The sequence below is a fragment of the Odontesthes bonariensis genome, chromosome 7, assembly GCF_027942865.1.
Source record: "Odontesthes bonariensis isolate fOdoBon6 chromosome 7, fOdoBon6.hap1, whole genome shotgun sequence".
Taxonomy (NCBI): domain Eukaryota; kingdom Metazoa; phylum Chordata; class Actinopteri; order Atheriniformes; family Atherinopsidae; genus Odontesthes; species Odontesthes bonariensis.
The window spans coordinates 35016475-35141435 of NC_134512.1; the positions used below are offsets into that span (position 1 = coordinate 35016475).

Consider the following 124961-nt stretch of genomic DNA (forward strand, 5'->3'; position numbering starts at 1 on the left):
CAAATCCCGCTGGTGTGACGAGCATTTCGTTTTCTTGAGATAACGAGTTATTTATCTCGTTATCTCGAGAAAACGATAACGGCACCTCTCGTGCATCATTCGGTAACCATGGAGACGGCCTGGTCCCCTCAGCTGGTCACTGATGAAGTCGACTATATCAGCAGGATCACTGAGGTGTAAACGCCTGTTGAGCTGCAGTCGAGCTGGCCGTCTCCTTTAAGGACGCGGGCTGATATGAAAGTTATCTCTAAAAGACAAACAAACTGCGAACACATAAAACACATATAAACAGGGGCGGACTGGAGAGAAAAAGTGGCCTCGAAAACCATCGGTAAATGATCTCGTTTTCTCGAGATAACCGTCCGAAAAAAGTTTATAAGTACCACGTCCGCTCTGGGTTTCCGTAAACAACAGCTATCTGACTATGAAAATAAATTTTAAAAACAACACGAAAGAAGGGTAGAAAATCAGGGATCTGAACACGCCGACAGGTTAGCATGGAGACACGGCGGCCATTCAAAAATATGTGGGAAGCAGGAGAAACAGGTGGAGGTGAGCAGGAGAAAACAAAAATGAAAACAAACAGAGGAAGTAATAACAGAAGCCGGGCGGGAAACGCATTGTGTGGGATGAAAAGAAATCTCAGGATGGAAGCAGATCAAAGCTCAGAGGGCGAGGAGTAAAATGCTGAGATGAAACAGCAAACTGAGGAAAGACGGAGATTTAGAGTAACAATACAGATGAGGAGGCCGTGTCCTCGCCGCAAGGTGAGCCAGCATGTCCATGTGGGGCCCATAAGGTTTAAATTTGGGCTGCAGATATGGGTCCCACGTGGGTTTGTCCGCAGTTTCCACGGTGGCCCCACCTGTGTTTGCCCATATGGGTTTCAAGTTGCTGTGTGGCTTTAGTTGGACTTTGCATTTAACCAATTTGAATGTGAACATTATTTTACTTTGTGTGATGTGTTTATCTGTATTGCCTTTGGAATAATTTAAGGCTAAGGGTAACCCTAAAGGGCCGTGTATACTCTCGCAGCAGTGTCTCGCAGTGAGCTTGTTGCAGACATGACGCAGTTTTTTTTTTATTTATGCCCAATTTTGAAGCGCAGTCTGCGCTATGTTAATTCCACGCCACAACGCAAGCTAGGATTGTGGGTGTGGTGGATGGCGTGTTTCTCTTCCGGTTACGGAGGTCATTCAACAACAATGGCGACTGGACGAATGCGCACTTTGATTGAGATGCAGCTGATCGATCTAGAAATGGAAGAAATATTACTACTACTGGAGCTGGCAGAGAGGCGAAAGAAGCGTCACAGAAGATGGTCATACAAACAAAACAAACCGGAAATACGCATAGTGCAGAGCGGATGTAGAGTTGACCAATCAGAGGCCTCCTTTCTCTCCTCCCTGCGACGATATCTGCGGCACTGTCTGCGGTGAGTTACAATTTTGGGGAGGTGCACCAGAGTGTCTGCGTAGGGGGGGGCATGTCTGCGTTAACTGCGACACACACACAAACGACCTGATTTCTGACCATAAACCGCCCTTAACCCTTCAAGTTGCACTTTGAAACCCATATGCACTGAAAAAAACAACTCATAAGATTTACTTAAAAAAAACATTTGTAAGTATTTACACTCAAATGATTTAAGTAATATTTAATGCTGCAATATCAAGTAACACCAGTATCAAGTAAATTTTACTTACCATAAAACAGTTTTGAAGATATTACAGTTTTTCTCCACAGGTGCTGGCCAGTAAATTAGAATATCATCAAAAAATTGAATTATTTCAGTAATATCATTCAAAAAGTGAAACTTGTACATTATATTCATGCATTGCACACAGACTGATGTATCTGAAATATTTATTTCTTTTAATTTTGATATTTATAAGTGACAACTAATGAAAACTCCAAATTCGGTATCTCAAAAAATTAGAATATTACATAAGGCCAATGAAGAAAAAGGATTTTTAGAAATGTTGGCCAACTGAAAAGTTGAAAAGACTGAGCAGGTACAGCACTCAATACTTGGTCGGGGCTCCTTTTGCCTCAATTACTGCATTAATGCGGCGTGGCATGGAGTCGATTAGTGTGTGACATTGCTATGGTGTTTTGATAGCCCAGGTTGCTCTGATAGTCGCCTTCAGATCCTCTGCATTGTTGGGTCTAGCGTATTGCATCTTCCTCTTCACATTACCCCATAGATTTTCTATGGGGTTAAGGTCAGGCGAGTTTGCTGGCCAATCAAAGACAGGGATACCATGGTCCTTAAACCAGGTACTGGAGGTTTTGGCACTGTGTGCAGGTGCCAAGTCCTGTTGGAAAGTGAAATCTTCATCTCCATAAAGTTGTTCAGCAGCAGGAAGCATGAAGTGCTCTAAAACTTCCTGGTAGACGGCTGCATTGACCTTGGACCTCAGAAAAGAGAGTGGGCGAACACCGGCAGATGATATGGCACCCCACACCATCAATGACGGTGGAAACTTTACACTGGACTTCATGCAACGTGGATTCTGTGCTTCTCCGCTCTTCCTCCAGACTCTGGGACCTTGATTTCCAAAGGAAGTTCAAAATTGACTCTCATCAGAGAACATAACTTTGGACCACTCAGCAGCAGTCCAGTGCTTTTTGTCCTTAGCCCAGGTGAGACGCTTCTTACGCTGTCTGTTGTACAAGAGTGGCTTGACACAAGGAAAACGACAGCTGAAACCCATGTCTTTCATGCGTCTCTTCGTGGTGGTTCTTGAAGCGCTGACTCCAGCTGCAGTCCACTCTTTGTGAATCTCCCCCACATTCTTGAATGGGTTTTGTTTCGCAATTCTCTCCAGGGTGCGGTTATTCCTATAGCTTGTACATTTTTTTCTACCACATTTCTTCCGTCCCTTCACCTGCCTATGAATGTGCTTGGACACAGAGCTCTGCGAACAGCCAGCCTCTTTAGCAATAATCTTTTGTGTCTTGCCCTCCTTGTGCAAGATGTCAATGGTCGTCTTTTGGACAACTGTCAAGTCAGAAGTTTTCCCCATGATTGTGTAGCCTTCAGAACAAGACTGGGAGACCATTTAAAGGCCTTTGCAGGTGTTTTAAGTTAATCACCTGATTAGTGTGGCACCAGGTGTCTTCTATATTGAACCTTTTCAAAATATTCTAATTTTCTGAGATACTGAATTTGGTGTTTTCATTAGCTGTCAGTTATAATAATCAAAACTAAAATGAATAAACACTTGAAATATATCAGTCTGTGTGGAAGGAAAGTATACAGTATACAAGTTTCACTTTTTGAATGAAATTACTGTAATAATTCAACTATTTGATGATATTCTAATTTACTGGCCAGCACCTGTATTGGTTTGGCTCATTTCTTGAAACAGAAATTACATTCTCAAAACTCTGAGATCATTTGGCATAACACTCTTACAACACCTAGCCTGGCAACGCCATCCTAAGTACTTCCGCCCAAAGATTTTGGCTCCGCACATAGTCTGGCCAAATCCCCCTACCTCGGTTCGCTCAGTGTTTCGCCAATCAGCAAACAGTTGCGAGTAGTGACGCAGAACTCACGCGCGGAGTCCATTGTAGTCCATATAATTGTAGTTCAACCACAGCGGAAATAAACATGGCGACGGAAGAAGAGACGCTAGAAGCTATCCATGAAGTTGTCTCAACTCTGGAGATCATTACACAATTAAAACGAGAGCAAGAGGAATGCCTCGTCAATTTTGTTAGTGACAAGGATGTCGTAGCTCTCCTTCCAACTGGCTTTGGGAAAAGTTTGATTTATCAAATGGTACCGGTATAATGAAAGCGGATGTGGGAAGCGTGAATCGCGAGCTAGAGCCTCGCGAGAGTAAGCATGAACCTCGGCGCATAACCAACGTCATTTCTAAACATTATGATTGGTTAAGGGAACTCCGTTACTCCAATGAATTTAAGTTGCTGGGTAAGGTCCCGCCCTCCATGGAAACGGATTCCTCTTGGGTTTTCCCAGACTGTTTGACAGAGTCAACAGTCGGCTTTCGGCCAGGCTATACAACACCATAGCTAACCTGCAAAAGCACATATCTCTCCCAAAACTGTTCACCCATGCTTCAGACCTGATTTCTTTCCCATGTAAAGAGTCAGTGCCACCCAAATTGCAAAGATCTTTCTCAATTGCCTAGGCTCATTTCTTGAAACAGACCGGACGTTTTCAACACTCTTTAGTACTTTTTGCAAAACTAAACACCATGGTTCACCAGCAAAAGCTCATATCTACCCCTAAACAGTTCAGCCATGTGTCAAAATGAAGTTTCTTTCTCATTCAAATAGTAAGTGCCCCCAAAATGCATTGTCCTTTTGGCATTGTGTGAGCACTACAAGTCAAAATGTTTAGATGTTTTGTCATTATGGCATAGGACTACCTAACAGAATACAATAGTGTATAAAACTGAAGGAAAAAAGTTTCACAGTAAGAGTAGCCTCAAAGCACACACAATACACTCATACCAACCATTTTTATTCACACAAATACTGTGAAGTACCTAACTTCTGTACAGTATAGTATTGTAGAAGGAAAAGAAAAATATACATAGCACACATATACTGTAATATTTAACACAAACAAAAAAACAAGCAAAATTTTGGGGCTATGGATGATCTATAATTGTGGCCCGAATTTCATCTGGGACAGCACGGTGTCTTGGTGCTCCTCGGCCTCTTCCCCCTATTCGACCACCACGCATCCTCACTCCTCCTATTCTTCTTCTTCTTCTTCTTCTTCTTCTTCCTCTTCCTCGAGCAGGAACTTGCCCTTGTTCATTTGCTTGGCCTGGTGCCTCCATGTTCAGAAATTGGTCCTGGTCAAGCTCTCTATATAGGCCTACATGTTTGGCAGCACTCACAATCATAGACAGCATCTGTCAGGTAACTAACTATGCCTACCATTTGATTGGTCACCTGAGGTGCTTGAAACTCCTTCTTCGTTAGTAAAGTTCTAGTTTCACCTGACTGTCAATTACTGTCATGAATTCATCAAATGTTACATGAGATTCTATATGGTATTGATGTTATCATGTTCTTGGCCCACTTTGACAATTGAACAGATTATTGTGCATGTGATGACTTATACAATGAAATCATGCTGACATATTTTGGATAGAAGAACCATTAGACCAAGAATCAACTAATCAGTTCAGATCACCAAAATCGATTCACTTGGAAAATGTGCTAAATGTAGGCAAACTGTGCAAACTGTAGGCTACTTGTACTTAATCTTTTGCAGAGATGCACTGAAACAATTGACACATGTATTAAGACAATTGCAATTTGATGAAAGCAATGAGAAATGCCATTCTGTTGTGAACAATTGCGAGGTGATTTGGAGATTTGTCCATGTTATTTTAATAATGTAATTTCTGTTTCAAGAAATGAGCCAAACCAATAGAGAAAAACTGTAAGTAACATTTACTTAATTACATCTAAGTTTTAAGTTATATTTATTTAAACAAATTAAATAAAGTCTACTTGTTTTTCATAGGCAAGAAAATCATTTTACTCTAAATTTCATATATCTGTAGTATTTGCTGTTATGAAGTAATTTAGTAGATTTTAACGATATACTTTCAGAGTAAAGTTTATGTAGTATTTCTAGGTTTATGTACATACAACTATTAAACATTTAAATTATATGAGGAAACCTAAGTAAAGCTTACTCTTCCCCCATAATTCATGTATTACGTTAATAAAATGGTTAATTTTACTTAAGAAGCTCGAGTTCTTACTGAATCTTAAAAATACAAGGTAGAAATGATGACAGTTACTCTATTAGAGTTTACTTTACCAAAAAGTCACTTTTTTTAGTGTGGGGAAACACAGGTGAGGCCACCGTGGAAACTGCGGACAAACCCACATGGGACCCTTATCTGCAGCCCAAATGTAAACCTTATGGGCCCCACATGGACATGCACATCCAGATGTGCTCCTCCATCAGTCCATCCACCTCGTGTTTAGTTTATTTTGCCTTTTCTGTGAGGCTGAAGATTCCACATCAGCTTAATTTGCATGTTTTTTTGTTCAGACAGTGGAAAGAAGGACCTCTTTATCGATGCATATCTATGTCACAAAGAGCGATATATATACAGAAGGTGTTCAAATTTAACAACAAAAACCCAAAATAACAAACAGTGTCTGGGTTTTTAGGGAAGCAGACCCAAAAACAGGACTGAGAAGGGAGCGAAAATAAGCTGCTGGTCTCAAAAGGCCTGAAAAAAGAAACAACAGAGAATCCACTGGGAACAGAACAACATCCATTTTCCACACCCACATAGTCCAACTCAGGATGGAGCTGGGGCTGCTGGAGCCTATCCCAGCTGTCATCGGGCAAGAGGCAGGGTACAAATCTGTATCTTCAACACTTATGCTGTGTCCAAAGTGAACTATGTGGAGCAAAATTACAGATAAAGTGGAATAAAATGGAAATATACAAACAGACACAATTTTGTGTTCCCTCTTGGCCACTTAAAGCAATTTCATATTGTCACTCTGCTCTAATAAAATCCTGATTTTATAACCGCAGCCTCATATGATGAAATCACCATTTAGGGAACTTAAAGACAACGTCTGAGCAGTGAATTCAGTGAACTTGCATGAGCCATGATATAACTCTCTATATAACTCTCTCCCACAGAGAGAGTTAGATGCAGCAGAATGTCTTGAACATTTTCTTATAGAAATCCACAGCATTGCAGCACTGGACAAACTTCAATAACTCCATTCCCCTCCCATGCATGTATCCTGGGACAAGGACGGTATTCCCAGTGTAATTGCACAGTAAGGCGCTTCAGAGTAGCTTCTAAACTGAGCCGAATGACCCTTGGCGAGGCTGTCAGCCACTGTTCTGAAAACACCAAATGTTTAAGGCTTAATCTTATTAAATCGATTCTGTTCGGTTCACCCGAATGATGGGTACAAGGCAGCTCATAGTAAATAGCAAAAAAAAGTATGAAGTGTTGGTATATATGGGGGTAACCACCGAGCCAGTATTACATCTGACCCGGCTGAGTCATGTCATGCCTCTGGGGCAGAGTCACTTGCTTTCTGATGTCAGGAGAGTGTTCACTGTGAATGCACTCACGTGTTCAGATGGAAATTTGATTTATTCAAACCGCATGTTAGGCTTTTAGTGAAAATAACCATCCCCGGGTCTGTTCCCGGACATGGTGTCGGTTAAACTGCTGATTAAAAAAAAAAAAAAAAAGTATTAGGCCGTATAAAGTAGTAAGGCTGTATTTTTATTGGCGCTAACCCCGCTAACCCCGGTGTAGGTACAAGATCGGCTCGGGGTCCGTCGTCTGCTGAACACGTCACACAATATGGCTGCACGCTTGAATGGGAGTACATTGCGATTGGCTGCATGCTTGAATGGGAGTACATTGTGATTGGCTGTACGTCGGACAGTTGTGATTGGCTCGTTTTTTCTTTCAGCTTATAACTTTGTGTGCCTTCAACATGTACAACCCGATTTACCTTTGTGTATACATGCCACATGTTTCTGTACATTTTGTTAAAAATCTTTAATAAAAAAAATAAATAAATAAAAAAAAGTTGAGATTGGCTCAGACAAAATTCATTGCGTTCGACTTTCACGACAAAAAGATAGATAGATAGATAGATAGATAGATAGATAGATAGATAGATAGATAGATAGATAGATAGATAGATAGATAGATAGATAGATAGATAGATAGATAGATAGAAGCTAATTTTTCAGTGTGTGTATTTGTCTTATTTACCTAGACTGTATGTATATATATATATATATATATATATATATATATATATATATATATATATATATATGTACACACATATCCAACAGAACAATTTTTACAAGTTTTATGTATATTTATAGTCCACACGCATATAGTCAAAGAGGTTATTGGTGGTTCGATTTCCACTCTCACCACTCAAAAAAAGATTGGTGGAACTGACAGCTGGAGGGGTGTCAGTCCACCTCCTTGTCATGGCCGAGGTGCCCTTGAGCAAGGCACCGTACCCCTATGCTCGCTGGCTGCTGGGAACAGCTGCCCACCGCTCCACACTGGAAAAAATGCCCCTCTAAAAATAAGGGGCAAAAATAAACAACAAATACAAGATGTTTTTGCTTGAAATAAGCAGAAAAATCGGCCGATGGAACTAGTGAAAATACTAGTGTCAAGATTTCTTGAAATAAGATGTGATATTTGGGACTTTTGAGATAAAAGTGATCTTGAAATTAGCTTAAAAACCTCTTCAAATGGTTTGTCAAAACAATTTGTTTTTAAGACTTTTTCATTTAACTAGATATTCCAGTCTTCAAACAAGTGTCTATATCTGGCTGAAATAGTACTTGTTAGGCAGTGTAATGAGATATTTTGACTAGAAATTAGACAAATATACTTGGTAAGACTTTGATTTTTTTCCAGTGCAGGTTGGTATCTTTCTCCATGAGTGTGTGACCGTGTGTGTGTCAACAGGTGCCAAACCTGGTGGGTTAAAAGTGGAGTACAAATTGTATGTGTATGCATGATGATAAATCTGATCTTAATCACTGAGAAATCACAGCAAACACTGAGTCAACTTTTTCGACGAAGTTGTCTGGAAAAGTTTGAGTTTTTGCATCTTTTTAATTCAGAAATGTTCCGTGGGTGAAAGTGAGAACAATTTCTGCTTTTTTCCACACACTTCTACAGGATGGAGGCTCCTGTTCTTTGGCTTAATTGAACAGTTGGTAGCCATCACTATAATTAACTCTTTTAAATCAGCATGTCATTGTGCTCCCAGTTTATTACACTAAATACTTTTCTCCACAACAAATTGGTGCACAAGATCACACAGGGCCAGTTGTACAAAGCTCTCTGTTATATCTTATAGACCCAATTCCTCCCGTTGGCCCAACACATTTTGCACCGATAGTGTCCCCACTTTCTTTTAGGATCTGGAAATGGTGGGTATTTAGCCCTGAAAGCAGGAAGATTTAATAGCGTAAAACAATGTTCTTGAACTGCAAAGTGATATTGAAGGTGTTGAAAGAGCCCAGTTTCTGTCCTTTCTTTAAGGAGTCTTCAGGAATAGTTCTCCAGGCTTCTTGAAGGACATCCCAAAGCTCTTCTTTGGATGTTGGCTGCCTTTTGTTCCGTTCTCATACAACACAAGAGAAAATGCTCATTTTCGAGTCAAAATTTCAAACTGGTTTCACCTGCTTTTGTAGAGTATTGTGCAAACATGTGGAGCCGATCAGAGTCACGGTTCAGAGAAGCTATCAGGCTTGTGTTGATAATAATAAACTCCTGGACTATGTACAAACTTCCAAATGCATCGTTTTGTGAGTACAGATCATATTTGTACTACTGTAGAAGTTTGGTGTCATGGCATATGATTTTAGTGTGGTAATTTTGGAGATACTGCCAGGGTCCATTAGCGCTTGTACTAAGCTATTCGGGATAACTCAGTAACTCGGCTGATGTTCAGCCAATATCGGAAAAACTTGGCTGGATGTCACGGTTCAAATGACCCTAGGGTGAATCTACTCCGAACCATCACTTTAAGTAGCTTAGAGCACAAGTTTACTTTTATTTTACTTTTTTTTTTTCTTCTTCCTCGTCGAATTTCTGTCATCATCTGGTATAAGTGATACAATTGGCTATGAATCGCGCGCAAAGCAGCATGGGAAGAACCAGCGGCCATTTGATAGACATTCGTAGCGCCCACTAAACGGCTCTAGGCATTCGTAAACCACGCCTCAAATACGAGAAAATGCACACCTAGTTCCCAGACCACCATCTCATCGAGATTGTGGATGCGTCAGCCAGGCTAGGTGTTCACAGCATTTCCTACAGATTGAGAACAGAATTACTGCAGTGGATTTATTTAGGATGGTCTATTTTACCGTCATTGAATAACGCCCCACAAAATGATGCTGTTTACAAAGAAGTGCTACTCATGATTCTAATGAAGTGAGGAATCGGAACGCAAACACAATTGCAGTCAAAATACAGAACTTTTACTGTGCAAATTTCAAACATCTTTTATGAAAATCAATACAAAAAAGTAGTGCAACTTGCAATAATTATATTATTGCATCAATATGAGGTATTCACATTCAAATAAATGAGGTGAGCAAACGCGTCTTGAGGTGACATTTGGCTCGACTTTTCTTTTGCTTTCCCCGTGTTACCTGCTGATGTGGCGGGTGCTGACCTTAACTTCATGCATTCTTGATATTCTAAGCTTACGGCTAAGGTGATGGAGCAAATTGCTCGTATTGCCACCTCCAGCGACAACTGTAGCCCGACAACACTTGCACGTCGGATTTTTTTAAACCAAATAACTTCCAAACTACAGACACGGCTCCTTTTTTTGGCACAAGTTCTTCTGTGTCACCATGTTCTACTAGTTCTGCAGCTTCGATTTCGGAACTTTCCATGTCTATCCTATCCACCTTCACCTTCGCGTAACGCAAGTGCTTATTACCACCTCGCACCCATAGAGAGTAAACATGCGTGTTTAGAAGCGCAACACTGAAAAGGGTCCCATCTCAAACAATGTCGCGCGACGCAGCGTTCCCCCCGTTGTGTAATCAAATACACCGGTATGGCGGTATTCGGTGTGAACCGGTATACCGCCCAGCACTAGATGGTAATATAAGTGTAATTCGAGTGTAAATAAGCCTCGTGAAGTGAAGGGATTTTTGTCACTTTACTAATGACAGACTTTAATGTTACTGCCATTTGTGTGCACAAATACTTATTTGTCTGCCATCTGCAGTGTTTGTTAGCATGTACATCAGATGTTTGTGGTGCATTCATGTGTATGTGTGTGTGTGTGTGTGTGTGTGTGTGTGTGTGTGTGTGTGTGTGTGTGTGTGTGTGTGTGTGTGTGCATGTGTGTGTGTGTGTGTGTGTTGGTGTTTGACTGGTCCATTTGTTGCTCATAAAATCATTAACAATGGAACCGCCGTCTCAGGTAGCTGAGGCGTTCCATCTCTGTCAGCTTAGCTTCTCAGATGCTTCCTCCCACCTATAAGCATACATAAACAGTGGGCACACACAAACACACCTACAGGGCCTGCACATGCATTCATTCATAGACAGTCAAATGTTTAAATGAAAAATGAAGGATAGATGAAATTAAATTAAACTTTGTGAGTGGACAGATGCTGCGCTTCCTGATGGTCTTGCCTTCTTTTGTGACAATTTTAGCTGCAGAAATTGAATGGCTTTTCAGCAGCAGATTGCATATTACACTTTGTAATTTGTGCCGGAAAAGGCCTTTCTATATTTTCACACAAGTTGAAGATTAAGTTGCCATCTAAATCAGTTTTTCTGTGCACATTTATACTGTGTAAATCACAAAGAATTACTGGACAAAAACTTAGACAAAACACAGAAGCAGTGAGTGAAAAACTAAGTCCACCCTTAATGCTTCCACAGAAATATAGACGGTAAGTAGCAGCCAGGTAAGCCAACTGATCATCAGTCAGTGTGAGCAGCTCTATAAAAGCAGAAGTTCGGTCAGTTTGCTGCTCTGCAGCATTCAGGTGTGTGTTAACACGATGCCAAGGAGGAAAGACATCAGCAATGATCTCAGAGAAGCAGCTGCTGCTGCTCATCAACCTGGGAAGGGTTAGAAGGCCATTTCCAAACTATCTGGAGTCCATCATTCTACAGAGAGAAAGATTATTCACAAGTGGAAAACATTCAGGACAGCTGTCAATCTTCCCAGGAGTGGACGTCCCAGCAAGGTCACCCCAAGGTCAGAAACCCAAGAGCTACATCTCAGACTCTGCAGGCCTCAGTTAGCATGGTAAAGGTTAAAGGTCATGACAGCACAGTTAGAAACAGACTGAACAGGTATGGCTTGTGTGGAAGGGCTGCAGGAGAAAGCCTCTTCTCTCTAAAAAGAACATGGCAGCACAGCTTAGGTTTGCAAAGCTGCATCTGAACAAACCACAAGACTTCTGGAACAATGTCCTTTGGACAGACCAGAGCAAAGTGGAGATGTTTGCTCATAATGCACAGCAGCACGTTTGGAGGAAACCAAACACAGCATATCAGCACAAACACCTCACACCAGCTGTCAAGCACGGTGGTGGAGGGCTGATGATCTGGGCTGGTTCTGCAGCCACAGGACCTGGGCACCTTGCAGTCATTGAGTCCACCATGAACTCCTATGGATACCAAAGTGTTCTAGAGTCAGATGTGAGGCCGTCTGTCCGACAGCTGAAGCTGGGCTGAAACTGGCTCATCAACAGGACAAAGATCCCAAACACAGCAGCAGATCTACAGCAGAATGTGTGAAGAAGAGAAGAATCAAGGTGTTGCAACGGTCCAGTCAGAGTCCAGACCTCAGCCTGACTGAGATGCTGTGGTGGGACCTTCAGAGAGCTGTGCAGAAACCAATGCTGCAAACCTCAATGAGCTGAAGCAGTGCTGGAGAGAAGAGTGGGCCGAGATTCCTCCTCAACCGTCTGAGAGAGACTGATGAAGCCGGAGTTATAGTTGAAGCGTTGCTCACGGCGGTGGCGGACCGTGACGTCAAAATGACGTTTCAGGTCTGGCGCTTGCCTTGAAAAGACGGCGCAGCGCGTTGTCGTGCACCAGTCGATTTTGTAACTTGGCGGCGCCAACAACGACAGACCGGATGGACCAATGTGAGACCAGGCTCAGTCAGGAGGTGCGTTTGTACAGGCAGCTGTACGAAACTGCAGTGAAACAGCACAGGGACCAACGTAAACTCCCAAAACTGGTGGACAGAGATGGGCAGAACTTTGGGGAAAGAGGGAGAGTTCTGTAAGAATGTGTGGAAGAAGCTACGGGACAGATACGCGAAGGCAAAGAAGAGGGCAGAGACTCTGTTGATGCCGGGGGCTTCAAACCTTCACCTCTATTAACTGAATTAAAAAATTAAAATGATCCGAATACTGCAGCAGTATCATTAATTACAGTATTCTTGCTCTTGACAGCGGCATTGTTTTCTTCTCCACTTTCGTGGTTGTAGAGTAGTGGTAACCTTCACATAGCAGCGCCACCTCTGTGACGGAGAAAATTGCAACTACTGGCGCATCGACTTGCGCCACTATATATGGCCGGCACGAAATCGTGACGTCATCAACACCGCTCGCGCTAGCAGATGCGGCAACCATGCTAGAGCCTTAAGGCTGATTCATACTCGGCGCAACCTCGCTCATACTAGCTGGTCGCAAATGGCGCAAACGGTCACGTGTCCCAAAATTCCGCCACGCCCCCCTTCGCAAGCTAGAAAATCCTCGTCGTGGTCGTGCACGCAACTTTTTTTCTGACTTTGCGCGCGCTCAACCGGAAACAGCTGACCAAGAAAAACAAAAAATGAACACTTTCGGAAGTACCCAAAGTGCTTCTGCTCGTCCATCGTCCTCATTGGCAGAACAAGGACAAAGAACTCACCAGTCTCTTCTCTGTTCTGGTGCAAAGGACGAACATTCCACCTTCTCTTCTGTTTTTCCCGCAGCCGCTTAGCTCTGAGATACATATACAGTTCTACACCCAGAGTAAATTCATTCCGCATCAGATGTGCCAGCCTCTGCTGACGTGACACCACAGGTGGCATTGTGTATGCTTTCTTCGTATGCTTTTCAGCTTGTTTCCTCAACAGTGACGCCCGCTGGTCTGGAGAGAACTGCAAATGTGACGCATACTCGGCGCAAACTGCGCTTATGAGCTGAAGGAACTGTGAAGGGGCTGGCGCTTTCGATGATGTCATTAATGGTTCTCGAGCCAGAACAGTTGCGCGTTTGCGCCGAGTATGAATCAGCCTTTAACGTCCCACAGGAAACCATTACTTCACCTTCCTGCTGCTGAAGCTGCTGCTACAAGCTGCTGGATCAGGGCTTCACTTAGTTTTTCACACACTGCTTCTGTGTTTTGTCTAAATAATGACAAAGTGTAAAATGTAATTTGTTGTATTTGCCTCATTTCAAGACCCGGAAAGGACCGGTCCTGATATGGAAATAACATTTTTTACCTTTTAAAATATCCCATTTCTGTCTCTGTATAATTCAAATAGCAGCTTTAATAGATTATGCACATTTGGTATAATTGGGTGTTTGTATGTCCTGCAACAGACAGAGTTACATGTCATAAATTTGTAATGCTTAAGGAGAAACCAGACAGCTAATGCACACACACAAACACACACTCCACAATGCTCTGTAGGTCTTTACTTAATGAGCTTCAGATGCAGCTCTTCCCTACTGCGCTGAATAGTGAGAGAAAGATGGATGTATCAGTGAGGAGATGAGGGAGAAGAAAGAACAGAGCGGGGAGGGAAAGAGAGTGCGGTGGAGACAGCAAAGAGGTGTAGCCGAGGAAAAAAAGCAGGTGAGACTGAGAGATGGATGTGTCTGGAAGAGTTATCACCACATTTATATTCTGTGGTCTTTGTGTTAATGCCTTCTATTTTTTTGAGTTTTAACTTGTCACATAAATCTTTATCTGAAAGAAATGTTCAACATGTACTGTATTAAAGTTCCTCTGAAAAAATTGTTTACAAAAAAAATGTAATATAATATCATCATGGGTGACATTTAGGTGTGTTTTTCTGTATTGCGCGATTGATTATATGAGTGTTTTCACTCCAGAGATGTTTGATCTGCCTTAAACAGGCCAGAGTTCACTTGTTCAGATAGTCCACTTTGTTTGGGCAGATGTGGAAGCTCAAACGAATTCACTTGCAAGTAAAGCCTGATTTATGGTCGTCTACGGAGAGTGACGGAGACCCTCCTTGCGTGCGTGGGCCAACATTTCTATCTATCCATCGAGGCGGCGGAGACTCGTGGAGACCGCAAGGGTTGTGATTGGTCGGCTAACAACATCATATCCGGGAATCACTTTTCCGGTTTAGCTCCTTCCTCTCAGAACAACAACACCGCCATTTTTGAAAGAGTTTACTGTGTGCCGGTCAACATTTGGTCAAAATTATTTGCATTTCTGTATCAACAAGCTCCAACTCCAACAACAGTCTTTCTCTCTCGGTCGTCATCGTTCACTGTGAGGAGTGGAACGGAGCCGGAAGGTAAACAACGACTTTCACCATAGACGTCGCGAGATTAGGTCGTCTAACGTAGCGACGCCTACTGATCGGGAGGTGAACTGCCTTGCGTATATCTGACATCCCGACGGAGAACTTCGAAAGGTTTAGTGACCACGGAGTCGGATTGACGGATAGCGACAGAGAAGCATACTGAGGCCTTTAACCCTGGTGCGGTTAGCTTATAGTGGGAAAAGCAAATGGACTGTCCAGCGAACCAAAGAGAGGAAGTGACGTACCTCGCTTGGTGCCTGTGTAACCACAGCAGCACGCCATAGTCGCTCTCTCTCCACCATCTTTTTCGGTACTGCTACATTTGTCTCGTGCCGGATAGCTCGCTGTCTTGCCTGCCGCTCATACTGGGCAGCTTCTTGTGAAAAAGCATTTAGGTTTAGGTTTTACACCAAAGTAAAAAACAGAAACACCAAGAATGAGTTGCTGCTCCGTTGTTTGTTTTAGGTGTGAACACACCGGCTGAGGGGAATGAATCTACGTTTGCTGGTCCCTGCAAACCGATGAGCCGGGGTCTCCTTCCTCATGCTTTTTTCCTCCTTGGTCAGTGCATATTTTGGGCAATACCAATCCCAAACGAGTAGCTGCGTGATGTTGTCCAGGGGGTTTGGTCTGCTTTTAAAAGTGCAGTGTGAAAGTGAACCAAACCAAATGAAGGTGTGAAATCAAACCGAGCCCCCCGGACTATCCTGGTGTGAAAGTGCTCTAATTGCTCTTTTCCACTCCTACTAAATGCTCTAGCATGGTTGCTGCGTTGGCTAGCGCGAGCGGTGTTAATGACGCCACAATTTCGTGCCGGCTATTTATGGTGGCGCAAGTCAATGCGCCAGTAGTTGCAATCTTCTCCGTCACAGAGGTGTCGCTGCTACGTGAAGGTTACCGCCAACTACTGTACGACGAAAGTCGAGAAGAAAACAATGCCCCAGTCAAGAGTAGGAACATTGTCATCAATGATACTGCTGCAGTATCTGGAAGATGAAATGCTTAGAACCTAGGGTATTGTGGGAGCCTTTTGTCAGAGTGGGTGGGTTGGCAGGACACAGATGCGGACTCCAAAGGTGAGAAAGCAAACCCTGGTTTATTTACAACTTAAGACAAAACAAAAAGCGTGGCTGAGCCGGATACCAATACTAAACTATGGGACAAAGACATGACTATAACTGGGACAAGAAAAACAAAAAGACGGCATGACATGAAAAAACACTTATCTTAAAGACGTGGCATGGCATGGCATGGCTTGACGTGGCGTGACGTGACGTGGCGTGACGTGACGTGGCGTGACGTGACGTGGCGTGACGTGACGTGGCGTGGCGTGACGTGGCGTGACGTGGCGTGACGTGGCGTGACGTGGCGTGACGTGGCCTGGCGTAGCGTGACATGGCGTAGCGTGACATGGCGTAGCGTGGCGTGACGTTGCGTGGCGTGGCGTGACATTGCGTGGCGTGGCGTGGATTGGCGTGGCGTGGATTGGCGTGGCGTGGCGTGGCGTGGCGTGGCGTGGCGTGGCGTGGCGTGGCGTGGCGTGGCGTGGCGTGGCGTGGCGTGGCGTGGCGTGGCGTGGCGTGGCGTGGCGTGGCGTGGCGTGGCCTGAAACGCCATTTCGACGTCACGGGCGCCAGCACCGTGAGCGATGCGTCAACTGTAAATCCAGCTTTACTCTGCTCTGCTCTACTCGATTGACTCGACTCTACTCGGTTTCAGTGGTTTTCCATTGCGATTGCGTCTTCACTACTTGCTCTCGGTGGAAGAGGTCGCATTTCTCTCTGCTCTGCTCCTCCCTCCCTGTTTTTGCCCTGCTCAGCGTGTCTGCGTGTGTGTCTTTTGGAGCATCTTTTTACATATCAAACAAATTCAAGTAAGATGGATTTGGTCAGCTGGGGTCTCAATGCTATTGATCAAATTTTCTCAAACATGAAGTTGGGGAAAGGAGAACCCTCATGCCCCGACGGGACATTCTTCGCTGGATACTCGGAGGACGCCTGGGGGAAGTGGCGCACCGTGTGTTTGGCGATGCTGGCTGTCGAGGACGCGGAAGACGTCTACATATTCGGATTTATGATACTCGGGTTCCTGCTGTTTGGAGTTGGAGGATACCTGTTATTTTGTGAAATTAAGAGATCGTGGAAGGCATTCGATGGGGTCACAAGAGCAATCAACGCTCAGACTGAGATGCTACGTGAGCAGAATAGGAAGCTGGAGGCAATCCTTGCGCAGGTTTACAGGCTGGCTGAGATTCCTGGACTCAGAAGAGAAATGGATTAACCTGGGAGAATGGTTGATTGATCACTTGGACCGGGCGGAAAGGGTCCACATCCCAAAATCCGGCTGAATTCGGGACTTTCGCCATGAGATACCGGCTATGGACAAAAAGACAGAGAGCGAAATCAGTTGTCTGTCTGACCTAATTAAATTGTTATTCCAATCCGGCGCCCCACACTGGCCTTGTAGCCAGCTGCAAAATCGTTCTCCACGCTTGTTATGATAACATGATGCTCTCTCCCATGTGCTCCCCCCCTCCCCTTCCTGACACTCCTGTGAGATTTGTTGGACTGGCTGACATATTCCATTCATTCATTCATTCAACTCAATGCGGGTGCGGTCATTGTAGCGAGGTGGCCCAAAATTCCTGTGACGTCATTTGTATGTGACACAACAATGGAGGACATGAAGGCGATGGTATACCTGCCGCTCGGCCTATGGCTTTGGCCATTTACCTCAGTCACAGAAATAATAAAACCGCACGGTTGCTGTTGCCGGATTTTTAAACATGGCGGGGTTCTTGTGAAGGAGTTGCTTTCATGACTCATCCAGTGACGTCACTCCCTGGCCAATCATTGGCCTGCAGTCAGTAGACGTCACATTTTCAGCTCAACTCAGCTAGCTTGGAACCCTCAGCGGGTGCTCAAACTGTGGCTGTGTTCGAAACCGCCTACTTCTCCTTCTACTCCCACTACCCATACTAACTTTAACTTTTTTTAAGTTCCCGGATGCATACTAGATTCGCCGAAATGTTGGGTATGCATCATGAGATTACTACTCATACTCAAACTACCCAAGATGCAACGTAACGTGACGTCGCCGATCGTCATTTCCTGTCAAAACGGCAGTTTCAAGCTAGCTACAACGAGGGTAGGTTCACTTCCTGTTTTCAAAACAAAAGCACCAATTGTATCGTAATGGCTTTCCCTATGATAAAAGGCAACGGGTATTTTATTTTGTGAAAATAACCGGAAGTGCGTTGCCCACTGCGGCTAGCTTTAGTAGCGCCGAATTCGTGGGATCAAAATTGTAAAAAGCCGGTATTTTGTCAGGTTTTCAACACGTTGGGGATCTAAACGACTACTTTCTCGCCTGAAAATGTTTCAAATGTTGCTAAAGTTTACAGAGTTAAGAGCTTAAGCGAAATCAGCTTAAGGTCGGCTGATTTCGGCTCGGGCAGGAGCGAGATGCATTGTGGGTAAACGCTCTGCATACAGTCTGCATACAATCGATGAGTATGCAGTATGCAAGTATGTAGTATGTAGTAGGCGGTTTCGAACACAGCCTGTAACTGGTACAAGGTGCTGCTACCTAATGAAAAACCTTAAAAGCACAGTCAAGTCGAGTCAAGCTGAACCGAGTAGGTTTGGCTCCCCCTACAGTTGTAGCGCCACGGCCATAAAAACGCCTCTCTGTGTGAGCCCTGCACATGCGCAGCCATACTCATGGATTTGTTGTCCTGTGGAAGAGGTCACAAAGGCGGGCTGGAAACCAAAGGACAATTTTAGACCCAATAATGTGCACAACAAAGTCAGAACACTTCGAAAGGAGTCGGAAGTGCATAGTTTTAAGATTCAGAAACCTCTCTGTTCCTTTTATTAGCAGACCAAAAGCCAAACTCTTTCCAGCTGCAACAAGGAAACTGTGTCACTGCAGTAATACTTTATTTCCTACACAACACTAAATTATTGCATATTGTCAAAGTGTTTTTCTATCATGTTATGTTTGGATTGCAATACTCCAAATTGAGACAATTTATGAATTAATTTTAATTTAGTCATCTTAATTATGACTATTTTAACCAGCACTAATGCAACGCATTTCCAGATTTTAAGTCATTCTTGTGATTTTCTGCCTTTTTGCTGAAAATTAGAGAGTTTTTGATTAGTTTTGTCAGCTTTGGCTCTGGGAGGTCATCTCGGGATTTTTACATCATTTATAAAGAAAACACGAGTTCTAAAGCTGCTGAGAAGTTATTTGTCACTCAATGAGACCGTGAAGATCTGAGGGGCAGAATCATTAAGAAGTTAATTAATCATGTTTTAACCATAAATGCATGCTTGCTCAAATGTGTAGAGATGTGTTCAGTTCTTGACTGATCATTATTCTTCTTCAGAAACACGAGCAGCAGCTGACTCTCCGGTGCTGCGTTCGCTTTCTTTCTGCCTTCGCACACCGTGGCAGCCTTGACACGATCCAGCGCTCACGTGGCTGTTGTGTGTCACTACCATTATCTCTTTCTGCTTGTTTTCTGTGCCTTCCTTTGCCTTTCCAACAGACACGCTTACAGCCACCCCCCCACCTTCGTCCCATGTGCTGGTCCTGGCTACAGCTCCAATTACCTGGTGGCTGCAGCAGAAAGGCCCTAAATGGGCTGTAGCACCGAACAGGCATGTCTGCAAAGGATCGCTCAGTGGGAGGGAAGGTTGAAGAGGAGCAGGGGGAGGGAGGGAGGGAGAGAATGCAGAGCTGGAAAGAAGATGAAGAGTGAAAAAGAAATGGGGATGGAAATGTGGAAAGTTAGACTGAGATGGAAGAAAGGGAGGGGGTCCAACTGAGGAGAGGGGGGGGGGGGGGGGGGGTGCCTTCTGAAGAGGGGAAGAGAGGATGCATTTCTTCTTTTTATTTAACGTTTGATAAATGAAAAGCTTTGATTTTCAGGTACATGTAACGCGCGCACGGTGGCGGTTTTAAATATCTTTCTCTTCTTTATCGCTGGGTTCAACATCACTTGTCCCACAGTTCACATGATTAATCTCTCTGTTACTGTTCTGTCTTTTACCCTAATTCCTCTTTTCTCATCTCTCCCCTCCTGTGAGGAGGAGAAGGATAAGAGAAGGAGGAGGAGGAGACAGAGGAAAAGGCAAGCCAGCAGAATAAGAGCCGTGAGTGGGTGAGAATGAAAGGAAGCTGTCATTTCTTACAGAGCTTAAGAAGTGATCTCACTGAGCCTAATGCAACATTCAATTTGTGTGATTTACACCACGTAGAATTGAAGGCATATTTGCATTATCGGTCTATTTTTGCATCCAGAAAACAAAAGCTGCTACATTAAAGAAAAGGTATCTAAAAAGCTGCTGGAAGCGTTTGACAGTCTCAATAAAACTGCAGCAAAAGCCTAAAAAGTGCCTCGGATCTGTTGTGCTGCTTGTTTGTTTCATTATGAACAGTTTTATTATAACTAACAGAGCAGCAGTATTTGGTACCTTTAAGAGATAAAAACATGAACTATTAGTCCCCATCGTTACACCAGTGTCTGCACAAACTGCCTCTAATCAGCGTGTCTTTGTGGTTGATCTCAGAAGTCAAATATTTTGAAGTAACCACACTTTGTCACATGCTTTATTGATGATATCTCGTGCTCTGATTTTAGTGAAAAGTCTGTAGTCCTAATAATGTTCTGTGTCTTCATCTCGTGTGTCGTTTCCTGTGATTGATGTTTTGAGCATCCAGGGATTCACCGTGACGTCTCAGCAGGTGAATAATCCGATCTCTCGGGGTACTAACTGATCTTATTAGGTGCTTTTGTCCAATATTCCTTCTTTTTTTTTTAGAGAAAATCCAAATGATTTCCAGACATCTTATCTCACGGTGGACTGTGAACTTGTCAGCATTTGTCGTGGGACGTGGTGCATATATTTGTTTAACTCTAAAGAGGTTTGATGACGGTGAGCTTATTTATTTCTTTGTATTTTAAACTATTTTTCTGTTAATTAAATCATCTGCGTTGTCCTTGACAGAAGTTGCCAAAGTAAATGCAATCTTCACTCAGGTAGAAGAACGTTGACTCTTATAAGAGGAAAGTACTGACTCAATATTGACCTACGGGTCTGTACATAATTAAATCTAACATTATATATTTGAACAAAAAATCTTTAAATGTAATAAAAAGCTTTAAAAAAATCAAAAAGCATTCATCGTGAAACTAAATGTATAATCTTTAAATATATATATATTCTACAAAAAAAGGCTTTAGATGCTTCATCACTATCATCATAAATAAATAATAATAATAAATAGGGCTGGGCGAGTTAACTCGTTATTATCACGTTAATTATTTTACGCCGATAAATATTTTATCGCATATTAACGCAGGTTTTTTTTTTTTTATTTTTTTTTTTTTAAACTTGAACCGGGGCCAGCTGCAGCGAGGACTATAAACTCTTGTACATGGGGCGCCTGCTCAACCCACTACGCCACGGACCACCCCTGTTTTATTATTTATTTTATTATTGTAAAAGTCTGTTGCTCACAGGCTTTTATTTTGTAAAAGTCAGTTGCTGTCTGCTGCGGAACCGGAAAAGAAAGTAATCGGCAGATCCACCAAACATGGAGAAGGGTACGGAACTTTTACTCGGCCATTTTCATTTTAAAGTTCTTCCAGACGGCGGAGTCGACAGAACCAAAGTCATCTGTAAACACTGCCAAGTTGAATTGTCTTCTCAGCGTAGTAGTTCCAGTCTAAAATATCACTTAAAGGCAAAACACACAACTGATAGCAGCAAGTCATTCAAGGAAACAGACAGTGGAGCGATAGCCTGGCGACGCCATCCTACGTACTTCCGCCCAAAGATTTTGGCTCCGCACATAGTCTGGCCAAATCCCCCTACCTCGGTTCGCTCAGTGTTTTGCCAATCAGCAAACAGTTGCGAGTGGTGACGCAGAACTCACCCGCGGAGTCCATTGTAGTCCATATAATTGTAGTTCAACCGCAGCGGAAATAAACATGGCGACGGAAGAACGCTAGAAGTTATCCATGAAGTTGTCTCAACTCTGGAGATCATTACACAATTAAAACGAGAGCAAGAGGAATGCCTCTTCAATATTGTTAGTGGCAAGGATGTCGAAGCTCTCCTTCCAACTGGCTTTGGGAAAAGTTTGATTTATCAAATGGTACCGGTATAATGAAAGCGGATGTGGGAAGCGTGATTCGCGAGCTAGAGCCTCGCGAGAGTAAGCATGAACCTCGGCGCATAACCAACGTCATTTCTAAACATTGTGATTGGTTAAGGGAACTCCGTTACTCCAATGAATTTAAGTTGCTGGGTAAGGTCCCGCCCTCCATGGAAACGGATTCCTCTTGGGTTTTCCCAGACTGTTTGACAGAGTCAACAGTCGGCTTTCGCCCAGGCTAGTGGAGCGAGGCTTCTACATAAAAACTACAGAAAGATGCTGATGTTAAAAGTGTGCTTGCACAACAAATGTTATGGCACTTTCATTCATATGGCAGCACATTTAAAATAAAGCTAAATGCTAAAAGCTATACGCTACTTTTGGATTCATTTTTGGATTTTGCGTACAAATGCGATTAATCGTGATTAATCAGGGAAATCATGTGATTAATTAGATTAAAAATTTTAATCGTTGCCCAGCCCTGATAATAAATCAATCAATCATAGCAATCTACTCACATTGTTACAAAGAGGTTATGCCATATATAACATATTAGAGATTAGTTTGTTTGTTTTAAAGATTTAAAAGTGTGATTTAGTGTTGTCACTCATATTTATTCACACCAATCACAGTTAATATGACTGGATGAAAATAATCGATCGTCGCTATGAAAGTTGCGGCAGCAAGGGATTGTGGGATGGAATTATGGCCTTTCTTTCTGTATCCCATGCTGAAGGAGACAGTCAGGGAAGCTTTGGAGCTCCTCTCTTTAGAATTTAAACAGCTCTTATTGTGACCGCTGCTCAGATACTTACAGTTCATTTCACTCAGTTAGGAGGGTTCCTGAGCGAATTTGACCAGAGCCCTGATTGGATAATGATGTGTTCAGGAAACATGGGGAAAAAAAGCCTGTCATTCGCTCGCTCTGTCCCTTTATTAGTGAACTATCAGCCATTATTTCTCCTGTTAATGTGTCCGTCCCTCCGTCTTGTCCTCCACCAAACTCGTGTGACTGTGAGTGTTTTCCACGTCTCCATATTTCCAGCATTGATCTTTTGTGTTCTTCTTCAGCGCACGTGGGTGGTGTGTTTGTCTGAGTCTGTGTGTTTGGGTGTGTGTCCAACGCCGGTCCCACATTCTGCATCACCATTCATCTCATTTTAACAGCGTTCGACGTGTGACTCCCTGCCTGCGCGCGTGCACGTGTGCGTGCGTGCGTGTGTGTGAGCGGCCATCAGATGTATAAATCATTGGTTGAGATTACGGCTGTTTTATTATTCATGATGCAGGCCTTTTATTGCCTGCGATATTTATCTCCACGCTATCTCCTATGACCTGCAAGAGAAGGAGGGATGATGGAGGGAAGAGGAGAAACAGAAGAGGAGGAAGAGGGAGGGAAAAGTCAGTGTGAATGGAGGGGGTGTGAGGCTTTAGCTGAGCTGTACATAAATAAATTTGTTAAGTGGGCGGGTGTGGTTGGGTGTGTGTGCTGTAAGTGTGATCTTCGATTCTCCCACCATGAGGCCCAGAAACCGCATGCAGCGGTCCCGTGTAGCATTTTTTCCTCTCTTCCTCTTTTCTTTTCGTACTCAGACTCTTCTCCTTCCAACGCATTCCTGCATCTCGTCTTTAGTCCCGACTTTTTGTCATTTTCTTCTCTGGAAGTCCAACGTCTTTATTCATTATCACGTATTATTATTATTTCACGTCAGGTAAAGCTGCTCTGTGTCGCTGGCCTCTGCTGCTGAAAAGTCCCTCAGTCAGTCAGTGGGGTCAAATGGCACTGAAAGGACTCGGATTATTGGCTAAATTACAATAAAACTTATTATTAAGTTATTCAGTTAATGTAGACACCTTAATCTGACAAGAAATTGTATCGGATCAGATTAAGACCCCGAGATAACTCAGTTGAAAGTCACACTAAACCTGCTTGAAGACGCTGAAGCACGTGGTGAATCAGACTTTGTGTTCTGCGCATGCTTGAGTTTTTTTTCCCGGGGTCGTGACCCGGAAGTCAAAGGAGACGATATTCCTGTTGTTGTCGTCGCCGTCAGAAAGAAACAAACAACGCGATGGAGAAGTTTGTGCAACAAGCAGCTCATCACAGACCAAATGTAGAGGGACGTAGCTTCATCTTGCTCTGCGTTCTCCATCTTTCTCCAACGCCTGAGTTTGTTGTTGTTGTTGGTGGTGAAGAGGTCAACAGGAAGTGGCTCTGTTAGCAACAGCTGGAATGGGTACAGTGCCACCTATCATACCGGGGTATGACACGCTTTGTGCCTCTGATCCGATTCATTCACCGCCATATATCCAAGGAGAATTACCCTTGCTCAAATAAGGAGCAATTCAGTCTTATTGTCATTTAGCCAATAATCCAATCCTTTCAGTGCCATGTGACCCCCCTGAGGAGCTCAATTTCCGGCCAACTCAAGAGAATTTGAAAGTTTTCAATGTTATGGAAAAAAAATTAAATCTTTCAGGTACTTTTCAGTTAGAGCACCTGGTTTGGTGCCAAGATACAGAACAGTGTGCCCCAACCAGGAACAACACATACAAGAGAATGAAGATATACATGGAACCAGCTGATTGTTTTATCAGTCATGAAGTCTCTACTTAGCTGTTTTCATCCTCCCTCATGCCCAGAACTCTTGTTGCCTCACAGCTGGAAGGTTCCCGCTTCGCACCGCAGCGGGGGCCTTTCTGTGTGGGGTTTGCATGTTCTCTGCCTTTCCCCTGCAGCCCAAAGGCTGTTAGGTTACCTGGTGAATCCAAGGTTGTTAGCCCTGCGATGGACAGGGCATGTCCAGGAAGCACCCAGTGTGTAAAATGGATGGATGTCAAAGAAAAATTAAAGATGTGTTGATTTATATATTTTTTTTTTAGGGCTGGGCAACTATTAATTTAAGTAATCGCATTTGTACGCAAAATCCAAAAATGAATTCAAAAGTAGTGTATAGCCTTTAGCTTTATTTTAAATGTACAGCCATATGAAAGAAAGTGCCATTACATTTGTTGTGCAAACACTTTTATCAGCATCTTTATGTAGAAGCCTCGCTCCACTGTGTTTCCTTGAATGACTTGCTGCTATCAGTTGTGTGTTTTGCCTTTAAGTGATATTTTAGACTGGAACTACTACGCTGAGAAGACAATTCAGTTGAATTGATGCAGGTAAGGTACCAACTAGGGCTGGGTCATGATTACAATTTTTAATCTAATTAATCAGATTTCACTGATCACGATTAATCGCATTTCCAAATCCACAAGATCTGCAGGGCTGAGTATTAGTTGGAAACATGCTTGAAGAAAAGCCAGATGCCAAGAGATAAGGTAAAGTAATTTTAATTTGACAAACCAATACATTAGTCATTTGGAACAAATAGCCTCCCTGATGACATTCCTGAAAGTGAACAGAAGGATTGGAAATTAGTTTCATAGTGAAAACTGGATCAATCACTGAATAACTGCGGTGTTTGTGACAAACCTGCCGAGCTTAGCTGGATCAATGGCGTCGCTTTAAAGGCAGACGTGGTTTATGGGGCACCTTGAACTGGTAACCTGGCCGCTTGGCTTGGTAGCGCGATTGCGGGCGGGTCATTGATGCATAGCCATGCTGCTGCCGGGGCACCTTGGGCTCCTGGGGACGGTAGACCTGCTGCGGAACCTTGGGCTCCTGGGGACGGTAGACCTGCTGCTGCGGGGGAACCTTGGGCTCCTGGGGACGGTAGACCTGCTGCTGCGGGGGAACCTTGGGCTCCTGGGGACGGTAGACCTGCTGCTGCTGCTGGGGAACCTTGGGCTCCTGGGGACGGTAGACCTGCTGCTGCTGGGGAACCTTGGGCTCCTGGGGACGGTAGACCTGCTGCTGCTGGGGAACCTTGGGCTCCTGGGGACGGTAGACCTGCTGCTGGGGAACCTTGGGCTCCTGGGGACGGTAGACCTGCTGCTGCTGCTGGGGAACCTTGGGCTCCTGGGGACGGTAGACCTGCTGCTGCTGCTGGGGAACCTTGGGCTCCTGGGGACGGTAGACCTGCTGCTGCTGCTGGGGAACCTTGGGCTCCTGGGGACGGTAGACCTGCTGCTGCTGCTGCTGCTGGGGAACCTTGGGCTCCTGGGGACGGTAGACCTGCTGCTGCTGCTGGGGAACCTTGGGCTCCTGGGGACGGTAGACCTGCTGCTGCTGCTGGGGAACCTTGGGCTCCTGGGGACGGTAGACCTGCTGCTGCTGCTGCTGCTGGGGAACCTTGGGCTCCTGGGGACGGTAGACCTGCTGCTGCTGCTGCTGCTGGGGAACCTTGGGCTCCTGGGGACGGTAGACCTGCTGCTGCTGCTGCTGGGGAACCTTGGGCTCCTGGGGACGGTAGACCTGCTGCTGCTGCTGCTGGGGAACCTTGGGCTCCTGGGGACGGTAGACCTGCTGCTGCTGCTGCTGGGGAACCTTGGGCTCCTGGGGACGGTAGACCTGCTGCTGCTGCTGGGGAACCTTGGGCTCCTGGGGACGGTAGACCTGCTGCTGCTGCTGGGGAACCTTGGGCTCCTGGGGACGGTAGACCTGCTGCTGCTGCTGCTGGGGAACCTTGGGCTCCTGGGGACGGTAGACCTGCTGCTGCTGCTGCTGGGGAACCTTGGGCTCCTGGGGACGGTAGACCTGCTGCTGCTGCTGCTGGGGAACCTTGGGCTCCTGGGGACGGTAGACCTGCTGCTGCTGCTGGGGAACCTTGGGCTCCTGGGGACGGTAGACCTGCTGCTGCTGCTGGGGAACCTTGGGCTCCTGGGGACGGTAGACCTGCTGCTGCTGCTGCTGGGGAACCTTGGGCTCCTGGGGACGGTAGACCTGCTGCTGCTGCTGGGGAACCTTGGGCTCCTGGGGACGGTAGACCTGCTGCTGCTGCTGGGGAACCTTGGGCTCCTGGGGACGGTAGACCTGCTGCTGCTGCGGAACCTTGGGCTCCTGGGGATGGTAGACGTGCTGGTCATGGGGCACCTTGGGCTCCTGGGAACGGTAGACCTGCTGCTGCTGGGGAACCTTGGGCTCCTGGGGATGGTAGACCTGCTGGTCATGGGGCACCTTGGGCTCCTGGGGATGGTAGACCTGCTGGTCATGGGGCACCTTGGGCTCCTGGGGATGGTAGACCTGCTGGTCATGGGGCACCTTGGGCTCCTGGGGATGGTAGACCTGCTGGTCATGGGGCACCTTGGGCTCCTGGGGATGGTAGACCTGCTGGTCATGGGGCACCTTGGGCTCCTGGGGATGGTAGACCTGCTGGTCATGGGGCACCTTGGGCTCCTGGGGATGGTAGACCTGCTGCTGCTGGGGAAACTTGGGCTCCTGGGGACGGTAGACGTGCTGGTCATGGGGCACTGGACCCCCTATTGGGTAGACCGGCTCAACAGGAAACACGGGCTCATAGCGGACAAGTGACACTTCCTTTCCATGTTTCTTGGCAGTTCCAGTAGAGTAGGCTGTTGGGAAATATTTTAGTCCATGTATATAAAAGTCAGCAAAGTCATTTTTAATCAAGCTTACCATTTACTTCATGTCTTTCAAAAGGTATCAGGGACAACAGCAACAACCTAAAAGAGAAAATAAATTTAATGCATATTCTAATAATACTAATCAAAATTGATCAATTTATTTTAAAAAAAAACAAGTTGAAACTTACCTGAAAAGGAGCTTCATCAAATCGGTCATGGTTGGCATCAAACTCAGCCACGTCTGACAACTGCTGCCTGGACACAAAATTTGACTAATGACAAAACAGTAAGTCAGTGCCGTCAGTCTGAAACACTTTATACTTCCCTTTGTATCATTACTAAGTGGACACAGGTGATAGTCGTTTGAGGTCGGCGAGGCTCGTCATACTGCAGGAGAACTTTACTGCATGTCAAACTAAGACAGGACATTGAACAGTTTTACTTCTGCACGTGCAACACTGTGCTTTATATGTTTGGTTTGAGTTTCTTTCTGATTTCATATATATTCGGATGATAATTTGATCAGAATGATGAGGCTGTAATCTTTGGAGCCACTTACCAAACTGAAAGCCGATTGGTTTAGATGTTTGCTCATCAATATAAAATTCTTAATGTGTGTCAGAGCTGGTGGTATTGTCTTGTATTCCTTTTGTTTGCTTTTAAATCAGTTATATAGTTTGATGTGGACAGGCCAATTGGTCTTATGAGCTGATTTGTACACAGCAATTCTCTTTCATTGTGTCTCTTTTCTTTTCATTCTTTATAGAAGAGTACATGAAACAAAGTTTAATCATAAACAGAATATATATTAATGTCTTATACTAATGTATACTTATACTATACATTATATTGTATAGTATATTTCCTAATGTATAGCCTTTAGCATTTGGTTTTATTTTAAATGTGCTGCCATATGAATGAAAGTGCCATAACATTTGTTGTGCAAACACACTTTTAACATCAGCATCTTTCTGTAGTTTTTATGTAGAAGCCTCGCTCCACTGTCTGTTTCCTTGAATGACTTGCTGCTATCAGTTGTGTGTTTTGCCTTTAAGTGATATTTTAGACTGGAACTACTACGCTGAGAAGACAATTCAACTTGGCAGTGTTTACAGATGACTTTGGTTCTGTCGACTCCGCCGTCTGGAAGAACTTTAAAATGAAAATGGCCGAGTAAAAGTTCCGTACCCTTCTCCATGTTTGGTGGATCCGCCGATTACTTTCTTTTCCGGTTCCAGAGCAGACAGCAACAGACTTTTATAGAATAAAATAATTATTAAAACAGGGGTGGTCCGTGGCGTAGTGGGTTGAGCAGGTGCCCTATGTACAAGAGGCTATAGTCCTCGCTGCAGCTGGCCCCGGTTCGAGTCCTGCATCGGACGGCCCTGTGCTGCGTGTCGTTCCCCCTCTCTCTGCCCCCTTCTTCCTGTCTCTCTGAACTTTCCTATCCATTAAAACCCCAAAACTAATTTTTTTTTTTTATTTATTTAAATGAAATATGATGAAATATTTATCGTGTTAAATAATTAACGAGTTAACTCGCCCAGCCCTAACTTTTTTAAATCCATGATTTTAAGATGGGTCTAAAAATTGGCTGAAAATGGCAACTCTTTCTTGGTATTATTATTAAATATGTTGATTATTCTGTATCTTTTTAAAAAAATGTTGATGTCCATGTATTATTTATTATCCATGTGTTTGTTTGGAAGACATTAAATTAGCCAGGAAAAAAAAGAGATTTGTAGCACATGGTAGACGTTTGAGGTGAGATAGAAATGGGGCGTTTTTCTGGGCAGATGTTCTGATTTCATCTGTACCAAATGGCAAAGGGACAAAGGAGGCTGGAGACGTCTTTAGTGGAGAGTATTCTTTACTTCTGTGTACAGGGTCAGAAAGCTTGCAGGCCAAAGATGTGAGACAAAGAACAAAGAAGCCAGTCAAAAACACAGACAACACATCTGTCTTCAGGTTCTACTTTAAAACATCTTAGACAGCTTAAATCCTGCATTCTCTTCATTTTACTACCCATCCTTGTTTATTTACTGACTGCCACGCACCTGCTTTGCGTTGGTCATCAAGCTGCCTGCTGTGACTGTTTACTGGGCCTTTAATGGCACGGGCCATGAACTGTGAGATGCGTAATGCAATATGTTTTTAATTTCCTGTGATTCAGGGCTGAACTGAACTGTAGTCTTACTCCGCTGCTTCTGCAGGAGCCTGTACTGTTGTTTCCATGTGTGCCAACGTCTACTGAATGTGTGAGCCAAGCTTTTCTCTCTTAGCTCTTTTTCCTGTTCTGCTGTCATTACTCACCAGGTCTATTTCTGTCCGGCCGGCTTGCATCTCTGAAGCATGAATTGTTTGCTAATGGCAGGAGTTCTTGCCAGGTTTTGTCTTTACAGACGTGCAGATAAACGCTTTCAGAAATGCTAAAATAACTCACACTTTGAGGAAACTCTTAAAGAACCTGACCAGGACTCTCTTTGCCTAATATCAGACAAATCTGTCCACTCATGACCATTTCCAGGTATTGCCTGCACTCTAACTGGCGTTCATTTTTCTCCAACAATCACAACAGATCACAGTTTTTGCCTTCGTTAATTTTAGGTGGACATAGTCATGCCAACATATCTGTTTGGCAAGAGTTTTAGAAGGGGATTGGAGCTAAATGAAATAGGGAAAATAAAATATCCTGTTATGGCACACTACTTAACAACAGCATTAGTTCTGCAGCGTTTGGCTGCTCGTTAGTGCTTCTATGGAGTTGATTGGACCACTCTTTTTGTTTCAATAACAGAGAAACCCTTCAAAAGAGCCCTTCTGCTGACATTGGTAGGAAAAATATTATTGTGTGGCCATATGTGGCTAATGTGTGGGGAACAAGACGATGAAGTTGAGCCCATGGGTTAGTATTACACGTATAACACTGTGCTGTTTAGTTGCACTTACACCAGTTGGTGAGCTCCCGTGACGCCACAGCACACATGAGTAGGGATGCATACCGAGTACTGGTATTGTTTGGTACCGGTCCAATATCTCCGGGGTTCCGTAATCATAACACTACCACCGTCGATAGGTGATGACGCAGCGCCTAGTCAACTGATCGTGTCCGCGTTAAAGGGATAGTTCGCCTCTTTTGACATGAAGCTGTATGACATCCCATAATTACCAATATCATTTATGAACATTTTCTTACCCCCTGCTGTGTCCTGTGAGCAGAGTTCCAGCCTCGTTTTGGTGTTGATGAAGGTAGTCCGGCTAGTTGGCTGGGGTCCCGAAAATAAAGCGTTTTGCTTCTCAAAACAATATGCGTTCAAAAGAGTAATACATTTGCATCACAAAATCGTTCTCCAGGAAAAAGTCAGACCTCACAATCACTTGGCCCTATTTTCTCTCCCTTCGTATTTCGTACCCTTCGTAACAGCCGCGCCTGTTACGGTGTTTGCTGCTTGGTCTGCACTTCGGTCTGCACGGTCTACACAGCAGGCAGTGATATGAAGGGAGAGAAAATAGGGCAAAGCGATTGTGAGGTCTGACTTTTTCCTGGACAATGATTTTGTGATGCAAATGTATTACTCTTTTGAACGCATATTGTTTTGAGAAGCAAAACGCTTTATTTTTTAAACCCCAGCCAACTAGCCGGACTACCTTCATCAACGCCAAAACGAGGCTGGAACTCGGCTCACAGGACGCAGCAGGGGGTAAGAAGATGTTCATAAATGATGTTGCTAATATGGGATGTCATACAGCTTCATGTCAAAAGAGGCGAACTAACTAATCTCTATGAGATCCAAAGTGTGGGCCCACCTTGTCAAAGTTGACAAAGATTCGCCTCGATACAACGTCTGAGACGGGTTTCGTCCAAGGGAGGTAACACCAGCAACACCATGAACATCATATTATAAAACTGAAGGAGTGCACCGTCTTTGACTGCTTAGAGTCGCCCGCCAAACGCTACCGAGTGCAGCGCCCTGAACTGTTAAGGCCAAATGCTGCAGAAGTGCCTCCACTGCACTGTTCTGTTTATGTATGTTTTTTTTTCTATGATCTTCTGTTCTAAGAGCGTTTAATTGAAAGAATAGCTTCTGTTCTGTTCTGATCCTCCTTGTGGAAATAAAAAAAACACATTGAAATTTTTAACATCTTGTATCTTGTAATGTCTTTATTGCTTACTCTAAATTACGTTGTAGTACCGTTAAGAGTATCGATAAATATCGGTATCGATACAATCATAACGATATATTTCCCTACACAATGAGCCATGAATAAATTTTGATCTTGTGATGAATTCTCATGATATCCTGCAGTTTCACACATTGTCATGATTAAAACATGAGGTTAAGACACTGTGTAAAATGTAAATAAAAACAGAATGTCAAGATCTGCAAATCTCACGATAAAACATAGAAAACACAACACAACAGATCCCCTGTTCTTTTAAACAACATCTGTAAACATCTGGAACTGAGGAGACCAGCAGCTGAGACCTTTGGGAGAGGAATGCTGTCCCATTCTAGCTGCTCAGCACTCCTGGGTCTTCTTTGTTGTATTTGAAATGTTTTGGAAAAGATGCAGGATGTGGTTTAACTTTGTCCTGCTGAAATGTGCAAGACCTTCCCGGAAGAAGAAGCTGTCTGGATGGGAGCAGATGTTGCTCTAACACCTGTTTATACCTTTCAGCATTGATGGAGCCCTTCCAGATGTGCAGGTTTCCAGTTCCAGAGTCGTGTCTGCTTTCAATGCAATGCTACCTGATTCCCTGAATATCACACTGTTGATTTTCAGCGGTGTTCCTTGCTCACAGAGATGTCTCAAGATGATAGAATATTCAGTCTTCCACAATTTTACATTGAGGAGCATTTTTCTGAAATCGCTCCACAATTTTAAGACAGTTTTCTGCAGATCGCTGAACCTCTGCCCATCTTTTCTTCTGAGAAACTCTCCCGAAATTGCTCCGTTGCTAATGATGAGATCTGGTGGAGAGGTAAAAGGTGGAGAAAGATGATGAATCTTACCGGGAGACATTGAACTGCTTGAAATCTGATCCCCCGCAAAATACAACCCCACCTTTTTCGCCCATTTACTCAATTAAATGAACAATAAAACAATGATTACAATAGCCATATGCAGTCAGTTTTATGAGCAACTATACTGATAATAAAGATTTGTCCCAATTTTGAAGCTTATCATAAAGTTGTTTCTCATCCTGCAATGAACAGATATGTTTAGTAGAGATGGACTGAGACAGCAAGTGGGAATACAATGTGGCATCCCAGCAAAGCGGCTCATGACGTCAAATTCCCAGTCTCTACAGTTAATTAACCCAAGTCTTTTTTTTTTTTTCTGATGTCCGTGAAGCCAAGGACGATCTCATACTGTGAACTTTTTCAGGAATTACAGGGAGCTTTATAATTCATGTACTTATGACCACACTGATGATAAAAGGGCTGCAAATATGTGCACTTCAAAAAAAATCTAAACAACTGGAGGAGTAAAAGCTGAAAGGTACCTCTGGTCTTTTTCTAAGCTCTTTTATATAACTGTGTTACACTGGAAACAATCTAAATCTTACCAAGTATATTTGTCTCATTGAGTATCTCATTACACTTGATATAAGACAAAATTGCCTAACAAGTACCCTAAAGTCTTGAAAACATCTTGTTTTGAGTCATATATCACATGAATCAAGCTTTTTTTCCAAGATCACTTTTAACTCAAAATTCCTAGATATCACATTTTATTTCAAGAAATCATGAAAAATTAAAAAAAAAAAAAATTCCAGTGTGGTCAGAGTGAATCGGTAAGAAGTGAGGAAAAGGAAACCACGAGCACATTTACACTCAGCTGTGATGTGGGTCTGCAGCACTGAAACCACAGCTGTTCACACGGCCTTCCAAAGGACTTCCCCTTACACATTCTGATCGCTTTTTAAATACCACAGATCATGTCAGATGAGATAAGATTAGATTTCCCTTCATTGTCAAGGGCAACCAAAGACAGAGCTGGGCTTACTCGATCAGTTCATCGAGTCTCTTCCCGTCAGCGGTTGAGATGCTGCTGCTCCTGCAGACCCCTCCAGAGAAAATGGCCGATGCCACAACAGTGTCAGAGAAGGTCTTCCCTGCACTCCAAAGGATCTGAGTCTCCTGAGCAGATAGAGTCTGCTTTGACCTTTGACCTCAGTACAATGAGATGTGAATTTTCCCGTCACTGTCAGGGTCGGTCTGCACTTCGGTCTGCACGGTTTACACAGCCCGCAGTGATACCAAGGGAGAGAAAATAGTGCCAAGCGATTGTGAGGTCTGACTTTTTCCTGGAGAATGATTTTGTGATGCAAATGTATTACTCTTTTGAACGCATATTGTTTTGAGAAGCAAAACGCTTTATTTTTTAAACCCCAGCCAACTAGCCAGACTACCTTCATCAACCCCAAAACGAGGCTGGAACTCTGCTCACAGGACGCAGCAGGGGGTAAGAAGATGTTCATAAATAATATTGCTAGTATGGGATGTCATACAGCTTCAAGAGGCGAACTATCCCTTTAATGAAAATATTTGATTTATTTTTTCTTTGTTCGTTGTAGCTGAAAAGAATCGAGGAAGTTATTTTGTTTTCTTTCATAAACAACGGTTCGGTATCTTTAAAGAATTTTTCTCTTTGTTTAATTCCTTTTCAAAGAAGATAATAAAGGATGCCTTTAGAGGAAGGCTGTTATCATAGCTGTTGCTTTGACAGTTCCAGGTTATTTCAGAGACTTTCCTGACCTAAAAAGCAATTGTTCAACCACTGAACTGCTGCAAAGACCCGATGGAGGAGAGGAACCGCAACACAGCTGCATCTGGTGGGCATCACTGGTGAGGCTGCTGTGTTTTTATTCATGCTCCGGCCCCTGGGCTCTCTTTAATGTTCCTCTCATGGGCGACGTGCTTTTTGATTCATATTGAAGTGCAACTACACTTAAGTAATTAAACATCTTGGCCTTATTTCTTCCTTGTAGGCATCCAGTTGCATCTTCCTCTGGATAATCTAACTCTCACTGCAAAATTCAGCTGGTTGGGTTTGTTTCTATTTCACGTGGAAAAAAGGCCATTTTTAAGGTCTATTTTTTCTCTCCATCTCTATCACACACTCACATGCAGTCATGTGGAACTAAAGAGGAGCATGTGTCGCAGGTCAGCCTCCCTTTCACCTCACAGGTGGCAGTCACAGCTGTTCACACAGACAGCCTACAGTACAACTCACCGTAGTATGGCGCCCCCTGGTGAAGCAACAAAGCATGTCCCATCTTCTCTCATTTAAAATGCCTCTTTTTTTTACAGTGTGGGTCTATTTTCTAGGCTGTAAAATGTTCTCGTGAATGCTCATATTTTGATTAATAATCATTTAGTTCACTTAACTGTCGTTATATTGTCCATATTTGCAAATGCAGCCGGTGACTGGACTGTAACGCGTTCTAGTCAAAGTCTTTTTAAAGTGTTAACTTTGGCAGAATTGCAGCACAGTTAAGGAGAAATGCTCCAACAGTCTACTGTTGTCACCTCTGACTGTTTGTCACTGTGTCTCCTCATAATATAACACAGTGAACTTTAATAACTTTGCTTTGTGAGTGTGGACCTCAAATAATGAAAAATATTGATTTGAAGCATCCCTAAGTCGATATTACTCTCTGTCATCTGGGAGCAAGGATAGAGCCGAGTGTCAAAACCTTATTAAGAAGCTTACGCCGCCATCTAGTGGCTCCTGGTGAGGACAGGCTTTTAAAAACATGTGCTTTTCTGTCTAAAAAACAGAGTAAATATATTTATTATATTGATTTGAGTCAAATGCAGACAGTTCAGTGTTTTTATCAGAAATAATGTCTGAGATTTTATTATTTAATTTGTCCTTTTTTTTTCCTGTGTGGGGCTGTTATGCATCACCTGAAATATCCGCCACTGAAAATGTGTGCACATTCACTCTGGCGGTCTTGAGATGTTGAGATCTAAAAGCATCACTCATGTCCATTTTTTATTCATTGGAAGGAAAATGTATTATTTATTGTCCCGCTTTCCAAGGGGAAGGACTCAATATGATTTAAGTAATGAGCTGAAAACATCTTTAACCCTCAGTTTTCATCAAGCAATGATCCTTTCAGACCTAAATGTTTTTAAGCTGACATTGATTTGGATTTTTCAGGATGGAAACTCGTGTTTTCCCACGGATTCTGTTACAGATATCAGTCATTATCAAATAAAGTTGTGCAGGTCTGCACAATATTCAGTAATATTCAGTATTACTATGGACAACACCAGCAGTGTATTTAAAAGGGGAATTACTCACAGATTATTTTCAATTCTGTGCACTATCCACCACTAATGTTTGAAATAATTATTAGAGATGGCAAAAGCCTTTTCTTTGATTTTCAAATTAATAAAGGACCCTCTCCACCCTTTGGAATATGTTCTTTGGATTGTCCCTTTAAATACCCAAAGTGTCACATGTTGGGGGGTCTATTGGCAGAATTGCAAAGTAGCAAACTCTTTCACATAATTTTACTCTCTGTTATCTTTACCTCAGAACAACCACTTTATATATCATGCCATATTTTTATCACCATGTTTCTACGGAAGCCCAAAACAGAAAAGCTGTCACTGACTCCAAAGTGGCCCATTTCCTTTTTCTTTGTTTTGGTAGCCACTACAATTTTTCCAATGGTTGACACTCGACCACTAGATGTCACTAAATCGCACACACTTATTCAACTCCCTAATTTAAGGCCCAAAATCCAAACTGACTGGAATTTAATTGCAGATAGTGTGAACCGAAGATATTTCATTTTATCCGGGATTGAACCAGGGACCTGTTATGGGAAATTTATTCTTATACGCATTGTATTGAGTGTTACTGTGTGTGATACTGTGTATAACCTGCAAATGACCTCGCTGCAGGATACCACCCTGTCCTGTTTTGTTTTAATTCCTGTTTTATAACGGTGGGCTTGTTAGAATAGACAGAGAATCAGATAGTTGCACTTTACGGGGGACAGGGATGAAGCTGGGTTTTACGACATAGATCTGGCTGACCTCAGCTATTGTTGGGGGAGGAAAAGTAGAAGAAAGATACAAAGACACCCAATGAGTGATGACGTGACAATGGGCAATATAAATGAAGTGTCTTTGCCTCAGTGGTCAGAGCAACTCTGTACTATGTACTGTGTTGTTTCGCTCTTGCAAGATATTATTATTATTATTTTAAAAGCCTCTTATCTCCTCAGAAGAAAATAACTGACTCTAAAATTTCCACCACAGACCTTTAGATCTTCAGTCTAACGCTCTCCCAACTGAGCTATTTCGACCACAATTTCAGCAGCATGTGCAAAAAGTCAACCCCAAAACATACAGCGACCTAAAATAAACTGAGAAACTTGGAGCATACAACATATACAATCATACGAGAAAGTAGAGTAGAGTTAGTGCATGCACTGGAAAAAATGCCCCTCCAAAAATAAGTAAAAAAAACAACAAATACGAGACGTTTTTGCTTGAAATAAGCAAAAAAATCTGCCAATGGAACTAGCGAAAATCGGCTTGTCAAGATTTCTTGAAATAAGATGTGATATTTGGGACTTTTGAGTTAAAAGTGACCTTGAAATTAGCTTAAAAACCTCTTCAAATGTCAAAAAACGCTTGTTTCATATGATATGTGACTCAAAACAATTTGTTTTCAAGACTTTTTCATTTTTAATTTCATTCAAGATATATTGTCTTTAAACAAGTCCCTATATCTGGCTGAAATGGTACTTGTTAGGCAGTTGTTTCTTATATTAAGTGTAATGAGATATTTTGACTAGAAATGAGACAAATATACTTGGTAAGACTTTGATTTTTTCCAGTGTGTTGATGAACATCCTCAATTTAACAGGTTTGTGCACACACTGCACACAGACCTCACTTATGAGTGGATGTGGAATGGCTTGTATGCTCAAAATTTCCTATTAATACTTTTTTTAATTGTATGTATGTTTGTCATAACAGGTTACCGAGCATCATAGGAGCCAGATAAAGGGCTCCTGTGACCTATGCAGTACGATAACAGCTAGTAATGGCTATTCAATAGGCTAATAACTTTTGAATCAAATGAGAATTAAATGAAATATCATCCAAAATCCTTTGAAACTGATACTAAATAAACCTACTTTTCTTTCGTAAACCAACCGAGAAGTATTTATTTCTATTTTATTTCAGGGGTATTTGTTCTAAAATCTCAGAAAACACAAAAAATTGTAAAAAGTATGTTTGCATTACTGGGCCTGATGAAGCATGAATATATACAGTGATCATAAGAGCTTGAATAAGGGGCAACTGGACGACTTCTTGACTCTTATGATCACCATGACCTGGATGATTGAGAATCTTCATCAATAATATATCCAGTGTAATCAAAAAAGTGCTTTTTAATCAAACAGTAAGCCTTGGTGTGGGAACACGTCACTCGGCAGTGAAGATCAGTTGATGAGCTCTGAGTGTATTTAGTGCAGGATATGTTTAACAAACAAAGCAGAATATCTGTTCATGATTCAGCGTGTTTATGTGTTTGACTGGATAAACCACGTGGGTGGGCAAATGTCAGCATGGCACCTGTACACTTTCAGTCCCCCTCCTACCTCTTTTTTTTAAGTGAGACTACAGTTTGAAAGAAATTACACAAGATTCCTGTAAGAAAGGAGAAGTTGATGTCCTTCATCAGACACATGCACAGAGCTCGCGGTTAAAGCTAATTCGGGTTTATAATCTCCGGTAACTTCAGTGCACTGGAAAAAATCAAAGTCTTACCAAGTATATTTGTCTCATTTCTAGTTAAAATATCTCATTGCACTTAATATAAGACACAACTGCCTAACAAGTTCTATTTCAGCCAGATATAGGGACTTGTTTTAATACAATACATCTGGAATATCTTGTTAAATGAAAAAGTCTTGAAAACAAATTGTTTTGAGTCGGATTTCATATGAAACAAGCTTTTTTTGACATTTGAAGAGGTTTTTAAGCTAATTTCAAGATCACTTTTATCTCAAAAGTCCTAAATATCGCATCTTATTTAAAAAAATCTTGACAAGCCGATTTTCACTAGTTCCATTGGCAGATTTTTTTGCTTATTTCAAGCAAAAACGTCTCATATTTGTTGTTTTTCTTACTTATTTTTGGAGGGGCATTTTTTCCAGTGTGACGCAACCAGAAAGAAAACAGCTGGTTCCGGACTAAAAAGTGGATGGCACAACTAAACATTTTGTCCCTAAAGTCACACCAATACTCTGAGACTTCCTACTTGACGCGATATTCAAAGCAAACCATAGAAAACGCAGGGAAAACTAAAACAGCTCCACATACAGCACAAGACCAACCATGCAAAAGATACAGTCGTTTGGAAAGAAGCACAGCCTCTTTTAATCCTAAGGTTTTATGTATCAGGAAATGAAAATAAAACTCTGGTCCTTAGAGTCTGTCCTTGGCCTAAACATGTCCCCATGTGGCTTTCGGTCATGCAGACTGAAACAGCTGGCATTTTATTTGTATATTTGTGTTGACTATATGACCACTGGTCATGAGAGCAACAACATGAAAGTTGTAAAAATGGTGTTCATGAAGGTGATGGTTGGGGCTGCTTTGTAAAACGAATATTTTAGTCCTAACCACAATTGTATTCTGACCCTAACCAAGCTAAACCCAACCAGGAAGTGAAAAATGTAAAATATTTAAATGTTACCAAGGCAACCTGCAAAACAGCATCCATGACAGTGATGGACCCATTATCAAACAAATGTATTTTAGCCCGAAACAACTAAATGCTATTGGCTAAACCCAACCAGTACGGGACAAAAGTGTTGATATAAAGTGTTGTCATGTTTTAACTGAGCATAACTCAGAGGTAAAAAAGCCTTTGTCAGATTTTAGCCTTGACCTCTTGCCATGAATGCATGACTGACTGATCATGCTCATCACAGCACCACCTTACCCTCCCTCCTACCTCATAGGAAACATTTCAGAATGTATGCACTGATGTGGAAATGCTCATGAGTCGCATCTCCTTCCTGGCACTTCTAGGGGCAATACTTTACAGGAAGCCACTATAGGTCATGTTTAACAGTATGAACAATTGACTTTACATCTTGGGTCCTCTTCAGTTCTATTTCCTGTCATTCTTCCTCCTTCTTTTGCCACATTGCATTGCTTTCATAGTGTGTGTGTGTCTGTTTTCCTCATTGGGTTGATGTCCCTCTTTTTCATCATTTCTCCTTGGAATTAGTCTGTTTTATCTTTATTACACAACAAAAGTGCTGCAATGAGGCGGTATTAAAAGATTAGAGGAGAACATTTGCTTCCTGAAGTTTCTCGTTCCCTGTGGCCAATAAAGTAAAAATGATCAGACTCTAAAGAGACCCTTCGACCAACACTCAGCTCACACTTAATAGCAAACCCCAATAAATTCTTATAGACAATATTCTTCTGCGGCATATGTCCTTGTGGACAGCTTACTAACAAGTATCCAGTTCAACATGCAACATTTCCATCTTAGTCTTAAATTTGACTATTTCATGAAAAGTATTAGCTCATCTTGGATCTGATAGCAGCAACACATCTCAAAAAAGTTTGGACAGGGGCAACAAAAAGCTGAAAATGTAAGCGCTAAGTACTAAAAAGAAACAGCTGGAAAAAGATTAAACTAATTAGTTTAATTGGTAACAAGTCAGTAACATTACTGGATATGAAAAGAGCAACTTAGGGAAGAAAAGGTTTGGTAATCTACAAAAACTTAAAATCTCCAAATTGTGGACCAATTTCAGAACAAAATCCCTCAGACTTATTATATTCTATCATCTACAGAACATAACATCATCAAAAGATTGAAGATAAACTGGAGACAATATTCCTTTTCTCAGAGGTCCAGCAGCTGGTCTCCTCAGTTCCCAGATGTTTACAGACACACTGGAAAAAATGCCCCTCCAAAAATACATTAAAAAAAAACAACAAATACAAGATGTTTTTGTTTGAAATAAGCTAAAAAATCTGCCAATGGAACTAGTGAAAATCGGCTTGTCAAGATTTCTTGAAATAAAATGTGATATTTAGGACTTTTGAGTTAAAAGTGATCTTGAAATTAGCTTAAAAAACACTTCAAATAATAAAAAAAAGCTTGTTTCATGTGAAATATGACTCAAAACAAGATGTTTTCAAGACTTTTTCATTTAACAAGATATTCAAGATGTACTGCATTAAAACAAGTCCCTATATCTGGCTGAAATGGTACTTGTTAGGCAATTGTGTCTTATACCAAGTGTAATGAGATACTCAATGAGAAAAATATACTTGGTAAGATTTAGATTTTTTCCAGTGCAGTTGTTAAAAGAAGAAGAGTGGATGCTGCACGGTGGTAAATATGGACATGTTGCTGCCACTAAATTCAATGAGTTAATGTTTTTTCATGAAATATTACAACAAATCTCACTTTTAGCATTTGATATGTATTCTGTGAATCTGGGAATCTTCTGTGAGTCTATTGTGAATAAATATGGATTTGAGAGATTTGCAGCTCATTAAACTTGTGTTCTTATTTACATTTTTACTAGTCCAGGGTTGTTTTAAGCAGTGACGCCTCACAACCACGAGAGGGTGGAGGCGCACGTCTTCTCTGCTGTAATGTCGCTGTAATGTTGTTTAGCCTGTCTGATCCTGCACACTATCCAATCTAAGCCTACATCAGCTGTCTACACACGTGTCCCATTTAAATGTTTATCGGTGGCTCTAAATAAGTGTTCTAAATAATCTCATAGGATCTTCATCTTTAATCGGGATGTTGCGAGAAGATAAGTCACTTTGAGTTTAGTTTAGATTTGAACAACTATTACGCAGATACTCATCTTTGGACTCGCTGTGCTGAGTACACTTGGCTGTCGTGTTTTGATGACGCCATCACTGGGACTTTCCGGATACGTCACACGGAGCTTCCGAGTTATTAAGCTAGCTACCACTGTGTTCATGTCGTTAGACGCTGAAAACGTTGCAGCGTCGCTCCGGAATACACGCCAGAAGATACCATGAAAACACCACAGGCTACCAACAACGCTGAGCACTTTGAATCTTGAAACTTCGTTGTCAGAGGCGACAGTCACACCGAGAGGCGGAATGTCAACAACGCGGCCCCTCCTCGGAATGCGACCAGTCACCGAGCTAACGTACCCGGAGCAGCCGACCAGCAGGCTCCCTGCGTCAGCCGGCAGGCAGCAGCAACAGGCCCCCACTGTGGACGAGTTTGCCGTCCTGGAGGATAAAGAAGATGAGCTGAAATGCGCCAAGGCTCGAGTGGAACAGGTTTTTAAAGTGGCGTTCACAATTATAGGTCTGTTGGACCACACAGGACAGCCTCACGGCAGCAAAACATTACGGCAGATATGGCTGCAGCTCAGAGGAAACAGGGACGACGTGTCGAAGGCAAAGGTGAGCTCCTTTACTGCAGTTTTACTTTGAGTTTCAATAGATGGACCAACAGTTTTTGTGATTATGTGGTCGTTTTTAGTCAAATATAGGGCAAATAACCACCTGTACCACTTCTTCTTTTTCTTCGGTTGAAGATGAACAGGTGCATCCAAGGTCCTCTAACTGATTGGAACTAGTTTCCACTTTCCAACACTCATCATTGATAGTATAGAGGTTTAGAAAATCACAAACTGTGATTTAAAGAGTTTGCAATAGTTGTAGGATAATCTATTCCCCATCTTATCAATCCTACTAATATGGTTTTTAATTTGGATGTTGTCTAAAAGTTCCATATACAAAAAAAATAAAAAAATGGCGAACGTTTCTTTCACAAATCACAGACTTTGTTGAAAGAAGTCTCCTCTATCTAGTCCACATTTGAACAGTCCTAGAGATGTGATTATTGAGCTATACTGAGTCCAAAAGGCTCCATATGCCATAAAATGAGTCAAATTGCCCTTTTGCGTTTTCATAATTAGAAAAGTGAGATAATCGGCAGCATGATCCCAGCAGTGTGTCTGACTTCTAAAACCTTTAGAGCTAAGAGGTGGTTATAAGAAATGTTTATTGCTTTTTTAAATCATCATTTTATACTATTATCTTCTTCTTAGTGTATAGTTTTACTCCTACATTTGCTTTTGCTTTGTAAAGCTCTTTGAGTTGCACTTTCTGTTTGAAAAGTGTGATAGAAATGAAGTCGAGTTGGTCCGTGACACCTTATATGCAACACAAAGCAATCTTTTGTCAGACATATCATCACCCACAACCATATTGTCTCATACTTAGACTTAGACATAACTTTCCTTATATATTACCACACTATTTTCTAATTCACATTTTGGTATTTAGTCACAAATGTCATGACATTTGGCTTAGTTTACTGTTGTCATTATCAAACAAACCACCAGCATTGTCTACTGTTTAAGGTCATTTTAGTTTCATATTGATTTTAATGTGACATTGGGTGCTATACCTTGTTGATTTAAATTAAAACGTATGTTAACTTGTTGCTGTTTGTTGTGAAAAACTTCATCTATGTGCAGTTTGCTCTCTTTCATAAAGTAATACAATCATTAATAACTTCTTTTCAAACTTAGTGCATTGTTAAGGGCGGGTGTTGGAGACTAGAGTGCAATCACAATATTATCAGAGTGCAGATAAGACTGTGGGAGGCTTTTTATCTCAACTAAGTTGACGCGATACTTCAGTCGAGATTAAATACTTCTTTCAAACATAAATAAAAAGGGAAAAACCTTCAACACAAAGTAAATAGATGAGAGATCAGTCTCTGTGACCCTGTGTAAGGTTACATTGCATTACTTTGCACTGCTTTCATGTGTTCCCGTCATTCTTGGAGCTTATTTAATATCATGGAGCTAATTAAAGTAGAATTAGCACCATATTTGATAACATGGGGTAGTTGCTAATAAAGTGACTGGTGAGTGTCATTATCACACAGAGGTAGAAAGTCCTTCAGAGAGCACAGTGCTGACGAATGCCCATGGATTATAACCACCGATTATAGTGATAAAGGCCTTGAAAATTATCTTAAATTATTAAATTCTGAAGGAGTTGAGTATAAACTTAAGATATTTTGTTCATTTGGAATGAAAATGAACACTTACTTACAGTCAAAACCTCAAAATGTGATTTTTAAGGTCTAAACCTGTACTATTTCAGACATGTGGTCATTTTTTTAAACGCGTGGCCGAATAACTTTGTTTATTTAAATGACAAATAATCGAGTTAAAGCTGCTGGAGATTCAATAAGTCAATAAGACTGTTCATTTTCTAAAATGTTCTATGTATTTGAGCAAATTTGTGACATGAACTGAGAGGTTTGGTGGGTTATTGGGTAATTTATTATTTGCCAACATTGTTTATACAGCCCAGTATCGTTTCGTTTTGTTTTTTTATCATAGAAACTGTACGTTTATGGGACTTTTTGACCTACGGATCTCAGTATTATAAGTTGTTGTTGCAGTTTTATTGTCTGACAGTATCTGAATTCACCATGAATAGAGGAAATTAACAGTTAGTGATTTTTGAACCCCGTAGTCATTAATCTGATGAAGGAATCCAATCATTGGGATGTCAACATTTGTTTTAAGATTATTTAAAATAATACATATTCTGCCTTTTTTTTTTTTTTTTTTACAAGTTGGCACATGTCCTGAGGTCTTAATGAAATGTCTGTGACGGGCTTTGGTCAAAGTACCGCAGAGAGGTGGTACAATAGTTCTCGACTCCCCTTCATCCCTCTGGTTTGTGGGATGAGCCTCATTTAAGATCAGTCTACATGTCAAAGCTGTCATGCCAACATAAATTTGGACCCATTTTACATCTGCCTTGGTATTACCATGCGAGAGTGGATGAAGAAAATGGCCTGAGAGCTCACACTAGCGCACACACACCAAACTAATACTGTTACATTTATTTACTTTTTAGAAGAAGTTGTATTTTCTAGTCGGGATATCAAACATTTGACCAGGAATTTACAAACCTGACCCTGTGATCTGCTCCTCTGACTAGTTTTAGAAAAAGACGCCACGCTCAGTTTATGGATAAATATAAACTGTGATAATGATGTTAAATCCTTTCGTTCTCACTTAGCAGGAGAGCCGAAATAACCGCATATTACTGTTTAACATGTGTAAACCACACTAAATGCATTTATAGTCTGCCCTAAGGGTGTGTATTCATTTCTGAGTGGAAGATAAACATCAAAGTTCCCCACACTAAATACATCTGTGCTCTTCAACTACATAAACGTCCACGTTCTTCTTCTGATTACCAACGTAATATTTCCCACCTCATTCACCGAGTGTTTGGAGCACCCCTGGAGAGGCACACTTTATCAACTTAATCATTTGACTAATCATCGGTAAAGCATTATTAGGTTATTTCTCAAGTTACAACAAGCTGCCGATGGAAAATTTCCTGTTGATAGCAAAGCAAAATACTAGTGACTTTTGACTTTCCACTGAAGGTGTACAGCAAGGTATCATGTAAAGTTGTGGGTGGGGGTAAAGCTCGAGAGGCTGGATGGTTCACTGAATGGCAACTTTATCAGATGCATGTGGCTCCTAACAAAGTAACAGGGTTGCTGTATGTCGAATATATTCTCTTTAAGACAGAAAATGCTTCTTTTTTTTTTTTTATTAATGTAAATGTATTTGAATTATACAGCCCTTTACAAACAATCATTACCGTGTACCAAAGTGCTTTACAGCAGGTAATAAATAAAGAGAAGAATAAGTAAAAACAATAAAAGAACAGTGAAAGCAATAAAATACAACAAAATCAATTAAGATAAAATAAGATAAAAGTGTCATCATACTACTGGGTATTAAAAGCAATCCTAAATAAGTAGGTTTTTAGCCTAGATCTGAAGAGGCCCAGGTCAGAAATAAGACGCAGCTGGACAGGGGGCTTATTCCAGAGCCTGGGGGCAGCTTTGGGAAAAGGCTCGGCCACCCCAGGGTTTGTATTCTGACCTGGGCACTTCCAGCAAAAATTGATTTGTTGACCTCAGAGTCCAGTAATAATGGGTCCGCTTTAAAGTGCCTCAGATGTTCAGGTAGTTTCAGTTCCTCATCGGGTCTGAACTTGTGAGCCAGTGTGGCAGCACTCCTGTATAAAAGGGGTTTGTTGTAAATGAGTCACTTAATATGACACAAACATCAACTCAAAACAGTCATCAGTTTAAGTCATGTGAGCCTGAAATGCATTTAGAGTTTTTACACTTTGCTTACTCATGCCAAACAGCACCCAACATCAGAAAAAATGTTTTTTTTATTATTTTTTTTTTATCCTCTGTGATTTCCCAAACAAAAGCATCTTTCACACTTCTGCATCTGGTGTCACGAGTCGTCTCCTCCTGTGTGAACCTCACCAGCTGTTCAGAGCTCTGCCAGTCAACAGAGACTGTTATGGGGGAACTGTGATTTCACTCTCAGCCTGATCAGCTTCTGATGAGGGTGAAACAGGAGTCAGAAATGACTTCCTGTTTGACCGCTGATGTTCATTTTTACGTTGTTGCTTCCAGTTTGGGAAACCGCTAGAATTCCCATCACAACTTTCTAGTTTCCCTTCCAAAAACATTCTTACTAGAACTTACCAGAGCTGCTTTGGTTTGATTGATTGATTGGGGGGGGGGTGTTACACTCATACAGATACTACATACCAGCCAGTCTCACTTCTGTTTAATAAAATTAGAAATATACGTTGTGTTCAGGCCAAGCAAAGAGTGCTGGTGCCTGGTAAAGCATCACTTCCATGGTAAACATGCAGTTCGGGGTGTATTTGGTAGAGATTTCTACACTCACTCAGACATGGTTACCCTTTTATCAAATCAAATCAAAGTTTATTTGTAGCACATTTCATGTACAAAACAATTCAAAGTGCTTTACATAAAATAAAAGCATTGCAGCAGGGAGTGGAAGAAGCATTAAAATACATAAAAGAATATAAAGAGAAACGAATAAAATAATTTAAATGAATTTAAAAACAAGCAACAGGCCAGATAAATTCAAAGATATCGTGCAGATTTCATGCATAGACACATGAGAACAGAAATGTCTTTAACCTGGATTTAAAAATGTCTCCATTTGGTGAAAGTTTAATCTCCACTGGCAGTTTGTTCTAGCCTGGTGACGCCATCCTACGTACTTCCGCCCAAAGATTTTGGCTCCGCACATAGTCTGGCCAAATCCCCCTACCTCGGTTCGCTCAGTGTTTTGCCAATCAGCAAACAGTTGCGAGTGGTGACGCAGAACTCACGCGCGGAGTCCATTGTAGTCCATATAATTGTAGTTCAACCGCAGCGGAAATAAACATGGCGACGGAAGAACGCTAGAAGCTGTCCATGAAGTTGTCTCAACTCTGGAGATCATTACACAATTAAAACGAGAGCAAGAGGAATGCCTCGTCAATTTTGTTAGTGGCAAGGATGTCGTAGCTCTCCTTCCAACTGGCTTTGGGAAAAGTTTGATTTATCAAATGGTACCGGTATAATGAACGCGGATGTGGGAAGCGTGATTCGCGAGCAAGCATGAACCTCGGCGCATAACCAACGTCATTTCTAAACATTATGATTGGTTAAGGGAACTCCGTTACTCCAATGAATTTAAGTTGCTGGGTAAGGTCCCGCCCTCCCTCTTTTTGGGAAGTCCAGTTAAAGCGGCAGTAGGCAACTTTTTTTTAGTCATATTAGCTTGAACTGTCATGGGATTCTGGAAGTAGAATATTAAATAGGCTGTTTAGGAAAAATAACGAAATCTGTAGCTCCCTCTGAAGCCTGTAATCATGCTTACAAAAACCGAGCGCTCCCGGCTGTTTTTAACCAATCACGTTAGGGTGGAGGAATCCTACCTGTCAATCACAGCTTGTGCACACGCTGCTGAGCGTGAGTCTGCCCCAGCTTGTGTGCGCTCACACTGGTGTGAACTCACGTGCACAACCTCGTCCACAGAGGGGGAGGGGTTTGGGGGGCGATTCGGAGCTTGTTAGAGGTTGGGGGAGGGACCTGAAAGTTGTATCAGTTCGAATTCTCCGACTTTAGACTCGCAATTTTGAAAACTTGCCGACGGCAGCTTTAAAAGAGCATTACAGTAATGGAGTCTGCTGGAGATGAATGCATGGATGAGTATCTCCTGGTCTGTTTGGGAGAGGAAACCTTTAATTCTGTTGATGAATTTACCTTTAGCTTTCATCATCCTTGGACCTCGACTGTTTCCGTAAGACTAAACCTTTAACTGAGGTTAAAAGAGATGGTGCATCCCTCAGTCGTGAGGAGTGGATAAAAGTTGAGCTCAGGGGTCGTACTGAGGGAGACTGCTGATTGCTCGGGGTCTGTTTGAAGAAACTCATCCTTCTAAAGGTGTTCACATCTGCATCACACCAGGCATGAACAGTTTTTTTTTTTTTGGTTAGTGGTTGATTCTCCGTCTGTTTTCAGTTTTAATGTTACACATCAGTATGTGTCAAGTGAAAAAACACAAATTACTGATCTCGGGAATAATAAAATGTCAAATTTTATGCAGTCTAAAGTAAGATTTGCCTCCAAAAGTTTTCATGAAATGAAGAATCAGACTGTTGGAAAAATAAATAAAAACCTACACCGACACTGACTCGACCCGTTAGGTCAGTGATACTCACTATTGTTTTCACAAGAGCCACATTGGCAGCAAAATCAAGGGAAGAGCTACTTTTACCACAACATACTAAAGTCCCCTATTGCAAATATGCATTTCTACATATAAAACATCCCACAAAAAAGACACAACACAGCCAATACATTTTCAATTAAGACCATATTTGCCCTAATACTGGGATGAGTAGAAGCTGGAGTGCATGTCCTTGACTTTCTTCATGTTGTATTTGTAGTTTGTGGTTGTAATCATAAGCCCCTTTCACACTGCGACCCGCTACCTTAGCGGGTCCAAATTGCACCTTCGACCCGCGTCGAGCAATGTGAACGCTTGGCGTGTCAGGGTGACCCGTGTCACCTGAAGCCGAGTTCAGGGGGCGTTGCCTAGTGGCAGAGCGTCACACGAAACACATAAAATGCTGGGCGTGTACAATGACGTAGTCACAAGCCATGCGTCGGAGGTAGGGTTAAATACACCTGTCTGCATCAAATTTTTCAAACAAACGATGGCGGGACACCTTAAGAACTCATTTTTGCAATGCAGTTCATGGAAATGTTACTTTACGGTGCGTCTTGCTGCGTGGGAAACCGCGCTCTCCCATCTTTCTCGCCAGCCCTTCCAGCAGATGTCCATCTTTCACCGTCCCCGACATGTGGCGGTAAATAACGTCCTCTGCTCGGAGGCTGAGGAGCTCGCGGACCTCCTTGTCTCCCCAGTTGGCCATTTTAAAAAATGTCTCGAACTTGATGTAGGCTAAAACAGAGTAAAACTTGTCCTCACCTGTCGCTGTTGTTCTGAATCAGCTGTCCATTCTGTCTTTTAAACTCCTCACGTCACGCCCACGTCCGACCCGCGTCGATTGTGTTCACATCAAACTCGGCTCGGCAAAAAGACTAGGGTCCGACGCGGGTCGAAAGGCGAGTCGAGTTGACGCGGCAGCCCGGGTCGGCAGTGTGAACACAACAGCGGACACGCTAAATTCGCGGATTAAACGCGGGTTATTCGGCAGTGTGAAAGGGGCTATAGTGAGACATTCAGGATGAGCATGGTTTCTGTGCTGGTTTTTGCCCTTTTTTAATTAAAAACCGACACATTGTGCCTGCATCTCGCGCTGGCTAAAGGAGCTAGCGTGCTCTGTGGTCAAGTGTGAGGTGGTTTAAGTGGGCTGCGTTGCCAGGTTTAACAAAGCCCCCTTTAGGAAACACCATTAAGCCTTAATTAATACTTAGTAAAAATACTTAATACTGTGCAGTATTCGCTGTGTGTTATTTGAAAATAATTATTGTTATTGTTACTATATTGTTATAAGCTACTATGCGAGCCACCAATTAAAGCTTGAGGAGCCACACAATGAGTATCTCTGCTGTAGGTCACCAGAACAGGCTGAAACGTCTGGAAACTCTTTAGATTGCGTCATTTTAGAGTCCACGCCCAGATATTTGGGGTTACGTTTCAGCCTCAAGTCGGACTTTGTCTCTCTTTCTCTCGCTACGTCACTGTTGAGTCATTCTACGAATTGTTTTGTTTAACTAGTGCTGTGAGGCATTATGTGTAAGAAAGCCGCCGCACCCACCTGCAGCTGATTCATCCAAACATTTGCACAGCCGGGAGATTCCTCGAATAAATCTGTTCAGTTTCAGCTCGTGGCAGCAAAGTCTGTGTTACAGTCTTATAGGAGAGTGGGTGACGCCGTTGTTGGATCTTTGTTGCTTGTTTTTAAATTCATTTAAATTATTTTATTTGTTTCTCTTTATATTATTTTATGTATTTTTAATGCTATTTCCACTCCCTGCTGCAATGCTTTTATTCTATGTAAAGCACTTTGAATTGTTTTGTACATGAAATGTGCTACAAATAAACTTGATTTGATTTGATCTTCCTTGTTCTGCAGGAGTACATTCGAGGCCTGTGTGACCCCGAGCTGCAGAAAGAGGAGCGGTACCCGGTGGACATGCACTGTATCTTCGCGGGCGCCCGGGGCCTCTTCTTGGACAGGCTCATACGGGACACGAGCGCTGAGGTCGTGGTGCCGGAACCAGGCCGCCTGTGGCTGTTGGGTCAAACCGAACCTGTTGTGATGGCTCAGAGCAGAGTTCAGCAATTTGTAGCACTGTTCCAGGTAAGGATCATGTCATCGGACACAATTTAAATGTGCAGCAGTGTCCAACAAATGAATGAATGTGTGACAACTTCATAATTAAGCACTAATGGACTGGTTTTAGTTCCGTGCAAAAGTCCTGATCCGGCCCTCATTTCTTTAGATTTTGCTTCCAAGCAGCCAGACTTTCTGTAATCTTTTAAAGTGGTCTTGATTGAGCAATACTTCCCCAGGCTTTCTGAAGGTCTGTTTAAGTGAGTGAACACTGACTTATGGTTCATTCAAACATAAAAAAGGCTCCTAACTCAAGGGATGAACCAGTGTTGTGTCCACACATAACAGACAACTTAGCAAAGAAGCCACTTTAAATTGGATCTTTAGGCACTTTGTTCCCAGCAGCCTGTCACAGAGACACATCATTTGTTCCCATTTCTTTAGTTGCATCTATGAAAAACAGCTTCATAATTTCAACTTTATTGTACATTTACATTTAAAACTGCTTTCAGTTACCAAAAGAGTCAAATTAATATATGAAATTCAGTTTTAAAAAATCCTAATCCCCAAAAAAATGAATGTTATCATGTCTAAAAGTAGGAAAAAAAACAGACAATAATAAGAATTATATGTTATACAATATCAAGAAAAAGTAAATAAGATTCAATTTAAAGCTTAAAAAAGGAATATTAGATATAATCTAATGACTAATTATGGGACAATTAATATAAATTAAATTAATAAACTGCTTTATGCCACCAGAAATGAATAATCTAGAAGCTCTTTGTGGGTTTTAGACTGGATTTAAGATTTGTTCCCATTTCTTTAGTTGCATCAGCAGGTGAAACCAGATTGAAATTTTGACTCGAGTCATTGGGAAAACTTCACTGCAAATCAGCATTTTCTCTTGTGTCGTATGAGAAATTGAATTAGGAAAACTGATTGACAGTGATATCAATATGTGGAACCACACACTCACACCTGCCTTTATGTTTTCCATCCAGGAAAAGAGAAGTCTACCAAGTGACAGAGAATCAGCAGTGAAACGAGCGTTCAAAGCCTTTGTGGAGGAAAGAGACGATAAATACACTATGGAGCTCCTGCTGCTGCCCAGTGCCCTAAAGGAGGAGTTACTGGGGCTGGTTCACAGCCCCGCCAGCACAAACGCAGCTTCTCAGGTTGGTTCATACCGGTTTAACCTTTTCATATTGAATGAATTTAACCACGTTGTCCTGCAGACACTCGTATCCCCCCTGCTTTTGGATTGCTGTGTGTTGTTGGAATTGTAGCCATGTGCAGTGGACTTCATAGATATTTCTTTCCTTTAAAACTTGTTTTTGCCCTTTTCAACTTCAAGGTGTGTTCTGAAAGGTGGCCTCTGAGTCATTTTGACGGTCGTGCAGTAATATAAACTCTGGCTGTAATGATAACAAAGAGGGCCAATACAGAATGAACCGTGACCATACCAAGTTATTGTGTTTTAGACCATTTTTTCCTCTTTTCTTTTTGGGTTTTTTGGGTGCTCGTGGGGCAGAGAGAGTGGGAGAATATGTGGAGCAAAGGGGCTCAGACTGGGACTCAAACCCGGGCCAGCTGCATGGAGGAACTGCAGCCTCTGCTCAGGGGGTGCCGTAAAGCTCAACCGGTTAAGCTGGCACCCCCGCTGTGAAGAGGCTGCAGTTCCTCCCATTTTATAGGTAAGACAGGTTTATCTGTACGGCACAATTCAACAACAAGGCGATTCAAAGTGCTTTACAGATGCATTAAAACAGTAGAAATAAAAAGCATGATTTTAAATTTTAAACAAAAAAGAAAGAAATAAGAACAATGGATAAAATCAGGAGTTGAAATATGATTAAGTTTTGAAACTCAAGCTTCAGATTTGGAGCTTTATTCAAATGCAGCTGAAAATAGGTGTGTCTTCAGCCTGGACTTAAACACACTGAGTGTTCCAGCTGATCTGAGGCTTTCTGGGAGTTTGTTCCAGACATGTGGAGCATAGAAGCTGAATGCAGCTCCTCCATGTCTGGTTCTGACTCTGGGAACTGATAAAAGACCGGATCCAGATGAGCTGAGGGGTCTGGAAGGTTCATACTGGGTCAGGAGGTCACTGATGCATTCTGGTCCTGGACCATTCAGAGCTTTATAGACCAGCATCAGAGCTTTAAAGTCTATCCTCTGATGGACAGGCAGCCGGTGTAAAGACCTCAGAGCTGGACTGATGGGGTCCAGTTCTTTGGTCTCAGTGAGGACTCGAGCAGCAGAGTTCTGAATGAGCTGCAGTTGTCTAACTGACTTTTTAGGTCGACCTGTAAAGATGCTGTTACATTAGGATCTTCAATTATAATTTTCTCACCAAGACTCCTTCCCGTGTTCAGCTCAACCCGGCGCTGCACCCCAGCGTGGCGGACATTGACCAGGACCGATCGCAGAACAGCACCCCTGTGACGGAGCTGTCCAACCGCATCCTGGATACCAGCTTTGAGGAGAAAGGGGCGGCGGCGTCTGTTGGTGGAGCCGGTAAAGCTGGAGGCGGGATAGGTTTGGGTCCTGAAGTCGGGCTGCCCAACGGCGCTCGGCCTTCGCATAAGCGGCGCTCGTCTGAGAGCGAGACTCGAGACACGAAGAGACAGTACTCCCTGGAGAGGAGGGAGGAGTCACCCGAGAGGGCGAGGGAGCGTCAGAGGGACAGAGAAGGCCGAGTAGGGGGCGGCAGATCCAAAACCCCCTCCGCTTCCTCAACTCTCTCCTCCTCAGCCAAAGCCAACACGGTGGCTGGTCCCATCATGCTGGAGTCCAGTGATGGCGTTCCAGAGGACGGAGAAGCCGTCAGTCCCGAAACCAACCTCCGCTGCTTGGTCAATTTTTTCAGGTAAGGAACAAAAAAGTTAGAAATGTTTGCAGAGTAGCTGTACTATCAGATCGTGGCTGTTTAGGAAAGCAGGATGAGATATGAAGCTGCAACAATAATACAAGGACGTTTTCTGACAAATCTGTAAACAAAACCATGATAAAACCGGTCTGATCCTGTTGTGATCACCATGAGTCACCAACAGATGAATGTATAATGTGTAATGAATGTGTAAATGTATTTTATTTATACAGCCCTTTACAAACAATCATTACGATGTACCAAAGTGCTTTACAGCAGGTAATAAATAAAGAGAAGAATAAGTAAAAAAACAAATAAAAACAATAAAAGAACAGTGAAAGCAATAAAATACAACAAAATCGAATAAGATAAAAGTGTCATCATACTACTGGGTATTAAAAGCAATCCTAAATAAGTAGGTGTTTAGCCTAGATTTGAAGAGGCCCAGAAGATTATTATTAAGATATATTATTTGAAGGTAATAACAGGAAGACGGATGAGCTGCATGAAAGGAACATGAATGTAAAAATGACCAAACCTAATGCTGAATCTGTTGCATTAAATACAGAAACTGCAGCAGAAATGATTTAAAACAACCGGCAGGAAATGCTCAGGAGTTCTGAGGGGTCTGTTTGGGATATGATGTGTTAACTGATGCATTCTGCAGCCTAAATCTGCAAATATTGACTAACATTAAAGAATAATCCCAGAATACCCAGTTAAAAAGAATTCCCCAAGACCTCTTTCCATTTTTCTCTAGTTGGTAGCCAAGCCCGCTGGTTCAGTTCATGTCTTCCTCCTAAGTTTTTTATTACAGAGGTGTTATCACACTACCTTCAAAGGGGCACGAGCAATGTTCCCGCTAATTTTTCATGTGTCTGGGCAAACACACAAGCTCCCTGAGCACACTGAGGACCACTGTGAGCAACATCAGATGTGCACGCTGTGGCCACACACCTGTATCACACCTGTTCAAAACCTCGGATCATAGCAAGTTACACGGCTTATTAAAAGAATCAAATCGCAGCAGCAATTTTCTTTAGTTTACTTTTAATATGAGCGATTTGGCCCACTTAAAATGAAAAAGGCAAAAATCTTGTTGTTCATGAGATGTGTAGTATGTTATCTGTTATAGGTGAGAGTCATGCTTGCAGCCTTGTTTTGCAGAGTAGACCTTTCTCACTCGAAAAAGAAAAAATCTCCCCAAGTTTCACCGCTTGTTCTTCTATTTGCACATACTCAGACAGCCATTCCATCCAAAAAGAACCGCATTTCTTTTTTTACTTTGGCTTGGTGAGTGGATGTGGGTCTCTTAACTCCTAACTCCGCCGCACTGTTGTTAGCTAGCTAACCTGCACGGCACGTATGAAAGCACCATCAATGCTCTGATTGGCTGCATAGCGTAAGTAAACCGTATCATTGGCTGAACACCTGTCACTCACTGCGTTACATTGAAAAATGGTACAGAAAAACACATTATTGGTCTAATTAATTAGATTGGATTAGGTCTAGTGTTAGATATTAATGAATACGTTTATGGTGAATTTTATTTTATGCGCTGCATAGATCTTCTTGTGCGCTGAAACTGTGCGAGCAGCTTAGAGGGAACATTGGGCACGAGCCTTGTTTGTTTGCTCCAGTCTGATGTGCATTTTCTCTAGAGTTGCATTTGGTTTGTCAGCTGGATGGAAAACCCACTGACATCTGTTGTAAAATCATTTCTGTCCTGGTTTAAGTGTAACAAGACGAAGGTCTCCCTGTTGTTTTAACTTTTAACTTTGCTGCACTCGACTTGCCGAGCTCGCTGTTGTTCAGGTCTGAAGTTTTTGAGGAAAAATAACAAATGAGACCTTATCGAAACGCATTTCTTTCTAGAACCATGGGCTACCAGCAAGAAGTGGTGGAGCGCGTTGTCAAGACGACGGGACAGACGGAGGACACCTTTCTCGTCCTGGAGAAAATAGTAGAAGAAACCAAACGCTGCCAGGCGGGGGCAAAAGGAGAGGAAAAGGAAAGGCGATTGAACTCTGTGCACACCCTGGACGTCCCCTCCCCATCGTCATCCTCTTCCACCGTGTCCCGCTCCAGAGAGAAGGAGCGCGAGCCGAGCCGGGCGTTGGTGGACCCGGGCAGGTCTAAGGAGAACATCAAGCCCAGCAGCAGCAACGGGCTGGGCCACCGACGGCAGTGCAGCAGCAGCGAGACGAGCACTCTGCAGGTATTCAACAGCCAAACTGCACGAGCATCTGTTTTATCTTCACGTTTGATCTTCCATCTTGTTATTTAAGTCATAATGATAATTAAGATCGTCTTTTAAAAGAATATTCCACCTTATTTTAGGCCATCACGATCAAGAGGAGCTCCAGCGCTCAAGGAGGAGCCGGAAACTACGAGGTCATTACTATCGACGATGACGACGATGTCATCCCCTCTGAGACCAAAACGGCAGACGGCAGAACCTCCCGGATAATGACGGCGGCGAACCTTGACGCGCAGTCAGGATCCCGAACGGACTACCTGGCTCGAGGAGGGGGCGGAGTCTCGCAGAGGGACTACCTGTCTCGATGTGGGACTCAGACTTTGGGAGGATCGGTGAAAGTGGAGAGCGTGACGGCGCTTCGGAGCACGCCCCAGTGGCAGACTGCCTCAAATGCCTCCTTGGCTTCAACCCCCAGTGTAGGTATTACTTCAAAGTGCCCCCCCCCCCCCCCATACAGCGATACGGAAACATTGAACGATAGATGTAGTTGCAAACTGTGAGTGTAAGTGGAGCTTGGGAGGTTTACACTTTACGCTACAAGTGGGGCTGTCAAACGATTACAAATGTTAATCTAATTAATCACAGGTTGCTGTAAATTAATTTTGATTAATCCCATTCTTACATATGACTGAAAAATGCACATTATCTGTGTATTGTTGTTAGAACAGAAATGGAAATGACAAGAAGTGGATATAACTCTATATATCTCTATATATATATATATATATATATATATATATATATATATACATAGTTTTTTTTTTTTTAAATGGATTTGTCATTCATAAAAAAAAGTTGAAGCCCCAACAAATGAAAGCCTGGCGTTAAGATGATGCTTAAGGCTTGAGGCGCTTCGGTGAAAGGAAAAGTCCTTCCTTGGTGGTTAAAAAAACAGTTCGACAGTTCAAACAGGTGTGTGAACTCCGCAGATGCGAGATCAGTGAGACTAGATTTTTCGAAGAAGCCGCAGAGAGTTGATGAGGTAGGTTCGGCTCAGAGCCGCAGTCTATGAGGAACCTCAAGTGGAAACTTAAAAGAGGAATTCAACAAGTGTGAGGAAGTGCAAGGTCAGAAAAACTCAGGAAATTGAGCAGAATTCATTGGAATTGAAAGTCGAGTCGGGAACACCCACCTTATGCAGGGTCGGGCGTAGAGAGGAACTGCTGCCATCACCTGGAGCTTCTTTCATCGACATTCAGACAGATGTGTCAGATGAGAAGTTTAAGTGTGAATACACCAGGACTTTAAAAGCTGAAAGCATGTTGTGTGAACAATCCAACGAAGCTGGCAGTTGTGTGGTCTGAGCTTTGCTTACAGGGCAGTAAAAAGGGCTTCTGGCATGTTGAAGCCTGTGCTTTAATTGTCCTCTCTTAGCTCAGAAACACTAGATCCTGCAGTGGCTTTGTCCTCTAAACTACCGTAAATCCGGACTGTAAGCCACTACTTTATTCCCCGGCTTTGAGCACCGCGGTTTATAAATCCGGTGCGGCTAATATATGTTTTTTTTTTTCTCGTTTTTTTCATGCCGCCAAAAACATTTTGCCTCGTAACATTAGACCAATAAATAGTTCACAGTGGTCCAATGAAAATCAAACACACTTACACTACTAACTGATTGTAAATCGGTCATTTGTACTCACCCTCAACATGGAAAACAAACGAAGAAATGCATATGATGCAGCTTTTAAATAAAGGCGATCAATCTGGCTGTCGAAGAAGGAAACAGAGCTGCTGCACGTGTTGGCATCAATGAATCGATGGTGGTAGGCTACTGTCTTTTTTTTTTTTTTTTTTTTTTTTATTTACCAGCCGTGTAACAGGCACTGTTCAAAAAAAAAAAAAAAAAGCATTTACGCCCTGTATTTGCGTAATGGTAACGTATTTGTGCGTTACTGATTGGTATTTAAGTTAAAACCATCGGTGTTATAGGCACTGTTTGAAAAAAAAAAAAAACATTTGCAGTATGTATTTGTTTATGTTATCATAAGCATTTAATTAAAAGTTTAAAAATCCTTATGTATAACATCTTTCTGTGTAAATATCATATTACAGTGTGGACACCTGCGGCTTATAATCATCCGCAGGTGCGGCCTATACAAGTACAAAATGGATTTTCTTTTTAAAATGTAAGGGTGCGGCTTATATTCAGGTGCGCTCTATAGTCCGGAATTTGCGGTATTTTTATTTCTGTTGCTGTTCTTTTCTTGCCTTCCCACGTTCATATTTGTTTGGTCAGAATGTTTGAAATATCGCGCTGGTATTTTGCATAACCAAATTTCACCTGGCGGAGCTGAGAACGAGCTGTTATCCTAAGCGCCCACGCATCGCGATGGCTTTGTCAGGTTTCATTTTGAGTCACGCGTGAATCACATCATTGTGTTTTTGTTTCTCCTTTCATTCTCAGTTGGCTCAGCCAATCCACCGACCTTCAGCCTCTCCCTATCAGACCATCAGCCACGTGGGTTTTCAGGGTAGCGTGGCCCGAACTCCCCCCACGAACGACCCTCCTGCCCCCCCTGTCACTGGCTTGGGTCGTTTCCACCAGTCGCTGAGGACGCCCTTCACCTTGAACCTACCAAATGAGCCCGGAAACCCAGAGCTGAGGCACATCATCATAGACGGCAGCAACGTGGCCATGGCGTAAGTTCACACACATGCGAGCGTAAAGACGGCCAGTAAACAAGGTGTTACGGTAACGCATGACGTGAAGGAAGGTGCTCATCCTGTGGCAGAAACTTATCAGAACCACATTTTGTTGTAGATTTCAGTTCACAGAAATGAGTCAGTGGGCCGGGTACTCACCTCGCAGAGCAAAGAGCTCTCCTGGAGTTCAGTTTTCTGACTGAATCCTCTGCTCTCACTTTGAGTTTGCTTTCAGGGGATTCAGACTTGACAAAATAAAGAGTAAGCAGCTTTCATATTTACGGGCACAAAAAATCCACGGAACAGTGCGCGCTCTCAGTTCTGGATTCCCCGGCAGTCGACTAAATGCTGATTGTAGACGGATTGGCCCTCGTTTGTTTTATGATCTCTGAAATCTTTTTATAGCCAGAAATTCCCTTTTGTTTCGCAGTGTTTTATTAGCTGAGCTCAGTGGATATTTTTGTCATTGTTTCCTCACTGAAAACACAAATCTGTTGAGTGTAAAGTGACAACGGTATCCTGTAAAAAACTTGTTTTTTTCATAGGGCTGGGCGAGTTAACTCGTTATTCGTTCAAGACGGGGCATAAGGCGTAAGGCGGGGACAGGAGTCACCTTAGGTCCACCGGAGTCACTTGCAGACTGGATAATCTCGCGGGATTTCAAAGTATCTCGATGTTTCCGAAAAAAAATTACCCCGAAAAACAAAAAAAAATAGACAGAAAAAATTACCTCGAAAAACAAACCCAAAAATAAATTAGAAAGAAAAAAGTTTTTTTTTTAAGTGAATGCAATTCGCTTCCGTACAAAACAATTCAAAGTGCTTCACATAAAATAAAAGCATTGCAGCAGGGAGTGGAAGAAGCATTAAAAATACATAAAGGAACATATTGAGAAGGTTTAAAAACAAGCAACAGTCCAGATAAGTTCAAAGATAGCGTGCAGATTTCATGCATAGACACATGAGAACAGAAATGTTTTTAACCTGGATTTAAAAATGTCTCCATTTGGTGAAAGTTTAATCTCAAAACTACACAAACAAGCTGCCGATGAGTGATAGAAATGTCACGTGTAATCTCGACACGCTGCTATGTCCTCTGAATCTGGGTTCAGCTTCTTTTTTTTGAGGGAATGGGTGTGAAGACGGGAGGTTGCAACTCATCGGATGACAAATCTGTGTCTTAATGGCATCATTTCCCACACCTGTCATACAAACGCCGTGTTTTTCCTTTTGCTTATGAAGCTACCGCCCTTCCCATCAATATCATCATCAGTTCAGGTCTCACACACACACACACACACGTGCACCATGCAGACCATCTGTTACAGTGCGTGGGTTTCAGCTACTACCCAAAACTTTGCCTACGCATTCACATTATGTTACTCATCACCGTTGTGTATGACTGTGCGTGAGCCTGGAGAGCGAAAGCGGTTGTAGCAGAATGATATTGATGAGTCGGTGTGTCGTATGGAGGTGTTTCTGAGAATAAAGGCCTTTTCTTGTAAAATCAGTTTTCTTAGTTTCTCTGGTATCCAGAAATTGTGCAAGTAAGACTTCATTTGTGTCAAAATGTAGGACAAAGGGAAGGAAGGAAGGAAGGAAGGAAAGGAGGGAGGTGTTCAGCCTCCTGTTTTCCCCATGTTCCCCTCTGCTGTGTCGTCATGCTCTTCATCCAGGGTGACACCATCTTGGCTTCTCACTTGGGCAACCACTTCCTGTTATGTTTTTGTTTCTTCCTCTGTCCTTCCTTCTTTACCAGAAGTGTAAAATATGGTTCAATATGTCCCGCAGGATCAACGGGTTAGGATTGATAATGTGTTTGATGGTTAATACATCATCATTTAAAGGATCTGCCATTTCTGCACGTTTTTAAATCATTTTCAGAGCCGCCTGAAGTTAAAGTTTTAAGTCGGGCTTCATTTGGTTATACATTTTCAGAAAAGCTGAAAATGGATGCAATGATTTATTGAAAGATGTGTGAACATAAAAGTAAATACGGTATGTAAGACTAAAGAGCTTTAAAGTGAACATCTGCTCTGAGCTGCTTTCTCCTCCAACACAGCCTGAACCCTCTCAGACGAGCTTTCTGTCCTTTCTTTAAGGAGTCTTCAGGAATAGTTCTCCAGGCTTCTTGAAGGACATCCCAAAGCTCTTCTTTGGATGTGGGCTGCCTTTTGTTCCGTTCTCTGCCAACATGACCCCACACTGCTTCAGTAATGTTGAGCTCCGGGCTCTGGGGAGGATTCATCCCTCCATCAGACCTGCTGCCACTGATTTTCAGCCCACTTCTTGTGTCCTTTGGCACAGCTCAGCCTTTTCTCCCTGTTTCCCTTCCTTAAGAACGGCTTCCTGACAGCCACCCTTCCATGGAGCCCATTTCTGATGAGGCTTGGGCCAACAGCAGATGGATCAGCTGAAGGTCCAGATGCATCTCTCAGCTCCTGTGTCAGGTCTTTGCTGGATGTTTTCCTCTTTCTTAAGGACATCACTTTCAGATCCTGTTCTCTGCTGTAGATAGTTCTTTAGGCCTGACACTTCTTCTTTTGTCCTCCACTTGTCCAGTTTCCTCAAATGTTTTAAGGACACACTGCACACCATGCTGAGATATGCCAAGTTTTCAGCTAACAGCTCTTTGGGAATCACATTGTTGCTGCAGAAATCCTGTTTTCTGTCTGTCACACTGTGTTATCTTTGCTGTTTTTCACACATGCAACTAAATGCAACTAAAATGCAACTAAAGAAATGGGAACAAATGATGTGTCTCTGTGACAGGCTGCTGGTAACAAAGAGCCTAAAGATCCAATTTAAAATGGCTTCTTCAACACTGGTTCATCACTTGAGTTAGGAGCCTTTTTTCTGCTTGAATGATGCATAGGTCAGAGTTAAGTGGCTTAAACATTCCCCTGAAAATGATCAGGTACAAGGACTGAATATGAGTGTGAAAGCAGAAAATGTCCACAGAAAGCCTGGGAGAACTGTTACTCATGACCACTTTAAAAGATTACAAGAAAGTCTGGCTGCTTGGAAGCAAAATTTAAAGAAATGAGGGCTTCCTAATCCTAATTCCTGTCCCTGGCCCCCCACCACATGCCTCTAACTCCATGGTATCGGGCCCCTTTTGTTATTCTTATAACAGTCATAGTAGAATTCTAGGCCTTCCAGGTGTTGGGCATCTTTCGGATGACTAGATTTACAGTATTACTTGATCTTTAAAGAAAAAAAGGTACCTTCCCTACTTGGCAGAATGCAAATCAGAGGTGTTGAGTCACGGGGAGAAATTGATATTGGGCCTTTAAAGATCTGGACCCTAAAGGGGTTTTATGTGATGTAAAGTTATTCTGATGAGCTTTAAGATATTTTCCCTCATCGGTTTACGTTTCCACTAAGATTTTTAGTGATTACGTAATCTCTTCCTGCTGGGGAGCCATTCATCACTTTCTCTTTCAACAGCCGGGGAACTTCCCTTGTGTTTGCATCTGCCCTGAGGCTGAAATTCATCATGTTGTGTATAATCAGTTGTGTGCCGAACAAGTACCAGGACGCTGAGTGTGAAATGCATCTGTACTTTTCCCCTGCGATAGCAGATCTGTATCTTCACCATCGAAAGATGAATTCAGGTCAGACGCTTCTCTCAGTCTAAGTCAGAGTTTATGTTGGACATTTTCTTTTTATTTATGATTCTCACTTTTTTTATCAAAAAGATGTACAGTGGCTTCCAAAAGTAAACGTCCAAAACGTAATGGACCTTTATGAAATAATCCACATTGGTAGAATAAAACGGGGAAGAAGAAAATACACAAAAGGTGGCACATACAGATATGTTCACCCCCCCATCCCCCCCGTAAGTAACATCTAGTGCTGCCAATTACCTCCAGAGCTCACAAAATGTGTTAAATAAGGTCCACCTGTGTCCACTTGGAGTCTGCAACACCACTAATCAGGAGGCACCATGAAGACCCAGGAGCTCTGCAAACAAGGGTACAGGAGGTACATACAAGGGTTGGGGTTGAGAAATTAGAAAATCTTGATAATCCCACGGAGCAAAAACGTCACAAAATGAAACAAATATGGCACCACAACAAACCTGCAGAGAGAAGGCCGTCCACCAAAAGCAGGCATGGAGGGCAATAATCAGAGAGGTGACAAAGAGACCGAAGGGGTGACTCTGGAGGAGCTGAAAGGCTAGCTCACTCCACAGAGCCGAGCTTTTCTACCCAGACATATGGAAGAAGGTCCTCGGATCAGAGGAGACTAAAACAGAAGGAAAATGCTAACAACACCATCCCCATAGCGAAGCATGGCAGTGGCAGCGTCATGCTGTGGGGATTGTTATTAATCGGCAGGGACTAGTCAGAACTGAGCGACTGATGGATGGTGCTGAATCTGGGGAACATTTTGAGGAAAATGTATTTCAGTCTTCCAGAGCCCCTCAGCATCCTGCATCCTTTGACATGAAGCTGCATGACATCCCATATTAGCAACATCATTTCTGAACATCTTCTTACCCCCTGCTGCGTCCTGTGAGCCGAGTTCCAGCCTCGTTTTGGCGTTGATGAAGGTAGTCCGGCTAGTTGGCTGGGGCCACATAAATAAAGCGTCTTGCTTCTCAAAACAATACACGTTCAAAAGAGTAATACATTTGCATCACAAAATCGTCCCTCCAGAAAAAGTCAGACCTCACAATCGCTTGGCCCTATTTTCTCTCCCTTGGTATCACTGCGTGCTGTGTAGACCGTGCAGACCGGGCAGTAAACACCGTAACAGGCGCAGCTATCGCTAGGTGGCTGAACGCATTGATACGAAGGGAGAGAAAATAGCACCAAGCAATTGTGAGGTCTGACTTTTTCTGGATGGACTATTTTGTGATGCAAATGTATTACTCTTTTGAACGCATATTGTTTTGAGAAGCAAGACGCTTTATTTTCGGGACCCTAGCCAACTAGCCGGACTACCTTCGTCAACACCAAAACGAGGCTGGAACTCTGCTCACAGGACGCAGCAGGGGGTAAGAACATGTTCATAAATGATGTTGCTAATATGGGATGTCATACAGCTTGATTGAGTCATTATTAGTGACAGAAGTCCTTTGAACCTTTTTTTTTTTCTTTGTTGTTGTCTTGGTCAGACCTACGTGTGTTTTATCACATCTCTGCGCAGTCGACGTTCAGCCGGCCTCTTTGCTGTGCGTCTGCTTTACCGCAGCTCGCGTGAGGCCAGATTTCTGGACATGATAGCACAAAGGGAAATAACCTGCGCAGACGACAGAAATACACATGATGACACAAGAGAGAACAGATCCACTGTTCACTCATTTGAATTAATTCACTGACAGTTGTTCTAGCTGGCTGTTGAGCTCACAGTAAATATATGAAGCGTGTTTTCTGGTGCTTTGAACAGTGATGATACAAACCTTGTGAGCTCAAAATAGAATTTCTGGTTTTGACACTCGTCGTCAGACATTTCCCCTGAAAATATTCACCCAACGTTTACGGGTTGAATGTTTACCGCAGACACCTAAGACCATTAAACGGCACCCAGACACAGATGCACCCAATCACAGGTCTTTGGCTGCGGCGTGCAGCTTCCTGCTCATCGAGGCGGTGGCTCTGAGGGAGTTTCTCATCTCTGATGCTACTTTTTTTTTTTTTCAATGTTCTGTGGTTTTCTGCCCTATCTACCAATATGTTGTACCACAGCAGGGTGACGTGGGCTTGTTCACGTCACCACCAACGATCTGGGTCAGCTGGTTCAGTGTGTGTTTTTATTGTGTTCCTTTAAACCAGCTGCCAGGCTGGAAATGAGTTCTATCAGGACTGTTGGGGGAGGCCATCCATTTCTTACTGTTCTGATCACATTTGAACGTGCCGTTCAGTCAGGAGTGGCGTGCTATGAGTGTTTTTAAAGTTGGCCCGAGTGTTTTTCCCCATAGAGAACAATGGGATTTTGCCAAAACAAGTGAGAAAACCCGGCCCTCTTTGGAGCCCCGTAGCTCAGAGAAACTTTACCGTAGAAACGGTGTTCAAAGTGTCAAAGAATCACAAATTTGGACTTTTGATGACTGAATCGGTATTTTTATATCTTTTCTGATTTCTATACAATCACAGTTTAATTTTTTATTTATTTGGGAGATTTGTTTCAAAGTGCTTTTTGTCCCCTTTCCCCCAGTATGACTGTCATTGATTGGTTTTGTCTCTAATGGATCCAGAATGTATCCAAACTGTAGTTCTCTCCTATTATATCTAAGCTGTGACTTTATCTCTTCAGATTGAAGGATCTCTTTTAACCTACCATTAAAAACTACACAATACACAGTAGAGCCATAAATATATACATCTGTGTCCAGCACAAGATTGTGATGCTCACGATTGAATCGTTTTTATTTCATTCAACTTGCAGTTTATGCACAGTGGTTCCCTTAAAAGGTGGAACCAGCAGCTTTTGTTTTCTTGTTTTCCTTCATAATGGTCTCGGGTACTAATGCCTAGGGATGTCCCGATCAGGTTTTTTTGCCTCCGAGTCATTTGATATTGAGTATCTGCCGATACAGAGTCCCGATCCGATACTTCTACAGTATATTAAAAAAAAAATGAAGAACGGCGAAGAAACATATCCAGGATGTCCATGTTTTTTTATTTATGTATTTATTTTATTAATTAGTATTATTTATTATTATATATAATATATATTATATTATAATTTTATTATTTACTTATTTTATCATTTAACTCATTGAATTAGTTTTATCGTTTTAAGTGTTTATTAGTTTTATTAATTGAATCCTTTAATTAATCAAGTAATAAACAAATTCTTCACATTGTAGTTTAGTGTAACAATGTCTAATATAAAAACGAGCAGCAGCTCAGCTTGAAATACCTGCAGGCATGTCAACAAATGAGCAAATAAATGTGCCACAGTGTTATAAAGTAAGGCCAGTAATGTGCTTTAACTGCACTCCTAATTCTTACTCTCCTCTGGCTTCACAGAAGGAAATGTACGTTTTTCTTGATGAAAACCAACATCTCTACCTTGTTTGAGCCTGTTCCTGTTCTCATCAACGATGTTAGCCATGTCCTTACCACCTCTTGAAATCCCAAGTTTGCATATGTCACAGTTTGCAATCGCAACGTTTTTGTCGTCCACTTTAAAATACCTCCACACCGCGGACATTCGGCCCCCAGCTTCAAGCTGCCGCCGTGTTCTGCTTCGCTTTACGGCAGCAAAGTGATGTCATGCCGCATGTTTCTGTGTGGAGTTGAGACCAGAGACATAAAAAATTGGGGAGTTCTGATTATTGTAGTTGAGGATAAAAATCTTCTTCAGTCGAAATAAATGCAATGTGGAGGCATTCGAGACCCATTCAAGATGGCCGCCGTGCTGATACGTCAGCTCCAACAGGCAGCATCAGTCTGAGGCGTCGCTACAATGTTCCTTTAAACATAAAATTGGGTTAATATATTGGACATGAAAATTATCCTTTCTCTTTCCCTTACTTTCCAAAAATTAGTTTCATAGTTAGCAATACTTAGCTTAGCATATTTGTTTTTTTCACACTTCCTTCGCAACGTTTCGACTTTAGTTTTGTCTTCTTCAGGTGTTTAAGTGTGATCAGTTCCCTTTTTCCCTTTTGTCCAAGCCTTTTGTTGGATCTTTCAAATACGCTTAATTTAGCTTAGGCACCCCCTTTACTTTTCCTATCCTTCTGTGTTAAGCTATATATCCGATCCCTGATCCCCGCCATATACGCTCCTTCTTCCCTGTCCCACAGAGCGGGTGTTTATGAGCTGGATTGTTTTACAGCACCTGCAGTTTTTCCCCATTTTATGCGACTGTTTGTCAAAAAGAAGTTATTTGGGATTAAATAAGTGCAGCCTTTCCTTTCACACAGCCCCAGATCTACAGAACTGGAAACGTTGCGTGCAGCGTTTGTTCCATCCATTGTTGTTTTCTGACGGTTCTCCTTTTCCTCTCCTCGCCAGTCACGGCCTTCATCGTTTCTTCTCCTGTCGCGGCATCGCGCTGGCAGTGGAGACGTTCTGGAGGAGGGGTCACAGGGAGATCACAGTGTTCGTCCCTCAGTGGCGTCAGAAGAGAGACCGACTCACAACAGGTACAAATGCATCAGATCTGTACCTTCACGTGTTATTATGGATTACTTTTTATTTCATCACCGTATTGGCTCCCTGAACAGCAGAATAAAGGTGCTCAGACCTCCTTAGAATTGTACAAACTCTGATTTTAAGTCCTGTTTTTCTGGGAATATAAAGAAACGAGGTTTGGCTCAAGACTTTTACACTCAGCTGTAACTCTTGTTTTTGCAGAGCAACATTTTCTGAACCAGCTTGAGGATCTGAGGCTGCTCTCCTTCACCCCTTCCAGAGAAGTCTGTGGTCAGAGAATATCCTCGCATGACGACAGGTACGCCCTCGGTCTTCAGCTGCCCATTAAAGGGATAGTTCGCTTCTTTTGACATGAAGCTGTATGACATCCCATACTAGCAACATCAATTATGAACATGTTCTTACCCCCTGCTGCGTCCTGTGAGCAGAGTTCCAGCCTCGTTTTGGCGTTGATGAAGGTAGTCCGGCTAGTTGGCCGGGGTTTAAAAAATAAAGCTTTTTGCTTCTCAAAACAATATGCGTTCAAAAGAGTAATACATTTACATCACAAAATCGTTCATCCAGAAAAAGTCAGACCTCACAATCGCTTGGCACTATTTTCTCTCCCTTGGTATCACTGCCGGCTGTGTAAACTGTGCAGACCGAAGTGCAGACCGAGCAGCAAACACCGTAACAGGCGCGGCTGTCGGCAGGCGGCAGCAGGCAGTGATATGAAGGGAGAGAAAATAGGGCCAAGTGATTGTGAGGTCTGACTTTTTCCTGGAGAACGATTTTGTGATGCAAATGTATTACTCTTTTGAACGCATATTGTTTTGAGAAGCAAAACGCTTTATTTTTTAAACCCCAGCCAACTAGCCGGACTACTTTCGTTAACGCCAAAACGAGGCTGGAACTCGGCTCACAGGACGCAGCAGGGGGTAAGAAAATGTTCATAAATGAAATTGCTAATATGGGATATCATACAGCGTCATGTCAAAAGAGGCGAAATATCCCTTTAAACCAGACGCGCGTCACAGATGAATTACACGCTTTGAGGTCTAATTTGAGCTGCAGTTGGAACAGACTCGCTTACAGACCTGCAGGTGAACACAGCCGCTCTGTTATTTTGGGATTTTCTGGTTTCATTATGAGCTTTTTTTCTCCTCCCACACAAACATCAACCCTGCCCACTGCTTACTCAGCTGTTTTCATGATAAGTGATGTCTGCTAAATCACCTCTGAACCTGCTGGTTTAAAACACCACAGTAACTGCTGGGTTTGTGTGTGTGTGGCAGTCGTAGCAGATATCTTTACTTTGCGAAGGGTTGCCTGGTTAAAGCCTGCGTAATGATACGTCATCTTGGCTGACTTCTTTATTTGTTTCCCGTCCACTGGGCTTCCCCTCGAGTGCTGCACCGTCCCAGCCGGGAACGAGCTTTCCGACCTTTGAACGCAGGGAAAATCCTGAGTGTCACATCCGCACACACACCGTTTCTTTCTTTGCTTCCGACAGGTTCCTGCTTCACCTGGCAGAGAAGACGTACGGGATCATAGTAACCAACGACAACCTGAGGGACTTTGTCGACACCTCCGACACCTGGCGCCGGATCATTCAAGAGAGGTGATTGTTAATCATCCGCTGACATGTTCCATTACCCAGTGTGATGCTGGAAAGTCCACCGAAGCTGCCGGTTAATGCTAAAGACTTGTGTTTTATTTACATTCATTTCGAAGAGGAACAGGAAACGGCTCCTTCACACGAACATGTTTGCAGCCAGCTCTAATAAAATGGTTCCGAGAAACATAAAGATTGCATGCAAATAAAGGTCAAACTATCACATCTTACGCTCATTTTAAATGGAAATTTTTGAGTTTTTAATTAGGGCTGGGCGAGTTAACTCGTTATTATCGCGTTAACTCGTTAATTATTTAATGCCAATAAATATTTTATCGAGCATTTATTAATTTAAATCAATTTTTTTTTTTTATTTAAAAAAAAAATAAAAAATTGGGGGGCTTTTGTGCCTTTAATGGAAAGTTCACAGAGACAGGAAGCAGGGTGGCAGAGAGAGGGGGAACAACATGCAGCACAGGGTTGTCCAATGTGGGACTCGAACCGGGGCCAGCTGCAGCGAGGACTATAGCCTCTGTACATGGGGCGCCTGCTCAACCCACTACGCCACAGACCACCCCTGTTTTATTATTTATTTTATTATTGTAAAAGTCTGTTTCTCTCAGGCTTTTATTTTGTAAAAGTCTGTTGCTGTCTGCTGTGGAACAGGAAAAGAAAGTAATCGGCGGATCCACCAAACATGGAGAAGGGTACGGAACTTTTACTCGGCCATTTTCATTTTAAAGTTCTTCCAGACGGCGGAGTCGACAGAACCAAAGTCATCTGTAAACACTGCCAAGTTGAATTGTCTTCTCAGCGTAGTAGTTCCAGTCTAAAATATCACTTAAAGGCAAAACACACAACTGATAGCAGCAAGTCATTCAAGGAAACAGACAGTGGAGCGAGGCTTCTACATAAAAACTACAGAAAGATGCTGATGTTAAAAGTGTGTTTGCACAACAAATGTTATGGCACTTTCATTCATATGGCAGCACATTTAAAATAAAACTAAATGCTAAAAGCTATACACTACTTTTGAATTCATTTTGGGTTTTTGCGTACAAATGCGATTAATCGTGATTAATCAGGGAAATCATGTGATTAATTAGATTAAAAATTTTAATCGTTGCACAGCCCTAGTTTTTAGTTGTGCTAGGAACAACCAAAGCAAGGGGTCGATCGTGATAAAGATGTTTTATCATCCTGGCGTCGCGCTCTACTGGTTCAGATCCATTCTCGTTGGACATTTTTTCATTTATAGACAAAATATTGATTCTAAATCGGTTCATACTTCTTAAATGTGGAGCATTAGATTCTTCAGTTTATGGATAACAGTTTCATGATGAATGTAAGTGAACATGGAACCAAAACTATGAGTGTTATGTTCATTCGGGCTCAGAGTCGGCTCAAGTCCATGTTCATTAAATTACTGCAACTTCAGACTATTTCAGATGCTGCAAATAAAAGAAGTTGTTGGTGGCCGTACGTGGGAGGGCCTAACTTTACTAGAGAGTGGAGGGAAACTTCTGTTCCTCTGTGTGTGGTTGTGTCGCCCTCTGTTGGTCGTTGTGTGTCTCACACGGAGAGTCACAAACGAAAGAATCTGGTTTCATTTGTGTTCTTTTTGGGGCGTTTCATGGCAGCAGTGAGCTGTGATGTTTTCTATGGAATACGTAGGCTATTAACTTTTTTTTTATCGTTTTCTCGAGTTAATTTACCGATGGTTTTCGAGGCCACTTTTTCTCCCCAGTCCGCCCCTGTTTATATGTGTTTTATGTGTTTGCAATTTGTTTGTCTTTTAGAGATAACTTCATATCAGCCCGCGTCGTTTAAGGAGATAAATAACGAAATGCTCGTCACACCAGCGGGATTTACTTTGTGCATTTTCACAAGCAGAATTGTTACACAAACATTCCATGTTTGATTCATAGGCTACTTTATTCAGTTTTCAATGAAAGGGGGGTAAAGATGGGTACACCTCTGCCAGAAATACATATAAACACATAGAAACAGGGGCGGACTGGGGAGAAAAAGTGGCCTCGAAAACCATTGGTAAATTAACTCGTTATCTCGAGAAAACCATAAAAAAAAAAAGTTTATACGTTCCACGTCCGCTCTGGGCTTCCGTAGTTTTCCATGTTCAGCTGCAGTTTTTTTTAACTTCTTTCCTTGTGGCTGGCAGGTTGCTGCAGTTTACTTTTGTGGAGGATCACTTCATGATCCCTGATGACCCGCTGGGGAAAAACGGCCCTCACCTGGACGTCTTCCTGCGGAGAGACAACAGGTGCGTATTCCTCAGCTTATGGGGACTAAAAGAAACCCTCAATCAATCAATCAATCAATCAATCACAATCAACTGCTCATTTTGCACTAATAACATTTGCACAAATATCATCATAGTACAATATAATGTAAATTATCCATATACCCTATATTTCTTATTGGTTCAGTCTGCTCAGTTAAATTTATTTTTACCTTTTATTGTTAAATGTACAAATCTGTTTTTATTTAGTTTACTGATGTTTACTATTATTATTATTATTATTATTATTTACCCTACTCTTCATACTGTAGATTTGTTTATAGCTGATGTTTATTCTCTATTTTTATTCTATTCTATTTGCTTGTTTTTCCTTTAATTGTTTACATATCTTTTATACTGTACGCTGTTGCAACACAATAATTTCCCAAATTGGGATGAATAAAGTACTTATCTATCTAATTGATGTCCTTTTCGCGGCAGTGACCAGATGAAGGATGCTGAACATGGTTGTTGTCGTTTTAACAGTAATTTATCTCCTTTTTTGTGTCTGTCAGGAGGGCTCCAGCCACTCCTCCCCCTCTGCGGCCCCCAGACTTCAGGCCCTCGTCCCAGCAGCAGCAGCCCGTTTACGTCCAGGCCCTTCACTCCGCCCCTCGGACCTCCACCTCCCTGACGCCCCACCCTGCCGCACATTGGCCCCATTCCGGGCCACCCGAATGGCACCCGCCCCGCCGCTCACCCTCCCCGTCGCCCTCTCCCCCGCCTCAGCGGTCGCCGGGGGAGACGTCGGAACTGAAGAGGAAGCTGTACGACATCTTCCCCGACCAGAAGCAGCGCATCGACCGCATCCTCAGCGACAATCCGTACATGAGAGACCTGAACGCCCTGTCCGGGCTGCTGCTGGGATGAATGAAAAACTCACTCACACACACACACACACACACACACACATGCAGGAGTAAACATATGTGTTGGCATAGAAATTATTTATTTTACCAGCTTGGAGGAGATGGACACGTTTTTATGGGGTTGATTATCAAACTAGCTGCTATTTGCAAAAGGTATTTTTTTGGGATATGTATCGTCTCCTCTTTCCCTCCTTCGCATTCAAATGAACCGAGGTGAGCAACACCGGTGTCTCCAGAACCAAAGCGTGAACAAATTCCCAGAGTTTCTTCTGACGCTCCCGTGGGATTAAATGAAGGTGGGACCAGCTCGCAGCTTCTTTTTTTTCTTAATCACATTGGGGCCGCGGGGCTTTTTGTTAACGAGTTTCAGACCTCGCCGGGTTTAGCGTGTTTTTCAGATTTCAGGGTCGGGCGTGCGATTGAGTTTTTCAGGTTTTGTAGCGCTCCTCTAATTGAACCGCTCACAGTGATCCTTTTTTTCAGAAGGAAGCAGTGATGAGAGCAGAAACGCCAAATAGTTCACGTTAGAGGCTGCTTCAGGCACATTCAGGGACGTTTTGAGGCTGTTGAAATGGGCACCAAAGTCCTTTATTTTCAATTTTTTTTGTATTTGGGATGCAGCTTACTGTGAGTATTTACCCAGGCTGAACACTGCTCATTTCTCCCCTCAAAATGCCACCTTAATGTCCTGGTTTGGGTGACTAAAAGCCACCAGGTCTCAAGTCTGGACCGGCTTCGTCCCCCTTTTGTGAAAATAAAACGCACAGAAGCTCATTTTTAGGCGCTGTTCTTCACGCCTCCTGTTGACCCGTCACGTGCACGGAGACCCAAAAGGTGACGGGAAGAGTCGCCTTAAAGTTAAAGAGTGAAACCTTTTCAGCCGACTGTCATCAGCAACCTGCCATGTCCCTACAGTAGCCCAGAAGGGACATACTAAGCCGACCTTTTCTCTTCTTGTTTAAGCTGTTTCCATAGTTTCCATGAGGTTTGGGAATTTGGGCCTTTAAAGGGATATTGTGTAGAACTTAGTGAGTACGTTTTCATGCACAGCAAAAATTCTGATAATTAACAGATTATTCAGAGTAGCCCTGATAGTTAACCAGCATTTTTACACTTTAACCCCAAATATTGTCACATTAGAGATGGCAGTAATTATTTAGCTCAGTGGAGTAAACCGGATTACGTCGAGGTGAACACGATTTAACGGCAGTATTACACCCTATCAGAGTTTTCCCAACATCTTTCTGCTTTACAGCTCAGGTCCACTTATTAAGAGGGACTTTGGGCTTGTTTTTTGTAGGTCATGTTGCTTGTTTCTGTCATAAGATCTGGCAACAACGGCTGCAGCAGAGTCCATGCAGAACGGGGAGTTTGCAGCTTTGGACCGGAGGAGCAAGACTTGAAACTATAGCGTGACGTAACATGTGAACAGGAAAATTACTCATTACTGAGGTATCATTTTATTCAGGTTAAGATCGGTATTCAGAATATTGCCGTGCATGAACTCGGAGTCGGTGTGTTTCCTGCAGTCAGTTTGGGGAATCAAAAGGTTTTCTGGCGGCTTAAAGCTGCTCAATGTCCCGCTCGAAAACATCCCGAACCTCAGTCATTTATTGTGGATGTTTCCGCCACATCACGTCAGCACCATGCTGTCACACGGGGCCGGAAGCTTATTCAGATTCAACCTGCTTCAGAACAGTCGATGCTCTGCTCGAGCCACAGCTGCAGCCCGACTTCCACCTGCACCTGGACCACCGTTCCTGTCCCAGCGTGCATGCGCAGGAGCAGAACTGGGTTATTAAACAAAGTTTGTCCGACCGGGTGAGAAGACGGGTTCATATGATCTCAGTGGGACGGACATGTTTACATGCATTCTAAAGATCTGGGCTTCGGTGGGATGTGGCAGGTGATGGACCGGGCTGAGCTGCGGTGGCGCTGAACGTGAACCAGCCTCTGCAGAAACCGTTTCGATCGTTGGAAGACTTCCAAGTTTCCGGCCCAGTGTTGGCTTTCAGTCGGTGAATAATCTCCACCCAGAACCAGAAGTAGCTGCTCTGCGTGCGGGTCGTTCCGTTTTGTTCCCAGAATGAGACCCAGTCACTGTTTCCACGTCGGCTTTCAGTTCTGAGACACTCGGTGAGTTATGAGCCTTGAGGTGGAAGCGGCGGAAACGAACACTATAAGAGTTTTTGTTTGATTTGATTAAGTTCCATTTTAACACAAAAGATTTTAGTCTTGTGAAAAGAACCGGTTTTCAGTTTTGATTTAAGAATGTATCGAATGCACTGAACATGAGCGAACAAGGTTTCATTGAAAAACACACGCAGAATATGGACTGCAGCTTTCATATTTAATGTGCTTCTGAGGTTTGTAAATGAAAAAATCTCCTCGTGAGAAAGACTTCTGCACAAAAACTTTACAAAGTTTGGTTCGTACTCATTGTTGCTGTCAGGATTACTGAAGGATTCTGTTTTTCTTGTATTATAATTCTTCTGTGTATATTGATTTTTATTTTTTTTTTGTAAATATACACATTTTTGGCTACAGTACACATATGGGTTTATGTATGTGAAAAAACAATAAATGCACCATTCCTCATGAAAAGGTTTGATGGCATGTCTAACAGATCCTGCAGCGTCTCAGATACTAAATAAATATTTAGATTTATTTATGTGTGTGTATATATATATCTTACACACACACACACACACACACACACACACACATACATATATATATATATATAAATAATGAGAGAGAGAGAGATTGTAAAGAACTTTGGTCTTTCAGCATCTACAGAGCAGAATGTTGTGAAAAGATTCAGGGAAATCTTAGTGTGTAAAGGCCAAGGGGATATTTATTTTTATTTATATTAGTCCGCAAATATGTCCAAATGTTTCAGGCACACACGCCAATCAGGCTGAATTGATTTGAGAATCATCCCCGGTCAGCTGAATGACAGCCAGTGTAGCGCAGCTCTGGTTTAACCTTATTTTGTTTAAAATAAGCCAGTATAGACATGGCAACGTGTGAAATTGCCATTTAGATAGAGTTGAATGTAACGAATGGGTTATAAACGTGACGTTTTGGGGTAGCCATTCAGAGAATTTTGTCCCGTGCCCAGCCAAACCTGTCAGCGGCCCTGTGTGTGTGTGTGTATATATATATATAGACACATATATATCTATATATAGATATATAGATATATATATCTATATATAGATAGGAGGACTGTATCTTGCTGCGTTACTAAAGTTTTAATACAAAACAAAATACATGGTTTAAGTTTATTGTAAAGTCTTAAAAAACACTGTTACCACATCGAGCCTTCCTTTAACTCTGCATATCTTCACTGTGTGGCTCACTCACTAGGGGTCAGTGTGTGTTCAGCTATGGATAAATGGCTCATAATTTCCATGAGCTCACTTTATAACCGGCTGAAGGCTCAACTTTCAGCTCGTAGCGACGGGTAAATCAGAGCATGACTACAGCAGATTGTAGGGAGAGACCTGTTCTACGCCCTGCTACAAAAAAGTATATGAATTTAAGGTTATTTTAAACTTGAGTTACCAGAATAGTACCCGTCGGTCAGCTTGGAGTCCCAAAACTGAGAAAAAATATTATGCAGAGTCAAATTGTTATTCATACACTGGAAAAAATGCCCCTCCAAAAATAAGTTAAAAAAAAAAAACAAATACAAGACGTTTTTGCTTGAAATAAGCAAAAAAAATCTGCCAATGGAACTCGTGAAAATCGGCTTGTCAAGATTTCTTGAAATAAGATGTGATATTTAGGACTTTTGAGGTAAAAGTGATCTTGAAATTAGCTTAAAAACCTCTTCAAATGTCAAAAAGAGCTTGTTTCATATGACATATGACTCGAAACAATTTGTTTTCAAGACTTTTTCACTTAACAAGATATTCCAGATGTATTGTCTTCAAACAAGTCCCTATATCTGGCTGAAATAGAACTTGTTAGGCAGTTGTGTCTTATATTAAGTGTAATGAGATACTCAATGAGACAAATATACTTGGTAAGATTTAGATTTTTTTCCAGTGTAACATCATCTAAATATCTTCAGGTAAATGAGTACAGTGTAAATTGTGCTTTTTCTATGACGACTTCTCAAGAAAAAATCTTCAGTTCTTCATATTTGATCATCTCCATCCAGCTTCTACCTGAGCAGAGAGTGGGGGAATTTAAAGAGGAGGCCCTTCTGATGGACCTGGTGCAAAGGTTGGTCTTACCTCAGAGTACTCCTGTCCATCACTTTGCTTTCATGCAAATAGGTGTCAGGTAGATCTCATTTAGCCCGACTCTTTTAGCTCCACATATAAAGCAAAATTATGCAGTCCAACAAAAAAAAAAAGAAAAGGAGGATGTTTGGAGGAAAGGAATCGGAACCTAAAAGTAGGACTCATGGAGCGCATGTCAGGTGCAGCATTACATAATCAACAACCACTTGCAACCTGACAGCCATTATGCAAATGCAGGTGGTTTGAGTTTCAGGTGTCTGACACATGTGTATCCAGAGATAATTCCACAACTGCAGGGGAGAGTGTGCCTCGGCCCAAAAAGGAGCTCCAGGAGAATTCCCCTCGGGCCATGCAGTCTAATTTGGGGCAGATGGGGTCGCCTCATGTTGCAGGAAGTGTCTTCTGCACGCAGAACATGTGCTTCTGCACAGCCCGTTTAGCAGTCATGCAGAGTTCTGCCTGTAGGGTTATTCAAATCAAAAACTGGAAGAGAACAAATAACTTTTGAGCCCCCTCCTGTGAATGTTTTGCATTGTACACCCAACAATCTAAGAAAAGGGGGTTTTAATTTTCTTTTTATCATGTCGATAAATGGCAAATTCCGGACTATAGAGCGCACCTGAATATAAGCCGCACCCTTTCATTTTAAAAAGAAAAAACATTTCATACTTGTATAGGCCTATAGGCCGCACCGGATTATAAGCCGCAGGTGTCCACATTGTAATATGAGATATTTACACAGAAAGATGTTACACGTGAGGATTTTTAAACTTTTAATTAAATGTTTATGATAACATAAACAAATACATACTGCAAATGTTTTTTTTTTCCGAACAGTTCCTCCTTCGACAGCCAGATTGATCGCCTTTATTTAAAAGCTGCATCATATGCATTTCTTCCTTTGTTTTCCATGTTGAGTACAAATGACCGATTTACAATCAGTTAGTAGTGTAAGTGTGTTTGATTTTCATTGGACCACTGTGAACTATTTGTTAATTTTACTGGTCTAATGTTAGGAGGCAAAATGTTTTTGGTGGCATGGAAAAAAAAGAAAAAAACATATTAGCCGCACCGGATTATAAACCACGGTGCTCACAGCCGGGGAGTAGCGGCTTATAGTCCGGATTTACGGTAAACAAGAAGAAAAAGACAATGCGATGAAGAAAAGTCATGTAAAAAGTTCTGTTCTTTGTAAAAATGTGACCTCACACATAGGGGGGCTTTTATTGACAGTTAGATTGGCAGCAGCAAGAAAATATCATTTTAGAAAATAGATATTTCATTTGGAGTCTCTTAGTTCAGGGGTTCCCAACCACCGGTCCGCGAGACATTCCAAACCGGGCCGTGAGGTTGGGGGGAAAAAAACATGGAAATCGGGAATTCTTTCATTTTACTCGCTAGATTCTATACTTGGAAACTGCATAGATTGCATTATAGGAGTCCGATTGTGCACGTTTATTTTTTTCAATGATGACTGTCTGTCTGTCATCATATCCTAATTTGTAAAAGCATCTGCTAAATGTAATGTCTGTTGAACGTAAAGTACAAAAAAAAAAATAAAGTATCCCCCCCCCCCCAACCGGCCGCGGGAACAAATTGCAGAACCAAACCGGTCCTTGGTGCTGAAAAGGTTGGGGACCCCTGTCTTAGTTCAGCTAAATTCCATTAGCGTTGTGTTAAAAGGTGGAAGAATTTTTCAGTTTGTGGTGAAAACCAGATAAAGATGAAGATTAGCAGCAATACATTACAGCATAATTAGCTTTTTGCTTAATGTTGGAATGTCTGCACTTCAGAATGAAAGAGTGATTTCTGTATTTAACCTCTTCATAGGAGTTTAAAATGTTAGATATGCAGTATTTCTGACCAATTTGCCAAAGATCTGAGATTTTAAATATCATTAGTGCATGTTCGTGCATGTGAGTCACAAACCAGAACGTTGGTCCATGACCCAAAACGTTGCACATCTTTATGACTTATTTCATTTAGGAAACAAGGAGATGTAGCTTCTGTCTCTACCGTGTGACTTTTCTCCTTCGTTCTGTCGCATGAATGTTTAAGGCTGACATTTATGTGCGTGGTTAAGTTTAAACATTACTAAATCACTGAAATACTTTAGTGATTATGGTTTATGGTTCAAGCCATACGACACGGACACTGCTCTTCACAAAACAACACCCCTGGGATATGCATCCATCTCATGATTTCTAGCAGTGAACTGTGAGAACGCTGCATTTTTACATTGTGGACAGACATTGTGATTAAGCTGAACCGGTTTGCTTTGGACTGAGATTCTGTTGATCTATGCTCTGTGAGTTTTATATTGCACCCTAAAGTTCACATCTGCACAACTTAGGAATTATTTTGGACTTAGAGTACCGTCTGTTGGGATCGCCGCTGTAAAAAGTCCAGTTTAACTCGGCCGGGTGTTTAAAATGAAGGGGTAAAAGCTGCTAGTGGAAGAACGCAATAAGCCCCATAAGTTGGTTGTTTGCTTACTTGTTACCTTCCTCTTTGGGTTGTTTTCTGTCAGTTTGAAGAATGTGTTTATAGTCCGTGTTCTTGTTAACATCTTACACAACACGGTTCACAGTTTAGGAGGAAATTAAGATTTTTGTAATGCTTAAACAGATTCTGTTTATTATCCCCACAACAAATTGAATCAGTCATACTTAACTGGTTGTTCATTTTATTATGTACAGTGATGTCAATAACATTAGTCAATAACATTAGTCCAGTTCTCTTCTGATTATGTACTGCAGTACAAAGGAGGAGGTACGAAGGGAGAGAAAATAGGGCCAAGCGATTGTGAGGTCCGACTTTTTCTGGATGAACGATTTTGTGATGCAAATGTATTACTCTTTTGAACGCATATTGTTTTGAGAAGTAAAATGCTTTATTTTTTAAACCCAACGCCAAAACGAGGCTGGAACTCGGCTCACAGGACGCAGCAGGGGGTAAGAAAATGTTCATAAATGATATTGCTAGTATGGGATGTCATACAGCTTCAAGTCAAAAGAGGCGAACTGTCCCTTTAAGGAACAGTATCGATCAAAAATAAAAAATTTGGGCAACTTTTTGGTTGAGATTTCCTTCCTTTCTGTAGTTTCTATCACCAAACTTGAACAGAAACAGGGCTCCTTGGGGCCTGTGGGCAGAGGAAGTGATTGAGCCCTTCGGTCGTAACTCTTGAACAGAGGATGAGGACATACTGGTCCCCATTATAGACTTGTGGTTTTTCCACTCCTATTGAATACAAAACGCTGTCTGTGCCACTGTTGGTCTGAGTCAGGCTATGGGCTTGATTACTGCTCCAGTCGCCTCTGTTTGTGACATGCACAACCCTGTGCTTATGGACATAAAGACACAGACAATGTTGTTTGCACTGCAGATGTGCTCCGATCGCTGACTATGGACTGTAATTTGATGACCCTGTTTCGTAATCACATAATTACATTAATCCAGTATGAATTCGTTTGGCAGAAGCTGGTGAAAAGAAAAAACGGACGTTATGTAATGTGACACAAAATGTCTGAAAGACATCTTTGGTGTCATCTTCAACAGGCACATACTTACCAGCCTCAAGACTCTCAACAACAAAAATCAGAGGAATAGTTTGACATTTTCCAGAAGTAAACCTGACAATAGTTTTTGATTTTAAGACATGAGCGGTTTGTTTATGACTGTTACATATGTGTGCCACCCAGTCTCACCAGAAAACGTGTAAAAGGTATGATTGCAAACGTCCCCAATGTGCGGTTTAAATAGTAAAATGTGTAAGCACTAACCATCACTCGTTTGTAACATCTAATCCTAACTGTGCAGGTTCATTCTTACTCTGACTGAGCTCTTTTAACTCCTTAACCAAGCCATTTGTGGGTGGAAAAGCACATCCATCCATTCGTTTCAAGACCATCCTTTCCTTTCGCATTATGAGAGTTTTGAGTCAAAGGAGTGGCTGTAGGATGTATAGAAACGTGGAATGTGGAACGGGGTTGTCAACACTTGTTTTGTTAAAAAAAACTAGGGCTGGGCAACGATTAAAATGTTTAATCTAATTAATCGCATGATTTCCCTGATTAATCACGATTAATCGCATTTGTACGCAAAATCCAAAAATGAATCAAAAAGTAGTGTATAGCCTTTTAGCATTTAGCTTTATTTTAAATGTGCTGCCATATGAATGAAAGTGCCATAACATTTGTTGTGCAAACACACTTTTAACATCAGCATCTTTCTGTAGTTTTTATGTAGAAGCCTCGCTCCACTGTCTGTTTCCTTGAATGACTTGCTGCTATCAGTTGTGTGTTTTGCCTTTAAGTGATATTTTAGACTGGAACTACTACGCTGAGAAGACAATTCAACTTGGCAGTGTTTACAGATGACTTTGGTTCTGTCGACTCCGCCGTCTGGAAGAACTTTAACATGAAAATGGCCGAGTAAAAGTTCCGTACCCTTCTCCATGTTTGGTGGATCCGCCGATTACTTTCTTTTCCGGTTCCGCAGCAGACAGCAGCAGACTTTTACAAAATAAAAGCCTGTGAGCGACAGACTTTTACAAAACAAAAGCCTGTGAGCAACAGACTTTTATAATAATAAAATAAATAATAAAACCTGCGCGAATGCGCGATAAAATATTTGTCGGCGTTAAATAATTAATGAGTTAATGCGATAATAATGAGTTAACTCGCCCAGCCCTATTAAAAATCCTTCATCGGTCCCTCTTGGGGACAGGCCAGTCCAGCACCCTCTTCTTCCTCAGCCGTGCCTTTGGAATATGTGCAGAATGTGCTTTTACATGGTCTGCTTGAACAATGCACGGACATCCCTGGAACAGATGTGGTCTTGAAGGCAGCACGTGTTGCTGTAAAACCTCAGTGAGCTTTTCTGCATTAATGCTGCCATCACAGAAGTGGAAATGAGCTTTGCCGAGGGCCCTGATCCAAGCCCATCCCATCCCAGAGCCTGGCTGCAGGGACTGGTTGCTGACAGCAGGCTGGATGCTCCTTTGGCTCTTTGCTCCATTTCTTCCAACAAAGATCTGGAACACTGATGGCTCTGACCACAGCACATGTTTCCACCGTGTGACGCTCCGTCCCAGACGCCTCCGAGCCCAGAGAAGTGGACGCTCCGTCCCAGACGCCTCCGAGCCCAGAGAAGTGGACGCTCCGTTCCGGACGCCTCCGAGCCCAGAGAAGTGGACGCTCCGTCCCAGACGCCTCCGAGCCCAGAGAAGGGGACGCCGCCTCTGGACCAGGTTAACATCAGGCTTCTTTTCTGCACAGTAAAGTCTGTGAATGGAACTCTGGATCGTAGTGCTGGACAAAGGTTCCCCACAGTAGTCCCTTGTCCGTGTGCTTCTATCAGCTGCTGATGAATGAGGGTTCTTGATGCAGTCCGAGGGGTCAGAGGTCACGGGGGTCCAGCTTAGGCTTGCTCCCTTGTCCTTTACTCACTGAAACTCCTCCAGCTTCCTTGAATAGAGAGCCTCTGGCCATCTTTGCTCATCAGACTCAGCGTTCATGGATGCTGCTTTTGGACCAAATCATGGTTACACTCACCTGTTGGCATACTTTAAATTTCAAAGCTAACCCTAAAAATGCTAACTATTTTTAATAGTTTTATACACACAGAGCTGTGAAATGATTAATGGAAGACAAGAAAAAACTTTTTTCTCTAATCTTTGGGTTTTGGGTGGAATATTTCTCAGTATTTACTGAAGTTACACAATGTTTGCAGATTCATTTTGGTGGTCTTGATTTGATGAAACAGATTTTTTAAGAAATAGCATTGAGTAACAGAAAAATCCAAGAAAATTAGAAAAGCTTGCAGCAGAGGGTAGATGAAGGATGTGTGATTCAGTCTTCATGCTGCATGCATGTAACTGGCTGGGATTAAGATTAAGAGGTCATGTTGCCTCTCACACAGTAATCTGGACATAAAGGACCCCTCCACCCCCAGCCCACCCACCTACCCATATATGGACGATAAAGAGAGGAGAGACGGCGAGGGGAGTGAGGTGGGGGTGGGAGGGGCTGCACAGGCTGGGATTACAGAGAAGGATTGGTTACGTAAGTGTGTTGTCCCAGCAGGCTTTCTGCAGTCACAGCGAACTGGAGTAAAAGACGCTCAGACGCAAAACAGCAGAAACAAGAACAGACTTCTGTAAAGATGATCCTGCCGTGAGAGGCGGCTTTAGGCACTTTACCGTAATTATACTATAATTGTGCAGGATTTGATTCTCTACAGTACTGTCCAAAAGTCTCGAGCAACCCTTATTCCTTTATATATTGCCATAAAGAAAGAGAAAAGAAAAGAAATAGGGTCTAACCATTTATTGAAACATGCACAAATGTAAATGTAAATACAGGATACAAGACAAAAACAGAGTTTGTTCAGTTCTGAGCAGCTTTAAAGTGACTATCTGCTCTGAGCTCCTTTCTCCTCCAGCACAGCCTGAACCCTCTCAGACAGCTTTCTGTCCTTTCTTTAAGGAGTCTTCAGGAATAGTTCTCCAGGCTTCTTGAAGGACATCCCAAAGCTCTTCTTTGGATGTGGGCTGCCTTTTGTTCCGTTCTCTGCCAACATGATCCCACACTGCTTCAGTAATGTTGAGCTCCGGGCTCTGGGGAGGATTCATCCCTCCATCAGACCTGCTGCCACTGATTTTCAGCCCACTTCTTGTGTCCTTTGGCACAGCTCAGCCTTTTCTCCCTGTTTCCCTTCCTTAAAGGGGAACTGCGGTATTTTCAACATTAAGCCTCTTTTCTGAGTCGTCTGCAATGTTTTAGAACCCCCCTCACCGCTTTTTTGATGTTTACTGCTGTCTCCGGTATTTGCCTAATTTTGATTCTTCTCAACCTGCTTCAGAATGGCAAGTCATGTGCATGTCCTAAAGGTCCGTAAAAGCACCATAAACGTCCGTTTTCAAAATAATCAACTCACCGGAGTGGTTACTGGTGTGCACTGGTAATCCATATCAAATTTCGTTGCGAAAAGTTGCTTCTGTCGTATTTTATTTGGCAGCTCGTTCATGCTCGCACTATTTTCTTAGCGGTGGCGGAGTAATATCAACAAACATCCAGTACAAAATGTCAACTAACAGCTCTGTGGGAATCACCTTGTTGCAGCAGAAATCCTGTTTTCTGTCTGTCACACTGTGTTATCTTTGCTGTTTTTCATAGATGCAACATGTCAGCTTTTAAGGGGGATATCATGTCCACCAAAATCTACTGTGTGCCAGTAAAAAGTATCAATTAATCATTGACATCTCAAAACAATTGTTAAATTGACACAACAAGATGATTCAAAGTTAAGTTTGACTTTCAAAAATAACTGAATAAGCAAGCAATCACTCCTCTTTGCTAGAATACTTATGAATAAAATTACATGTTTTTACAGTTCCACAAGGAATCTGCATTTTCAGTCGAGACAAATATCCACAGATGTTATTTTTTCCTTGTGGCTTTTTCAGCCTCCACTCTCAGACACTAATTCACTCCTCTCAGTTGCATCATGTTTTAGGGTTTTTTCTCCTCCACCGTCACCCCCCCAATCTGTTGAGCGGGACTCAAACGTGGACTTTGACTTGGCCGTTCCCTAACCCGCCGTTTCTCCTTTCTGAGCCGTTCTTTGTTAGATTTGTTGTGTGCTAAGGGTCATTATCCTGTTGAAAAGTCCACTTGTGTTCAGATTTAACTCCAAATGTCGCACAGTCTTGAGAAATGTGCAGCGAGATCATGGCCCAGTTACTGATGACTTTGTTCATTGTTGTGATGAGTCTTTTTCTCCAGATGTCCTTTCAGGGGCGGCAGTGAAGCAGTACAAGGGTTCAGTCAGCGTCCTGGATGAGAAGCTTCTTTTTCATGCAGATACTGATGCTGTGTTTAAGAAGGCAAATCAACTATAGTTCTTTTTAAGAAAGTCGGAGTGTTAATGTAGACCAGAGATACTCATTGCTCGGCTCGCGAGCCACATGCGGCTCCTCAAGCTTTATTAGAATAGAATAGAAATAGAATAGAATAGAATAGAATAGAATAATTGGTGGCTCTCACTTGCATAGTAGCTTATAGCAATATGGTAACAATAACAATATTTTTTTTCTAATAACATACAGCGAATACTGTACAGTATTAGGTATTTTTTTTATTAATTTTGTGTTTTTGTAGGATTTAAGTATTTTTATTAAGTATTAATTAAGGCTTAATGGTGTTTCCTAAAGGGGGCTCTGTTAAACCTGGCAACGCAGCCCGCTTAAACCACCGTCACACTTGACCTCAGTGCACGCTAGCTCCTTTAGCCAGCGTGAGATGCAGGCACAATGGATCGGTTTTTAATCAAAAAAGGGCAAAAACCAGCACAAAAACCATGCTCATCCTGAATGTCTCACTATGATTACAACAACAAACTACAAATACAACATGAAGAAAGTCAAGGACATGCATGCCGCTCATCCCAGTATTAAGGCAAATATGGTCTTAATTGAAAATGTATTGGCTGTGTTGTTTCTTTTTTTTTTGGGATGTTTTATATGTAGAAATGCATATTTGCAAAAGGGGACTTAGTATGTTGTGGTAAAAGTGGCTCTTCCCTTGATTTTGCTCCGCCAATGTGGATTTGTGAAAAAAATAGTGAGTATCACTGATGTAGACTATGCACTTATAAAATGTTTGGCTGTCTTAATCTTAGATGTAGAAGCAAAACTAGTCAAAGCAGTGTTGATGAGCCTGATGGTCAGTTGCTCCTCAAACAAACTGCCCCGATGTGCTGTCAGATCACTCGGGCTACTCTTTGTGATCTTCAGCATCTGGATGAAGAGGGGGTTATCTCTGAGGTACAACCAGATCTTCTGGACCCTCAACATCCTTTTTTTGAGTTCTGGTAGCTTTCATCAGGAGGTAGCCGTAGTCTTCCTTTAGGCTGCCTCCAGGCTGTCTTCTGTTCAATCTGCTATCAATCTTTTTGATAAGATATAACTAGGGATGCACCGATACCGACACTGGTATAGGGTATCGGCCGATACTATTCTAAATACTTGTACGCGTTAAAGTTAACCGATACAATTAATTGATACCAATTTATTGCATGAAGACCGCGATCCGAGGGTGGCTTGTCATTTTTGTTGTATTTTTTTAGATTGGCGGCTCGGGGAGATGTCGAGCTAATCAGGAACAGTGTGGTTAGACTCGTGAGACCGAAACCTGTCTTCCAATTCATTGCATTTTTTTTGTGGTAGAAGTATCGGCATCGGTACTCAGATCCAAGTATCGGTATCGTATCGGTTCGTAAAAAAGTGGTATCGCTGCATCCCTAGATATAACATGTTACAAAATGTGTATTTCTTATCTAGGATTCATTATTACAGCGTCGACAGTGTGGAGAGCTGAATTCTGTCTTGTGTTGTGTAGTTTCTTCTGTATTATGTGTGTTGAATGCTGGTTATTCTCCTGGCAGAAACTAGGGTCTTACCGGAGGTCCTTTCCTCAGCCCCCTCTGTTTTGAATGCTAGAACCAGGGGCTATAAAGGGTTCCAGGGGAGACATTTCAGCCCTAAAAGGGTCCTGATAGGGTGATAGTTCTCTTGAGACTACCCTTAGCCTTTAAGGCGGGGCTTACAGCCCTACACATTTCTGAATGGTCGAGTATTTCCAGCATTTTATTTCAACCTTTCTGTCTAAGTTGTTTCAAGCTGAATATCCAGAATAGCTCATCAAATCTGTGAACTTTAAGTTGAGTGTCACTGTTTGTTAACACAATACTCAAACTCAAGCTTAAGATTTGGGGAGCTCCAGAATGAAGGAGGAGACAGAGGTCAGATTGTGACGTGACAGCAGTTAAAACAGTAAATCTTTCAACTCTGATGGTTTCACAGTTGCACTGAAGCAGAAATAAAACACCTAAAAACCCGTAGAAATTAGTCAAATTAAGCCTTTCAAAAAATACTTAACTTTCAGATGGTTTTATATGATGTTCAAGGCCACTCACATCCAACTTAGAGGTACCATAGGTCCACTGGGCCCACAAATCATTGTTTCAGTTTTTCCCTTTTTGAAGTGAAAGAAGTTCAAGGCTATCCAGGTTTTTATTTCTGAGAGAAACACTGAGAGGGGTTTTACTGAAACTGAGCTGCCACATTTCAAAGGCAGGTCAATCTGAGCCTCATCAGCTTATCTGTGGACTGAAATGTGATATTTCGGGATGGAAGGACGGAACCGAGGAGAAGCATGTCAAGGGAAAACATTAATGGCCCGCGTATAGAACCATGGGGCACACCGCAAGAAGGAGGGAGACGTCCACAACTATTCTAATAAGACCATTTTCAGCATTTCAATCTTTCGTAAGCCTTAATTGTGACACTACTGTAGACGTTATGCAGCCGTTACATGTTCTAACTGAGACGGAAGTGAAAACAACAGTAACTTCCTCAAAAATCTAAGAAAACAAAAAGTTCTCATCAATTTGCATGTCATATTAGATGAAAAACTTTTTCAAATGTGCCCTGTTTTTTCTTAAACTGATTGTAGAGAAGGGATAAAGCACACTGTTCCTAAAGACCTGTCTGCTTATTTGTAAAATGGAGTCTCTGATCAGTTTTTTCCTGACATGCTTCCCACGCAGGTCAAATCTGTGGAAGCTCTTTCAGACTGTGGACGCCGTTCTTTGACACCAGCGGCTGAAGAGTTACCTGCAGAAATTGGCACGAAATTCGGGTGTTCTTGGAGTTTTCTTTTTGTATCACACACCCCGAGTCAACCGATCCTGAACAAAAAGGAATCTATGCCCCTCGGCTTTTCTTTGAAGTTAAATGTTTTATTTAAGATTGAAGAAAATGTGAATGTTTTTGAGTGAATCGCCTTTAATAATAGGGACAGTCTCACATCAGGTGTGTCCTATTTCTCTGTGGCTGCACAGCTGAAGTCCAGAGAAAAGAGTTGTCCCAGAAATATAATGAGGGTAAGTGTGTTCTTTTCTTTCGCTAGTGTTTAAACTAGGGCTGGGCAACGATTAAAATGTTTGATCTAATTAATCACATGATTTCCCTGATTAATCACGATTAATCGCATTTGTACGCAAAAACCCTAAATGAATTCAAAAGTAGTGTATAGCTTTTAGCATTTAGCTTTATTTTAAATGTGCTGCCATATGAATGAAAGTGCCATAACATTTGTTGTGCAAACACACTTTTAACATCAGCATCTTTCTGTAGTTTTTATGTAGAAGCCTCGCTCCACTGTCTGTTTCCTTGAATGACTTGCTGCTATCAGTTGTTTGTTTTGCCTTTAAGTGATATTTTAGACTGGAACTACTATGCTGAGAAGACAATTCAACTTGGCAGAGTTTACAGATGACTTTGGTTCTGTCGACTCCGCCGTCTGGAAGGACTTTAAAATGAAAATGGCCGAGTAAAAGTTCCGTACCCTTCTCCATGTTTGGTGGATCCGCCGATTACTTTCTTTTCCGGTTCCGCAGCAGACAGCAACAGAATTTTACAAAATAAAAGCCTGTGAGCAACAGACTTTTATAATAATAAAATAAATAATAAAACGGGTGATCCATGGGGTAGTGGGTTGAGGAGGCGTCCCATGTACAGAGGCTATAGTCCTCACTGCAGCTGGCCCCGGTTCGAGTCCCGCATCTGACAGCCCTGTGCTGCGTGTCGTTCCCCCTCTCTCAGCCCCCTGCTTCCTGTCTCTTTGAACTTTCCTATACATTAAAGGCACAAAAGCCCTCAAAAAATATTTATCAGCGTTAAATAATTAATGCGTTAACACGATAATAACGAGTTAACTTGCCCAGCGCTAGTTTTAACCATTGACATTTTTACATTATTCTTAATTATTGACATTGATAATATTATTTAAGTCAAGATGATGGCGTCACAAAAAGATTCAAAAGTGCTGTTCAGATACTGTCTGTGCAGACTGAAGTGAGCAGCATGGACTCACTATAAGGACGTTACTGTAATTATTTTCTACAATTAGAAGATCTTGGACTATCCAGTTGTGAATGTGTTGGAGGTTGTTATTGAACCTGTGTTTTTTTTTAATGGTTAAGCAAAGAAGGATTGAAACCACAGAGAAAAAAGCAAATAGAACATGTGAGAGGGGCTGAGGAAGGAAGGGAGAGGAAGTGGAGAGATCCAAACCCAAGGGAATGTTAAGCTGTGCTGGTATGCTGGAGGAATTTGAATTTCTTGATCGGACAGAACAGCATACACACTGGTGTACTTTCTCTTGTCCGAGTGAAAGGAAGAAAAGGTTGGAGGAAATACGCTAAACTGAAAATATGGTTTGAAAAGACGCTTAATCCGAGAAAAGTGGGAGTCCGAAAAGTTTTAGAGAAAGATGGAATAATTTATGAGAGTAAAAACTGGGGATGAGTAGGTAAAGATGTTGAAGCATGTGTGAACAGAAATGAGGGAGAGGAATTGAGATGACAGAAAGCCAGCAGAACCATCAGCAAATTCCAGGCATAACCCTGTTTGGCAGTATTATCCTGAATTAAAAGCAACTTCTCTGCTGTGTGTTTCCCAAGCTCCTGACTGAGAGCTTGTTTGCTGCTGAGATTCTTGTGGAAAACCTCAGCCCAGTCCTTAGAACTAAGGCTGATTAAATGAAAGCTTTCTGTAAGACTACTTTAATTTTCCACTGAAGGTAAAATACAGTGAAGCTAAAACCTGTGTTTCCTTTATCTGTTTTACAGCGGTGCTGCCATTTAGCATATTAGGTTAATATGGGAAAGGACGTTTTTTTTTAAATGTAGTTAACTTTCTGCTTATTTCGTAGTGTTATGCATACTGTGTGGTTCGTGCAGCGCGCGCTCCCGAGACAATCTTTAACAACTGTGCGCGCTCTGGCTTGTACTTAACGCCTGGTGTCTGGTCTCTGTTTCAGCGGTGCCAATGTGTACATCGAACAGGCGAATGAGAGACTAAAAACAGGGATCCTGTGTCCACCACTGCGCCACAAACTCACGCATTTATCCGTCGTGAACCGAAGGACATTTCTTCCGAGGTAAGCGGGTGTGCCTGTGCGAGTGAAACATCAGATTTTCGAGTGTGGTGCGCGTTGTGCGAAAACAACAGCAGACGTTAGCTTCCCTCATTAGCGCTCTGCTAACGTTGGCTGTTATCCCGTTTCCGTCTTCGTTTGTGGTTTAAAATCCCTCTTGTGGACGTGCAGCCAATACAGAAGTACTGTTACCAAACACTGCCATTAAAATCTACTGGATAGGGCATGAAAAATACAAGGGTATCAGTTTCTCGGGTTGTTCACATACTAGCTAAGCTAACAAGTCACCGATTCGGCTAGCTGGTAAGCTAGGGGACACTGCTTTACGGCAGGACGAGGCCTTGCATGTCTGTGGCGGCTAATGCTCGCTGGGTACGCCGTTGTCTGCATTGCCAGACGAGGCCATTTCACTTTAAGGGCAGGTTAGGTCAAATATCCATCATGGTATTGTTTTGAAAAGCAGCACTACTGGTAGAACCTGGTTTGCGAAGGAAGTGATGAGTAATGTTTACCCCAAAGTAACGACTGTGGCTGCGTGGGTCTGTTTGTTCTGCCTGAAATGGAGCAGAGCAAAAAAACATTTGCTCTTAATAGTATTTGTTAATCAGAAGGATGTTAGCTGCTGTGTTAAGCGAGCACGACTTGTATACGTGGACACCTGTGGATTGGTAACGCACACGGATGTAAACAAAACTGCTGGTGTCGCATCCGACTCTTCGGATCTCCAGATTTGTTCTCAAACCGTTTTCAAAGTCTCTGTTCAGGTCGATCGTAGCTGGGCTGATAATCTGGTTAATTTATACCATGGCAAAGGTCAACAGGCACAGAATAGGGACAGATGACTTGTGGAGTATCCTAGCATGTTGAATGTAGGTTAGAGATGCGTAACAATGTAATTATTGTGTTTAAATGAGTGTTTATTGACATTAATGTCATGGATTTAGTTGTTGACAGCACTCTGGTGGGCTCTTTGGATTCGACTCAAATGAAAAGTCAAATAACTTGCCTTTTGCAAATTGTATTAGATTTGCAATCAAGGGCACTGATGTCACTATAAAGCCCCATATTGATGTGCCACAACCGGCAGCTGCAGGTTGTATTGATGTCATATCTGCCCTGTTCAGATTCTGCTGAGTGGCTTTTGTCTGTATGTGTCTGTGTTCATCACCAGTCATTTGTCTTAATCTTAATGTGTGTGTTAAGCCCCCCTTTTCAAGTGTTGAGCTTAAACATGTTGGAAAGGGATATTTCAGCTGCTTCCATTCACCACTGTTATGTTCTAACCTATGTTTGCTTTGCATGCTAATACTGCAGTGTTATGGGGATATGACATGTCAATGTATGAAAACTTAAGTTCTATAAAGACGATTATACCACACTTCATGCAGATTATAAACATGCGCACACCATGGCTCTTTCCATCACTTGACAGGCATCTGTGAGTGAGTGACTGCCATCGCTTTGACACATTGTTAAAGCCGTTGGGCTTCAGAGTCCCTTCCTTGCAGTCCACAGTTGTTTAACTTTCAGACAGAATTCCAGAAAAGAAAAGCACGTTTTTTTTGGCTCGTCAAAGATTGGGATAAGGAGGTTTCTGTTGCTTTTTAGAGATGAAGAGCCCCACAAACTGCTGAAATGTCTAAGCTAGTTTTTTTTTGTTTTGGTTCAGTTTGTCTTGGCTTGAGTTGCTGCTGCTCGGGTGCGGCTCTCAGGTTTTTCCTAATGTCATAGATTGCATTTTTAAGTCTTGCACTAGTGTAACTAAAGTGCACCGTTTTGCCAAATATATGTGCCTGAAATGCAAATTTCACATGGTGTGTTTGTTGTTATCTGGCTGCAGGGCTGCGCTGACAGATGATGCCATCGCTCACAGCCTTCCTGATGGTCAGGGAGAAGCTGCTGGAAGGAAACTGATATATTACATATAAGTAATCTGTGAAAGTAACATGCAGAATCTGTGGTCTTCAGATGTTATGTGAAGCGAATGACAGCTAATGTTAAGATGGCAATGAATTGTAGTGAAAATACTTAGTTTAGACGCAATATGCAGAACTACAACTCGAGTATTGTAGTTGACGAATGGCTTTGGTTTCTAAAGTTGCTGTTTTTAAGAGCCACTGGCAACTTTGTTTTATGTTCATTCCTCTGCCTTAAGCACAAGGCGTGCACGAGAGCTGCATGGCATTTATTAAGAGAGGCTTGGTCCCATTTGTGGTCAGTAAAAACAACACCACTTTGATACCTCAGATGTGTATTTCAGCTTGTTTATCTCAGTTCATAGGCTGGATCACATTTTCCACATATCCACATTACCGCTGCTGTGCCAAAAGGTATTCACGGTCTGTGGAAGACGATGATATCGTGGGAGTGAGTCCATGTAAAATTCAGGCCTGGGTGGCATTGTTCTTAATGCATGACCGTGTTAAATGTTGCAGGTCAGATTGAAGTTGGTCGATTTTAAAGATTAAGTCAGAATAGTCCAAGAAAACTGACGTGCGAGTCGTGCACACGTCATTCAGGCTGCTGTCAGCACTGCAGACTCGGGAGCAACATTTACATGCATTCGTATTACTCAGACAAAACAGTGTTGGTTGTTTGCAAAACCGAAACTTAATAGTTTGAAGCTTTTAAAAAGCCTTCGTTGTTTGGAAACGTCACCACAGGATTGGTTTTTCATCCATGATGGTTGATAAAAGTATGGATTTTTATGTCATGAAATCCTCATACTCACTGAAGTGAAATTTGTTTCCTCAGTTTTGTTAGTCTTTTTTTTTCATAAAATGTTAGCAGTTGGTTGTTCTGTTAAAAAAATCATGTCCATGTTTCCATGGACCAAGCTGGCCTCATTTGTCTTTTGAACTTTGACCAAATGCAAAGTAGTTGCTTTTCATTTTTCTGTTGTTTGTGCAGCTCACTGACAAATGTTCCACCTCTGTTTTTGTTTCCATGGATGAAAGATGAAGATGGATGTTTTAAGTTTAATAAATACATCAGTGTGTCACCGCGATATCACAAACTTTGAGTTTGAAATGTGCTCCAAATAAACTCGCATTTACGATCAAATGCAGATGTGTTGGGATGCGTGTGCACAGCGGCACCGGCGGTACGGGCTTGAACGTGGTTCTGCAACCACTCTGCATTGCTGCTTTGCAGATGTATGTTCACATGTGAGACTTTTGCTGTCACTTGGGGGGCAGTCCCAGTAATGTTTTGGCTGCTCTTGGTTGTGTTGGTGGTGTTGTTGGTCCAGTCAAAGTGGGCAAAGATCTGATTTTTGATGGAGTGAAACTAGTTGTTGAAATAATGACGATTGTCCAGTGCAGCCGGTGCTTTTCAGTTCTTTAATCTTGTCTGTGCTTTGTCCTTTATCTGATAAATATCACTTGATCTCGGCTCCACCCGGCCCAAGCTAACCTTCAAACAAATCGGTATTTGACCTACACAAAGTGTCAAATCTGGGGCTATGTGCTGTGAAGTTTTAGGGGAACTGCATGCAAGTCTGTCTGTGTTAATGCCCCAAATCCTTCACAACGTGGGCAGATACCTTCATGCTGTCATAAACTAACCATAACGTGGTGGTTATGCTTGCTGTTCTTGACTTCACGCAGCTTTTTGATGCATGCCAAAAAGTCACAACACAATATCAGTAGTATTGGGCCAGTCGTGCATCTTTTCCTTGCTCTAAAGGCAAAAAACTACCCACAAAAACCCAAAGAGGTGCACTTATCCCAAATATTACAGAAACATCAGATAAAAGTAAAGCGGATAGCTGAGTAGCTGCGTTTGTGACGCCAGCATATGTGTTTAAAGCCTTGTGTTGACACCACAATTCGCTTGAGTGGTGACCAATAATAGAGTCTGAACACCACATAAACACACACACACACAAGTTAATGTTCACCTGGAAGTTTCTCACTGTAATCAAGAAGAGAAAAGTTGGTTTGTTCTGTTTCGTTCGGGTTAACTGCTGCACACTGAATCTGGAAACTTTCCCGATTAATGACTCCTAAATGAAATGTCAGAAGCGACGCATCGTGATTGTTTTACAGCAGAATTAAAACGAGCCCTCATCCATCACGCTCCGAACAAATGACAACAGCGATGTGGTTGTTGTTTTCAGTGTGATGGGTTCCCATGGTTACATCAACAATCAACATGCCGCCTCTGTCACTCTGAGCAGTTTCATTTATTTTGTTTTTCCTCTCATGGGATTCGGAGCAGGGATTGCCTCCCCCTTTAGAAAGAAGTGGGAACAGGAACCTACAGGAAAATAATGTCCTAAAACATCTGCAGAAGACTAAAGATGGATGACATTCCTAACTTTGCACACATGTAGCTACACATACAGAGAGCTTTAGGTTGGTTATGCAATGTTTTAGTTCACAGCAGTCCATTTGATTTAGTCCTTTTCACGCATCTTCTGCAGTATTTGGTCTCAGTGGCTCAGCATTTGCAAAGACTTTGACCCGTTCTCACATTCCTCAGTGTTTTGACTTTCTCCTTCACTGGGGAATAAATTTCTGCTCCTGCTGCTTTTGTTGGTATGTGACCTTCCAGCGGTAAAGGTTAGAAACTGCTGTCCAATGTGTTTTCAGGTTTTTCTTTTCGGTGGTTAACTCTGTCGGCGGCCTTTTAGGTGCTGAGTTTAGTGTCTGAGAAACTGAGGAGATGGAACACAAAGATACGCCTCTGTTTGATGCAATAAGGTCAGAAATCAATGAACAAACATGTCATGAAGTGCGCAGGGAACATTCAGCCGTCTCATGGTGTGAAGTCTGGTTCTGCTGCAGGGATGCTTCAGCGTGACTGGAACAGGATGTGGCTCGATCGGGTGTCATCTCGTTGAATGTACCGTCACTGATGCTGCGCCTGGCAGGCTGTAGATCTCTGTCCTGCCATCAGGGGGGAAATGTAAACAACAACAACTACACGATGTGTGACGTGAACAGTGTTGGCAGCAGGCGGCGGGCGCGTTCAGCAGCAGAACGATTCAGAAACGCCATGAAGCATTGGGATGTTTGGGTCAGAAGCGTCGCCCTCTTTAACTAAAAACAGCAACGTAACCTCAGCCTTTTTTTTTTTTTTTTTCTTTTTGAAACACGTTTATTGCACATTTTGTTAATTTACAAATGGTGAACAACATAGAACAAGAAGGTACATACAAGAAATGATAGCAATAATAATTATTAAAATAAAAAGAAGACATTTTTAACCACAAAACAAAATATCATTGCTTGTGTAAGAATCATGGTGGTAAAGAGATAAATAAATGTGTATATCTATGTATACACACACATATATGTAGGCTATATGTAAAGGTCTAAAATGTGTATACTAATTCAGCTCTTCATTCCAGCCATCTACTTCAATGTCATTTTTCTTAAATTACAGAAAACCTTCTCTGCGATGTTTTTATTGCCACTAAACAAACCCACGATCAATGCTGTGCCTCACACTGCGAAGCTATCGCTAACTTTGGTCGTTGATGATGCTCCAAACGCTTTTAGAATGATTATTATCAGGCGCTGAAAAGGGTATTAATAACCAGCATGAAACCAGTAGCCAGTTGAACGGAAACGTCTGCTTTGTGCGTGATGGTGCTCAAATCGTACAAACCCTTGAACTACGAAGCACCAGATCACATGACCGACATCACATCTACTTCTGTATCGAAGAAGGTGCGATGCCTCGTATAGACGTCCCGACCGTGAATTAATATCAGGATCACCGAGTGCACCTCAGCTATGATTTTATTTTTTCAAGTTAGTGTAATTAGCACATGATTAATTACCGTATTAATTAAACGTTCTTTGCTGAAGCTATTTCTAATTAACACACACTGAACATATCAACACTATCACTGAATCTGTGGGAGATTTTCCCGTATGAGACGGACGGTGGAGCAGCATTGAGGCAGGTTTGAGTCATTATGGAACATTTCACTTTTTCAATTATGTGCTTATTTTAAGGTTTTATATTTTTGTATTTTTTATGCCAGAATTTTATCTTTTAATGAAAACATTTCCTCTATTTACATTGTAATACTTGCTAATGTTATGCACTTAGAATAGAATTAAGATATCTCTGTAAAAACACTGGTTTTATATACATTTTACGTGTGTTTTACATGTATTTTTGTTTTAATACTACGAAAATACAAGGATATCTGGGACAGAAACGGCACGACTGGGACATCCCTGTTATCTAGTCTGGAATTTTTAATTTCATGTCCATCTGAGCCGTCGGTCTACATCTGTTGCTGCCGCCCCGGCTGTCACATGACCACCTGTCCGTGTCACATGGCAAAAGACATTGTTTTCGAGTGGGTACATTTTTAGTCCCTAGTTCTGATCCGACTTTAAGCCTTCTTATGGCGAGGGTTGTTTCGATGAAGCGCCGTGTGCTGCGCTTCGTTGTTTTAGGTGAGACGTTTGAGTCTTTTTTACTGTCCCTGCACAGCATCAGCAGCTCACGTGCAGTAGATCTAGCTCGGCTCATCTTCAGAACAATGACAGCTGTTCCTGGCTAGCCTCATGCAGAAGGGAGGTGTGTGTGTGTGTGTGTGTGTGTGTGTGTGTGTGTGTGTGTGTGTGTGTGTGTGTGTGTGTGTGTGTGTGTGTGTGTGTGTGTGTGTGTGTGTGTGTGTGTGAAGGAGATAAACTCAGAAACAGAGGTGAGTCAGTGGCTCTCTAACACCGAGGTAAATCTAGCCCTGTTACTAATGCCAGAGGGAGTCCCAGCTTTGTAGTCTTTCCCTTCGGTGTTTGTGTGTGTGTGTCTCAGCGTGTGGATGTGAATGCATGACGCACGTGCACTGAGTCGGGGATGGGTTTGCCTTTGCCCCGATATCCCTGCTCCGTGTGGCTTCTCCATGGCAACAAGCTGTTTAGCAGCATTGTTTGGCGGTTGTTTTTCCTGCTCTGGAGAGGTTGGTGAAGCGAGAAGTCGCTGAAACAAAATAGTGTCTGTTTTATATTTGTGAAGAGACTTGATTTGGAGCCTCAGCTAATTTGTTGCACAGGGATCAGGCCGACTATGTTGGTCTTAAATTGTCATAGGCTGTGTTTGAAACCGCATACTACATACTTGCAAACTGCATACTTCCATACTGCATACTGATCGATCAGACAGTAAGCAGAGCGTTTACCCACAATGCATTTGGCTCCTGCCCGAGCCGAAATCAGCCGGCCTGAAGCTGATTTCTCTTAAGCTCTAAACTCTGTAAACTTTAGCAACATTTGAAACATTTTCAGGCGAGAAAGTAGTCGTTTAGATCCCCAACGTGTTGAAAACCTGACAAAATACCGGCTGTTTACAATTTTGTTCCCACGAATTCGGCGCTACTAAAGCTAGCTGCAGTGAGCAACGCGCTTCCGGTTATTTTCACAAAATAAAATACCCGTTAGCTTTTATCACAGGGAAAGCCATTACGATACAATTGGTGCTTTTGTTTTGAAAACAGGAAGTGAACCTACCCTCGTTGTAGCTAGCTTGAAACTGGCGTTTTGACAGGAAATGACGATCGGCGACATCACGTTACGTTGCATCTTGGGTAGTTTGAGTATGAGGAGTAACCTCATGATGCATACCCAACATTTCAGAGAATCTAGTATGCATCCGGGAACTTCTCGCTTACTCAAACTCGCATACTAGCTCAAAAAGTTAGTATGAGTAGTAGGAGAAGTATGCGGTTTCGATCACAGCCATAATGTAGCTCGGGGAGTTTGAAATGCATCATGGGTAAAAGGTACAGCAGGTTACAGTCAGAGGGAACCTGTTTATGTGGTTTACTGAAGCTGCACTAAAAAGCCATGCAGAACCGTATCTGTTAGCTCTTTATCACCTCAACATTTCTACCTGAACGAAAAATCCGTTGTCACAGAATTAATGACACCAACTGGACACACGTGAGCCTGAATCCACGCCACTGCGGTTTCCCCCGGTTACCTGCAGATTTGTGGTAGCTTATGGTCCATCTGAAAGGTTTCCCACAGTTTAAATACTTTGTGTTGCTGCCCAAGTGTTACATCAGTCATTTCCTTCCTAATGCACTCAAACCAGATCAATACACAGTCATGCAAGCAGGAAGCACCAGATGGGTTAAAGTGTTTATGATTTAGATTTAGCAACTGTTAGATTTGTGTCTTTCTTATTTATTTTTTATTGAAAAAAGGAGACTTTTTACTTTATTTACAAGCCTTATTTACTTTCTGTGCAGGGCAATCACTCACTGCTCCTAACAGGCGTGAAGACTTTGTGTTGATGAACTTCTGCAATGATGATAATTAGAGCTGCAGCAAACTATTATTTAGGTAATGGAGTATTTTATCGGTTAATTCATCGATTAATCAAGTAACCGGATAAGAAATGGGTTACGAGTTACTATTTAAAAGAGGAAAAAATGACTTAGAAATGGTTAATTTTTCAGAAAAAATTTAGATTTAAGTATTGAAAAGAACAAAACCCTTTAGAAATTAGACACTGTTTGTCCAACACAATAAGGCCTAAAAAAATTTTTTTTTGGTTCCGGTTTCCGACCGACCCAGTCAATTTACGTGCGACCCAAATTATTTTATGAGCTTGGGGAAGACAAGAAAAAAAAAAAGAACACAAATACATTTTTTTTTGTTTTAATGAAAACTATAATTACGTTTCTGTACAGCACCTCTTCATCCTGTACAAGGATGAGCGCATGCTCTCGGGAAAACAACGACTTCACGTGAGATCTGCATGCAGACTGGATCGGTAACGCGTGTTATATGGTTGCGGGAGAAAGATGGATGTATGCGTGGTCTCCATTGTTTCTCCATGCAATAGCGTGACAAACAAAATTGTAAGATTGGGTAGGAAATCTTTTGAAAATGTCCTTGAAGAAGTCAAGCAGTGCACTTGTTCATTTGTGTCAGCAGCCGGTGTTCAGTTGATTTCTCCTACTTGTCGAGAATTGCTACTTTGTGGTTTTGCGCATGCGCCGAGCCGATTTTCTAAGTTTCGTTTTCACGCCCATAATGTTTTGCAAAACAATAAGATCTTTTTCATATCATATATCATACTATCATTATCATTTTTATGAATATATATATATATATAGGCTACATAATATATAAAAAAATATATATTTCAATTGTTTTGTGTTGGGCAGAATAGTAGAAGCAGGCAGTAATGTTGGACAACAGGGCTATGAGTCGCAGAACACCAGAGGGACACTTTAACTAAACTATTACATTTATTTATGAAATATTGCTTGAGATGTCTTCAATGCCAATGGTCCAGGTTGTATCGACTACATATTTTGTTCATATAAAAATGTGTGTGTGTGTAACATGCTGGGAGTATCCATTGCTGCTGTAATAAAAAAATAAATTAAAAAAATCTACCTATCACTCGATGCCACTGGGGAAAAAATAAAAAATAAATAAAAAAATAAAATAAATTCCCTACTTACCCATGACATCAACTGACAACCAATAGGAACCAAAGTTTTTTTTTTTTTTTTTTTTTTTTTTTTTTTTAGGCCTAAACACAAACGCAGCACGCTGTGCGACACTTCTCCAGATGTGCAGCAACGCAGTTGATGTTAGCAGGAGGTTAAATGAAGGAAAATACAGTAAATAAGTGACCAACATAATTCACAGTAGTTGGTCTTTCCTCGTTTGACAGCTGTGTGTTTAAAAACAGAATATGCGCAGATGTGCATGAAACACTCTGCAGTACAGTTTGGAAGAGATTAGCCTAAAACACATGTGATGATGTTGCTCACGTGTTGATCTGTAGGCTTCATCCTGCAGACACTGGACTTTCTGCTAACGTCCATTATGCTTACTTGGGTTGAAGAGTCCCTCTGGATCCTCAATGAGGGGGGAAAAAATGTCAAATGTATTTATCTTCACAGGATTTACTCTGTTTGTGAAACCAATCAGAAGACGGGAAACGTCCCCCCAATGTGCTGATGAGGTCTACCCTCTGAGAGATCATTTGACATTTTCATTTCAAGCAAAGGCTTGATGTGATTAAAGCTTTATTGGCCTTATGTCGGCCGCTTGCGTCGCAGCAGAGACTGTAGAAGAAGAAGACAGCAGGCGACGTTTCATATGGAAATGTGAGCTTGTGCTTTACACAGCCCCACCCTGTCAACCATCACACTTTTTTTTTTTTTTTTTTTTTTTCAATTTCAGTGCATTGATGCTTTATTAGCGTGACAAGATTCAGACATCTGCATTGCTAAAGCGCGGTTAAGATGTAAATGCGTCTTCCCCGCACGGCTTCCTTCTTCTCCTTTGTGAACCCCTGGCTGAAGGTGATGAAGTGTTTGGGTCAACTGCTGCCTGGTCCAGATGGCTCATTGTTGCATCTCCCGTCCTGCCCCTTTAATAACACACTCTGGGCATGGGCTAGACTCACTGGTGCTGTTTTATAGCTCACAGTTGGCATGTGTGTCACAGTGGGGTGGCTTTGTATCCCTACTTTTTTTCCTCCTGCTGCTTAATGATTGACTGCTCGGTTTATATTGTCGGCTCATAATGTGAGCAGGTGTAGTGAAACGATTGAAGGAAGTCCAGCAGTTTACTTCAGAAAAACCTTTTTTTTTTTTTCACATTAATTGTTATATTCAGTTGAAGTCGGTAAGATAAAATGGTCTGTAAGAATAATTTTGTTGCTATGGTAATCCATCGCCACTTGTTTTCTAATACTGACGAACTCGGTAAACACATTTACATGATACTATAAAAAAATATATTAAAAAAAGCTAATTATTGTTGTAGTCTACCCAAAAGTGAACTCTTAAATAACACACAAACATGTAGGTTTGAAGGTCTAAAAGATGGATATCAGTGCTAGTTCACGCTTACTGGACTCAAATGCTCAAGCTCCAAAACATTTATGGTTTTTTTTGTTTGTTTTTTTTTGTTTGTTTTTTTGGAATGATTTTATTGCCTTTTTGTGATTTTTATGTAGCTGTAAAGCACTTTTAATTGCCTTGTGTACGAATTGTGCTCTATAAATAAAATTGCCTTGCCTTTGTGAAATAGTAAAGTTGTAAGTGTACATCTATGAGACCAAATGTCACTTCTCGGTCACTTAAAGTGGGGTAGGGGTTCTTTTTCTGGAGCATTTTTTTACATATTGCTTGAAATACTCTTCACACCCCCATTGCAACCAATTAATTAAAAGTTTTGACACAAATATGAAAAGTTTTAGTGGCCTCTAGAACGTACAATCCAGGAAAAACAGTATCCAATCATACTGAACAGACCGTTAACGATGATTGGATTCTGATGCCGTCTATCAAACTGCAATCTGCTCCTCCCTCCCCCTCCTCCCCCCCCCCCCCCTGTGCGCGTACCCTGCTCCGTGAACGAATTACGCGTCCAGAAGCTTGGCAGGAAGCTAAACTAGAGCCAGCTTGGCTAGCACCTTCGTGCTCGTGCGCGTTCATGTACTCTAGAGGCGTGGCTTCGGGGGGAAAGTGAAGAAAAGGGTTGGGACTTTTTACCGGTGTATTTTCAAAATGCAGCTTGGCTGGACTCAAAATCCAGGATCTCCTACCCTACCTTTTAAAGCATTTTCAGATAGTCGCTCTGCTCTAATAAAATCCTGATTTTTATAACCGCAGCTTCTTCGACAGAATGATCTCCCTCAGAGAAAGTTAGAAGCCGCAGGATGTCTTTTCATTCACACAATCCGCGGCGTTGTGGCGTCCGCCTTTGGTCGTTAATCGATTCCCACCTGCACATGTATACAGGGACAGAGGAGAGTAGCTGTTCGTGTCGACGTACTGACTGACTTCCGCTGCATCCTCTGTGTTTGGCGAGTCGTTTCCATCTTTCTTTAGATCCGTCCCTACAGGACAGAATCACAGAGGATCCATTTTTGTCATTTTTTCTTTGTGCATTAACCCAATTTATAACTTTATTTCCTGTTGACGGTGTTTTGGGGCTTTTACTTTAGTGTCTCTCCCTGGTCGGTTCAGCTTTGTGTGTTTTCATGTGTTGGTGTGTCTGTATGTGCAGCTTTGGTGGGAAAAAAAGGGCAAAAAACGAGAAACGTTTGACATTCCTGGAATGGTAACAAGAACAAAAAGCCTTGACTAACAACGTGCAGTGGACTCCCTGTGATTTAACACCCATTTGCACTGAGAATATGTAATCTTATACATGAATCATTAGAGTGTTGCACAAGCTACGGGGGGAAATCAGCAGGACGGACTGAGAGGAAAAAGCAGTGAGAAAGTGAGGTATGGTGTCAGCGAGGGCAGCTGGTGGTACAGCCTGCAGCTAGACGGGCTGAAATCTGAGACTTGCACAACCACAGAGGGAGGGAGGGAGGAAGGGAGGGGGAGAAGAAGAAGAAGAGGGAGGGAGGGAGGGAGGGAGGGAGGGAGGGAGAGAGGGAGGGAGGGAGGGAGGGAGGGAGAGAGGGAGGGAGGGAGGGAGGGAGGGAGAATGTCCATGCAGGAGAAAGGGGCAAAATATGCAGGTTTCAAGCAGACAAAACGAGGTGTAGCAACACGAGGAGAAAATGAAGCCATAAAAGCGGTGAAATAAAAAGTGTAGTGTCATGTTTGGAGGGTTTGGGTGAGGAAATGTACGGGGGGGGGAATGGGGAATGGGGAAGGTTGTGAGTGAGCATGCTCTGTTTGGACTGACATTGGATGCTTAGCTTAGCTCCGTCTTTGAGTCAAACACACCCACCAGCAGCAGCAGTGACACCTACCACACTCCAGGGGACAAAGAGGGATGAAGTGAGGGGAGAGGCTTTACTTCGGACTTTCCCTTCCCTTTCCTCTCGGGACACAGGGAGGCAGGGCTTTGTTTTCCCATCAGTGAAGGATTATTCCTGCGGGAACGCCTCTAACGCCGCACGGGATTTGTTCTTCATTGAATCCAGCCCTCTCGCTGTGAGGATTATTTTTAGTTGCAAACCTGCAATTTTGGAAGTGGTTGCAGAGGAGTGTGTACCTGTTAAAAGCCGAGGCAGCGGCGTGCCAAAGGGTTCCTGAAAGGTGGAACTGGCAGAGGGGTGATTATCCAGTGTTGCAGGAGATGTAATGACTTGGCTAAGCTAGCTCACGTTGCAGTTGGCAGGCAGAGGGAGAGTGTGGCAGGTTGAGACTTTCTAAAGTTTTCCTGTTTTCATCCGGTAACATAATCATCCAGCAACCTCGTGTTGTTCTTCAGTTTGACATTCTCACTCGTAGGCTGCCGTTTCCAGTGACTAAAGGACTTCTTTTGGTCTTCTTTTGTTCCATCCCCTTACAAGCTGCTGTGCCCCCCCCCCCCCGGCCATTGAGGATCTGTTCGCCCTCGTCTGCACACAGCCCTCATTCTTTCAGCGCGGCGTGCTCTAAGCCCTCACGAGCTCATGCTTCCTAAATGGGGGGCCAGGAGGAAGAAATATGATCCCATGTTTTGCGGTGTGTTTAGAGCAACAGCAGCAGTGTGGTTTCCATGGAAAAGGCCGGAGAAATGTGGCACAGAGGGGCTGCATAAACCGTCTTCCTCTATGTCTGCGGTCCAAGTGAAATCAAAGCCGGCAAGTGTTGCACTACAACCTCCGCCCTGGAGCTCCGTGTTCAGACTCTTCTCGTGCGTAGCCACCAGGAATGTCCACGCAGCTAAAGGTGAATGAGCCTGAAAATGGCCGATGCTCATGAAGCTCAGGGTGTACTGGCCCTCGTCCACCCGGTGTGTTTTTGCAGCTGGCGTGGTGAAGCGTCGTAATTTCCTGCTCTCGTTTCAGCTGTTGCCGTTTGTGACGAGTTGATGAATTAATACTTTGTTTCTGGGGAGCCCGGCCGGCAGAAAGTGTGTTCTGTGTGTTGAATAGCTTGTGTGTGGGTGAGTATGGAAGCCGCTCTGAACTTTGCCTCGTTGTGCTCTGTTTTGAAACTCGGCTCGTTCTCTGCCTCCTTCTCTTTTTACGTCTTCTTCCAGATCCTTTTCTCTCGTTCTTTCCTTCGCCAGATGTTTGCTTCCTTTTCCTTCTTTGCTGCTTAATTTTTTTCCCAGTTTTTTTTTTTTTTTCCTGATTTCGGTGCACAAACATCTCGCGATGTTGGCTTCTTTGTTGTGTTATTTTCCTTCTTTGTCAGCTGTGTGAACAGCGTTTCTGCTAGATGGTGTTTATGTTTTGTCTTCGGCAGGTCTGCTCATGCAGCAAAGCTAAATGTTTTCACGATTAGCGTCTTCCTCGGGGACTGACGTCATATTATCATAAACTTTGCCTCCTTAAAGATCCGATTCTTGGTGTGAAACGACATGGCTTCTCCTTGCTGAAATGACTTGAGTTGCAGTTACTGCAGAGCTGTAGATGCATAACAGCTCAACTTTGTTTTCCTACATGATGAACACCAGATGGCGGTTTATCGTGGCTAGACGAGCACCTCGCCCAGACGGTTACAGCATTGAGATCAAAATCTGACACTTTTGCTTATACTTACTAGAGATGCACCGATTGCAAAATTCTTGGCCGATACCGATTTCCGGTTTTTAAGGAGATCTGACCTGCCAAAACCGGTTTTTCCAATACCAATTTTCTATCCAAGAAATAATTATAATCATATAATAGACACTTTATTTGTTTGGCTTGAGTACCCTTTCCCAAATTTAATACAAGTACCCTTCACCCAGACAACATTTTGCTTATATAACTGCAATTAAAACCACAACTAGTGGTAGGCTATATGCTGTCATAACCCCCCTTTTCAAGAATAAAACATCACAAATAAGAAATAGTGAGAGTTTCAACAGTGCCTCCTGAGCAGATTTATTTTAAACACTAACACAGTTTGTGTATATGGCTTGAAACGCTCTCAAACAACAATTACCAAGTACCGCCTACTTGGTCATTTGTACCGTGGACTCGGGTGTTTCATCAGATTTACGAAGCCTTTATCCTGCACTACGCTGAACGGCTGGTCGTCCCGTGCCATGAACTCCATTATTTTCCTGGTGGTGGCGGTGGACTTTTCAGTGTTGATGTGGAACACAGCAGCCACGGTGGAGGGTTGTGGTGGTAGCTGCGACTCTGCTGCATCCCTCCTCTTAGCGGCCGTGTCCTCCTTATATCTGCTAAACAAACCCAGGTGCTTCTTTTCCAGGTGGCGTATTAAGTTTGTTGTTCCAAATGTCTTAGGCGTTGATCCTCCGCGGCTTACTTTGGACTTGCAACCATTACAAACGGCGTGTTTTGGGTCGTCCTGGCACAAAGTGAAATAAGTCCAAATCAGTGACATGTTTTCTTCCTGAGTCTTGCTAGTTTTTAGCTGTTTCTCTGGGCGCGTTGAGCTGCTACGCACCGCGCATGTGGGTCAGCTTGATCAGCCGAAAACCGGAAATTACGACAGTTGCCGATTGGATATAAAACTGGCTTTTTAAATCGGTGGCCGATTGATCGGTGCATCTCTAATACTTAGACAGATTTTTAATTATGCGAGAAACTCAAGAAACAAGTACAGTTTGTTGTAGCGCTGTGCTAATTCTGCTAATGCTGCATGATTTCTTGCTTTAGTAACTCTCGATAAGTAAAACCAAGCATCTCCTGGCCTTAGCAGCCCCAGATGGGTGCTTATTCCACCGATCATAACCACCATGGGGTCGGAGTCTTATTGGTCGTGTGTGTGATTGGTAGATGGTCTTGGTGCAAAGCATCATGGGTGGTTAACAGCTGCACAGTTTACGCTTCTGATTAATAAGTGAAGGCATCAGATTTATTTTTCACGTGGCCGATGAGGATTAAACCTCCCACCTGCTGCTCGGGGCAGGTGTTAACGTTGATGCCTGAGTGAAGTCATGCAGGTGGGAAAACAGGAGAGAGTCTCCTCGTGCTGACGGTTGTTAACTTTTCATGTTCTACAACTTGTAAGAGAGATTTTTACGGGGCTGACTGTGCAGACACTGAATACTGAGGTGAAAAAACCTCACAGAAAGCAGAGCCCTCTCTCTCTTATCGGTTCAGAATAAGAATAATTCTCTCTGTGGTGATGCCTGAATCGGGGGATTAACCGGTTTCCTGTCTGTCTGTATTCATTTTTCCTGGATCCAAACGGCCTCCATGCCACTGATGTAGTGGGATCTGAGTTCAGTTTCAGACTCACCAAAGCTTCGTGGCTCTGCTACGTTTCTGCTCAGTTTCCCTCATCAGTGCGCTGGTGGGTCTTTTCTTTTTTTTTTGGAGGGATATCTCGGCGGGCAGCTTAGAGGTCCTTTTCCGCCAACTAGTGGACTGAAGCCGCTCAGGGACGCACAGCTGAGTATGTAGACGGATCGGGTGAAAATGTCTCAAAGTAAATTGAATGGCGATCTAATTTTGAGGTTTGTTTTATCGTCCGGTCCTAGCTTAAACTATTCCGTCTGTTCCTTCTTCCCTCTCAGCACATTTTCCGTGTGGGGAGTTGTTGCTAATGCTAATGCTAATGCCTTCCAGCTCACATCTGGCTTTGCAGAGCAGCCCGCAGCGACGCCTGTGATTGGTCGAACGCAGCCGTCACGGCGTGAACATTTCTGCCGGCTGAAAGTGAACCCACAGGAGATGCTGTGGGAAGGATTTCAAATGGCTGCAGGGTGATTATTGATTTATTTGACAAGTCAAACAAAGTGTTTCGCCTGATCTCTCCAGATCACGGTTGCATCACAGGTGTGGAAGCGGTGGCGTTTGTGTCCGTGGAGGCCGTGTATCTGCCTCTGCTGCAGGTAAACGGCGCTCCAGACTCATCCGAGGCAGCAGGAGACCGGCCCTGACACGTGGGCTGATGCACAATGTGTTCAGAGCAGGCTGAGGCTGGATCTGGGGGTGAATTGGTATTCGGTTTAACTTGTTTGTGGTCGGCTCTGAAGAGAGGATTTTGATCCTGACTCAGTCGTTTGAAAGCACAGAGAGAGATGGAGCTTTATGAAATTTGTATGAACGGTGCTGGAGTCGGCAGACTCGCAGTATGGATCAATGACGGAAGACTCGTACTAATGTACGTTACTTTAGCAGCAGGTAAGTAGCTTAAATGCCTTGAATGAGCATCATTCGGTCCACTCAAATGCAGCAGATCTCCACTGAGTGCTGCCGGAGTGGGAAGGTGTGCGAGCGCCACAGTGTTAAACCCAGCAGACATTACTTCATGCTTACTGTGGGAACACGTTGGTGGGGTTCACCTTTTTGTTTACCGTTTATTATTTGTCTTTTTCAGAGGTCCCCACATTTCAAGAGCAGACGAAAGCCTTATTTGGAAATCTTATGGACGAAGGTGAGTATCTGCTTCTGTAAGAGAGATTTTACTTGATTCTGTGTTATGTTGTGTCATGTGACGGTACTCGTGACACTATTTACAGCATTATATTTCCTGTGTCTGTGTCCTGTGGCCTCAACTCCATATAAACTTTGATTAAAGACTGAAGTATAAAGCTGAATACGAGGCGGGTGTTTATTAAACCCTCAGAAGGGAACTGTTGATGTGACTGATTCTTCCTCCTGGTGTTGTAGGGGTTGAACTCGTTTCTCTCCAAACCTGCAGGGTTTGTTCTGAGGGAAGATCACAAGGCTGGTCCTGACAATTTGAGTTGATTAGAGGTTTATAAATGAGATTCTTCATGTTCAACTTCCTCTATAAATCAAAGCACTCTGTCTGGAATCAGTTCAAACGTAAAGCTGTGTGTAAGATGATGCATGTCCAATGCACCCAGCACTGTGTGCTCAGTCATTGTTTGTTCATCTTACTTTGCTCATCCTTCCTCCACCTCTGTGCTCATGCTTCCTCTTCCTTCTCACACTCTTAGTTTACCTCTTTTAGTTCTAAAGGCGCTCGAATGAAGAATCCTCGTTTTTCTGCCTCCACATTGTAAGAAGTAATGCCAATAATCCGTGTAAACGATAAATTCAGACTGTAAAAGCCACCTCTAAGCCTCTGACGAGCAACAAAAGACTGCTGGGGCCTGCTGGTCTATACTTTGCTTTTATCTCAGCAGTGTCACCGTGCCTCTAGATGTGCCAACTGATGGAGTGATGCTATGTTTATCCCCCCCCAAACACTTTAGTTTGGAATGTGGACTGGATAGATATCCTAGCCGCTGTTTGCATCTGTAATGTTGAATAAAACGGGAACATTTCAGGGTGACCCATGTTGGAATGCGTCTCAATCAATCAATCTTTATTGTCACTATGCATAATGAAATCTAGTTTAGGAGCTCTTGGCTTTGGATACACAAAAGATATAAGTATAAAGATATCTAAATAATATCTAAATATTATTTAGAAAAAGAAAGAAATATTCTTCTGAGAAAGAAGAACCCGTGGAGTCGCCGACTCGCTGTGTGAAAACTTTGAGCTCAGACTGGCACAGCCTTGAGATGGACACTGATCTATTTTAGTTTCTTTTGAATCCTCTGTGTCTATAGCTAGAGACCCCTCACCTCCAGCTCCCTGATGACGTTGGCACTAAATCTTCATTCTGTCCCACGTCAAAGGATTCTGCAGTAGTTGTGGCTTTTGATTGGCTCCAGCTCGACTTGGCTAACGACTATTTTAATAGTCGACTAGTCACCGACTATTGAAAGGATTAGTCGACTAATCGGTTAATTATTAATTTTTTCTTAAATTTAGCACGAAGTTGCTTTAATTATGTGGCAAATGATAATAAACACAAGAAAGATGGGTACTTACATGAAAAATGCATCTTTTATTCAACTTTGCAGCTGATTCTGGCACAACGTTAAAAAAAAACGCTTATAAAATGTACAATCTACATCAAAAACAAAACGTATTGGCTTGAATGTTACTTTGATCTTACCGAGGCGAGTCGGACTCCGTTTCGCTCAACTGCCCGATGTGCTTTCTCTTTAAATATTTGTACATCACCTTGCAAGTAATGGTTTTTATTCGCCGTATCCAGGCGGAAATGCTCCCAAACTTTAGAAGTTTTGGTACGTGCAGCTAATGTGTTGGACGCCACCATTTCTGTGCACGTTACCGCTCGACAGAGACGTTAATCGTGCATGTGCGACTCTGGGCAGAGATTGTAATTAAGTGAGATGCCTCACTCTGTTGGAAAAAACACGTCTGGCGACAATAGTCGACAATGGAATTCACTGTCGACTATTTCTATTATCGAGTTTTGACGGCAACGCCGACGAATCGTTGCAGCCCTAGATTGGCGTCCGTGGGACGACACCACCGGGGTGTGCACACAGCGGTCGCTGGCAGCTAAAACGGCTCCAGCTACGTTTGTCTGCGGCGTATCGCGTGGAGGCTCTGAAACCGACGGCAACAACTCGCTGACAAAAAAGACGGGAGCGATCTTTCTGTCTTTTCTGTGTTTTAGAGGGATGCCCAAAGTCGGTCTTGCAGATTTTAGATGTTTCCCTGCTTCAGATTACCATGAATTCCGGACTATAAGCCGCTAATTTATTCCCGGGCTTTGAGCACCGCGGCTTATAATACGGTGCGGCTAATATGTGTTTGTTTTCTTTGTTTTTTTTTCATGCCGCCAGAAACATTTTGCCTCATAACATTAGACCAAAAAAATTAACGAATAGTTCACAGTGGTCCAATGAAATTGCAGATAAATCAAACGCACTTACCCTACTAAATTATTGTAAATCAGTCATTTGTACTCACCCTCAATATGGAAATCAAATTAAAGGCGATCAATCTGGCTGAACAAGATGAAGATTTTTATTTTTCCAGCCGTGTTACAGGCACTGTTCGGAGAGAGGGGGGGGAAAAAAAGCATTTACGCCAGGTTTTTGTGCGTTACCAATAGATATTTAAATTAAAACCATCGGTGTTACAGGCACAAAAAATAAAGCATTTGCAGTATGTATTTGTTTATGTTATCATATGCATTTAATTAAAAGTTTAAAAATCCTCACGTGTAACATCTTTCTGTGTAAATATCTCATAATACAGTGTAAAAATTAGAGGGTGCGGCTTATATTCAGGTGCGCTCTATAGTCCGGAATTTACGGTTACTGGAGAAGTTAAGTTCTGCAGCAGCCTGCTGATGATGCATTGGTCTGAATCGGGTGCGTTGAAGCAGGGAAACATCTCAAACATGCAGGACAGCGGCCCTACAGGACCGACTTTGGACGAGCCTGATTCAGACCATCGTCGGTGTAAGACGGATGAAACTGACCTGATTATCTCAGACGAGTCGTGATTATCAGAAACTGTGGTTCGGCACCGGGAGGGTTTTGTGTAACGCAGGTGTTTTAAAAACCTTTTTACGAGAAAATAATGATCAAATCTGCAAAAGTCCAACCTCTTATGAGCCATTTTAAAGATGTTTCAACATTGAAATGTGCCTAAAGCCTCCCGCAAACGAGAAAAAAACTGGAAAAAGATTTAAAGACAAAGTCCCTGAGTTTAAGACTCCAGATCTTCCAGGGTCACTATTTCTAAGAGCACAACTCCAGATTGTTTCCCACCCTGCACCCGTTCCATGGAGCGCTGCAGCAGTTGGTTCCCCCGTTTCTCCCCCGTTTCTCCCCCGTTCTGTCATGCCCGTAATGCAGTTAGTTGCTCCTCTTTTTGTTCGAGCCAATTCACTCGTATGCTTCCTTCCTGTTTGGAGGCGCATGCAATGCTTGAAAATGCAGAATGCGTCACTGATCGACACAATTAGCGTAAAACGGGACTAAAGACTCGAGATGATATTAAACGTGTCTTATTGTGTTGTGTCGCCAACATGTGAGAAAGACGTTAAATTCCCCCCAAAATCATTCTGAAGCTGGAAAATGGTCTAAAACGTTAATCTTGAAAATCAGATGTCATTTCTGTCCTCTATGGGGACATGTTTCCCTGTTGTTTCAACCTTTCTTTAATCAAAAGTCACAGCACTCGTGATTGAGCTGCAAATAATTTAGATTTTTTTTAAATTTCCTTTCGATGATACAACAGGTCTGCTTTCTGCATCCTTGCAGCCACTCTGGGATCCGTCCGCTCACATGTGTGACCGCATAGCTTTGAGAAGCAAAATGTGTTCATCGCATGAATAAATGACAGCTGAGCTCAGCGTTTATATTTACCAGTGCTTTCAGGTGAATGTGTTGGGTAACGGAGCCAGCATGAGTGATCTCTGCAGTCTGTAGCATCTGCCACACCCCGGGCACAGAGACGTCCCCTGAGACACGCAGCTGGCTGCCGACCTCTAAAAATGCCTGACGGGGGTCACTTAGTGTTATGGAATTATTGTCTTAATTCCCTATTAAGTTTTTGCTTACCTTCCTATTACATCTGATGAGAAGTGAAATAGAGACTTTCAATGTTTGTGCCGGCCGGCCACGTGTTTATTTCTTCTGCAAAAGAGGCCAAACCTCACCAGTCAGCGTTCGTGGTGAGAAGAGACCCAGAACAAAGGAAATCAGAAGCATTTATACAGAAAGAGGAGGGTTTGGACTTTCAGGTGACACCTGAAAGAACACACCGTGTGTATTCTCCAACTGTCTCCTTGCCACACCCCCAGGGGGAAAGTCTCGCACTTTGGGGAGATGCAGAATCCGGAGACAATGGTCATTTGAATGATTATTGTCAATGTGTTAATCAACAGACACATGTCTGCAGACAGTGGATTTTACAACAAGGTGTCATTTCAAAGACAAATGGTTAGCAGACATCGAATTTACCATAACATTCCCCCCTTTTTGATTCAATTAATCACTGATAGGAGACAAACTTAAGAAAAAATAAAAAGAATAAACTAAGAAGAATAAAATGAAATAATGTAAAAACTAAAGGAAAACAATATTGAAATTGAATTTTAAAAAGATAAAAATTAGAAATCACCAACCACTTTCTTTCAATTGAGTAGAACTAATCACTAACAGAAAACAAAACAACCTTAAAGAAAAATAAAAAGGAATTAAAAAAATGAAAGGGAACAAAATTAAAAATAGTCATAACTATTATCACTAATTCACACAGATTGAAAAATATATCATCCTGGCGGTTGTCTACAAGAGAGAAAATAATGGGAATATAAAAACAAACAAACAAAACCAAACCAACAAAGCAAAACAAAGAAAATAAAAATAAACATTTACAAAATGTTATCATCAAAGTCTGATTTGGTTTCAGGAATGTGAACAGAGGTTGAATTTTGGTCGGCCTTATTGGCATACACATGAACATACGTGGAGGAGTAAATCATCTTTGTTATGAGCACATCAAACAGCCATTTTAACACGCATGGAATTAAGATGCAGAGCAAAAAGAAAACAATTATTAAAAACCGTGATGGCCATCCTTGGCTCTAAGATTTTAGCCTAGAAAGTCATTCACTGCTAGTGGGGGTTGAATGGCATCTTGCATATTTTTGATGATGCTGGTAATGTTCTCATATTCATCAGAATGGTTGTCTTCAGTTCCAGAGGTCCGCTTGACCGTCTTAAAATCTACCAGCATGTTAAATTGGGAGCCATGTGGGTCGAGTGACCCATTGACTAAAACTGAGTTGTTTGTGTATACCCGAGCTTGGATATTTAATTCCACACCAATACGTGCCATGGTGTAGTTTGTTGAAACACGTCTAGTTGGCGTTTATTGAGTTGATTCCTTGCGTCGTCCTCTCTGGCGTCTGTGCGTCCTTGCACCATTCGTTCCTGATGTCATCCATCTTCCTTGGCGTCTGTGCGTCCTTGCACCATTCGTCCTCGTGTTGTTCCTCCTCGGCGTGTGTTCCTCCTTGTGCCGTTCGTCCATGTGTCATCTGCTCCTCCTCTGTCGTTCCGGTTGGCAGCTTGGCTCCTCCGTTGCCTCGGGGATCTTCCTTCCGTGGTTGGCGTGGACCCGCGTCGTTCTCTGTCATCATTTGGAAGGCCGGTGCTTCCTTCTCAGGCCCTCCACCCCCACTCAGTCGTCAGGCTGGCAATCATGGCGTGAAGTGGAAGCTGGTGGTGATTTTACCTGCTGACACAGATAGACAGAATAAGTTTTGCAATATTTTAACATATTTCCTTGTGTGAGTGGAATGGAGTGGCCTGGTTACAAAAAGAATTGCAAAAGGTCTATGTGTATGTTAAATGTTTTCCTTATTCTAATATGCATAAGGACAATAGGCTTTTGTCCCTGGCAGTCCTGTTTCCTCACAACACTACGCTAATTTGATTTTAGAGTGTCATTTTCTGGCAGGGTGTTATAAACAATGTTGTTTGAGGTTAATAGCAAGAAATGTATTAATTTGGGTTATTGCAGAATTGACAAAGTGAGCTGGGAATAATCTCTGTTAGCAGAGCCTCTTTTGGTATTTTGCTGGGAATACTTCAATTCAGTTCGACCACATGTCGATCTATTACTAAGCAATTATTAAATCTATCGTCAGGTGTTCAAATGGTCTGTCTGTGGTGGGTGAGTGGGTGTGATCGTTTTGTTTACCTGTTATGCGTTGCACAAACCGTTCATGATTGATGAAACTTGAAGAAAATCTGAAAATCCTTTAGTGAAAACAGTGTTGGGTTATAGCATTATTCTTCCCCCCTTTTGACACATGGTTCAACCCATGTGTCACTTATGCCAAGTGAGGAAAGAAATGTTTAGGCAGGAAAGATTTATCGTCAGGTCCACATCACACAGCTTCCTTTTCTGTGTGGCACTGGAGCGTCTTTTCCTGTGGTGTGGCGAAGGGCTGTGTTGCTGTAAGAAAGTTGGAAATGGTAACAGGAATTGATACAAAATCAGTGTGTTGGAATGTCGCTCTGTTTGCAGCCAGCGGCATCCTCGCCTGCATTTCCTGAAAGAGACAGGATCTGAGTTGTTAGTGTGAGAATAGAATATCAACATCAGAATAGACCTGCAAAGTGGGATGCAAATCTTTAGGTCATCAGCATATTGTAACGAAGTAGTGTCTGGAGAGAAAACAAAGGATTCAAGACTGTCTGAGCGCTTCATTGGCTTTCACAGTATTCTTGAAACAGACGTGTGAATTTATGGCCTCGTGTGCTGAAGTTGAAAGCAAACCAGAATTAGCTTCCTGTGTAAACCTGGAGCCTCAAATTAGATGTATGAAAAAGTTGACCATTGATACAAATATTGTATTAATTGGCTGCATTACCTGCTTGCAGACCCTGAAAAACACACCACTGTGTTGGCTGACACTGTGTTGGCTGATTTTTTATCTCTTCTATCTTCTTATCAGGAAATAAAGGTGTGTGTTTTGGAGAATCATCATCTGAGACAATGACTCCTGCTGTCTTAAGAGACTCAAAGAATGGTGGTTTTCCATCGATGGCTTCTTGTTTAACTGAATTACAAAGTTTAAAGTCTGATTTTGGAGTGATGATAACATTTTCACAAACTTTGAAAAACATCATACTTACCGACAGTCCACAGTGACTTGGAGATCTCCTGTAAGGCTGTTTTAGTACAGTGTTTTCTTTGGACAAACAACTAAAGTTTTTTAGAAGTGCTTTTAGTTACCAGCTGGATTTTCCACACAGATGTCACTTTTCCTTTTTTTTTTTTTTTTTTTTTTCTAGTAAACTCTCTTTGAATTTTGTTCTGTCTTATTATTTCCTGTTCTCTATTCTTCAGTTTTTCTTCTAACTTTGATATGTCTTTTAAACTAAGGGACCCCCTATTGGGAACCCAAACATTTAGATATTTTAACCTTTTTCCCCCCACATTTCTTTTCTCATAACGTCAACAAGTGGCCCTCCCCGGAGGCCGCGCTCCTCAACGGGGACCCTGCTTCCCACCCCAACTAGGAAGCGTCGTACGACTGACTATTCTTCAAGTAGTAACAAAACTACATTTATTTAACTTTTCTCTGCTTCGTTTTTCTTAAAGTTTACAAGCAGCAAAAAACTACAAACAAACACATTCACCATTACACATTCACTCTTCTGCTTCGTTTTTCTTAAGTTCACAAGCAGCAAAAAACTACGTTAGACAAACATTTACAACATTTAACGTACAAACACATTCACTCCGGCTTCGTCTTCTTAAGTTTACAAGCAGCAAAAAACTACATTAGACAAACGTTTTACGAACATTTAACATCCTCTGCTTCGTCTTTCTTAAGTTTACAAGCAGCAAAAAACTTTGCCACCTGCTAAGATCATGAGAAATGGAAATGCTAAAACCCAAATTTGAAATAATAATTTAGAAGTCAATATTTCAGTACTCACCAGATGGTTTTTCGCTGATCTATGTTCGTTGGACTTCAGCGGCAACGATTCAGGACAAATACACGGTTAAGCCCTCCCGTCTTAAAAACTAAACAGACGTTCAGAGGCTGAATTATATAATTCAGGACGGCCAATCGCTTCCCGTGTTTTGCCCCGGACGATTGCGCGTGAATCCTGCCGAGACAACGCCAAATTGTTATGGAATTATTGTCTTAATTCCCTATTAAGTTTTTGCTTACCTTCCTATTACATCTGATGAGAAGTGAAATAGAGACTTTCAATGTTTGTGCCGGCCGGCCACGTGTTTATTTCTTCTGCAAAAGAGGCCAAACCTCACCAGTCAGCGTTCGTGGTGAGAAGAGACCCAGAACAAAGGAAATCAGAAGCATTTATACAGAAAGAGGAGGGTTTGGACTTTCAGGTGACACCTGAAAGAACACACCGTGTGTATTCTCCAACTGTCTCCTTGCCACACCCCCAGGGGGAAAGTCTCGCACTTTGGGGAGATGCAGAATCCGGAGACAATGGTCATTTGAATGATTATTGTCAATGTGTTAATCAACAGACACATGTCTGCAGACAGTGGATTTTACAACAAGGTGTCATTTCAAAGACAAATGGTTAGCAGACATCGAATTTACCATAACATTAGTTCTAAACCCCTTTTTGTATTTTAAGTTGCGACCGTAACTTGGTGGATATTTCGGCCGACTGTGACCTTGGCCTTGCCGAATGTCCTGAGCCAATTTGGTCCTGCTGCTCTTTACTGCTGCTGCTAGCATGCTAGCCGGCTAAGAAGTTCTATTAATAGCAGCAGATGTGTTTAGAGGCAGGCAAAGAGACGGCCAGATAATGGGGCCTCCAACTGGAGCCAGTCGATGTTTTCTTTAAAGAAAGATGGCGGTAGAAGCGTCGCTGTTATTATTCTTGTGTACTGTCGGAGTGGTCGAACTGCAGGGAAATGAGATTTTAGTGAAAAGCTAATCAAAAACTCATCCTGTTCATGAGTTGTTACTTTTTTACAACATCCAGAAAGCCGGTAGCAAGAGCTCTTCCTCAACCTTTTTTTTATTTATTTATTTATTTTTTAATAGACTTTCTTTATTGGAAGCAATTTCACAGGTAGCAACAGAGAAGCCTACCATTCTATAATTTTTACAAGACACATACAACAAACACATGAATACGGAAAATGACAAAGTAAACTAGTAAATTTAAATAATAATGTTTTAAAAAACAACAACGATGAAGAAATAAAATAAAATATAAATAAATAAATATATGGGGGGCTCAGTCGTCACAGTCAGGCAGAGATGTCAAAGATTCAATATAGTTTAAGAGCGGTCTCCAAGTTTTTTCAAAAGGACCTAAGGAACCATTGAGGGAAAACCTGAGCTTTTCCAGTTTAATGGACAGTAGCATCTCTTTCACCCACCTGCTGTGAGACGGAGGTTGAGGGTGTTTCCAATTGAGAAGTATGAGTCGCCTGGCCAGCAAAGTGGCAAATGCAAGAACAATTTGCATAACTTTAGATGCAAGAGGCTGCAGGGGGGAACCTGATAGGGCCAAAAGGGGATCCGGAGAAGTAGTAGTGTTGTAAGCTGTGCTAAGAGTTTTAAAGATTTCAAACCAAAATGTGGCAAGCCTTCCTCAACCTTTTTAAAGAAGCTGCGAGCTTTGGCGAATCGCGCTGCCAGGACTAAATGCTTCCCAGCTGGTGCTTTGTCTGCGTACGTATGGCTGCGCCGACTCTCCCCTCTCGTCTTCACCTCCCACGCGTCCTATCCTCAGCTTCTCCTCTCAGCTCTGCATCTCCCTGTCTGTGGAAGGCCTATAAAAAGCTGCGCCAGGTAGCAGAAGGCGGAGGAACATGCATTCCACCTCCCACCTGAGAAACATCCTCCTGTCCTCACCTCTTCTCTCGTTTCCATCTGCTCAAAGCTTTGATTTGCCCATCGTCTCGACTCTGTTTCCCACCCTGTTTCCTGCAGCCATGCCGTCAGCTTCATCGCCCTCCTCCCTTTCGTTCTTCGCAGCAGCTCTGTCTTGTCTCAGCTCCACAGGCCATCCCATGCTTACCCACAAACCAGTTGCCATGGCAGCCACTCAGCACGATAGGAAACAGCAGCTCTGCACAGACACACAAACCACATCTGAGTTTTTTTTTTTTTTTCCGTGTCTTAATGAGGCTGTAATGATTTCTCCAATAAAAAATGTGACTCACCTTAACTTGTACTCCTTTAAGTCTGCGTTTTCTTCGTCAGCGTCCTCGCCTTCAAAGTCCACGTCCAGCTCAGAAGATTCCCAGCTGAACTCTTCTTCTTCTTCACTCTAGGAAGTTGCAATAATTTTCTCATTAGTAAAAAAATGTGATTCAGGACGTTTTGATGTCAGTGTGCATGTGTTTTTAAACTGTGAAGCTGAGCCGGTCTCTGTCCTGAGGGGCGGAGCTCGCTGCTGGCGAGCAGCATGACACGTGGTGCAATGATCGTTTGTGCTCCATTATACTGTTTTCATAATCATGGGTCAGAGTTGGAATTAAAATGTGATCATTTGCCCACCTCACACACATGCAGTGAGTAAATAAGAAGCTTTCTGATCAGACATTTTCTCTGGGATGTAGGCGGGGAAACGTCCTCACGGCTTTTTCGTCTCTCGCTTACTAGAAATGAGTCGCCAGACTGCCACCGCGCTGCCCACAGGAACCTCCAAGTGCCCCCCCTCCCAGCGCGTGCCCACCCTGTCAGGCACCACAGCCTCCAACAGCGACCTGGCCAGCCTGTTCGAGTGTCCTGTCTGCTTCGACTATGTCCTGCCCCCCATCCTGCAGTGTCAGTCCGGACACCTGGTACGTATGGCTGTCCACTTCCTGCCTCGTCCAGGCAGGAAACCAGCTGTTCTGCTGACTTTCACCTCTTATTATTCTCATCATGAGAAAATAAAATGTATACAGCCCTTTACAAACAATCCTTACGGCGTACCAAAGTGCTTTACAGCAGGTAATAAATAAAGAGAAGAATAAGTAAAAACAAATTAAAACAATAAAAGAACAGTGAAAGCAATAAAATATGACAAAATCGAATAAGATAAAGAGCTTTAAAAACCAACATTAAAAGTTTAAAATCAGTTCTCTAAAGGACAGGAAGCCGATGGAGGGAGTTAAGAACAGGAGTGATGTGCACACGTCTGTTGGTGTTGGTTAAAAGACGGGCAGCAGCGTTCTGCACCAGCTGAAGGCGGCTGAGAGAAGACTGGGAGACGCCCACATAAAGCGCATTAAAACAGTCTGACCTTGAACTTATTAGGGCACGGATGGCTTTCTCAAGGTCATGAAGACTTAAAAACATTTTAACTTTGATCAGGAGACGCAGCTGGAAAAAACTAGTCCTGACAACATTGTTAATTTGTTTGTCCGACCTCAGATCAAAGGTCAAAGGTCACTCCCAGATTTCTGACAGTTGAACTAAGCTTTGAAGACAAGGTGCCAAAGCCGGCCGTCACAGTGTCCCCAAACACAATGCATTCAGTTTTATCATCATTTAAAGCAGTGATACTCACTATTTTTTTTTTTTTTCATCAGAGCTACATTGGCAGCAAAATCAAGGGCAGAGCCACTTTTACCACAACATACTAAAGTCCCCTTTTGCAAATATGCATTTCTACATATAAAACATCCCACAAAACACAGCCAATACATTTTCATTCAAGACCACATTTACCTTAATACTGGGATGAGCGGAAGCTGGCGTGCATGTCCTCGACTTTCTTCATGTTGTATTTGTAGTTTGTTGTTGTAATCATAGTGAGACATTCAGGATGAGCATGGTTTCTGTGCTGGTTTTTGCCCTTTTTTTAATTAAAAACCGATCCATTGTGCCTGCATCTCGCGCTGGCTAAAGGAGCTAACGTGCTCTGTAGTCAAGTGTGACGGTGGTTTAAGCGGGCTGCGTTGCCAGGTTTAACAAAGCCCCCTTTAGGAAACACCATTAAGCCTTAATTAATACTTAATAAAGATACTTAATACTACAAAAACACAAACTTAATAAAAAAATACTTAATACTGTGCAGTATTCGCTGTATGTTATATGAAAAAAAATATTGTTATTGTTACCATATTGTTATAAGCTACTATGCGAGTGAGAGCCACCAATTACAGCTTGGGGAGCCGCGCAGTGAGTATCTCTGGTTTAAATGAAGAAAGTTTTGGGCCGACCACTGCTTAATATCAGCAATACAATTAAACAAAGAACATTGTGCGCTGTTACGGTTTGGCTTCAATGGTGGATAAATGTGTAAATCGTCTAGAAAGGTTAAGAAAGAAAGGTTGTGCCTGGCTATAACTGACCAGAGTGTACATTTTTAAACAAAAAAAAAAAAAATAGAGAATTTTACTCACGTTTCCAGATGAACTCGTGCTGTCATCTACACATCTGCTTGTGTCGCGTCGTGTTTGAAAAGGCGAACCTTTTGCTTTCCCAGGTATGCTCCAACTGCCGGCCCAAGCTCACCTGCTGCCCCACCTGCAGAGGGCCCCTGGGCTCCATCAGGAACCTGGCCATGGAGAAGGTGGCCAACTCTGTCCTCTTTCCTTGCAAGTACGCCTCGTCGGGCTGCGAAGTCACGCTGCCTCACACCGACAAGACGGAGCACGAGGAGCTGTGCGAGTTCCGGCCGTACTCCTGCCCCTGCCCCGGCGCCTCCTGCAAGTGGCAGGGCTCCCTGGATGCCGTCATGCCTCACCTGATGCACCAGCACAAGTCCATCACCACGCTGCAGGTCAGACGCTCACAAACTACACTGTACGCAGGTGTTTGACCTTTTAGAAGCCGGGGCGGGATCTTGTTAAAATGCAGATGAGCTCAGCTCTGAGTATGAGATCCAGATGTTCTGTTCTACCCTTTTTTTTATTTTTTATTAATGGTCTCATTATTGGATACCCAACAAAGGTGAGAAATCCTCTAACCTTAAATCTCAGATAAGCTTTCTAGTTTGCTACGAAATGTTCTTTTCTTTTTTTTAATACCTGATTTTTTATTTTTTTATTTGACATATACAAACTCAACAAACACAGAGGGGGTGTATATTATATGCAGTTAAAAGTCCTCTCTCTCTCTCTTTTTGTTTCTTCTTCCACTGACTAGATCTTTGTAAGTTTCAGTCACTGTTTTGCACCTTTACGTCATATTTCCGCTAATCCAATCCTCTTCTTCGCTCTATATGCCCTAACGAGCATTCTGCGTTAATATGAATGCTTTACAAGTGAGAAAAACAACCATACAAAGTACGAGTCATTTACAGGTGAGAGCAACAACAATACAAAAAGAAAAAGAAAGAACTTACTCTGCTGTAATTAATAAAAAAATAAAATCTGTTCTAACCTTTAAAGGTGAATTATAAGAGTGCCCTCTGCTGGCCAACCAGGGGAACTGTTGAACTAGTTTGTGGTCGTTGTCCCTGCTGGGAACAAACTGTGATGTGAGTAATCTTTAAGAAGTGACTGAACCTGTGCCCCGTGTCTGCGTCCAGGGGGAGGACATCGTGTTCCTGGCGACGGACATCAACCTGCCGGGCGCGGTGGACTGGGTGATGATGCAGTCCTGCTTCGGGTTCCACTTCATGCTGGTTCTGGAGAAGCAGGAGAAGTACGACGGGCACCAGCAGTTCTTCGCCATCGTGCAGCTCATCGGAACTCGCAAGCAGGCGGAGAATTTCGCCTACCGGCTGGAGCTGAACGGGCACCGGCGCCGGCTGACCTGGGAGGCCACGCCCCGCTCCATCCACGAAGGCATCGCCACGGCCATCATGAACAGCGACTGCCTGGTGTTCGACACGTCGATCGCCCAGCTGTTCGCCGAAAACGGCAACCTGGGCATCAACGTCACCATCTCCATGTGCTGAGAACTTCCAAGAGAAGGTCGCTGAAGTTATAGATTGTTGGGGGGCATTTTTTTAAGGGGGTCAAATCAGTTGTGACCTCACAGTGCCCTCCCCCCCCCCTCCCTCTGGAACTGGACTGTCTGATGGGACAGCTGTGGAGGCCCGGGGGGGTGAGACGAATGAATGGATGAATGACTGGAGAAGTGCGTTTAAAAACAAGGACACAACCGTGTAGTGATGGCACTCGACTTGTTCTCACACACTCACACACACACCGAGCAGTCCGGCCCTCTATCGCTCATAAACACAAAGGTCCTCCCGGTTTATTCCCGGTTTATTCCCGGTTTCCTCCCGGTTTCCGCCGCCTCAGCCCCGCTCACACATTTCAGACACTACAGCTGTGGAGGCTGGGCGCCGCTCTGAGCCCGACAGCCACACGGAGGACGGCTCCAGCTACATCCACACACCTACGCCTGGTCAGTGCTAAGAAGCTAGCCAGCTACCTAGCTTTCTTTTTGTTTGTGTCGTTTTTTTTTTTGTTTTTTTCTTTCCTACGCAAAAACCCTCCAACTCATGCAGGGGGGGGGCGACTGTGGCTGCTATCGAATACAAACTGGAATCCAGAGTCCATTTAAAGAAAAAAAAAAAAAAAAAAACACCTCTGGAGGTTTATATGAGGCCGGGACTGGAACCGCCATCCACGGACACGGATGGCCTTAGCGCCCGTAACCACGCAGCCACGCTCCGGATCGAGGATCCACGTGATGAAAAACGACCACACGAGCTCATCTGGTCTCCTTCTGGTCTCCTTCTGGTCTCCTTCTGGTCTCCTTCTGGTCTCCTTCTGGTCCTGAAGACGCTCGTTAAATAGTTTGCCGAAGGGACTGTGTGGATTCAGGAAGCAGGAACGATTGTGGACGCAGCGGCGGCGTTCTGCCACAGAAAAGAGAGCCAGCTGTGCTTCGTGTTGCAGGACTGACTGAGGGGACGATTTGTTTCTCAGAACAAGGAAAAAAAAACACTGCATTTCAGTTTTCTTTTGGTTTTTATTTCGTTAGTCTGTCGTTTCTTTTTAATCGTTTTAGTTTTGTTTGTTTTTTTTTGTATGGAAGGAGCAAAGACCTCCTTGTTTGTGTGTGAGAGGTGAACATCTGGATAAAAAACCTGCTCGTTTTCTCCTCCTTCCCTCGGCTCTGCTCTCATTTCCGCTCCGTCGCCCACCCGATCATCGCCCACCCAACCTGGAACGAGGGACGGCTTCTACCGTTAAAAAGTTGCTATCGTTATTACTGAATAGAGATGATCACAATTCTAATTTCTTTTTGTATTGACTTTTAAAAACGAAAACTTAAAGGCAGTTGTAAAACTTGTGGCTAAACTTCAGTGTTTGTAGTTTAAAAAAGAAAAAGACAAAAAAAGAGCAAGTTGTGTCGTTCTTCTGAAGGTTTGTCTGTTTTTTTTCTCCAGAGTTGGGTTGTTTTCATCTCTTTGTCCTCTTGTGTGGTAAGTCTTTGTTTTCCTTCTGTTCGTCTGTGCGGGGGGGAGGGAGGTCAAGTCAATCGTCCCTCCCCCCTCCTCACGTGGAGTCTCGGTAATGTTGCTGCTCTCCCTCAAACTCCACGACTTCTGTCTGTTTTAATTTGTCATTAAATAAATCTATCTTTTTCATACTCGGTGCCTTTTTTCTGCAGTTATTCACCTCTTTCCGCGATTCTGTTCACGCTCGGTGCTCACGTGCGTTTTTCTTGAATACCTTCAAGAAAAATAACAAATCTTTCCCTGTGTCCTTATGCCGAAATCTTGGCCCACCCAGCACACGTGGGAATTTAAGACCCTTCGCCCGCGGAGCTCTTCGCGCACGGTAACCTCTCAATTTAGAAGACAATTCCCCCCCATGGGATATTCATTTATAAGATGAATTTATTTAGTCTTTTATTTGTTCGAATTAAATTATCAGGACACTTATTTATTTTCCCTATGTGAGACTGTGTTTTATACCATTCAATGTAAATATCAGACACTACATTCACACTTGGATTTTTAATGATCAGAGGAAATCTTAAGTCAGACAACGTAAAGGTGATAGAGAATGGTTGAATGGGGCATTAATCCTTGTTCTGTGATGTGATATGTAGCCCAAAAAAAAATTGGTTGGGTCTGTAATGGCTCAGAACCTCCCTAAAAGGCTCTCTGAAACAGCTGTTACTATGCTGGGTTTAGAATGCGTCGTTTGCCCTTATTGGCGTCGTTTCAGAGCTTATCTGGCAACCTCATTATGAAATGCAGGTAGGTGTTGGCGCTATTCGGTTGCCGTTGCTTGATTGGCTGGTTAGCTCATTCCCTTTAGATGAACAAGCCAGAGCTAACGTGCAATTCTTACAACAGGAATATGGCACAACACACATTTAAAACCAAGGTTTGTGAAACTGTACTCCGTGAAATGCGCAGAGCAAAGGAAAAGTCGACGGTTGTATGTACTGGGGATGCTGTTAAAAATAAATAAAAGCCATTGTTCGCGAATATTGCTTTCCGGGGGAAGAATATGTAACGATCGTAGTAGTACTTGAAACAGGTTCTGACACTTGCTGGCACTTTGTGTGTCCTCCCCACAGCGGGGAGACTCAGAACTAACACCAAAAATGTGAAAAAGATGATTTTTATTCTCTGTCCCCTTTAATTTAGCTTGACCAATGTGCAGAAATTTCACATGTATTCATATAAGAGGTTTTCCGCTCACCTTATGTTCGGGCGCTTCGAATTGTCTGAAAAAAGGCTCCCCCCTCGATCCCCTCCAGCTGTCCTCCCTCGGACCGTCCTCAGAATCATCAATCCGGGTCACGGCACCAAATTGTTAGATCGATTCTTTCATTGGAAGCTCAAGAACAAGCCGGAGGAATCTCAAGTTAAATGAAGTCTTTATTTGTGGTGACAAATGGAGTATATCAGCGCTGGACCCAGTATGACAGACCTCTCGCAGGAAATCCGTCAGACAGAGCCTCGATTTCCAGTAACATTTTGTATTTATATGCCTCATTGTTTCACATAGGTTGGACTCCTTGTCGACCAAATATGATTGGACATCAGTAGGTTCAACATGCTTCGTCATATTTTCTGAATAAGCCAAATAATGTGTGTGTGAACCTTGCACCTGGTTTCCCAGGCTAATTGTTTTGTCTTCCCATTCCTGGATCAGTTAAGGTCATGTCTCGTGTCCATCGTGGAAAAGTACAGCATTTAAAAGCCAATTTTAACAACATCGCAGGCGGAGAGGTGGTCTGGGACACATTCGTCCGTATTTGTGTAGAAATTTGAGAGGAATGTTGTCCCCAGGACGGCCCCCAGATGCATTCTGGGACCACCCAGAATGACATAAACAGAAGCGCTCGCTGTTGATGCTCCTGCCAGCTAAAGCTGTGAGTAAACTGATAAATAACGGCAGGAGGTTTAGCTGCTGGTTGGACCCGTTCATTTGGCTCAGAGCTGCTGAACTAACAACACAGGTGAGCCTGAGGCTTCTTTATTATGGTCTGCATTACATAACTAGGGCTGAGGAACGATTACAATTTTTAATCTAATTAATCACATGATTTCCCTGATTAATCACGATTAATCGCATTTGTACGCAAAATCCAAAATGTCTGAAAGACTAAACTGAAGACACAATCTCTGTTAATTGCTCTTTGGTGTCATCTTCAACAGGCACATACTTACCAGCCTCAAGACTCTCAACAACAAAAAATCAGAGGAATAGTTTGACATTTTTCAGAAGTAAACCTGACAATAGTTTTTGATTTTAAGACATGAGCGGTTTGTTTATGACTGTTACATATGTGTGCCGCCCAGTCTCACCAGAAAACGTGTAAAAGGTATGATTGCAAACCTCCCCAATGTGCGGTTTAAATAGTAAAATGTGTAAGCACTAACCATCACTCGTTTGTAACATCTAATCCTAACTGTGCAGGTTCATTCTTACTCTGAGCACTTTTAACTCCTTAACCAAGCCTTTTGTGGGTGGAAAAGCACATGACAGTCCACAGATCAGTGCCTTTCACCATCTTTTCCTTTCTCATTATGAGAGTTTTGAGTCAAAAGAGTGGCTGTAGAAGGATGTATAGAAACGTAGAATGTGGAACGGGGTTGTCAACACTTGTTTTGTTTAAAAAACTAGGGCTGGGCAACGATTAAAATGTTTAATCTAATTAATCACATGATTTCCCTGATTAATCACGATTAATCGCATTTGTACGCAGAATCCAAAAATGAATCCAAAAGTAGCGTATAGCTTTTAGCATTTAGTTTTATTTTAAATGTGCTGCCATATGAATGAAAGTGCCATAACATTTGTTGTGCAAACACACTTTTAACATCAGCATCTTTCTGTAGTTTTTATGTAGAAGCCTCGCTCCACTGTCTGTTTCCTTGAATGACTTGCTGCTATCAGTTGTGTGTTTTGCCTTTAAGTGATATTTTAGACTGGAACTACTACGCTGAGAAGACAATTCAACTTTGCTGTAAATGCAGGAGTTTTTAAAAAAAATTATTTTGAAATACGTGCTTTTATGTTGAAACAAGTAAAACAGGAAGTAGCGCCGGTTACCTGCGGTGATGTTACCTGCTAGTTTATTTTTATTTTATTACTCCATGCTTCGTGGTGTTTGCTGTATCTGTGTGATGTGATGCATTCAGCAGACTTTTACAATAATAAAAACCTGCGTTAATGCGCAATATTTATCAGCGTTAAATATTCTACAAGTTAACGCGATAATAAGGAGTTAACTCGCCCAGCCCTACTTTTAAAGGGACACATTGGAGTTCAAACTGTTTTATAACAGGAATGTCAAACTCCGGTCCTTATCGATGTTTCAACAAACCCAATTCAGATGAAAAGACTGTTAAATTCTGCACAATCCAGCTAATGAGGATGGATCTGAATCAGGTGTGTTGGAGCAGAGAAACTTCTGGAACCTGCAGCGAGGACCGGAGTCTGACATCCCTGATTTATAAGGTAAACAAGTTATTTAAAGGAAACACCACAGAACATGAGGCAGGGCGAGTGGAACAGGCTGTGTTCGGTCAAACGGCGCCACTTAGAGGTTAAAGTCTGTATTACACCACCTTAAAGAAGCCTCGAAACGTGTGAAGTTGTTTGTGAATCTGAACAGAGATGTCCCAGTTTTCTTTCAAATTAAAATGCTTTTAGCATTCAAAAAGAGTCTTTTACAGCTGATGAGTATAAAAAGATAAAAATGAAGAGCAAGTCATTTAAAACTGCAACTGCATTTGTTCTGGAGATGCTGCAAGATTAGATTTAAAGGTGTTGGATAATATTTTTTTCACATTTAACAAACCCTTTAAGAACTTAAATCCTCTTTAAAATGTTTCAGTATTAGCTTAGGGGAAAAAATTTTTTTCCTGCAGTCTTCAAGGTGTGTGTGATGTCATCAGGGTGAAGAAGTGGTTGTAATAAAGCAAACAGGAAGTAACAATCTGAGCCCACGCTGTGGTGCACGTCAGCCCAGTGACTCGGATAAAGGTAGTTTTTCCTCTATGACCACCATTAGATACATGAATACTGTTGACTTGTGTTG

General features: G+C 42.5%; 2 protein-coding genes and 1 long non-coding RNA gene across 5 annotated transcripts; 2 read left to right on the forward strand and 1 right to left on the reverse strand.

Moving 5' to 3' along the window:
* The first annotated feature begins 41677 nt into the window (after window positions 1-41677).
* Window positions 41678-73731, forward strand: n4bp1 (nedd4 binding protein 1). Its single transcript, XM_075470675.1, has 12 exons — window positions 41678-42191; window positions 50274-50501; window positions 51479-51652; window positions 52853-53346; window positions 55222-55564; window positions 55687-56022; window positions 58011-58246; window positions 66225-66355; window positions 66567-66663; window positions 67858-67965; window positions 70139-70240; window positions 70774-73731. Exons 1-12 carry the CDS (start codon window positions 41880-41882, stop codon window positions 71126-71128), a joined length of 2916 nt encoding a protein of 971 aa, XP_075326790.1. The 5' UTR covers window positions 41678-41879; the 3' UTR covers window positions 71129-73731.
* Window positions 73732-88233: 14502 nt separating this feature from the next.
* Window positions 88234-121043, forward strand: siah1 (siah E3 ubiquitin protein ligase 1). 3 transcript variants are annotated; one of them, XM_075470677.1, is made up of 6 exons: window positions 88234-88393; window positions 105570-105626; window positions 115761-116071; window positions 116163-116344; window positions 117976-118272; window positions 119023-121043. In XM_075470677.1, exons 3-6 carry the CDS (start codon window positions 115966-115968, stop codon window positions 119392-119394), a joined length of 957 nt encoding a protein of 318 aa, XP_075326792.1. In that variant the 5' UTR covers window positions 88234-88393; window positions 105570-105626; window positions 115761-115965; the 3' UTR covers window positions 119395-121043. The 3 variants fall into 3 exon arrangements, with proteins under 3 accessions (XP_075326792.1, XP_075326793.1, XP_075326791.1); XM_075470678.1 differs by lacking the exon at window positions 115761-116071; XM_075470676.1 differs by lacking the exons at window positions 88234-88393; window positions 115761-116071 and adding an exon at window positions 101119-102011.
* On the reverse strand, window positions 109633-114140 carry LOC142384432 (uncharacterized). The gene is made up of 2 exons (XR_012770056.1): window positions 113497-114140; window positions 109633-112742 (listed from the first exon to the last, which is right to left on the reverse strand). It is a non-coding gene; the product is annotated as an uncharacterized LOC142384432 (long non-coding RNA).
* Window positions 121044-124961: the final 3918 nt, after the last annotated feature.

Excerpts from the sequence above, each read along its gene's own strand:
- n4bp1 (XM_075470675.1), top strand. The coding sequence starts at position 41,880 with ATGTCAACAACGCGGCCCCTCCTCGGAATGCGACCAGTCACCGAGCTA. Across the intron at positions 66,664-67,857 it reads ATATCCTCGCATGACGACAG|GTTCCTGCTTCACCTGGCAG; the intron begins GTACGCCCTCGG and ends TGCTTCCGACAG. Across the intron at positions 70,241-70,773 it reads TTCCTGCGGAGAGACAACAG|GAGGGCTCCAGCCACTCCTC; the intron begins GTGCGTATTCCT and ends TGTGTCTGTCAG.
- siah1 (XM_075470676.1), top strand. The coding sequence starts at position 101,753 with ATGCTTCCTAAATGGGGGGCCAGGAGGAAGAAATATGATCCCATGTTT. Across the intron at positions 116,345-117,975 it reads AGTGTCAGTCCGGACACCTG|GTATGCTCCAACTGCCGGCC; the intron begins GTACGTATGGCT and ends TTGCTTTCCCAG. Across the intron at positions 118,273-119,022 it reads AGTCCATCACCACGCTGCAG|GGGGAGGACATCGTGTTCCT; the intron begins GTCAGACGCTCA and ends GTCTGCGTCCAG.